At 45.9% G+C, this 141,418-nt stretch overlaps 7 protein-coding genes and 1 long non-coding RNA gene across 11 annotated transcripts in view; 2 read left to right on the forward strand and 6 right to left on the reverse strand.

Moving 5' to 3' along the window:
- Positions 1-10,118: 10,118 nt before the first annotated feature.
- LOC310634129 (HLA class II histocompatibility antigen, DR alpha chain) lies at positions 10,119-18,510 on the forward strand (the record flags this gene model as incomplete). Of its 2 annotated transcripts, XM_083352203.1 has the most annotated exons (5): positions 10,119-10,270; positions 11,722-12,000; positions 14,447-14,728; positions 15,743-15,893; positions 16,683-18,510. In XM_083352203.1, the coding sequence occupies exons 1-5, from the start codon at positions 10,183-10,185 to the stop codon at positions 16,684-16,686; spliced, it is 804 nt and encodes a 267-aa protein (XP_083208329.1). In that variant the 5' UTR covers positions 10,119-10,182. The 2 variants fall into 2 exon arrangements, with proteins under 2 accessions (XP_083208329.1, XP_083208330.1); XM_083352204.1 differs by lacking the exon at positions 16,683-18,510 and having other exon boundaries at positions 15,743-15,897.
- A 19,353-nt stretch (positions 18,511-37,863) lies between these two features.
- On the forward strand, positions 37,864-41,570 carry PFDN6 (prefoldin subunit 6). The gene is made up of 5 exons (XM_083350878.1): positions 37,864-38,125; positions 40,027-40,154; positions 40,899-40,969; positions 41,068-41,192; positions 41,354-41,570. The coding sequence occupies exons 2-5, from the start codon at positions 40,070-40,072 to the stop codon at positions 41,472-41,474; spliced, it is 402 nt and encodes a 133-aa protein (XP_083207004.1). The 5' UTR covers positions 37,864-38,125; positions 40,027-40,069; the 3' UTR covers positions 41,475-41,570.
- A 4,326-nt stretch (positions 41,571-45,896) lies between these two features.
- LOC310633689 (uncharacterized protein) lies at positions 45,897-51,828 on the reverse strand. The gene is made up of 4 exons (XM_083351542.1): positions 51,650-51,828; positions 51,239-51,356; positions 50,435-50,787; positions 45,897-49,411 (listed from the first exon to the last, which is right to left on the reverse strand). The coding sequence occupies exons 3-4, from the start codon at positions 50,466-50,468 to the stop codon at positions 47,778-47,780; spliced, it is 1,668 nt and encodes a 555-aa protein (XP_083207668.1). The 5' UTR covers positions 50,469-50,787; positions 51,239-51,356; positions 51,650-51,828; the 3' UTR covers positions 45,897-47,777.
- A 9,814-nt stretch (positions 51,829-61,642) lies between these two features.
- On the reverse strand, positions 61,643-63,248 carry LOC310633221 (uncharacterized protein; the record flags this gene model as incomplete). The annotated part of the gene is made up of 1 exon (XM_083350905.1): positions 61,643-63,248. Exon 1 carries the CDS (start codon positions 62,957-62,959, stop codon positions 61,643-61,645), a length of 1,317 nt encoding a protein of 438 aa, XP_083207031.1. The 5' UTR covers positions 62,960-63,248.
- Positions 63,249-64,193: 945 nt separating this feature from the next.
- LOC310634493 lies at positions 64,194-67,071 on the reverse strand. Its single transcript, XR_014491242.1, has 3 exons — positions 66,984-67,071; positions 65,379-65,505; positions 64,194-64,749 (listed from the first exon to the last, which is right to left on the reverse strand). It is a non-coding gene; the product is annotated as an uncharacterized lncRNA (long non-coding RNA).
- Positions 67,072-82,767: 15,696 nt separating this feature from the next.
- Positions 82,768-90,137, reverse strand: LOC310634127 (uncharacterized protein). 2 transcript variants are annotated; one of them, XR_014491157.1, is made up of 3 exons: positions 88,799-89,189; positions 84,394-86,931; positions 82,768-83,739 (listed from the first exon to the last, which is right to left on the reverse strand). XR_014491157.1 is itself a non-coding variant. In XM_083352201.1 (3 exons), exon 3 carries the CDS (start codon positions 86,458-86,460, stop codon positions 84,508-84,510), a length of 1,953 nt encoding a protein of 650 aa, XP_083208327.1. In that variant the 5' UTR covers positions 86,461-86,931; positions 88,799-88,881; positions 89,965-90,137; the 3' UTR covers positions 83,947-84,507. The 2 variants fall into 2 exon arrangements, 1 of the variants encoding a protein (XP_083208327.1); XM_083352201.1 differs by lacking the exon at positions 82,768-83,739 and adding an exon at positions 89,965-90,137 and having other exon boundaries at positions 83,947-86,931; positions 88,799-88,881.
- A 28,043-nt stretch (positions 90,138-118,180) lies between these two features.
- LOC310634117 (uncharacterized protein) lies at positions 118,181-130,765 on the reverse strand. The gene is made up of 6 exons (XM_083352185.1): positions 130,586-130,765; positions 130,213-130,329; positions 129,817-130,118; positions 129,368-129,450; positions 122,307-122,433; positions 118,181-121,686 (listed from the first exon to the last, which is right to left on the reverse strand). The coding sequence occupies exons 4-6, from the start codon at positions 129,440-129,442 to the stop codon at positions 118,811-118,813; spliced, it is 3,078 nt and encodes a 1,025-aa protein (XP_083208311.1). The 5' UTR covers positions 129,443-129,450; positions 129,817-130,118; positions 130,213-130,329; positions 130,586-130,765; the 3' UTR covers positions 118,181-118,810.
- Positions 130,766-134,186: 3,421 nt separating this feature from the next.
- The window catches only part of LOC310634118 (uncharacterized protein), a 7,302-nt gene continuing 70 nt past the window's right edge, over positions 134,187-141,418 (reverse strand). The window contains exons 1-5 of one of the 2 annotated variants that reach the window (XM_083352187.1): positions 141,108-141,418; positions 140,715-140,831; positions 139,888-139,970; positions 139,030-139,156; positions 134,187-138,418 (exon numbers count right to left, since the gene is read on the reverse strand). The exon at positions 141,108-141,418 is cut by the window's right edge and continues 70 nt beyond it. In XM_083352187.1, coding sequence (XP_083208313.1) covers positions 135,894-138,418; positions 139,030-139,156; positions 139,888-139,970; positions 140,715-140,811 — 2,832 coding nt within the window. In that variant the 5' untranslated portion in view covers positions 140,812-140,831; positions 141,108-141,418 and the 3' untranslated portion in view covers positions 134,187-135,893. Of the gene's footprint in view, positions 138,419-139,029; positions 139,157-139,887; positions 140,196-140,714; positions 140,832-141,107 lie in introns of both variants that reach the window. The other variant, XM_083352186.1, reaches the window with a different exon arrangement.

Genomic DNA, 141,418 nt, shown 5'->3' on the forward strand with positions numbered 1-141,418 from the left:
TGTCTGGTCTCTTTGGGGGCGCTTGTGGGGCGGCAGCCATGGACTCCTCTGGGGTCCCCCTAATGCTGCTGATGCTGGTGGGGGCGCTGGCCCGGATCCCCGGGAGCGACGGGGGGAAGGAGACCCCCGGTAAGGAGGGGGCTGGGCGGGGGTGAAGGAGGTTTCGGGGGAGGGAAGGGGCTGGGAAGCACCCCCAATACTCGTGGGAGGGGAGAAGGAAGCTGCTACCTCTTCAGACGGTAAGAGTGACGGGAGCCGACAACAGCCTAGATCTCTGCGTGGTCTCCTCCTCCTCCCCTCCCCACTTCCTCCCCCCCTCAGAAGGGCGGAGAGGGACCCCCTCTTTCCCGATTGTAGCCGAGGTGGGGAGTCGCCGCCGGGCCCCTCTCTCGCCTCCTCAAAATGGCTGGGTCGGAGTCGGCTGCATCGAAAGAGGGAGGGAAAGCGAAAGCGGGAAACTGAGGCATTTTCAGACCTGAATCCACACAAGGAAAAAGCTGCACTTTGGCAAAAGTATTTTTTGCTTCTTCAAAGTCTTCAGTTTTTCTTCCCAAATCTCAAATTTGAGGCTTTCAAAGTCAGGCCAGAGTTGAGCTTCGGTCCCACCTGGGGGAGGCTCTGAATTTGGGGAGGAGGCCAATAAACCCCCACCCCATAATCCCACATTGCTCTCTCGGGACCTGGAGGGAGGGGGGAAGTGAGAGAGGAGGATTTGGGGGGCTCCGAATTGCTCCCCTAGGGCTCCCCAAAACAATCTCTATTGTACGTGAGGCTGGAGACCCTCCCCTTGAGATGCTCGGGGGGGGCTGAAGGGGGCCTTTTTGGGGAGGGGGATAGGAAACAAGTATGAACCTCGAAAATCATCCTAAGGCAGGGAGTTGGGCTGAAGATAAGGGGGTAAAAGGTAACTTGGGGGCACCAGGAAAGGTGGGCAGTTGAAGGGCTGGGACCCCTCAGGAGTGTCACTCATTCTGCCCCCATCCCCATATTCCCCGCCCCCTCAAGGAAGAGAGGGGGGGGCATGGATATTACCCTCCATCCACCCCAGAAAGTTTCAGGCCCCCCCAAATCCTCCCCCTTTAGATCCAACGCTCCCTACAGAGAGTAGATCTGCTCCACCAGTGGAGCTTCTGCCTCCCCTCCTGCTCTGGGGACCCCCTCCTGCCCTGAAAGGGGGGGAGAGACCCTCCCTGTGGGGGGAGCTGGGATGGACCCTCCTGGGGGGGGGAAGCTGGCCCTGATCCTCCTGCTCAGGGGAGGCTCCTTCTCCTTCCCCAGAGCCCCGATCCTCCAACTCGGCCAGGAGCAAACTCTGGACGGGGATTATGGGGGCCCTGATCGGGGTGATCTTCTTTGCCACAGGGCTCTCCCTCTACCTGAAGAGCAAGAAAGGTGAGTCTGGGGGCTGGATGAGAGGTTGTGGGGAGGGGACCATCCAGGGGGGGCTCTCAGCAAGCTTAGCAGAAGGCAAGGAGCCCCCCTTGGAAATTTGCTTGGGAAATTCTGTTCTTGGAGGGTCTGCTGTATAAGTGAGCATCCTACAACCTATTATGGGTTATAGATGGGGAAGGGAACCTCCTGAGTCCTCCAGCCCATGAAGGGTTCTGATTGGCTCTTTTTCTCCTTCCAGCAATTCCCATCCAGCCTCCTGCAGGTGAGTTTCTCCTCAAGTTACAGATGTTTCTTTAACATTCGTTAATTGTTCCTTTTTTAAAACAAAATGTGGCTGAACAAAACCACCTTGCTGTGGATACAACAAATTTTTGAAAATTTGGGCAGCTTTTCCTTCCAGAGACCTGAAAACGGTGCCATCAAAAACAAACACACACACAAACACTAAAATCTGGCCCAGGATGTTTCCAAGTTTTGGGGAAATTGCAAAAGGGAAGGGAAGTCTCTTTGTGACTTTTCACACATTTTTTGGCCAAGTGATACTCGGCTTTGCTGCCACGCCCCATCCTGGCCCCATCTTCTTTGTTAATATGTTAATATGCCAGGAACGAATTCCCATCGCCCAGTGCGCTCACACAGAGAAGGCCTCCTCAGGGTACCCTCGGCTAGGCAATGTCGGCTGGCGACCCCCAGGGGGAGGGCCTTCTCTGTGGGAGCGCCAGCCCTATGGAACCAGCTCCCCCCTGAGCTTCGGATGGCCCAAGATCTCCAGTCCTTTCGCCGCGGCCTCAAAACACTCCTTTTCCACCTGGGTGACCTGGACTGACAGGGATTTTAATTATGTTTTTAATTTTTTAACTCTAATTTTTAATTTACTTTAATTTTAATTTTAATTTATTGTACAGAGGCCTTTAATTTTAATTTTATCTTAACTTCTGTATTTATTGTATGTTATTGTTGTTAGCCGCCCTGAGTCCTTCAGGAGGTAGGGCGGCATATAAGTCCCAATAATAAAATAAATAAATAAATAATATGAAATGTTGGGGGTGGGGGGAAGCCTCCTCTTTTGATTAACCCCCCCATTGAAGTCAGTTGGGGATAATTCCACCAGCAGAGTTGCTGGTCCTTTGCATCTTTTTCCTCCCTGAAAAGGTGGGGGAAATTGTCACTCATTCTGCCCCTGCCTATCAACCACCCGCCCTGCAGTGTAGGTCTTCCTGGGGTGGGGCAGCTGAAAGAGAGGAATAAGAAGTTCTTTAAGCTTTACACTGAAGGTGTCGCTTTGTATTCTCATTTTCTCCCCATCTCTTTTTCTCTACAGCCCTCATGAATTAATCCTGCCCTCCTTCCTGCTTCCTGATGCGAAAGGAAGTTGGTTGTTTTTTTCCAGTAGCTGATGAATTTCTGCCTTTTTTGCAACCCCTGAAAAATGGAGGCTGAAGCTTTTAGATTGGGGGGGAGGAGGAGAACGGCAACCTGGAGCTTCGCCTGCTGAGACCCCCCCCCAGCTTCTTTTGAAGGCCTCCGTTTCTGGTGAGGGAGGGGTGGAGACCATCTGACCCCAGCTCTCCACGACTGCCTGTCACTCCAAACCCACCCACCCCCATTTCTCTGAAATCAGATATGGAGAAACGCCGAGGGACTCCTAACCACTTTAATTCAAAGCCTTCGGGCCAAATCTTTACTTAGAGACTAATCCATTTGCTCACTTTCTTTCGCTCTTTTTACTGCCTAGGAAAACCTTTCTCCTTCTGTTAATTACTATAAGACCTCCCTAACTCTGTTTTACGTTGTTGTTTTTTTTTTTAAAAAAAATCCAATGTGCTCGCCATTCTTTGTTTTGGTTTGAAAATATGCTTATTAAAATGGGAATTAACTGATCTGATTATTTCACTCGTTTTGATCGGTGTGCCTCAAGGAAGATGAAATCCACCCTTTATTTGAAGGGGAAACGAGAAGCAGCTTTCTTTTGAGTCTTGTTACTTTGGAAGAGAGCTTTTGGGATTATCTAGAGAAGGAAACGCTCCCTGTGAGCAGGTGAAAATCCCTCCCTCGCCAGGGCTGATCTCAGCAAGTATGCAAGATCAGTCCGGGCAAACAGTCTGGAAATCCCAGGAGATCTCTCTCTCTCTCTCTTTCTATCTCTCTCTCTCTCTCCTCAAGCTTGTCACTCACACATATCAAGAACGGTTGCTGGCTGGGAGCGGGGCAGGGACCTTAGAGGGACTCTCTCTCTCTCTCTCTCTCTCTCTCTCTCTCTCTCTCTCTCTCTCTCTCTCTCTCTCTCTCTCTCTTTTTCTCTCTCTCTCTCTCTCTCTCTCCTTCCCTCCCCCCCTCTCTCTCTCCTTCCCTCCCTCTTTTTCTCCCTCCCTGTCAAGATTGAATCGCTAAGATGCTCGCTATCCTCTGTCACTGCTCAACGCCATAGAAATGAGGGAGAGGGGGAGTCTGGGAAAGACATGGGACTTTCAGGATTCCGACCATGAGACCCAAGGTCATCCGAATCAGATGTCTAGCAGAGAAGTGGACCGTTCCCATAACAAACAGAAGGAATGTGATTGGGCAATATGAACAAAGGGTGGGCAGGGGTTATGAAAGGCTATGATTAACTAACCAGAAAACTAACTAACAAGAAAACTAGAGCTGATTTTACTTTTTCAGTGCCGGGATGTGTATTCAATAAAGGTTATCTCTTATGGCACCTCAAGACCCTAGAGTTTCTTCAATGTTGAATTCGCCACCTGGACAGTTGACACTCTCTCCCTCTCTCTGTCTTATCTCTATCATCTCTCTCTCTCTCTCTCTCTCTCTCTCTCTCTCTCTCTCTCTCTCTCCCTCTCCCTCTCCCTCTCCCTCTCCCTCTCTCTCTCCATCTATATCTAACAGTTCTCTCTCTTCTTCCTTCTTTCTTGCTTTTCCTCCCTCCCTCTCTCTCTCCCTTATCTGTATAATTTCTCTCTTCTCTATCATTTCTCTATTACATCTATTTTATATCTCTATCTGTCTGTCTGTCTGTCTATCTATCTATCATCTCTCTCCCTATTTCTATCTTCTTTATCTCTCTATCATATCTCTCTATCATCTCTCTCTCCCTATCTCTATCTTCATCTCTCTTCTTTGTCTCTCTCTTCTGTCATTTCTATCTATCTGTCCACTACCCCTTCTCTTCTTTTCTCTTCTCTTCTCTTCTCTTCTCTTCTCTCTCTCTCTCTCATTCACTCATTCACTCACTATATCATCTAGCTATCAAATTTATATAACCACCCATCTCACAAGTGACTGGGTTTCATACACAAACCTAAACACATGAATGCATGAAATTATTAAAAAAAACACATTAAAAACAATAAAAATTTTTAAAAAGAAGAAATATTAGGTGAAGAGTCAGATTTTTCAGTGCCACTGTAACTTTGAACAGCCATTAAATGAACTGTTGTTAAGTCATCACCATTCCCCGATGGGCTAATGATGGTTAGTGCCATCAAGTTGGTGTCAACGTTAAACCAGCCAATGGATAGGCTTTCTCTGGGGAGACCTGACCCCACCCCCGCTCCTCCAGGTCCTCCGTCATCATCCCCCTCCCCCACTGCAACCGAGCCCCTCCCCCTCCCTGCTTCTCATCCTTTTCCTCTCTTTCCTTCCCTCTTTCCCGGCATCACAGCCCTCCCCCTTCCCCCCCCCGCTAGAGCCGAGTCTGCACGTAATGTGTGAATGAGGAGAATCGGAGCCTCTGGACATTTGTCCAAACTTCCATCAGTTTGTTTCCTGAGCTGTCCAGGATCTCCCCGGGAGTCGGGAAGGGACCCCTCAGCCTCCGGGGGGGGGAACAGAGGACCGAGGGGGCCGCCCCACCCGGAGACTCAGCAACGGGGCAGAGCAGGACAGTCCCGGAGCTGCCCGGGGGAAGAATCCAGGCTAGTTGCCCGCTGGATCATGGCCACTTTCTCGGTTCCGCTTCGGAGGAGCCCAACGCTTCAGGCTGGGCGCGTGGGGAAGCGAAACTCAAGTGCCTCTGCAGCTGTTGGGGGTTGTAGAAACAAAGTTGCTCTGTGTATCTGTGTGTGTGTGTGTGTGGAAGAACTCGGAGAAAATCAAAATCGTGCTAGGGAAACATGAGAAGAGTCTAGTTAGTTCTGCTTTGGTCAGCGATGGAGCCCCCCCCCCGTTCCTCCCAAGGCTGCCTGGTTCTGGGCCCGAGTTTGTGTGACTGGCTGTGTCCAGATACACAACTGTGGAGCATATTCGGACTCTGCTGCCTCCTGCAGCTGCGGCGGGGGGGGGGGGGGGGAAGGGCCCGGCTCTGGCCCGCCGAGGCTGGTGATGGGCCAGGGGGGGACTTTGACCCCTCCAGCACCCACCCCCAATCCCCTGAAAGGATTCAGGCCATCTCAGGATACACACCCTGTGGGATGTCTGCCTGCTGCAGTTGGGAAAGGGGCGGAGCTCTGAGCATTGGGCTGATCTGGCAACACCAAGAATTAACTAATATTTTAAGATCAGCCCTCTAGAGCTGACAGCACCTTGTCCAGCCTCAGATGGCCTCGCCAAGCTGAGGGATCAGCCTGGTTAGTCTGAGGATGGGAGACCACCAGGAAGCATCTGGGCTACTGTACACCTCCAGGCAATGAGGATGAAGCTTCAGCCACGAGCCCTTCTCGAACTTGCCTCCCTCAAAAAATTCACTTCTCATTCCTCTTTTAGCCTTGCCTGGCCTATCTGAAACTCCCCCCTCCCCCCTTCCTCACTTCCTGCTGTTTGGAAGCCCTGGTGGGGACCCAATTCCCCTTGTCCAGAGAGGAGGGGCAAGGTTGGAGTGGAGCAGAAACCCTAAAGAGGGCAATGGGGGGGGGTCTCATCTCCCTTCCCCCTTGCCTCCACCTCTAGCTGCAAAGGCTCAGATCGCAAGGGACGTAATTGGGGGGTCCTCAACCCCCTTGGCCTCTTCCCTTGGGGCCGATCCCCCTTTTCTTGTGGGTCTCAGATGCATGAGGAAGCCCGACCCCCAGCCGTGTGTCAGGAGGGAGGAAATGGCACCCACGCGGAGCAGGAAGGAAAACTGGAGGCGATGAGAGAGTGGGGAGGGAGAGAGCGAGGGGGAGGGGAGAAGGGAGGTGAGGAATAATGAGGGGGACCGAGGGGAAAGCAAGGGAGAGCAAGGGGGAGCAAGGAGAGGGGGGAGGGGAAAAAGTGAGCGGGAACAGCGAGGGGGAGTGGGGAGGGACGGGGGAGCGAGGGAGGAGTGAGGGAGAATTGGGGGGAGATCGAAGGGGGAGTGAGGGAGTGAGGGGAGAGTAAGGGAGATTGAGGGGGGAGCGAGGAGGGGGGAGAGAGAAGAGCGACGGGGAAGTGGGAAGGCAGTGAGGGGGAGTGAGGGAGTAAGAATACGGGGTGGGTGGAGAGAAGCAGCAAGGGGAGATTGAGGGGGGAGAGAGGGAGACTGAGGGGGGAGCGAGGAGGGGGAGGGAGAAGAGCGAGGGGGAGGGAGGGAGGAGGGAGGAAGAATAGGGAGAGTGGGGCGGAGAGAGAGGGAAGAACGAGGGGCGAGTGAGGGAGATTGAGAGGAGAGGGTGGAGGGGGAGGGAAAAGAGGGAGGGGTGGGGAAGAGCGAGGGCCGAGTGTGGAGGGAGCGAGGGGGAGGGAGGAAGGGGAATGGGGAGGGAGCGCGGAGAGAGGGAGGGGGAGGGAGAGGGGAGCGAGGACGGGGGAGGGGGAAGAGCGAAGGGGGAAGCGGCAGCGGTGCGAAACTCTCTTTCTGACTTCCAGAAAGTCGAACTTCCGCCCCATCCAATGAAAAAGCGAGCTTTGGAAGCGTCATCCGTCTCCAGGCAGAGGAGCCCCCGGCTCGGCCCTTTGCAGGAGATCGTTCTCTCGGCTGAAAGAGGGGCCGGCGGCAAGATCGGAGGCGCCGGGAGGGGCTGGCTTTGGGGGGGGGGGGTCCCACAGCCAGATGTTCCGGCTGCATTTGGCCTTTTTGTCCACCCATCGAGTCCCCTTCCCCAGGACCCGGGAGAGGCAGATGCGGACGTTTGAGGGCGTGAAAGCTCTCCTTGCGGGATTTCAGCAGTTCCAAGCAAAGCTGCCTTTCGCAATTGACCGAGGGGGATTTCGTCAACGCCCACGGTCTATTCAAGGGGTGCTCCAGATGTTTTGGGATTGCACTCAAGGCCAAACCCTCTCCCATCTCTATTGGTACTACAGGAAGTCCTCAACTTACCACCTTTCAGTTAGCAACCGTCCCAAGTTACAACAGCACTGAAAAAGTGACTCTTATGACCGTTTTTTCCACACTTATGACCCTTGCTGCATCCCCATGGTCATGTGATCAAAATTCAGACGCTTGGCAACTGGCATGTACTTACGACAGTTGCAGCCTCCTGGGATCCCGCGATCACCATTTGTGTAGCCTTCCTAGCCGGCTTCTGTCAAGGAAAGTTAGGGGGGGGGGGAAAGCATGACCCATTTAACAACCGTAGCGATTCGTTTAAGAAGAATATATCTCTCGCAACAGAGATATATTGTGGAGTGGAGAAGATGGATTGATTATATCCAGAATAAATATGGGACTAAAAAGTTTCACTTAGCATTTGAATAAGTAGTGGATTTATATGATGTATAACTAGCTTGTAGTTATTTTATTAAGAGTTAAAGTGCGAGAGAATTTAATATTTTATTGTTGTTTGCATATTTTAGATTATGTTTGTTTGTATTTTTATACCATGTATTTAGTTCTGGGAAGTCGGGGAGGGGGGGAGGGGAGAGTTGGGGAGGTTTGGGGAGAGGGGAGGGGGATGGGAGGGGTTTTGTATTCAAAAATGTACTGTAAAACTTTTCAATAAAAAAAAAGAATGGTGGCCAAAAAAAGGTCATAAAAAGGGGTGCAACTCGTTTAATAATCATCTTGCTGAGCGATGGAAATGTAGGATTGAGTTGCTTTTTTATACCGCTTTTTTAATTTCTATTTGCAGATCTGCATTTTGTGAGTTGCTCCAGTTCTTTTTCTCCTCTTCTGCTGTCTCCAGGTGGTGCCACGTCCACGATCCAGACTTTTTTTTTTGTCCTTCTTATCGACAGTTGTCAGTTCTGGGCTGTTGTGTGGCAGGCGCCTGTCTGTTCGAACTCTAAAGTCCCAGAGCACTTCAGCTTCCTCATTTTGTGTTGCTTTGTCTATTTTCTGCTCTCAGAAAAGCTCTGCCTTGCAGGCAAAAGGTGATTTATTTATTTATTTATTTATTTGCAGATTCTTCCATTGTGGTGACTTTGTCATACCGCTGGCTATATTGTCAGTCCCTGTGATCTTCTTGCAGGGACTCACCGAGTGGTCCACTTTTTCTTCAGCTTCTTTGAGGAAATAATTAATTACCATAGCATTACTACATTTTTTTTATCCACCCCTCCCCCCACCCCGGTCTTTTTATATTTGTTTATCAAATGTATTTCCTGCCTGGTTCAAGTGACTTTTACATATAATGCAAGGCAGCGAACATAACTTAATCCTTCGGCCAACTCCTTTACCCCACAACAACACCCCTGTGGGGTGGGGTGGGGTGGGCAGAGAGAGAGAGAGAGAGACTAGCTCACCCAGCCAATTTTCATGCCCAAGTCAGAATTAGAACTCGCCACCCCATCCTTGCGGGGCCAGCTGATGAACCCCTAGCCGAGCACGGGGAGGATCTGAAGGCATCTGAATGGATCCTGGAACTAAGGAGAAACTTCCTGACGGTGAGAGCGATTACCCAGTGGAACGGGTTGCCACCAGAAGTCATGGGGGCTCCATCACTGAAAGGCTTTTAAGAAGCGACTGGACAGCCACCTGTGTGGAACGACTCGAGCAGGGGGTTGGACTAGAAGACCTCGAAGGTCCCTCCCAACTTTATTCTGATTGATTGGGTGAATCAGAGACTCCAGCTGGGCCCCACCAACCGTCCCTTCTGCCCCGTTTGGAATTATTATTTATTATTATTTATTAAATTTGTATACCGCCCTTCTCCCCGAAGGACTCAGGGCGGTGAACAGGGCATATATAAATAGCAAATACAAAAATTAAAAGGGAATTAAACAAGTGCCCAGGTAAAAAACAATTACAATATAAGAAACCCATTAAAAACCCTAACGTCCCCCATCAGGCCAGACCAGCTTGTTCAAATAAATGGGTCTTCAGACTGCGCCGGAAGGAGCGAAGGTCCGGTGCCATCCGGAGCTCAACCGGCAGTTGGTTCCATAAAGCCGGAGCACCCACAGAGAAGGCCCTCCCCCTGGGGGCCACCAGTCGACATTCTCTGACCGGAGGCACCCTGAGGAGGCCCTCTCTGTGGGAACGCACAGGGCAGAGGGAAGTTGACACCGGCAGCAGGTGGTCCCTGAGGTGGAGACCAAACCCACCTCCGCCCATCTTGTGGGGAGGGGGATATCCAGCAGCAACTCCCAGAACCGGAGACTCCAGGCAAGGGGTGGGGGTGGGAAGGCAGGGAGGCTGCTCCAGGTCTGTAGCGACTGGCTGCAGCAGCCCCCCCCCCCCCCGGAACCGGAGACCCCGGGCTAGAAGTCGGGGGGGGCTGCAGGGAGGCTGGCCGGGGGGGGTTGCAGCGCCCGGCCGCGCTCTTATCTACGGGACCGTCCACCTGCGAGGAGATCTTTACCTGGCGACAGCGGCGTCAGAGGCGCTCGATTTTCCAATTGGTCGCTCCGCGGGCGGGGCCGCGCTCGCCAGCCGACGGCTGAGCTAAATTGCCCTTGAGAGGCGCGCCGCTTCCACTTTCCCTCTCGCCGTCTCGCTGCTGCGACCGAGTCGCCATGGCTGGCAAAGGCAACGGCGCGGGGATCCCAGAGGGGCTGGCGCGGCGGCTGCTGCTGCTCCTGGCCCTGGCTGAGCTCGGGAGAGGTAGGGGCGCCTCTCTGGGGGGTCCCTCGGAGAGCGGCGGGAGGGGGAAGAGAAGTTCACCCAAGGGGGGGGGAAGGGAAAAGAATCTGAGGCCGCCCCTCTAGAGAGAAAAGGGTCTACGCGGTCTACGCGGTCTCCTCCTTGAGCAGGGGGTTGGACTAGATGACCTCCAAGGTCCCTTTCCGCTTTTGTTGTTCTAATTGGCGCTCCACGATAGCTGTGGGGAGAGGATCGTTGTCCGAGTTGGCAAAGTTGGGGACGGGGCGGATCTGCTGACCCGATCCGTGGGAAGGTACACGGGGTGCATTCACACGACCGGCTATTCTCAGAAAGGGGGCTTTCCGCGTCTTCCTGTGCCAGGGTGGCAGCTACCAGCTGGCCGCGGCACTTGGGGGGTGGGAGGGTGAGGGGAGAGCGAAGCCAGCCCTGGGCCAGCGCGTTCCGGGCGTTCCGCGAAGCCGGAAATCGGCCGAGTTCGGCTGTTTCGTGGGGACGCAGCCACCGCCTGCGGGCTGAAAAGATCGGCCTGCTCCTCCGCCTCCCCAGGCAAGAACCAGGACCCAGTCGGGGACCCAGTCGGGGCGCACAGAGAAGACAGGACACCCCCCCGCCCTCCTTGGGAGAGCTGAAGCTGGCATTTTCACCGCCCGCTCCCCCCCTCCCGTCCCCCCATCACCCGCCCAGCGGGTGACTCGGGGTGTTGCTGTCCGCAGACAGGGGAAGAAGCCCCCCCCAGGGAGACCGTTCTGCCCCCCCCCAAGTCGATCCTCTCCCCTCAGCTATCCTGGAGCGCCAATTAGAACAACAAAAGCGGGAAGGGACCTTGGAGGTCATCTAGTCCAACCCCCTGCTCAAGGAGGAGACCGCGTAGACCCTTTCTGTGATGGCTGTCCTCCGGGTGGCGCCGGCTCCGCCCCACCCGCTACCCCTCCCCCTCACACTCACACACACACACACACACAGACATACCTCGACCGAGATGGGTGGGGCAACGGAGAGCGCGCCGCCTCTTCTCCCTCCCCGCCCCCCCCTTTGCTGTAGCGGTGGAGGGAGGCGTGCCAAGGGGTGCCTCCCCCTTTCCGCGGACTGGGAGGCTGGAGAGTCCCGGGCCAGACTGATTTTTTTTATTTTTTTATTTTTTTATTTTAATTCCATTTATATCCCGCCCTTCTCCGAAGACTCAGGGCGGCTTACAAGCTTAGCAGTAGCCTTCATTCTATCTATATGCCTGCTTATTAGGGCTTTCACACACCCCAAGCGGCATTATTGCAAAGTCAGCTTAATTGCCCCCAACAATCTGGGTCCTCATTTGACCGACCTGGGAAGGATGGAAGGCTGAGTCAACCTTGAGCCTGGTGGGACTCGAACCTGCACTAATTGCAGGCAGCTGGGGTTACTTAAGGAGGCATCAGCCCACTGCTCCACCGAGGCTCCTCCCTCCCCGCTTTCAGCCCAGGACAGCCGGGTCCCAGGCGAGGAGATCTTGTCCCAGGTGGCCTTCGTCCAGAAGACCCTCCGCAACACCAGCGGCAGCTCCGAGTTCATGTTCGAGTTTGACGACGACGAGATCTTCCACGTGGACCTGCAGGAGAGGAAGACCATCTGGCGGCTGCCGGAGTTCGGGCGCTTCACCAGCTTCCAGGCGGAGGGAGCGCAAGGCAACATCGCCGTCCTGCAGTCCAACCTGCAGATCCTGATGAAGCGATCCAACTTCACACCAGCCGCCAACCGTGAGCGGGGCCGGGAGGGGCGGGCGGGTGGGGAGGGGGCGCGTGTGTCTCTCTTCCTTCCTTCCCCACCCCCACTCCACCCGCCATCCGTGCCCGGAGGAGGGTGGGTGGTCAGAAAAGTCAAGGTGGCGGCCACAGCCATGGAACTGTGGAAGCATTATTTATTTTATTTATTTTATTTTAATTCCATTGATATCCCGCCCTACTCCGAAGACTCAGGGCGGCTTACAATTAGCAGTAGCCTTCATTCTATGTATATGCCTGCTTATTAGGGCTTTCACACAACCCCCAAGCGGCATTATTACAAAGTCAGCTTATTGCCCCCAACAATCTGGGTCCTCATTTTACCTACCTCGGAAGGGTGGAAGGCTGAGTCAACCTTGAGCCTGGTGGTGCAGCTCCTTCGCGTGAATAGCTGCCATCTTGACTCTTTTGACCTCCCTTCCGCCCTCTCCCTCTCTGCCTCAATCCTTCCCTCCCTCCCTCCCTCCCCTTCTCTTCCTGCCTCCCTCTCTCTCTCCCCTCTCTTCCTCTCCCTCCCTCCCTCTCTCCCTCTCTCTCTCCCTTCTTCTTTCCCTCTCTCTCTCCCTCCCTCTCTCTCCCTCCCTCTCTCCCCTCTCCTTCTCCCTCCCTGCCCCTCTTTCTTCCTCCCTCCCTCTATCTCTCTACCTCTATCTTTCTCTCCCTCCCTCTCCCTCCCTTCTTCCTTCCCTCTCTCTCCCTCCCTCTCTCTCCCCTCTCTCTCCCCTCTCTCTCTCCCTCTCCCTCCCTCTATCTCTCTACCTCTTTCTCTCCCTCCCTCTCCCTGTCCCTCCCTTCTTCCTTTCCTCTCTCTCTCCCTCCCTCTCCCTCCCCTTCTCTCTCCCCTCTCCTTCTCCCTCCCTGCCCCTCTTTCTTCCTCCCTCCCTCTATCTCTCTATCTTTCTCTCCCTCCGTGTCCCTCTCTCCCTCCCTTCTTCCTTCCTTCCCTCCCTCTCTCTCCCTCCCTCTCTCTCTCCCTCCCTCCCCCTTTCTTCCTCCCTCCCTCTCTCTCTACCTCTATCTTCCTCTCCCTCCCTCTCTCCCTCCCTTCTTCCTTCCCTCCCTCTCTCTCCCTCCCTCTTTCTCTCCCCCACCCTCCCTCCGTCTGTCTCCCTCCTTTTCTCCCTCCCTCCCTCCCCCCCTCTCTTATGGGAGCACAGATACCTCTAAATTCGGAGGACACTTGGAGGGGGAGGTTACACCAGATGGATCCCTGGAAGATGCTTCCCCATGAACACAAATGACAAGGGGTGGGGGGGGAAGGGATTCAGCCTCTTCTTTTTGCCCTCTATGTGTAACACTCCCCACCCCCCTTCTCTCTTTTTTATAATTACTATTTGCATTCCACCTTTTTTTACCCTGGATTATGTCCTTGATCTAGAGTCTAGATTTCTTGAATTTCCCCAGCCTGCCCAGCTTATTTTTCATGAGCTTGGGGGGGGGGGGGGAGAGAGGAAGATATTTCCAAAAAAACTCAAAACTGCAGCAAGCTTGGGAGGCATTTTCTCAGTGAGAATCTTTTGCATCCTCCCTTCTCTAGAGTCTAGAAAATTGTATGCTGTACAGAGTCAATTTGTAGGGAAGAAGTGTGGCATCATAAATAAATAAATAAATAAATATTAGTTTTGTTGCTATCCATGATGCCATGTGGGGAAGAAGAGTGGCATAACAAACAAGCAATAAATAACATAAAATAACATAAAATAAAAAAAACAAATATTAATCTTGTTGCTATCCTTGATGCCATGTGGGGAAGAAGGGTGGCATAACAAACAAGCAATAAATACAATAAATTAAAATTAAAATTAAATAAAGCATACAAATATTACTTTTGTTGCTATCCCTGATGCTATGTGGGGAAGAAGGGTTGCATAACAAGCAAGCAATAAAATAAAATAAAACAAAATAAATAAAATAAAATAAAATAAAAGCAAATATTAATCTTGTTGCTATCCTTGATGCCATGTGGGGAAGAAGAGTGGCATAACAAACAAGAATTAAATAAAATTAAAATTAAATAAAGCATACAAATATTACTTTTGTTGCTATCCCTGATGCCACATGGGGACCCTCTGACTTGAACGCTTGATCCAAACTGGAGGGGAGACCCCCGTCCTTCTCTCTCTTGCTCCTAACTGCTTACTGCAGGGGTCCCCAACCCTGGATACCCGGCCCACAGCCCACTACTAAGTCTTGAGCCTTTCAGAACTGGCATGAGCGGTTGGCATGAACGTATTTGCCAACCACGTGTGTGGAGCCGTCCCCTCCCCCTTCAGAAATCCTTCAGACTTCTCCCGAGGACCTTCCCATTACCTTCCTATCATCCAAGGACGGCCTTCTTTGTCCAAGAGTTGGAGGAAGCCAAGGTTGGCCCCCCTCCCCAACTGAAGCCCCTCTCCTCTTCCCCCCCCCCCGCCCCCCGCAGAGCCTCCAACAGTGATGGTCTACCCGGAGATGGAGGTGGAGCTAGGGGAACCCAACCTACTGATCTGCATGGCGGACAACTTCTCTCCACCGGTGCTGAACATGACCTGGTTGAAGAACGGCCAGCTGGTGACCGAAGGGGTGCAGACCATGGATTACTACCCCAAGAAGAACCATGCCTTCCGCCGGTTCTCCTACCTGACCTTTGTCCCAAACCAGGACGATGACTACATTTGTGAGGTGGATCATTGGGGCCTCACGGAGCCTCTGGGCAAGCTTTGGAGTAAGCAGAAGAATGGGTGAGGGGGGTGGGTAGCAGCAGTGGGTGGGAATTAGTCCCCCTTGGCTTTTTTTTACACAGGGCAGCCTTTTGGGTCAAGGGTCCCATGTATGTAAGCCAATGGGAAAAGGAGGGTGCCCCCTTGGAAAACCCCACTCCTGAAACTGTCAATGGGATGGGGTGGAGTGGAGTGGAGTGGGGTGGGGTGGAGAGTAGAGTAGAGTAGAAGGAGAGTAGAGTAGGAGGAGTGGAGTGGGGAGTAGAGTAGAGTAGAAGGAGAGTAGAGTAGGAGGAGTGGAGTGGGGAGTAGAGTAGAGTAGAGTAGAGTAGAGTAGAGTAGAGTAGAGTAGAGTAGAAGGAGAGTAGAGTAGGAGGAGTGGAGTGGGGAGTAGAGTAGAGTAGAGTAGAGTAGAAGGAGAGTAGAGTAGGAGGAGTGGAATGCAATAGAATAGGGAATGCAGAATAGAAGCGAATACAGAATAACAGAACAGAATATAGAAGGGAAGGGAAGAGGGGAATGGGATAGGATAGGATAGGATAGGATAGGATAGGATAGGATAGGATAGGATAGGATAGGATAGGGGAGGGAGAGTAGAATAGAAGAGAATGCAGAATAATAGAACAACAGAACAGAATAAAATATTGAAGGGAAAGGAAGAGGATAGAACAGAACAAAAGCAGGGGAACTACCTGCCACTTGAAGCCACACTGGGGGCGCCAGTTTGGCTCGTTCACTGGAGGGTTTCAAGAAAGTACTGGGCAAGCCATTTGCCTGGCAAAGTTTGAAGATTCCTGCTCTGGGCAGGGTGTGTGTGTGTTGAACTAGATGACCTCCAAATTCTCTTGCAGTCCTAGGCATTTGTGACTTGCTGAAATTTGATTTGTTCTGGCTGCCTCCTCCCCCCCCCCCGCGTGACCCTCACTGTGGTACCTCCCAGGGAATCCCTGCGGTGCCTTCTGAAACAGGAGGTGGTCGGGTGGCAGTCTCCCCACCTCGTCCTTTTCTTCTCCCCTTAGACGCCAATATTCCAGAGCCCCTCCCGGAGACGACCGAGAATGTGGTGTGCGCCGTGGGCCTGGCGATCGGCATGGTGGGCATTGTGGTTGGCACCTTCCTGATGATAAAAAGCAGGAGGATGGGAGAGGCCAGCTACCGCCGAGGACATCTGTAAGTTCCCGGACCCTCTAAATTCTGTGTTGGGGGGGAGGGCCAGGGAGGGGGGGAATCCACCTGGTTGGCGTCAGCCAGGGTGGGTAAGATTCACATCAGGACCCCGATATTAGGCAAAACTAGGAAGCAGGGGAGATATCTGGGCTGCAAAACCCCAGAGAGCCACTAGGGGGCAGCCAGGGGCAGTCTCTGTTGTGCCCCCCTAGTGGCCATCTGAGGTTTTGCACGAGAGAGCTCCAGCAGAGCTTCCTTTTTTGAGTGTGTTGTGTGAACAGTTGCGTGTGTTTCTCCAGGCTCTTTTGTTCTGTTGCTTCTTCAACAAACCACAATTTTTTTAAAAAAAAACGTGACTCTGAAGAGATCCAATCTAGTGACCACCCCCCACCCACCCGCCGTCAAGGATTCTGGGACGGATCAAAACAATCAAGATGGCAACTGAAGGGGAGGGGCCTGCTTTGATCGCAGGATTGTGGCCTCCGTCTTGATTTTTGGATCCTCCCCCTCTTGCCCCCCATCCCGTAGACCTTAATTGGACCATCTGCATGAGAGGAAGCCATGATGAGTTGGTTTCTGCCCCCTGAGCCCCTCAGCCAGGTGGGGCTTCCTCCTGAAATGGGGGAGGGGCTGTGACTCCATACATCCCGGAAGAAGGGATGGTTCTGGGAAGCCCCCCCCCCCATGGAAGACCCAAAGCGATCAGGCACAGCATTATACATCGGGTCTTTCTCTCCAGTGGACCCCCCATCCGGGATTCTCAACCCTCCCCCTTTCTTTCCTTCCTTCCAGGTGAACCAGGATTGGGGCAGGCATCAGCGTCCCCCACCCCTCCCATGAGCTGCATTTCTACCTGTGCTGCACACTTTTCCTTTTCTGACACTTGTGATGACTCCAGAGTAAACCAGGGAGTGGCAGCGTTCTTTCCCACTTCCCTTGTCGGAGATCCGAGAAATGCAACATTCCCAGGGGATCCTGGGGTCGCCTCCTCTCTCAAGCGTTGGGACTGGAGGGAAATATCGGAGGGGGTTTTGGAGTGGAGAGAGGTTGGCAAGGGTGCTCCCTGAGCTGGGTTGTCTTCATGATCAAAACTAGGTAACATCTGCCCTAGCACTGATGAGGATACCGAGTTGGGTCATGAAACATCTGCAAGCAAACAACCCCCCAAGCTCTGAGCTCTGATTATGTTAGCTCGTTGGGTCATGAGACGTCTGCAAGAAACCACCAAGCTCAGGGAACATTAAGGATTCCACAGTTGTCATCCTCCTCCTCCTTCCTTCCCCCTCCCCCTGTACAAATCCCACTCCTGTTAGCGCTGATGATGTTACTTCATTGGGTCATGAGACGTCTGCAAGAAACCACCAAGCTCAGGGAACATCAAGGACCCCACAGTCCTCCTCCTCCTCCTCCTTCTTCTTCACCAAGGACCCCACAGTCCTTCTTCTTCTTCTTCTTCTTCTTCTTCTTCTTCTTCTTCTTCTTCTTCTTCCTCTTCCTCTTCCTCTTCCTCTTCCTCTTCCTCTTCCTCTTCCTCTTCCTCCTCCTCCTCCTCTTCCTCTTCCTCTTCCTCTTCCTCTTCCTCCTCCTCTTCCTCCTCCTCCTCCTCTTCCTCTTCCTCTTCCTCTTCCTCTTCCTCTTCCTCCTCCTCCAACTCCCCTCTTTTCTAATGATGTTCCCTACTTGGGTCATGAGACGTCTACCAACCACCAAGCTGAAGGAACATCAAGGACCCCACAGTCCTCCTCCTCCTCCTCCTCCTCCTCCATCAAGGACCCCACAGTCCTCCTCCTCCTCCTCCTTCTTCTTCTTCCTCCTCCTCCTCTTCCTCCTCCTCCTCCTCCAACTCCCCTCTCTTCTAATGATGTTCCCTACTTGGGTCATGAGACGTCTACCAAGCACCAAGCTGAAGGAACACCAAGGACCCCTAATTTCCAACCTGAGCTACAAATATTTTCCTTTATTGAGAGAAAAAACAGAGGACCGGGGTCCTTGGCCACCAATGATGGAAAAGGCCAGTTTTTAAGGGGGCACCTGCTCCAAGCCCAGGAACAGGGGTGGCTAGCTGAAGGGGGCACCCCCTGTGGTGCTCATCCCCCTACCTCTTGAGTAATTTTTCTCCCCTCCCTTCCTGATCAGCTTCTGGCTTTCTTTGGGACCCCTCTGTCCACAGCGATCCCTTAGCATCTCTCTTCGATGTCCCCCCCCCAACTCAGAAACCTCCCTTAAGCAACCTCAGCCTGCATTGGCTTTTATAGCTCCCATCCCAGGCCATAACCCCACACCCCACCCCCAATGGTCCAATTGCAGCCTGCTGGCTCCCTTGGAACAGAATGTGAAAACTGTGTGTGTAGCCAAATCCAGGGGTCCGTTCCTTTGTCAGGACCCTGGACAGTGATTTAAGCAATCTCTCTTACGCGGTCCGCAGGCTTTTTGTTGTTGTTGTTTTGAACAGTGCCTTCCTTCTGCGCTCCCCCCACCCCCACCCCACACAAAACGCCGCCCACCCCTTTGTCCTGCAAAACCACCCCCTTAATTTTTTACAACCGCTGCAGAACCGGACCCGCTTCCAAGCTTTGCGCTGCTTCTTCTTTCGAATAAAGATGATTATTACTCAACCGTGCCTTGTCTGTTCCTTTTGCGCGATTGGAAAAAGGAAGCGGGGTCGATTGTGGTTTGTAGGATGGGGGTGGGTGGGGGGAAGGGTTGGAGAAACCTACCAGAAATCTACCAAAAAAGCGGTAGATTGCGTGACTGGCGGAAGGATCCCTTCTGCGGATGTTGAGAAAGGAACATAAAAATTGGAATTGTTGGGGAAAGACTTTGAAAGAATGTTGTGGTTCGTGCCATTGTGCAGTAGTCCTCGGTTTACGAGCACAGCTGAGCCCAAAATTTGTGTTGCCGAGTGAGAAATGTGTTAGGTGAATTCTACCCCATTTTTACAACCTCTCGTCCCATGTTTGTTAAGCGAATCACTGCAGTTGTTCAATTAGTCACACTAAGGGAATCTGGCTTCTCCACTGATTTTGTCAGAAGTTCACAAAAGGGGATCACATGATCCCAGGACACTGCGACCATCGTAAATATGAGTCAGTGGTCAAGCATCCGAATATAAATCACGTGACCATTGGGGAAGGCTGCAATGCTAAGCTTGTAAGCCGCCCTGAGTCTTCGGAGAAGGGCGGGATATAAATGTAATAAAAATAAAAAAATAAAAATAAATGAAATGGTCGTAAGTGTGAAAAATGGTCATAAGTCACTTTTTTCAGTGCAGTTGTGACTTTGAATGTTTACTAAATGAACAATTAACCAGTGGAACTACCTGCCTCCAGAAACGGTGAATGCTCCAGCACTGGAAGCTTTTAAGAAGAGACTCGACAGCCATTTGTCTGAAATGATATAGGGTTTCCTGCCTGAGCAGGGGGTTGGACTAGATGACCTCCAAGGACCCTTCCAACTTATTATTATTGTTGTTGTTGTTATCTGTTGTAAGTCAACAACCTTGGATGATGACAGGGCAGAAAATTAAGTGTAAATAGAAATATGTTATTTATTTATTTTTATTTATTTTTTTTATTTTAATCCCATTTATAAAAAATGGATGGGGAAAAATAGATTTGGTTGGTACCCAAGTGGAAACTTTTTTAAACAAAGAGAAGATTTTTTTTACTCAGTCCTGTTTCCACTGGGAAACCCACTTCTTTTTTTAGCCTTGAAATAGGAAAAAAAATAGACTTAAGTTTGAAGGTTGGATAATTATGAAGTTGCAGAAATAACTAATAATAAGATTAGGTAACCTTTTATTGTCATTTTTTCCCCTGTGGGCACAACGGCAGGCATTAAAAATAAAATTTAGTTGCTTACTCTCAAAGTGTACACATACATAACACACATTTAAAACATGCTATGTACAACATATGTATAGACCTACACCCTTACATATAAGTAACATATAAAGATTAATCATTAATAACTAAATATAATTCAAAAGTCAAATGTAAGTATGTACTGGAAAAAACGCCTTTTTCTGTTCTTTTTTTTAATCCTCCCCCTCCCACTCTTTTTTAAACCTTTATTTTTATCGTATTTTATGCTATATTAAACTTTAATAAAATATTGCGCAGGGGGGACAGAATCTCTTGGGCAGAGATGCGAAAATTTCAAGGCAGCCGCGCAGCTGAAGAGGTGAATCCGACCAGAAGGAGACTTTCCCTGCCTGGCAAATAGTGACGAGGCCTATTTCAGAGTTGTGATTGGCCAGTTCATGGAAAGTCCCGTCCAGGCGAGGAAACCCCCTGGCGTGGGTCCAGCGGAAAGGGGGGGGCTGGAGAGAGGGGGCGGGGCGTTGCAAAGCACCTGGGGGACATTGAACCCCACTTCTGCTTTATCAGATGGCAATAAGCCAGTAAGTCATGGGGATTTTTATTTCCCCAAAAAATCCGCTGCTGGAATATTCCAGCCACCCCCACGCCCAAGGCAATCCTTTGCCTTTGATCCCGCCGGGAAGTGTCTCCACGGGGAAGAAAATGCACTTTGCTCTTGCTCAGAGGCGGTGTCTTCTAAGCCCCACCCCGTTTCAGCCCAAGCTTGCATCCACCACCTGCAGTCCTTGGATCTGACCCTTAGGAGGGGGGGTGGCAACTGGGGTGCAGCAGGGGAGCGCCCCATCTTCACTAATGTATGTTTGTGTGGGGTGGGGGGGTCAGGATTACAGCAATGTGTTTCAGTGATCAACGGGGTGGGGGGTTATATGTGGGTCTTTGGCAGACTCTCCCCAGCAGCAGCTCTTGAGGTGTGTGTGTGTGTGTGCGCGCGCGGCCCCAGAAAAAGCTGGGATTCGGCTCGGAGGACGCTTTGCAAGCAAAGGCCTTAACGCACAAACGCTGCCCCGGCAGCCTGGCCTCACAAAGCCAAGGATTGTGTTACACGCCCTGATGTCACAAGACAAAGGTGGGCGGGGTTCCAGCAGCCCCAGAAAGTGCCCAAACCTGAAAGTGAACAAGCGAGTGAGAGAGACAGGCAGACAGACGGGGAGGGGGAAAGAGCGCGGGAGGGAGACAAAGAGAGAGAGAGGGGGGGGAGGGGGCGCTAAAGATAAAGGAAAAGGGAGAGAGGGAGGGAGGGAGAGAAAAAGAGCAAGAGGGAGAGAGGGGCAGAGAGAGGGGCAGAGAAAGAGAGACGGAGGGAGGGAGAGGGAGGGAGGGAAAGAAAGGAAGAAGGAGGGGGAGAGGGGGAGAGAGAGGCAGAGAGCAAAAGAGAGAGAGATGAAGGAGAGGGAGGGAAAGAGAGAGGAAGAAAGAGGGGAGAGGGGAGAGAGAGGCAGAGAGCGAAAGAGAGAGAGACATGGAGAGGAAAAGTGACTGTGAGAGAAAGAGATAGGAGAGAGGGAGGACCGGGTGGGGGGCGGGGAGAGAGAGAGAGACTGGACCAAAGTCACCCTGGGAGCGGCAGTGGGGCGGGGTCCTTCTTGCCCACCCTCCCCTCCCCGCCCCATGAGTTGTGCTGGTCCAGCCAAGCAAGGAAACGAAGCGGACCCGGTAAACCATCGCTGGCCTCTCCTCTTCCCACCCGGAGCCCAGCCCAGCCCTGCCTCGCCCAGCTTTAGGGGAGTCAGAGAGGGGCGATTTTTCTTGGTCCTACCGGGCTGGCCGAGGACGGCGGATCCAGGATCTTGTGGGCCGCCATCGGAGTCCGGAAGCCCTCGCTGATGGTGGGGAATAAGCGATCAATCAGAAGAGAGCTGTAAGGGACCTTGGAGGTCTTCTAGTCCAGCCCCCTGCTCAAGCAGGAGAACCTAGTGTCTCTTCTTAAAAATCTCCAGTGATGGAGCGCCCACAATTTCTGGGGCTAAGTTCTTCCACAGGTTCATTGTCCACCCTGTCAGGAAGTTTCTCCTCAATTCCATTGAGGAATTATTTCTCGTCCGTCCCTCTGGTGCTCTGGTGAACAAGAAGGTTACTCCCTCTTTTTTGGGGCAGCCCCTCAAATACTGGAACGCTGCTATCTATCATCTGTCCCCTATTTCTTCTTTTCTTTAGACTAGCCCAGGGGTAGGCAACCTCGGCTCTTTTATGACTCATGGACTTCAACTCCCAGAATTCCTGAGCCAGCTATGCTGGCTCAGGATTTCTGGGAGTTGAAGTCCATGAGTCATAAAAGAGCCGAGGTTGCCTACCCCTGGACTAGCCAAACCCAAGTCCCCCATCCCTTCTTCATATGTTTTAGTCTCCAGGCCTTGGATCTTCTCAGTTGCTCGTTGTCGCTGAATTTTTCCCAAACTCTCAACGTCTTGAATGACGACAGTGCAGAAAATTAAATACGTAAGTGTAAATAGAAATGTGTTATTTGTCACAATGGGGAAAAATGGATGGGGAAAAATAGATTTGGTTGGTATGGCAGTAGAAACTTTTTTTAAACAAAGAGAAGAACTTTTACTTCCCTGTTTCCATTGGGAAATTGCTTCTTTTTTTAGGCTTGAAATAGGGAGAAAAAATTGGAATTTAGTTTGATTAATTGTGCAGTTATAGAAACGGCTAGTGTAATTGCTAAATATAATTTAAAAGTCAAATGTAAGTATTTTCACTCTACTGGAAAAGCGCCTTTTTTTCTTTCCACCCCTCTTTTTATCCTGCCCACCCTTGCGGGTTTTTCACACCCGGCGGGCTCCTCATGAACTTGCCAATAAATGAGGACACGTCTCTCTGAGCGTTCTCGGGATGAGGGCCCAGACCGAAGTCCTAAGCTCTCTTTTATTGGAAACATAGGTTACAAAGTCAGCAAGTTAACATGGGTTACAAAGTTACAACACAAGCAACAAGCAGTTAAATGGTTACATTTTAGTTATGCAGCAAGCAATTATCTTACATTTACAAATGGTTACATTTCAACTATACATCAAGCAGTTATCTTAAGGTTACAAATGGTTACATTTCAGCTACATTTCTGTATGGAATGTCTTTGTTCCTGTAACTATTTTGTATGTGTTACTTTCTTGTACGTGTTCCAACGGGTGTCCGTCTGCACGTAGCAAGGTCATCTGATTTCTGGTATGAACAGAAACGAAACTTGTCTCTGCCCTGAGCCAGACCTGCGCCATTTTATGTGAGCCTAAGGTGGAAATATGACAGGTTTCCTACATCTCCTCCTTTTTTGTTTTTTTGACCCAAGAGGCTCAGGAGGACAGAGATGTGGTGCATTCCGTTGCTAAGCATAAGGCTTTCTTTTGGCCCTCCTCGCCATCTGTGTCTAATACGAAGGAGGCCTTTTCAATGGCGCGGTCCGTAGTATTTGACTCAAGGTCTTCTTGAGGCAATAACTGATATTTTCTTTCCCACAAGGCATTTACATGCTTGATGGCACGTTGTTCTGCTATAAATGAAATGCTACTAGAGATAGTTCTAACAAAAATAGGTAAAACACAAGGCAAAATAATACATCCTAAAGCAACCATACTAATTAAAGCTACAATAGCTTGCAAACCAGGTAATTTGGGAAACCAGGAGCCAAATAATTCCTGGAAGTTAAAACCATTCCATGTTTGAACAGGAACATGAGCTACTTTAATCATTTTGTCTGTGATCTCCTGAATCACTTTCCCACTGTCATCAATTTCAATACAACAATTCGTAAGATTAAATTTTCCACATACCCCCCCTTCTTTAGCTAAGAGATAGTCCAGGGCCAATCGATTTTACATAATATAAATGTTTTGGTTATTGTTGTACCTAGCTTGGTGGTAACCATACAGAGTTCACATTGTCCCTCAGTCTGAGTATTAGTGGAACGTCGACGACGGGACAAAACTTTATACATGTTCATCTGTCTTGCCTTGGTCTTATAACGATGCGTGTAAACAAACAAGTCCTGGGAGAGGGGAGGTTTAGCAAAGTTATCAATGGAAGCAAGTTCTACCCAGTCTTTAAATTGGCGTCCTCTACTGAAACCTTGACAATAATAGAAGCCAGTGGTCCTGGGGCTAACAATAAGTTGAAGCAAAACTCGACATGGATGATGATGATAAATGACCATAGACTCATTGTTGACAACAGGTTGTTCCTTCTGGGTCCATGCGATGGGGCAATAAGGTTGAGAGTGATCTGATCAATGAAAATAAACAATATCTCCAGTATGTCCATAAACAAAGGTAGGGCCACGTATCACCCCATGGTGTGGGGATCGAGAGGGGCGAGGATGTGGCTGCCAAATGATTCGAACCCCTATCCAATAATGTTCAAAATGATCAACGATGTCATAGCCAAAACACCAATAGTAGGCAGTTTGATTGATCATGGGTGGAAAAAGAATCAAGGTGAGCATTGAGTCTTGAATAAAAACAGTGTGAAAAGAGTCATTTTTGACTGGAACCAATGTCAAAGGTGTGAGCCATTGTAAAGAACGGGATGGGATAGCTGGTGAAGTGGAGGCACAATGAAATACTGCAGGCTGAGTAGACAGCAAAACTTGACGTCTGGGATAAGCTTTCAGATGGAATTGTGTTTTAGTGGCATCAGTCAGTGGTGTTAGAACAAAGCTGAAAAAAGTCACAAACCATGCTGTCTTCATTAATGGGTTCTGCTCTTGTGTTTGTGGAGGCATGATACGGACGAACATGGCGACCAGGGATCCACAGCACTTTGTCTGGCAGTTGGACTGCAGCATAGCCTCTGCCCCAGGTGAGAAGGTCTGCAGGGCCTTGCCAAGTTAGGTCTGGAAGTTGGCGATACCACACTTTGGGTTTAGGCTGATCTGCAACTGGAGATGAAAAATGCCGCTCTGCAGCCGTGGTTAAGGGATAGCCAGTCATGTTTGAAAAGTTCAGAGTGTAGAGGCAAAGGTTAAGAGTTTCTTGCACTGCTGGGAAGTTGGGGCTTCGTTTTCCCCCATTCTGATTTTTATAGCGATCTAAAGCATGTTTCAAGGTTTGGTTAGCCCTTTCCACCAAGGCTTGGCCTTGGCTATTATATGGAATTCCAAATTTGTGTGTTATTTGCCAATAATGACAAAATTCTGCCATGGCTTGACTGCTATAGGCAGGGCCATTATCTGTTTTGAGTTCTTTTGGACATCCCAGCACTGCAAAGGTCCGAATACAATGATTAATGACATGTTTGGTGGCTTCTCCCCTTTGGGGGGTGGCCATGATGAATCCTGAAAAAGTATCAATTGAAACATGCAAATACTTCCATGGGGCAAATGGTGCATATTGTGTAACATCCATTTGCCAAATTTGGCAAGGCTCCAATCCCCTTGGATTGACACCCATAGGGATTGCAGTGGCTTGTTGGCTGCAGGTTGGACACTGCTGTCGAATTGCAATTGCCTCGGCAGCGGTGATGCCAAACTGCTTCTGCAAAGCTTTGGAATTTTGATGAAAATATGAATGACTTTCCCAGGGGGTGAGGGGTTGCAAGGAACAGGCTGAAGGTCCGGAGGCAGCCTGATCTGCAACAGTGTTTCCCTCTTGCAAAAAACCTGGAAAAGGCTGATGACTATGAATGTGAGCAACAAAAACAGGATGTTGGCGTTCAAAAAGCAAATTTTGCAAGGTTAAAAAAAGTTGTAACAAATCTGGTTGAATGGATGGGGATAAATAAGATCCATAAATCACTTGAATTGTGTGATAAACATAAAAGCTATCCACAATAAGATTCAAAGGTTGAAATGAAAAAAGTTGACAGGCCAATATTGAAGCAGCCAGTTCAGCTTTTTGAGCTGACCGCTGGGGTGTTGTTTGCTTGGTTATCCATTGACCATTTTCCAACCAGGCACAGGCGCCACACTCCTTGTTCCCATCTGCAAAAACTGTAACAGCAGAATGTAGGGGGTGAGGAGACAAGGGTGACAACCAGTCAATGGGTACAGTGAGAACAATTTGCAAACGATAATCGGGTGGTGGGTGGCAAGAAACCTTGCCATGCCAATCAGCTAAGGAAAATTGCAATTCACTGGAGGTTTGAAAAAATGATTCCCAAATTCGCAAAGACATAGGCACAAAAAGAGTGTCTATCTCCAGCCCAATCAAGGCTTTCGTTCGGTGATGAATTTTAAAAATCAATTGAGCCAATTGTGCTTCTCTGGTTAAAACAGAAACTTTGGGCGTATAAATAAATGAATAAATGAATCCACTCCAAAATTTTCAATTGGTTAGCACATTGAACAATAGCAGCAGTAAACAGTCCAGGCGTGTTTAAAATAATAGCAGCAAAAGGAACATCGATAACCATACGATCTACCCAGATCTTTTTTAATGCATCATTTACCAACTGCAAAGTTTTAATATGTTGTTCTGACAAACAAATTTTGTCTGCTGGATGCTTTCCTAACGTTAAAGCATGAAACAAAGGAGACAAATCTGATGTTGTTAAGGACAGATATGGTCTTGCCCAATTAATGGTTCCTAGATATTGCTGCAATTGTACCAATGTTGGTTCTGATGGCAAAAATAATTTTGGAATATGAGGAAAAGCTGCTGTGGATAAAAGCTTATGGCCTAAATAGGAATAGGCGACGTGTTGAACTTTTTGTGGACTGACAAAAAATCCAAACTGATTTAAAAATTTTGTTAAAAAATCAAAAGTTGCCATAACAGTTCCTTTGGGGCCTGGTGCTGCAATTAAAATATCGTCCATATAGTGATAAACCAAAAAATGTGGATGCTTATCATGATATGGCTGCAACACTTTTGCCACGTACCATTGACACATGGTGGGGCTATTAAGCATGCCTTGAGGTAAAACCTTCCATTGGTATCTTTGGGCAGGTTCAGAGTTATTGAGAACAGGCAAAGTAAAAGCAAACAGTTGTCCATCTTCCTCACATAAAGGAATAGAAAAGAAAGCATCTTTCAAGTCAATGATCATGAGGTCGTAATTTTGAGGAATCAAATTCGGATTTGGCAGGCCAAGTTGTAGCGCCCCCATCAGTTTAATTATGGAATTTACCGCTCAGAGGTCGTGTAAGAATCTCCATTTACCAGATTTCTTTTTAATGACAAAGACAGGCGTATTGTAAGGACTGTTGGATGGCTCGATATGAGCACTTTCCAATTGCTCTTTAACTAATTGCTTTAAGGCGTGTAATTTTTCTAAGGTGAGGGGCCATTGGTTTATCCAAACAGGAGTATCAGTTGTCAATTGGAGCTTTAAGGGTAAAATAGACATAGTGAATCTATTCGAGTGTCAATTTAGCTTGGAACTATTGCATCAAATCACGACCCCACAGATTTGTGTGAATAGGCAATATGACAGGTTGAAAGTAAGCGACTGAAGAAACAAAGGAAGAAGTTACCGGGAACCACCTCTTGCTGCGCACGGCGTGTTGAATTCCCCCTACTCCTCTGACAGCAGGGGCGCTCTCAGTCTCCCCGCCCTGTGGCCATTCGGATGACACTTACGTCCGCCCCTGTATCCAATAAACCAGAAAAACTCTGGTCATTGATAGTAAACGTCATCATGGGGCGACCATCTTGGACTGGCTGCTCAACTGCAAGCGCATCCGTGACCTCAGAGGAGGGCGGAGCCATGGCTGGGACCAATAAAATAGCTGATGCCACAAGGTCCCCTTTGTGAAAAATGGTGGGTGAGTTTCCGGTAACCGCCATAGCAACAGAAGAAAAGTCACGAGAGTCTCGCAAGAATGGGGAAGCTAGAATTCCCCTAGCAATAAGATCGCGCACAGGAAAAACCAGGAGTGGGCCTTTAGGAGGTAAAGGGCGTTTAGGATCGGGTTCAGTAGGCAGAAAATAGACTAAGCCAGGAACATTAATTTCAACCTCTTCTGAGGCGACTATGCGAATAGGGGGAGAATGAAAAAGAGAATCAGGGAAAAGTTCAGAGGGGTTAGAAGTGTTAAGAGGAAAAGAAATGTCAGCCTTTGGTGTCGGGCTGGCTGACTGCCCCTCCTCTAGTTTCCCTGCTGGGAGCCAGAAGAGGTGCGGCATTGATTGGCCCAATGGAACCCCTTTTTGCAGCGGGGGCACACCATTTTTGGTTTAGCCAATTGATTGCCAAATTTGGAGGCACCTCCACCGGGGGCTCTACATTGAGATTTGAAATGGCCTGGCTTGCCACAGTTAAAGCAATGTCCCATTGGTTTTCTTTGTCCTCCATTATTTAGTGCCATAGCCAGGGCATCCATGGAATATGCCGTTGTGCCTACTATGCGACATGCGTTTAAATAATGAGCAAGAGTGGCATTTGGCATGGCAATAATTGATTTTAACAATTTCTTACAGTCTTCATTAGCATTTTCATAAGCCAATTTTAACAGGAGTTCATTTCGGGCATATTCATTGTCTATTTGCCTTGTTATTTCCTCCTGCAGTCTATCCACAAAGTCTGAATAAGCCTGATTGGGACCTTGATAAACCTTTGCAAAAGACATTTTAGCTTTTCTGTGAGGATCATCTATCTTGCGGAAAGCTGCTAAAGCCCCTTCCTGTATCAAAGCCTCCCTTGGGCTTTGAGCCTGCTGGTCAGTAGTAACGAATTGTCCTGTGCCAAATAATTGATCCCTATCTACTCCTTGAGGTAATCCAGCAAGATTTTTTTTCTCTATTTCTTTTTTATACTCAGATTCCCAAACTACATATTGTGAAGGTGTCAGTATCATATGTGCAATGGACTTCCAGTCTACCAATGCCATCACATAAGTAGAGGCCATGGAAACGAAAAGTCCTTGTACAAAAGGCGATTGAATGCCATATGAAGCAACAGCTTTTTTAAGATCTTTCACTATATTCCATTCCAGTCCTTGATATGTGTGAACAGCATTTCCTCCAGCTGCTGGAGCTGGCTGGATGTTTACTGGATAGCAAGACAAATCTTCCAATGTTAGCTGTCCTGATCGGGCGGCCTGTCTAACAGCATTTGCCATCATTCCTTCTTTAGGATAATTGTTAATTACTTCTGGCTGAGCCTGAGGGGCACTGGGAGCCGCAGCTGAGGTGCCCTGCTGAGTTTCTCCCGGCTGAATAGGTTCCTCATAAGGAGGGGGAGCCGGAGAAATGAAAAAATCTTCTTTAAGTCCCTTTTCGTGAATCAACAAACTTTCCATTAAGACTTGCCAGGCTGTTAGTATTTTTGGAAGTGCTCGAGGAGGTTCGTGGAGCCATTCTCCAATTTTTCTCCAAGTCCCTGTTTTCAACGAGCCCTTTTCCGGATAAGCCGGAGTATTTTCCCAAATATATTCCATCAAGGCAATCAATTCCTTTTTTGAAACTGCCGGTAATTGTTTGCCACTACTTTTAAGTAAAATATTGGAAGTTCTGACTATTTCCTCAAGCTCTTTCAGGTGTGCTGCCTGTTGCTTAGAAAATTTGTTCCCCATACTCACGAATGGATCGTCGTCTTCACGAGGCGAGATCGGGTGCACAGCCTATTCCAGGCGATGAGTATGGAGACCGTCAGAGACGTATCCACTCGCAGCGGATCACGTCGGGGTCACCAGTTGCGGGTTTTTCGCACCCGGCGGGCTCCTCATGAACTTGCCAATAAATGAGGACACGTCTCTCTGAGCGTTCTCGGGATGAGGGCCCAGACCGAAGTCCTAACCTCTCTTTTATTGGAAACATAGGTTACAAAGTCAGCAAGTTAACATGGGTTACAAAGTTACAACACAAGCAACAAGCAGTTAAATGGTTACATTTTAGTTATGCAGCAAGCAATTATCTTACGTTTACAAATGGTTACATTTCAACTATACATCAAGCAGTTATCTTAAGGTTACAAATGGTTACATTTCAGCTACATTTCTGTATGGAATGTCTTTGTTCCTGTAACTATTTTGTATGTGTTACTTTCTTGTACGTGTTCCAACGGGTGTCCGTCTGCACGTAGCAAGGTCATCTGATTTCTGGTATGAACAGAAACGAAACTTGTCTCTGCCCTGAGCCAGACCTGTGCCATTTTATGTGAGTTCAAGGTGGAAATATCACAGGTTTCCTACACACCCTCTTTTTTAAACCTTTATTTTTATTGTATTTTGTATTATAGTAAACTTTAATAAAGCATTGTGGTGTGTGTGTGTGTGTGTGTGTGTGTGTGTGTGTGTGTGTGTTGCTTAACGTCTATGAGATTCTCAACCATCCAGGTCATGGTTTTCCCAAAGGTGCTTTTTCCAAAGGGTAAGTGGATTTTTGTGGGGGTGGGGGTGGGGTTCCCTTGAAATCGTTTCGCTTCTCGTCCAAGAAGCTTCTTCAGTTCTTCAATGAACTGAAGAGGCTTCTTAGATGGGAAGGAAAAAAGAGACGAGAAAGTCCAGTTGTCTTTTGAAAAGCCTCTTTGGGACTATAATTTGATAGTCGACAAGAAGACCTGTTTTTGCCCAGGAAGTGTGAGTGGAAGTTCAGCTCATGGGATTCTTTAACAGTGTTTCGTGATTATTGTTTCATAATCCCATTGCAATCAATGAGATTACACAGTGGGGGAAAAACAAGGTGGGACGTTCCTGGTAGCTATTAAAATTCAAAGGTTGCTAGTTTATTAGCTTTCAAATGGAAGTTGCCCAGGAAAACCGTAATACTTGAGTAGATTAGATTTCTGGAAGACAGGTTTGGACACAGCATAACTTTCCCACTTTTGACCGTTGTTGTTAGTTGTAAAGTCATGTCCGACCCATTACGACCCCATGGACAACGTTCCTCCAGGCCTTCCTGTCCTCTACCATCTTCTGGAGTCCATTTAAGCTCACGCCTCCTGCTTCAGTGACTCCATCCAGCCACCTCATTCTCTGTCGTCCCCTTCTTCTCTTGCCCTCAACCTTTCCCAGCATTAGGCTCTTCTCCAGTGAGTCCTTCCTTCTCATTAGGTGGCCAAAGTATTTGAGTTTTAGCTTCAGGATCTGGCCTTCTAAAGAGCAGTCAGGGTTGATCTCCTCTAGGACTGACCGGTTTGATCGCCTTGCAGTCCAAGGGACTCGCAGGAGTCTTCTCCAGCACCATAGTTCAAAGGCCTCAATTCTTTGGTGCTCAGCTTTTCTTATGGTCCAACTTTTGACAGTACATTTTCTAAAAGCTCATGTGAGTTTTTCATGGCAGGCTTGATTTCCCCCAGGCACAGTGCAAGCTTGATTTTGCAGATTGCTAATAATGGGCTCCAGAATGGCTTGTTGCCCTCTGTCTTGGCGAAGTGAAATATACTGGCTTCTAGAGAGGGACAGAATTTATATAAAATTAAGAAGGAATTTCCTGACAATGATTAGGACAATTAATCGGTGCTCAGACGCTGGACGTTTTCAATAAAAGATTCGACCACCATTTTTCCAGAGTACTATATAGGGTCTAAAGCTTGGGCAGGGGTTGGACTAGAAGACCTCCAAGGTCCCTACCAACTCTGGCATTCTGTAGATAGAGATGCGAAATTGTCAAGGCAGCCGCGCAGCTGAAGTGGTGAATCAGACGAGAAAGTGACTTTCCCTGACTGGCAACTAGTGACGGGGCCTATTTCAGAGTTGTGATTGGCCGGCTCAAGCGTGGAAAACCCCTGGCGTGGGTCCAGGGGGCGGGGTGGGGTGGGGAGTGGAGAGAGGGGGCGGGGCGTTGCAAAGCAACTTTCTCCTAGGGGAAATTGGACCCCACTTCTGCTTTATCAGATGGCAAAAAGCCAATAAGTCATGGGGGATTTTTATTTCCCCAAAAAATCCGCTGCTGGAATATTCCTTTAATTTTAATTTTATCTTAGTTTCTGTATTTATTGTATATTATTGATGTTAGCCGCCCTGAGTCCTTCGGGAGATAGGGCGGGATATAAGTCCCATTAATAAAATAAATAAATAAATAAATAAATAATTCAGCCACCCCCACGCCCAAGGCAATCCTTTGCCTTTGATCTCCACGGGGAAGAAAATGCACTTTGCTCTTGCTCAGAGGCGGTGTCTTCTAAGCCCCACCCCGTTTCAGCCCAAGCTTGCATCCACCACCTGCGTCTGCAGTCCTTGGATCTGACCCTTAGGAGAGGGGGGGTGGCAACTGGGGTGCAGCAGGGGAGCGCCCCATCTTCACTAATGTATGCTTGCGTGTAGGGGGGGGAGGGTCAGGACTACAGCATGCGTTTCAGTGATCAGTGGGGTGGGGGTTATATGTGGGTCTTTGGCAGACTCTCCCCAGCAGCAGCTTTTGCGGTGTGTGTGTGTTTGTGTGTGCGCGCGCGCGCATAACCCCAGAAAAAGCTGGGATTCGGCTCGGAGGACGCTTTGCAAGCAAAGGCACAAACGCACAAACGCTGCCCCGGCAGCCTTGGCCTCACAAAGCCAAGGATTGTGACACGCCCTGATGTCACAAGACAAAGGTGGGCGGGGTTCCAGCAGCCCCAGAAAGTGCCCAAACCTGAAAGAGAGCGAGAAAGAGACAGGCAGACAGACAGGGAGGGGGAGAGAGCGCGGGAGGGAGACAAAGAGAGCGAGAGAGAGAGAGAGTAAGAGAGGGAGGGGAGGGAGAGAGAGTGACAAACAGAGAAAGGAGGAGGGGGCGCTAAAGGGAGAGGGAGAGAGCGCGGGAGAGAGAGAGCAAAAGAGCAAGAAGGAGAGAGGGGAACAGAGAGAGGCAGAGAGAGAGAGAGGCGGAGGGAGGGAGGGAGAAGGAGGGAAAAAGAGAAAGGAAGAAGGAGGGAGAGGGGGGGGAAGAGAAAGGGAAAGGGAGAGAGCGCGGGAGAGAGAGAGCAAAAGAGCAAGAAGGAGAGAGGGGAACAGAGAGAGGCAGAGAGAGAGAGAGAGGCGGAGGGAGGGAGAAGGAGGGAAAAAGAGAAAGGAAGAAGGAGGGAGAGGGGGGGGAAGAGAGGCAGAGAGCCAAAGAGAGAGAGAGAGAAAGGCAGACGGAGAGGGAGGGAAAGAGAAAGGGAAAGGGAGAGAGCGCGGGAGGAAGAGAAGGAGAGTAAGAGGGAGAGCGAGGGGAAGAGATAGCGAGAGAGGGAGGGGGAAGACGGGGGGGGGGAAACACTGGCCCAAAGTCACCCTAAGAACGGCAATGGGGCGGGGTCCTTCTTGCCCACCCTCCCCTCCCCGCCCCATGAGCTGCGCTGGTCCAGCCAAGCAAGGAAACGAAGCGGGCCCGCTAAACCATCGCTGGCCTCTCCTCTTCCCACCCGGAGCCCAGCCCAGCCCAGCTCTGCCTCGCCCAGCTTTAGTGGGGTCAGCGAGGGGCGATTTTTCTTGGTCCTACCGGGCTGGCCGAGGACGGCGGATCCAGGATCTTGTGGGCCGTGGCCGCCATCTGGTGGTCATCGGAGGCCGGAAGCCCTCGCTGATGGTGGGCAATAAGCGATCAATCAGAAGAGAGCTGGAAGGGACCTTGGAGGTCTTCTAGTCCAGCCCCCTGCTGGATCAGGAGAACCTATACTATCCCAGACAAGTGGCGGTCCAGTCTCTTCTTAAAAATCTCCAGTGATGGAGAGCGCCCACGATTTCTGAAGGCAACTTCTGTTCCACTGGTTAATTGTTCTCCCTGTTAGGAAGTTTCTCCTTAATTCCAGGTTGCTTCTCTCTTTGGTCACTTTCCAACCATTGTTTCTTGTCCTGCCCTCTGGTGCTTTGGAGAATAGTTGTTTTTTTTAATCCCATTTAGATCCCGCCCTTCTCCGAAGACTCAGGGCGGCTTACAATTTAAGCACAAACCAATGTGCTTAGCAATAGCCTTCATTCTATGTATATGCCTGCTTATTAGGGCTTTTTCCCCCCCAGCGGCATTATTACAAAGTCAGCTTATTGCCCCCAACAATCTGGGTCCTCATTTTACCTACCTGGGAAGGATGGAAGGCTGAGTCAACCTTGAGCCTGGTGGGATGCGAACCTACACTAATTGCAGGCAGCTGGTGTTACTTAAGGAGGCATTAGCCCACTGCGCCACCAAGGTTCAAGTTTGACCCCCTCTTCTTTGTGGCAGCCCCTCAAATACTGGAATACCAATATTTGGTATCCCCATTTCTTCCTTTCTTTAGACTAGCCAAACCCAAGTCCTGCAGCCGTTCTTCGTATGTTTTAGTCTCCAGGCCTTGGATCATCCTAGTTGCTCTTCTCTGGACTTTTTTTCAAAGTCTCAACCTCTTTTTTGTAACATGGTGACCAAAACTGGCTGCAGTATTCCAGGTGTGGCCTTACTAGGGTTTTGTAAAGCGGCACTAATACTTTGTGTGATCTTGGTTCTATGCCTCTGTTTATACAACCCAGGATTGTATTAGCTTTTTTTGGCTGCTGCTGCTGCTGCTGCACACGGCTGGCTCATAGTCAAGTGATCGTCCACTAGGACTCCAAGGTCCCTCTCACAGTGGCTGTTCACCAGATAATTCAAGTTTCTCCTTAATTCCATTGTTGCCCAATGAGGCCCCCAGATGAAGGTTATAAACAGACGCAGGAGTTTTAGTAATCGTGTATGTATATAGTAAAACCTTTAATGTCAATAACTTCTATTTGGAGAGTCTTCAGGAAAAAAACACACAGAGTGGGCTTCCCGTCCCCTTTTCTATCCACCTCCCAAGCAGGCCCACACTGCAGGGATGTGGTTGAAAGGCAGGGGCTGGATGGAGTGAGAATCTGCCGCTTTAGGACCAGGGATTCCTCCCCATTTCATCTACCGCAGACATGTCAAACACAAGGCCCGGGGGCCGGATCCGGCCCGCGAAGTGGTTTCATGTGGCCCGTGAAGCCATCCTGGAAACAGTGAGGGACCGGCCCCCACTGCCTTGGCCCTGGCCCAGAGACCCTCCTTCTGCCAGACCCTCAGATCTGTCCCCACTCCTGCCTGGGCCCCCATAGGCACCCTTGATGCGAACGATGTAGAGCTGGCCACGCCCACCCAGTAGGCCATACACACTAGCCATGCCCACCCAGTAGGCCACGCCCACCCTGGCCATACCCACCTGGCCCCCTGAGGGCAACCGCAATGCTGATGCGGCCCTCAGTGAAATTGAGTTTGACACCCCTGATCTACCGGGACTTGAAGGGGTTCCAGGTTCAGCCGAGGGGGTTCGAACGAAGGCTCCAGAGTGACCTTGACAAGGTGGAATTTGTCAAGGTATAAATCACCTTAGCAGAGGGTGAAGGACCGTGCTTCAGAGGATGCATGATGTGCATGAAGGAAGGAAATAAAACACGACACATAATCTTACTAAATACCTTTTAATTACAAAAACTAAATATATATTATAAAGAGAGAGCTAGCTGACTACATCCTAACATAACAGACAGTAACAGCAAAGTGAAAGACAATAAAAGAATAACTGTGAGAAACGTTTTCTAGGCATGCGCACAAAACAGTCTGAAACCATAACATAGCTGGACATATGAGAGTCACTATGGTTACATGATAAGATATCACCACAGGTGCAGAGAGCAGGGGAAATGTACAGTTAGAAATGAACTTTTCTGACGAACTAAAAAAAACGTGCAGTGACATAATTATCCCTAATTAACAATTAGAGGGTTAATTAATAAAGGAAGCCACCCTCCCTCCTTGCAGATGTTTCATATTAACAAAGAAGATGGGGCTAGGATGGTGGTAGCAGCAAAGGAGAGAGCTGGGTGCAATTTTACCAGAACGTGTAAACATCAAGAACATGTGTGTGTGTGTGTGAGTGTGTGTGTGTGTGTGTGAGTGAGGAACAGCAAATCACAAAGTAGGGATGCCCCCTCCTTCCCTTCCCTTCCCTTTTGCAATTTCCCAATACTTAGAAACAGCCTAGGTCAGTTACTAGTGTTTTGTAGTGTTTTTGTGTTCAATTACACTGCATTTGGGGTCCCAAGGCTGCCAAAAATCCTAGAAAAAAATGGGGGGGCGCACACAAGCAGAACAGAGAATTAGAAAAGCCTATCAATTCATGGAGGGGAAATAGAAGACGCTCACCTGCAGCTGGTGAGATGGAAGTTGCTGGAAGGAGAAAAAGACCCAATCAGGACCCTTCATGGGCTGGGGGACTCAGGGGGGATCCCCCTCCCTGTCGATAGCCCATAATAGGTTGCACAGTCTTTACTTATAGCCCCTCGAAGTCAAATTTCTCAGGGGGACCATCAGCCTTGGGATTTGGGGGTCAAGGGGACCTTCTTGACCATCACCTCACTATGCTCGATGAGATCCCTCCCTAGGATGGTCCCCTCCCCACAACCTCTCATCCAGCCCCCCGGACTCCCCTTTCTTGCTCTTCAGGTAGAGGGAGAGCCCAATGGCAAAGAAGATCACACCGATCAGGGCCCCCATAATCCCCGACCAGAGTTTGCTCCTGGCCGAGTTGGAGGATCGGGGCTCTGGGGAAGGAGCCTCCCCTGAGATGGAGGATCAGGGCCAGCTTTCCCCCCCCAGGAGGGTCCTTCCTGGCTCCCCCCACAGGGAGGGTCTCTCCCCCCTTTTCAGGGCAGGATGGGGTCCCCAGAACAGGAGGGGAGGGAGGGGAGGGCCTCACCCCACTGGATGGTGATGGCCTCCAGGCTGGCGTGCCCCACCTGGCAGGCATAGAGGTCCCCCCACTGGGGCTGGGTCTCCAGAATCACCTGGAGCTGATAGGTCCAGTCTTCGTTCTGAAGCTCCTCCCCAAAGGCCACGGCCTCCTCCGGCCCCCCGTTTTTCAGCCAGCAGACCTCGATCTCCACGGGGTAGAAGCCCCTCGCGGTGCAGAGGAGGATGGTGTGGGGGGAAGCGGGGTCCAGCTTGGTGGGGGAGATGGAGACGGTGGGCTTGGCTGGAGGAAAGAAGAAGAGATATGAGAGACACAACAGAGCCAAGAACAGAAGACCAAATGCAGGAACAATTTTAATTTTTAAATAACAGAATAAAGGCAAAATAATAATCTTGGCCTCTGCCTAATAAAATGACTTGAAATTGGCAGAAGCAAAAGGACCAATGAGAATTCTCCCTCCTGCAGCGTCATCGGTGTCCGGGAAGAGTTTCTCTTGACTTCGACCTGTAGAGTAGATGGTTCAAGAGGGGGGGGGGGGGAGAGAAACAGAGAAGATCGAAGGGGGGACGTCCATGGAGATTAGAGCTGGGAGGGACCTTGGAGGTCTTCTAGTCCAGCCCCCTGCTCGAGCAGGAGACCCCCCTATACCATTTCAGACAGGTGACTGTCCAGTCTCTTCTTAAAAATCTCCAATGATGGAGCGCCCACGATTTTTGGAAGCAAAGCCGCTCCACTGCTTTTCTGCCTCTTTAAGATCCTTTGAGGAAATATATTTTCCTGCCCTTTTAATATTTCCTCCTCTGGGAGGCTGACTTTCCACAAGTCGAAAACTGTGAAAAACGGTCCTAAGTCGCTTTTTCCAATGCTGTTGTAACTTTGAACGGTCACTAAATGAATTGTCGTCAGGCAAGTTTGGCTCTTTTCTGACTCGTGGACCAACTCCCAGAATTCTTGAGCCAGCCATGCAGGATTCACTTAACAAATGCCTCACACAGCATCATAAAATTTTGGCCTCCATTGTGGCCGTAAGTCGAGGACTGCCTGTTTTTTTAATTCTTTATACTGTTTCCTTCTTCTCTGGAAGCGTTAACACCATCGACCCAAAGGTCTCTTCTTCTTCTGACACCCACCAACTCCCTCAAGGCTTCCATCGCGTTCAAAGTCTCCATTTTCTCACCCCTATGGAAAAAAATAAAATAAAACTGAAAATGCAAAGAGCCCTCTTTGTTAAAAAATAAAAATAAAATAATAAAATAAAATAAAAATAATAAAATAAAATAAAATAATAAATAAATAAAAGAAAAATAAATAATTAAATAAAATAAAAATAAAATAAAAATAATTAAATAAAATAATAAAATAAAATAAAAATAAAATAATAAAATAAAAAAATTAATAAAATAAAAATAATAGAATAAAAAAGAAATAATTAAATAAAATAATAAAATAAAATAAAAAAAATAATAAAATTAAAATAATAAAATTAAAATAAAATAAATAAAATGAAACGAAACGAAATGAAATAATAAAATAAATCACTTTTATTTCCTGGCCTTTTTTTTTTTGTTCTGAGCAACGGGCTGGACTAGAAGACCTCCGAGGTCCCTTTCCAGCTCTATTCTGACTGAAGTTGATTCAAAGGCTGGCGGGCTCTGCGGGGGCGGGGCCCGTCCGGTCACGTGGCCGCCGCAGCGGCTCGTACGACGCAATAATCCCGGCCGCCATCTTGGAACCGGGCAATAGTGAGCTCCGCGGCGGCGTCCGCGGCTTCCGGTTTGCTGGGTTTCCGCCCTCGCGCGAGGCCAGAGCGGTGGCCGGTATCGGCGGGGGCGGAGTTGTCGGCGGTTGCTGCGCGATTCCGAGGTGAGACTGCCGTTCCCATCCTCCGCGGCGAAGCGGGGCTTCCCTTGGCCTTGCCGGGAGACCCTCAGAAGGACCTGGAGGGCTCCCCCCCCTTCCAGCTGCCGGACTACAGAGTCCATCATCCCCAGGCAGGCGAGGGGAGGGCGATGGCAGCGCGCTACGTCTCCCATCATCCTGGCCGGCAGAACTCCCATGTGCCTTGGCTGGTAGACTGTGGAGGAACTGGGCGACCCTCTCCCTTTTCCAGAGGGGCTGGACTACAACTCCCATCCTCCCCAAGGAACGCAGGCGCTCCTTCTCCTTGGAGGCGGCCCCCTCCCCCCAGGCAGTGCAGCAAACCTATCATTTTGTGGGTTTGCTGTGGCTGAGCCCTGCAAATTTTATCATTTTTTTATTTTTATTTATACAGGTAGTCCTCAAGAGTTCATTTAGTGACCGTTCAAAGTTACAGCATCACTGAGAAGCGAGACTTAACGACCGTTTTCCCCACTTAACGACCGTCCCAGCATCCCCAGGGCCATGCGGCTTGGCAACTTGACTCATAACTGTCAGGGTGTCCCGGGGGGGTCACGTGATCTCTTTTTGTGACTTTCTGACAATAGGGAGGGAAGCCAGACTCATTTAACAACTGTGTTACTAACTTAACAATTGCAATAATACACTGAATAACGGTGGCAAGGAAAGCCGTAAAATGGGACAGAACTCACTTAACCAATGTCTCACTTAGCAGCATACCTTTTGAGTTCCATTGTGGTCATAAGTTGAGGGCTACCTGCACACACATTTTTTTTATTTTTATCTATACACATACAAGTGTCTATGCACATGTCTGTATGTGTATATATACATATGTGTGTATACACACACATATATACACACACATTGCATACATATATGTTCATACAGACACACACTGCTCGACTTACAACTACAATTGAGCTCAATATTTTCTGTTGTTAAGTGAGGCATTTCTTAAGTGAATTTTGCCCCATTTTACAACCTTTCTTGCCCCAGTTGTTAAATGAATCACCGCACCTAAGTTACAGACCTGGTTGTTAAGTGCATCTGGCTTCCCTCCCCCTTGACTTTGCTTGTCAGAAGGTCGCAAAAAGGGATCACGTGACTCCGGGACACTGCGACCGTCATAAATATGAGCCGGTTGACAAGCATCCGAATATAAACCCCGTGGCCCTGGGAGAGGCTGCAACCGTCGTAAGTGGCCCTACGTCACTTTTTTCAGTCCGTTGCGACTAAACAAGCTGTTGTAATTCGAGGAATAGCTATACCAAGGGTGTCAAACTGCCGGCCCGCGGGCCGGATGTGTCATGGTGAAACCACGCCCGATGTCAACGCTGCAAACATTGGATGTTTTTGCTCTGACAATATAAGAGGCAGCCTTTTCCTTTAAACTGTTTTGCTTTTTAATTAAATGAAGCTGGGGGGAGGAGAATGCCACCCCGGTTGTTTATAATAAGATAAGGAATGGAGCGCTATAGAACAGAAGTGAAGCTTTACATGTCAGACTAATTGGAGAATGTGATTTATGACGTTCAAGGGAGGGAATTGTGTTTGATACGATGTGTTCAGGAGAGGAGAATTCAGATTCTGGCATCTATCCATGCCGTGCGGACCTCTCATTCTCATTATTATAGACTTTTTAGAATAAACAATGCCTACAGATCATTTGAAGTGTTTCATTAGTCGGAACCATGACACCCACCCCATTGCCAGCAATGGAAGAAATTTGGGATACGTCGCGCCACGCCACGTGACGTTGCGAGTTTGACGTTGCGGGTTTGACACCCCTGATCTATACTGCGAAACTGCTGGGAAGGAAACACCTCTGGATGTAATAATTCAGTTTAACCAGCCGACTGAAGCCCTTGTGTTCTTTATTCCAGCTTGAAGGAAGGGGTTGGGTAAAAAAAAAAAGACCCTCGTTCCATGCAAGGCGAGAAAGACACCATGGGCGAAGTGCTGCAGAAGAAGTTACAGGCGGAGCTGGAGAAATATCAGCAGCTGCAGAAAGGTCGGAACTTTTCCCCAGATCCTGGAGGGAGGGTCTGGGGACATACACACCCCACACACACACACACACCACCTTCCCCTTCCTCCCAGCCACTCCTGGAAGGAGAGGGCTTGCGCAGGGCCGTTCGGCAAGCTCCTGTTCTCTGGAGGTAGGGGCCATTTTAGAAGCACACTTTTTTAAAGCAGCTTCTTGGCCGGGGTCCAGCCAGATGTGATGGACGGCAGCTCCCCTCCTCCCCAGCCAGCAGCCCACCAGCCGGGCTGTGTGAAAAAGAATAGGAGCTGTAGTCCCACACTTTGCGTGGGCACGAAACATATACAGAGAGCTCGCTGAGGCAGGCTCTAGAATGGCTGGGGAGGGTATCTGGAAGCCCACAAGTGCCGTCGCATTCCTCACCTCCCCGTGCCCTCCTTCGCCCGCCTCTTGGGTGCTGGTGCACAGGAGACAGAAAGATTGTGACCCCCATAGAGGGATCCCTCTGGGGTCCCTCTATGGAGGGGTTCACAAAGGGGTGGATGGTCTTCAGAGGGACCCCGAGTGCTCTTCTCCATCTGAGAGGCTGAGCCTTTCGGCAGTATTGGGGGGGAAGGTGTCCACGGAGCCCTGTCCCTCTCCCGATTCCTTCGAAGCTCTTCGAAAAAGTCTCCTGTCTCCTGGACCTGAGGGGTGTGTGGCTTCTGGAAACAGACTCAGAAGGACCCTAACCACAAGGGGGGGGTGTCTCTTCTCTTCCCCCCCTCGCAGATATGAGCAAATGCATGACGACCCGTCAGAAGCTGGAGGCTCAGTTGACAGAGAACCATGTAGTGAAGGAGGTGAGGGCGAAGCTGGTCATCCCCTCCCCTTCCCGCCTTGAGCCCCTTTTCGGCCACAGCCCTCCTCCTCTTCCTCCTTTTCTTCCCCCCCCCTGCAGGAACTGGACCTGCTGGACTCCTCTAACGGCGTCTATAAACTCATCGGGCCAGTGCTGGTGAAGCAGGACACAGAGGAAGCCAAAGCCACCGTCGGGAAGAGGCTGGAGTACATCACAGGGGAGATGTGAGTGGGCAGGGGTGTCCTCGGTGGGGCCTCCAGCTCCTGAGGCAGTCTACCTTAGGGCCCCCACCGTCTTTCTGGCTTCTCCCCATGCTCAGGCGCTTACTGGCCTGACTCTCTCTGTCTCTCTTCCTCTGTCTCTGTCTGTCTCTCTCTCTCCACAGCAAGCGCTACGACGCCCAGATTCAGGACTACGAGCGGAAGTCGGAGCAGCATCGGGAGGCCCTGGGCCGGCTGCAGCAGGAGTTCCAGCGGACCCAGGGCAAGGTGCCCATCAAGACTTGAAGGGGCAGCGCGGAGGGAGGGGTGGGCCGGCTGGCGCCCCCAGGCCCACCATTCGGGCCTTTTGGATCCCTTCGAATAAAATTCTGCTGGACCTTTTCTGCGCCTCCTCCTCTCGCACTAGGACCTGGGAGGGAGGGGGGAGGGAGGGAGGGGGGGAGGGAGGGAGGGGGGCAGAATTCCCAGAGGAAGATGCCCAATGAGAGGGAGACAAAGCTCAGGTGCTCGGGTAAGTGAGCTCAGCCACGCGGAAAAGACATCAAACTTTCCAGACCTGAAGACAAAGTTTCTTTGTCTGACTAGGGTACAGACCATATTCTTCCTGGAACTTTTTTTTTTGTATAAATTTGATTAGTTTTTATAGGGTTAGGAATGAGATGGGATCAGGATTGGGGCTGGAATTTGGGTTAGGGTTAGGATTAGGGTTGGGGTTAGGGTTTTTCCAAATAAGATTCTCAATGTTTAGCAAACAGCATAATGTCTGAGTTCACGTGTTTAACAAGAAATAATAGATAATAGTTATCATAACCAATGTGTTAATTAATCGCTCGATAGTCTTCTTACTAATATATATTCAAGGTTACATATCACGTTCCTTTCTCTCTGACTCATTTTTCTAGCCATTGATAGAAATTATCCCATGTTCTAAAATACACTGAGTCTTCTTTCTCTTTTATCTTTAAAGTGAAATCTGTCCATTTCTGCAAACTTGTAACATATTCTTAATACTTCTTCAGTTGGTAAATTTTCATTTTTCCAATGTTGGGCGAATACAATTCTTGCAGTTAGTACGTGTAGAATTAAACACATACAATCTTTCTCATAATTTGCTCCTATTATTCCTAACAAAAATAATTCTGGCTTACAAGTCTATTTGTTTTTAAATCATTTTCTCCAACCATAAATATGTTTTTAATCAAAATCTTTTTGCTTCGGGGCATGTCCACCAGATATGATAGTAAGTACTTAGTCTTCGTTTGCATTTCCAACAGTTGTTTGAAGTATTTTTAAACATTTTTGCTAATCTCACTGGTGTCATATGCCACGTGTAAAACATTTTATATAAATTTTCTTTATATGCCACTGCTTTAGTTAATTTAACATTTCTTTTCCATAACTTTTGCCAGTCTTCTAATTCTGTATTATACTTCCTGGAACTTCTAATTCAGCAGTCCCCAACTTTTCATCTTGGGGGCCTGGCGGGGCATGGGGTGTGTTAGTGACAGGCGCACGTATGGGCATACAGCTCCATTTGTGTGAGTGGTGTGCTTGCTTTGCACGTGAGCAGAGGATGTTTGCACTCGCGTGTGAACCTCCACATGTGTGAGTTGACACTTGCACGCAAAGTACATGCACAGAGCTTGGCGTGTGAGTGCAAGTGCCCTTCACTTGTGCAAGTGTAGCTTCCCCTACGTGCGCACTTGCCCATCTGCAGCCCGGTTTCGAAGAGGCCACAGCCTGGGAATTGTGGACCCCTGCTCTAATTCACTTGTCCTTCATGAGGACTAGTAAGCTGCTTGTGCTGATCCATCTTTAGGAAGAGCATTTGGAATGGTGGAGGCTGCTCTGGCTCCTTCAGTTTTCTCCTCTGCTCTTGGCACACCCAACCTCTCTATAAGTGTGTGTTTGTTGGTGTGTATACGTTGTGCAACTGAGATGGACATGCAGGGCAAGATGGAGTCTTGCTAGTTCAGGCCTCTCACAACCCTGGGGGGGAAGCAGTTTCCATGAGGGGCCCAAGGAGGGCTATGCTCAGGCCCCGTGGGCATATGCCCCCCCTCCCAGCCCTTTTGCCTGCTCCCTTCATTGGGGGAGCCAAACTGGACACCCCATTCCAGGTGCAGTCTGACTGGTGCAGCCCTTTCCTGGGATCCTCTGACTGTCCTTTTGTGGACGCAGCCCAAGATCCAGTGGTAGGATTCAACCGGTTCGCACCACTTCGGCGGAACCAATAACTAATTTTTTTTGTTGCCCGGGGCCAGAATGGACTTCTGGAAGCGGCATCCACACACAGAGCAGGTGGTTCACCTATTTGAATCCCACCACTGCCAAAATCACATTGTCTGTTGTGGCCGTGGTGGCACACGGGCAGCTCAGGGATCTGCCCCACCCCAACTGCTCTCGCTCCCCCTCCCCCCTCTGCGTGAGTCTGGTGCCTCCCCTGTCAAGAAAAAGACTTGTAATATGATTGCAGCACAAACAACTTGTTTTTGCCTGTCTGCCTGAAGGTTCACTTATGGGGCAGCCCGGCAAGAACACTTTGCTACAAAAGGGGAAAAGCAAGTGTTTGTCATCTTGGCAAAGCTCAGATACCTGGCATAGTCCTGGGAGTCTTCCCACCCCAACCCAACCCATTTCCCCGGCAAGGACCCTTCTCTGGGGTTGCAGGCACAGGTGGGATTCAAATATGTGAACAACCAGTTCTCTATGGGGATGTCGCTTCTGGAAGTTCGTTCTGGGACTGGGCAGCAAAAAATGAGCTACCGGTTCTACCAAACTGGTGGGAACTGGCTGAATCCCACCACTGGTTTTAGGGGAGTCTGGACCTCAGGGCTGCCTCTGCTCACCCTCCTGGACTGGACTGGACTGGAGGATGCCCACAGACCCCCCCCAAGTCCCTCATCAGCTGTGGGGCTGCGCTTCTCTACCTGTCACACACAAACACATGCATTCCCTCCAGGGTGGACCCAGGCGCTGCTCCCGGATGCTTTTTCTTTGAAGGGGGGTGGTGGTTCCTTCTTAACCCTCTTACAATCCTCTCCCAAAGATGGCCTCCACCCTCCCCAAACAACCCCACCCAAACTGAGCTAGAACCTAACAGAAACTCAGAAGGAGGAGGAGAAGTAGTAGTAGTAGTAGTAGTAGTAGTAGTAGTAGTTGGAAGTGACCTTGGAAGTCATTAGTCGAACCCCCTGCTCAGGCAGGAAACAGAGTCTAGAACAGGCATGTCAAACTCGTGACGTCGTGCGACGTATCAGAACTTTTCCCCATTGCCGAAAATGGGGTGGGTGCAGCTTCTCCGTGACACTCCAGCAGTTTGACACCCCTGGTCTAGAAAGAGTACAGAGAAGAGCAACAAAGATGATTAGGGGACTAGAGGCTAAACCATATCATGAACGGTTGCTGGAATTGGGTATGTCTAGTTTAATGAAGAGAAGGGCAAGGGGTGACATGACAGTGGTGTTCCAGTATCTCAGGGGTTGCCACAAAGAAGAGGGAATCAAGCTATTCTCCAAAGAGCCTGAAGGCAGGACAGGAAGCAACGAATGGAAATTAATCAAGGAGAGAAGCAACCTTGAACTAATGAGAAATTTCCTGACAGAACAATTAACCAGTGGAACAACCTGCCTCCAGAAGCAGTGAATGCTCCAACACTGGACGTTTTTAAGGAGAGACTGGACAGCCATTTGTCTGAAATGTTATAGGGTTTCCTGTCTGATCAGGGGTTGGACTAGATGACCTCCAAGATATTATTAGAAATAGAAACAGAATAGGAAGGGATCTTGGAGGTCATCTAGTCCAACCCCCAGTCTTTGTCAACTTTGGATTCAACTTTGAACCTGCAGAGGAAAAGGGGGAGAGGCAGCCTCGCCGGTTCGAGACTGAGGGAGGGAGGCTCCACTTGTGCCGCAGCCCTTCAGCGTTTCTGCCTTTTAATCAGGTCTGAGTCGGGGAAAATGCCCGGAGCCTCCTGCCTCAGACACCCTCCAAGCGCCGCGCATGCTCAGTCGCGCTCCGAGCGAGCAAGGATGTTCCTCTCACCGCAGGACGTTCTGCTGGGGGCGGGCGTGGATGGTGGGAGGGGAGCCCGCCGGGTCACACGAGCCTGACGAACCAATGACGGCAGAGGAGCACCTGACCGGTTTTGGCGGGAAAAGGGAGCCCTTTGGTCTTCTCTACTGGGCGCGATTCTCTCTTCCTCGCCCTGAGGTGAGACAGACATACACAAACACACACAAAACACTCTCTCATTCACTCTCTCTCTCTCTCTCTCTCTCTCTCTCTCACACACACACACACACAAAATATTGACTCCTCCTGAGAGAAGAGGCAGCACCCTCCAGCTTGGCCCTGGGCTTGAGACCCCAAAGAGAGAAGCCTGGAGAGAAGTGGTGATCTCCTGAGTCCTGTCAAGGGTCTCTGGAGCCTTGTGTTTCCCCTCAGATGCTGGAAATCTTTTGAAAGCTTCCCTTTGAGGCATAGGATCTCCTGGTGGTCTCCGAGTCAGGCTGCAACAGAGAGAGGGGCTTAATTTCTCAGCTCCCTCCAGGCAGTGGAAGAAAGGGCCATAAAAGAAATATCAGGCTGTGCGAAACAGGTTGAGCTGCAGGGTGGGTGCATAGACACAGCCCAGAGGTTTGTTTCATCTGCTGTGAGGAACCAATAATCACACAGAAGTGGATGTGAATATATTTAAAACTTTATTTCTGTACTGAGGTAAAAAATTCACACGAGGGACACTAGAGTCACAAAGCAAGATCTGTTTGTGTACCCTCATGTCAAGCTTATATAGACCTCATAGATCTTCTCAGGTTACATCAGCAGTTTTAATTGGTTCATGACACATTACTTTTGGCCAGTTTTGCTTTACCTCTGGGCAGATTTTCTTACTTCCTCATTGGGGTGCTTAATCTGGAACCTTTATTTGATTTTTTTCTACTTCCCATGGTTCTAGCAATTTCTCACAGCTTCCCTTAAGAGTGCCATCAGATTGCCTCAGCTACAGCTGCAGTGAGGCACCATCGGAAAACCAAAGGACCCAGTTAGGGACAGATTGTTTGGGGCAAAATCTCTACAGGTAATCCTCAATTTACAACTATTTGTTTAGTGACCTTTTAAAGTTACAATGGCACTGGAAAAAGTGACTTTGCACTTACAACCACTGCATGATTGCAATTTAGGTGCTTGATGGCTGGCATGTATTTGACAGTTGCAACATTTGAGTGTTGTGTACTCATCTTTTGTGATCATCCCAACTAGTCAGTTAATGGGGGAAGCTGATTCACTTAACGACTGAGGCAAAAAGATAATAAAATTTGGCATTATTCACTTAATGGCCACATTGCTCTGCAGTGAAAGTTCCAAACCAATTGTAATAAGTCAAGGATTACTTGTCTCTAATCATAAGAGCTGACCCTAATTTGAGGGCACATGATCAAAACTTAAACTAGCCAGCTTCTCATAAGTAAAGTCAATGTGGAGGCCAGCAAGAACTCACATGTTGTAATCATTTCAAATTGTGTTTTATGACCACAGGTGACTTGATTAACAATTACAAGTGGAACTGAACAACTGAGGTAAGACCAGCACAGCCATGTGATGTTTCAATTTATAACTATGTGGTTTAATAATGGGAGTTGCCGGTCCCTATTGTTGTCAATAAGTGAGGATAACCTGTATATATTTATTAAAACTTTAAACATTTGCATAGCTGCCAATCTTAAAACAACTGAATGGCTTACAGCTAATAAAACAGTATAAAACAATATAAAAGCAAACAGGGGGAAAAAACCAGGTGCCACTGCCTCACTTCTCTAATGCACCCACGTTTTAAGGGCTCTCTGGAAGGATAAAAGGGGCAGAGTATCTATGGAGATTCTCAGTCATCCAGGTCATAGTTATCCCAAAGGTGCTTTTTCACAAGGCAACTGGACTTTGCTTTTCTTTGAAGATGTTTCGCTTTTCATCCAAGTAGCTTCTTCAGTTCTGAAGAAGAAGCTTCTTGGATGAGAAGCAAAACGTCTTCAAAGAAAAACAAGAAAGTCATTTGCCTCCTGAAAAGCACCTTTGGGGAAAAGGGGGCAGAGACTATCAGATCTTGGAAAGTTTGTTCCATAGGACAGAAAGCTGCAAAAAAAAGGCGAGTTTTGAGGATGCACAAGATGGCAATATTTAAGAGAAGGGACAACACTATTGCTCTGCTGGAACAGGCAAACAGCAATAGCACGTAGACTTACCACTCCATAGTGCTTTACAGCAGGCCTCCCCAACCCCGGGTCCATGAACCAGTACTGGGCTGATGCATGCCAGCCCAGTCCACACAAACAAGCAAAGCCCCATCCGTGGGATGCAGGCAGCAAAACAAAACCACACCCCCTCCAGTGCGTGGAAAAACCTCTCTCCACGGAGTCGGACCCTGGTGCCCAAAAGGTTGGGGACCTCTGCTTTAATTTATAATGTCAGATAGATATCCTCAGAGAAAGTTAGTCCTGCCAATATATAGACCTGTACATCAAGTGTCTTAACATGAATCATTTTGCAATTCTTGACTAAAGTTCTGTCTGCATTCCACACTTTTATAAGGTTTCATATCATAGCGGATCTGCTTACATGAACGAAGGACACTTCAGTCCCTAAAGGCATCTCCCCCATGTGGATCCTTTTATGGGAAGTAAGTTGATTGCTCCACATGAAACTCTTTCCACACACCGTGCATGCATATTTTTTCTCCCCTGTGTGGATTCTTTCATGACAAATAAGGGTCCTGTTTTCAGAAAAACTCTTTCCACATTCCATACACTTATATGGTTTCAACCCTGTGTGGATCTTTTTATGGGAATTTAGGTGACTTTTCAACCTGAAGCTCTTCCCACACTCCATGCACTGATATAGTTTCTTCCCCGTGTGGATACTAATGTGGTAAGTAAGAGAGCTGCTTGTACTAAAACTCTTCCCACATTGATTGCATATATAAGGTTTGAATCCTGAGTGGATCCTTCTATGGCAAGTAAGGGAACTGCTTCGACTGAAGCTCTTTCCACACTCTGTGCATTTATAAGGTTTCTCTCCTGTATGGACCCTTTTATGAGAAGTAAGGGAACCACTATGACTGAAGCTCTTTCCACACTCCACACATTTATAGGGTTTCTCTCCTGTGTGAATCCTTCTATGAGACATCAGGTGCCCACGCCCATGAAAGGTCTTGCCACAGTCTGCACACTTGTAAGGTTTTTCCCCTGAATGGATCCTTTTGTGGGAAGTAAGGACACTGCTCTTGCTGAAACTCTTCCCACACTCCAAACATTGATAGGGCTTCTCTCCTGTATGGATCCTTTTATGGGAAGTGAGGTAACAGCTTTTGCTGAAGTTCTTCCCACACTCTATGCATTTATATGGCTTCTCCCCTGTATGGATCCTTCTATGAGAAGTAAGGGAACTGTTCAAACTGAAGCATTTCCCACAATCTATGCACTTGTAGGGTTTTTCCCCTGTATGCATCCTTCTATGGGCAGTAAGGACACTGCTTTTGCTAAAGCTCTTCCCACACTCTAGGCATTCATAGGGTCTCTCTCCTGTATGGATCCTTTTGTGATAATTAACAGAACTATTTGAACTGAAGCTTTTCCCACAGTCCATGCACTTATATGGTTTTTCCCCTGTATGGATCCTTTTATGAGAAGTAAGGTCACTGCTTTGGATGAAGCTCTTCCCACACTCCATGCATTCATAGGGTTTTTCTCCCCTATGGGTCCTTTCATGATAAGTAAGAGAACTGTTTGAACCGAATCCTTTTCCACAGACTGTGCATTTATAAGACTTTTTCCCTGAATGTATCTTTTTATGGTAGTTAAGGTTACTACTAAAGCTCTTTCCACAGTCCACAGGTTTATAAGCTTTCTCTCCTGTGTGGATCATTTTATGAGGAATAATGTCAATGTTATTGCTGAGGTGGTAGTTACCGAAACTGGATTTTGCTTGGAATATTTCCCCACTTCCTTGACAGTTTCCCATCCCATTTTCCTTACAATCATTTTTGGTCAGGAGATAATCCATTTCCACACATTCAAGAGTGGAGTTGTCTCTCCAGTTGTAGTACTGGTTTTTCTCATATTGCCTCCTTCCACACTTATCTGTAGATGTCTCTTCTTTTATTTCAATCTTGATTACATCTGATGGCACCACACTTGGCTCTTGGTAATCTTCAATCTCCTGATCGTCAACTGCTTGATGGGGGAAAAGGGCAATTAGAAAATGTGACTAGAAAAGCAAGAAATTCAGTATGCCACCAGAGATTAAATCTCATGATTTCCAGAAGATCTTTCAATATTTCTAATGCAACAAACATACAACTTGTTGTTCCCATGCCAGTCCCTAGCCTGCATCTGCAGAGAAAGCAAGAGGGAAAATGACAGTGTGAATGCTAGTTACTGTTTTTAAAAAATTGCCTATGTGATGGAATGTACACATGGAAAAACAGTGGGGTAGAGCGTCTATTGAGATTCTCAGTCATCCAGGTCATGATTGTCCCAAAGGTGCATTTCAACAGGCAACTGGACTTTGTTTTTCTTTGAAGATGTTTCGCTCCTCATCCAAGAAGCTTCTTCAGCTTTGACTGGATGGTGGGGAATGGAAGCATTTATATTCCTTGCAGACAAGAGATCATTTTTATTCTTTTGGAGAGTCACTGAGGGTTGGAGATTTACCTGTGTTCTCAGGGTCACCTGAGTAGTGCAAATCAATGTGGAGCCTTCTTGGAACTGCTAAAAGGACTGTGTTGTAGACTTGATATAGATGATGTCGTATCCCTCCCCCTCTGTTGAGAGAGGGTGGTTCAATTTTGACATAGATGGCCTCTTTGAGCCCCCTTTCAAACCATCAGTCCTCTCTGTCCAAAATGTGGACTTTACTGTCTTGGAAAGAGTGGCCTTTGTCTTTTAAATGCAGATGGATGCTGAATCTTGTCCTGATGGGTTTGTTCTCCCATGTCAGAGCTAAAGAAGCTTGTTTGATAAAAAGTTTTCCAAAAAGAAAAACAAGAAAGTTCAGCCTTGTGAAAAACCACTGTTGGGATAACTATGACCTGGATGACTGAGAATCTCCATAGATATGCTGTACTTTACTTGAATCCAATGCCACAACATACATATTATGGCAATCAGTTTAACAAGATCTGCACAGATTTCCCAAGTTTTAAACAAACTGTCTAGTGACTCCTTGCTTTGACTTAATTCTAGAACCCTTACCTAAAGAGGCTACAATCCCACAAGTCTCCAACATGACTTCTCGGTGCGAAGCTTTCTCACTGGGATCCAGCAGCAGCCACTCTTCACTGGTGAAATATATTGCCACCTCCTCAAAGGACACGGGACTCTGAACGAGAAAGAATCCCTATGAGCAGACTCACACAATCAGTACATTTGAGATCTCAGTGCAGTATCATGCGCTGAGACCCCAAATGAAAATGGAGATTCCCACGGCTCCCCCAAATTAGTCCCTGCTATTTTCCTTCCTACCTGAGCTGGAGATCCAGCTGCTCTTTCAGCTTCACCAATACAAGGAGATGGTCCAACAAACAATTGTGATTGCATTTTTTTTCCTGGGAAGGAAAGAGATAAGATGAAAGCTGGAAAAAGATTAACTCTCTTCTGGTCTGAAGGCACAAAATGGTCTAGCAGGGATTAGAATTTAACATAATTATAACATTAAAATTCAATCAAAATTATCAAGAAAGGCCAAAGACAGGTTGTTCCCCTCTCCATCTCTCAGGAAAAGGAAAAATACATTGGGATGAAGGAGTCAGAATACCACCCAGGTGATCCCTAGAAGAACTAGTCTTCTGCAAATGGGGAATCATGGGAATGCAGTGTATGGACTGAAGGGAAGGACTTCCTTCGTGGGACTTAAGCCTTCTAGCGTGAAGTAGGAGAATTAAAGTCTTTCTTGTTGGGTCACCTAGTAATTCTAACAGACACAAGCGAGCAGATACATAGAATTAAGAAAAACTGGAATATCTCTAAAAACCTTCAACCATGCATAACAACCATCACCTAGTGAACCATCCTGATGTTGACGTTCCTGTTTGGGGATAGCCCTGCAACACAAAGAATTTGCGGGAAGTAGCATTTCCTCAGGATAAGTGCCCAGTTCCAGGAAGGACCTCGGAACCTGAAAAATACCAGCAAGGAAGAGGAATTGGGTACAGGATATAAGAAAAACTGGGTTTTCATTTTGTGCCCAGCATATTGCAAGACCTCTGTTTATTATTAGTGGGAAAGGAAGAGGGCAATGGAAGAGCTACTCAATGTATGTCCTCTGGGAGAACACAGGAACAATTTCTCTAATGAAATTCTCTAAATAATCTTCTGTTATTATTAACCCCAAAAACTCTCTTAGGCAGATAAGTAAGAGTTCAAGCAGATTAAAATCCATCTATTTTTCTCAAGAGGAGCGCCTCTCACCTGGCACCTTCCCTGCTCCTCCTCTTCCACCTGGTTTAGCAGGAAGCCTTCGGCCAGGGCCACTGCCTGGCAACTGGTCTCTGGCTGGCACTCCTGCACCCAGCGCTGCATCTCTCCAGGCAGGACGGTCAGAAACTGCTCCAAGATCACCCGGTCCAATATCTGAGCCTTGGTGTGCTTCTCGGGCTGCAACCACCCCCAGCAAAGGCGGTGAAGGCGGCTGCAAAGCTCTCGTGGCCCCTCAGCCTCCTGAAAGGGGTTGTTTCTGAAGCACCAATGCTGGATCTCAGAACAAATAGCTTCCTCCAGGATCTTCTGCCCGGGTCCTACCCACACCTCCTGATAGCTTCCAACCTGAGCAGAAGCAGGGCCTTTTCCTACTCTGTCCCAGGCCGGCTGGTTTGCATCCATTTCCAGTCTCCTCTGACAGGAATCCACAAGGGTCCTGAAGATCTTCTGGATCTCCAAAGGTCTTTTCGGATATGGGATCTGAACGAGTTGCACGGCGAGGCCAGGAGACGTTTTTCAAGCCATTCAGCCCTCAAATGGCCTCCAACTATTACATCTAAGCTGAAAAAGAAAAACTCAGGAATTACACAGAATATTCTCACTGAGAAATTGTGGTCAGTTAATCTTAAGTCAAAGCAACTGATTTTGGAGTGGGGCAAAATGTTTTTTTAATTGATTTTGGAGGAGGCTGCATCTCACAAGAACCCGGTAGAATGTGTTTGGAAAACAGTTATCTGAAAGGCTAAAAACTAAAATTGGAAACAGAAGAGTCGAATCTTTAGGGTCTAAACTCAAGCTATTCTCCAAAGCACCCAAAGGTAAGAAAAGAAGCAATGGATGGAAACTAATCAAGGAGAGAAGCAACCTAGAACTAAGGAAAAACTTCCTGACAGTGAGAACAATTAACCAGTGGAACAACCTGCCTCCAGAAGCTGTGAATGCTCCAACACTGGAAGTTTTTAAGAAGAGACTGGACAGCCATTTGTCTGAAATGGTATAGGGTTTCCTGCCTGAGCAGACAGTTGGACTAGATGACCTCCAAAGGTCCCTTCCAACTTTATTATTATTATTATTATTATCATTATCATCATCTCATTATTATTATTATTATTATTATTATTATTATTATTATTATTATTATTATTATTATTATTATTATTATTCTGACTTTGTAATAATGCCGCTTGGAAGGGTGTGTGAAAGCCCTAATAAGCAGGCATACAGTATACATAGAATGAAGGCTACTGCTAAGCTTGTAAGCCGCCCTGAGTCTTCGGAGAAGGGCGGGATATAAATGGAATTAAAATAAATAAATAAAATAAAAATTATTATTATTTATCCCCAAATATAAACCCACAATAAATAATCAGACAACAAGAAAAGGAGTGGTGAGAAGAAAGGTGAACTCAGGTATAAAACAGGAGAAAATGGATCCAGGAAACGACATCACTACCTGGGAAAATCTTGGAAAAGAGAATCAAGCAGTGGATTTGTGAGCATCTAGAAGCCGCAATTACCAGGTCAGCATGAGTTTGTCAAAAACAGTTCATGCCAGCCAAACCTTATTTTCTTCTTTGATAAGGTGACTAAATTAGCAGATCAGGGAAACAACATAAATACAGTATAGTTAGGGATTTGACAACAAAGGTTATCTTATCTCTCATGTGGATTTGACAAAGTAGACCTCAGCCTATTTCTTTGCTAAGATAGAACAATGTTACCACCAGATGGATTCGTAGTTGGCTGACCAACTGCACTTAGTATGTAGTCCTCAGTGGAACTATATCTACCTGGAGGAGTGTTGTGACTCAGGGCCAGCCTGTGGGTCCGACAGCCGGGTCCGATGTATCGGAGGACTCAGATGTGGGGGAGGAGGGAAACGAACCGGCTGATGATGATTTGGAGGCTTTGCAGAGTCCTCAGCCGGGAACCTCTTCTCAGCTGTGTGAGCCCGAGAGTGCGGAGGATGATGACCCACAGCTGGCCCTGTTCAAGGATGCCCGACGCAGGAGGCAGACGAGCAGGGACAAACAAAGAAAGGCTATGGGACTCCTCGGGAGGAGGCACAGGGAGACCACGCCCTGAGCTCTCTATAAAAGAAGTGTTTGGGGAGGGGCTGGTTGCTGAAAGCAACTTTTCCGTTTGAGAAGTCAAGCTCTTGTATTTTTGTAACAGTGTAATTAAAACTTGGCAGAAGCCTTTTTGTCTTGGACGCTTTCCAGACTCTTCTTTTGATTAGGGGTGCGAGAAGAGGGCTGGTTCAGAACAAGGAGCGCATACAGTGGGATACCTCAAAGTTCTGTTTTGGGGGTCAGTATTCTTCAAAATGTTCCTAAATTATCTAGATGAGAGAAGAGAAGCTCATCAAATTTGCAGATGACACCAAGTTTGGGAGAATTGCTAACAAGTTAGACTAAATATTCAGAAGAACTTGAGAGACTTGAGCATTCGACTCTAGTCAATAAGATCCAGTACAAACAAGACGAAGTTCAGTGGTGAGAAAAGTAAAGTCCTACACCTAGGCAGGAGAAATCAAATGGCTCAACAGCGGTAACTGTGAGGGGGAATCTAGATGTCCTAGTGGTTTACGTATGAGCCGGCAGTGGGCTGCAACTGCCAAAAAAGCAAACATAGTTCTAGGCTGCATCCTCACTTCGAATACAGCATCCAGTTCTGGTTACCACAATACAAAAAAGATGCTGAGACGCTAGGAAGAGGGCAGAGTGCAGAGAATAACAATTGATAAGGGATCTGCATAAGGGGGGGGGGGGAAGAGAACATTATAGCTGTCTTTAGGTTCACGAGAAGCTGCTATAGAGACACGAAGGTCGACTTAGTCTCCAAAACTCCTGTGAGTAGGACAAGAAGCAATGGATGGGAACTTGTTCAACAGAGATTCAACCTGAAACTAAGCACAAATTTCCTGAAAGTGAGAACAATTAATCAACAGAATAGCTTGTGTCCTGGAGTAGTGGGTGCAGTGGAGGTTTTCAAGGAAAGATTGGATAACCATTCGTCGGAGATGATAAAAGGCAGGGGTCTTCAAACTTGGCCCTTTTATGACTTGTGGACTTCAACTCCCAGAATTCCTCAGTCAGTATGCCAGGTTTGAAGACCCCCTGATATTAGGTCTCCTGCCATGGGCAGTGGGTTGGACTAGAACACCTTCAAGGTCCCTTCCAGACCTATGTGTCTTAAACATGTTTCAGCTCAGTGTCCCAAAGATGCTTTTTCACGCCACAACTGGACTTCGTTTTTCCTTTGAAGGCTTTCACTTCTCATTCAAGAAGCTTCTTCAGCTCTGACTGGATGGTGGGGAGTGGAAGGATCCAGTCAGAGCCAAAGGAAAAACAAGAAAATTCAGTTGCCTCTTTAAAAAAGCATCTTTGGGATAACCATGACCTGGATGGCGGAGAACCTCTCATAGACTTTCAGATGAGGGTAATGTTTGTCCTCCCTCTCTCAGCCCCTCCTCCCCTTCCCTCCCCTTGGAGACCAACACTAATTTGGGGGAGGGTCTTCTGCGGAGGTGTAGCTGAGGTCCACTAACAACAGGAAAAAATAGGTGGGGGGAGCTTAGAGCACCGCCAACAGTTGCATTTGAGGGACAGAATTGGTCCTTTACACCCACACCCACACACCCAAAAAGCCTGAAATGGGACCGTTTGCAAGGAGTGGAGGAGTGCCCCTTTCCCGGATGCTTGTTACAAATCTGGGAAGCAAACCCAGTTTATGCAAAATGTAAGCCAGTGGTGCTTTAAGCTTCCTCTCCCCCCAACCTTCCCCTCCCCAGTGCCGGATCTCTTGCATGCACAGCCAGAAGCAGGAATTGGGGGGGGGGTGTCTCCCCCTCCTTACCAGCCTTGAGATTCGGAGTCCAGCAATCTTTCCAGGGAATCCGGGGTTCCCCTTCTCACCACTGGCTCCGAGAGTGTTTGCAGGATAGAACCGCACTTTCCTCTCTTCCTTGCAAGAACCGGCCGGGGATACTCTGCCTACGGGTAGAGAACAGGGTAGTTTCCCCCCCCAATCCCCCACCTTGCCCGCTCCCCAAGATATTCAGGGTGCAACTCACTGCCGGTTCTCCCCAGCCAGACAGGCGCCAGCGCATGCGCAGTAACGCTCGCTAAGTCGGCAGGGCCGGCAGCGCCCGGCTCTCTAGTGGCAACATCTTGTAGTGACCTTAAATGCTAACGCGGGCTAAACAGTCTCTTTTTGAGCCAGGGGCATTTCTGATGGCATTTATTTTAGCTGGGGGGGGGGCGTTGCACAATAGGGTTGGATTCAGGCAGTCTTCGACTTACGATCACAACTCTAGCCCAAAATTTATATTGTTCACTGAGACCTTTGTTGAGATATGTCCCATTTTAGGACATTTCTTGCCACTGTTGTTAAATGAATCACTGCAATTGATAAGTTAGCAGGCTAGGCTAGAGTAGAACTGAACAGAGTAACAGTTGGGAGAGACCTTGGAGGTCTTCTAGTCCAACCCCCCTTGCTCAGGCAGGAAACCCTATACCATTTCAGGCAAATGGTTGTCCGGTCTCTTCTTAAAAACCTCCAGTGTTGGAGCATTCACAACTTCTGGAGGCAGGTAGTTCCACTGGTTAATTGTTCTAACTGTCAGGAAATTTCTTTTTAATTCTAGGGTGCTTCTCTCCTTGATTACTGTCCATCCGTTGCTTCTTGTCCTGCCTTCAGGCGCTTTGGAGAATAGCTTGACTCCCTTTTCTTTGGGGCAGCCCCTGAGATATTGGAAGAATGCTATCATGTCACCCCTAGTCCTTCCCTTCATTAAACTAGACATACCCAATTCCAGCAGCCGTCCCTTATGTTTTAGCCTCCAGCCCCCTAATCATCTTTATTGCTCTTCTCTGTACTCTTTCCAGAGTCTCAACATCTTTTTTACATTGTGGCGACCAAAACTGGATGCCGTATTCCAAGTGTGGTCTTACCAAGGCATTATAAAGTAGTACATGGCTAGCTCATCTTTAAGTGATTGTCCACTAAGACTCCAAGGTCCCTCTTACAGTTATTACTGTAACCTGGTTGTTAAGTGAATCTGGCTTCCCCCTTTGCTTGTCAGAAAGCTGCAAAAAATGATCACGTGATCCCAGTATGCTGCAACGGTCGTAAGTATGAACCAGTTGCCAAGCATCTGAATTTTGATCATATGACCATGGAGATGCAGCAAAGGTTGTACCTATGAAAAATAGTAATGTCACTTTTGCAATGCCGTTGTAACTTTGAACGGTCACTAATTGAACTGCTGTAAGTTGAGGACCACCTGTTAACAAGAGTGTGGCTTCATGCTCTGTTCTTCCCAGGAAGCCATCTAGTCCAACCCCTGCTTGCTACATCGACATGCTGGGGCATTTGCCTGATGGCCCTCCCGCCTATTTGAAGATTCTTGTGCAAGAGACCTCCGTGCTTCAAGTGGTGGGCTGTTCCCTTGGCTAAAGCCTTGTCTGGTCAGGAAATTTCTCCCAACTACTTGCCTGAAGCTGCTTCCTTGGATTTTTCATCTACTGGTCTTTCTCCTACTGAGAAAATTGATTCTATGTCCCATTCACGTGCCAAGTGCTTTCTAGAGGCACAGAGGGATCAACCTCAGCCAAGGGGTGTCACATAGATTCGTAGAAGCCACTCGGACATTACAAGACTCGCTCATTATTCCGCTAGAATAATGAGATTTCCACATCTCAGCAATACTTGCCTCCCCTAGACATTACTTTGCTTGAGGCCCACCTGCCTTCTCTTGGGGACAACCCAGTTTAACACAGAATGGTCTTGAGTTGTGTCTGCAGACAATTTGGCTAGCTAAGGGTGAAGGTTCCTTCTCTGAGCTTGTGGATTGGTTTCCGAATCTTCCGTTACCATGCTAGGTAACATTTTCAGTGGAATTGGGTGGATGTCTGTGTTCTTCTGTTGATAAAAGCTTCAGGTGTGGGTGTGTCAAGTGAGGGTCTTGTGATGGGGAGGTTACCTCAGGTCAAGATTATTGGGATGTGAACTGCTGGGGGGAGAGGGGGCTTGGGTGATTTGGTTGAGGGTCGGTGCTGTTTCTGGTTGACTATGCGGTTGATTTGGATTCTGAGGGGTTCGTAGGCTTGTTGTAGGTCGATTGTTGATGGAATTGCTGGGTGGAGTGCCAGGCTTTGATGAACTCTCAAGAGTGGCGGGTGATAGTGTGGCCAATGATTTTAACTGGTGTTTGGTGTTGATGTGGGTAGAGATCTTCTTATAAACAGAATAACACCGATATTAACATCCCCTAAACTCTGCTGAAGATGTTACCTAGCCTGGTAATGAAACATTTGGAAAGCAACCCACAAGCTCGGAGAACAAACTTTCACCCTCATCCTACACATATTTGCCACGATTGCAAATCTGACTAGCTTCTGCTCCAAAAGCTTTCCCCATGGGGAAAAAAGACACGACAGAAGGGAGGATTCCAATTGGTGTTTTCTTTCCCCCCCCCCCATTCCACTTCTGAGGTTGGAAGCATTGGGGTGTCTCCTCCCTTGTTAGGGGGAGAGCTAGTGGTAAGCATCCATGGGTTGTGTTGGGGTCCACTGTTGCTATTGGGGTGCTGTCCAGGGTCCCTAGAAGGGGGAAAGGAGCCCCCCCTGGTTAGCAGGGGATGGTGGGAGGGACCCATTGATGCTGATGGGGGCGGACGGGGGGAGGGGAAAGAAAGGGAGTGGGACACTGCCAGGGGAGATGGGGGAAAGGCTGCAGGGTAAGGGAGGCAGGAGCATGAGAGACTCTTGGTCAAACCCCTCCCAGTTCACAGGAAAAGATGGTCCAGAGACAGGTGAGAGGACCCTCTTTGCTGGCTAGGCGGGGGAGGAGGGGAAAGAGGCACCACTCAGGGAAGCACTGCCATTGGGGATCTTTGGGGATCCTCAGGGACAGACCCACCTCTTTTCTCTCGGTCTGATTCTGAATTAGACCTCCTTCTGGGCCCCTCCTCTTCCTCAGGGGCACCCTCCACCCCCACTTCAAGAGCCCCTTTCACGCCCCCTCGAGACTCTTGCAGGCCCACCACATTGAAACGCACTGAACTGTCCCTGATTTAGGCAGGCTGGATTAAAAAAAAAACCCAACCCAAAATGAGAAAGGCCACAATTGAGGAGGGCAGCCCCCCTCAATTCAGCAGTTTCTCTGATGGGACCCCCCCAAGTGAATCCCTGAGGGTCTTCCGGTGGCTGAGATAGAATGACTGGGAGGATCCCTGATCCCCTTCATAGCCTCGACCTCCATTCGTCCCAAGGACCCCTCAGAATAATGGTATCTCTTACACATCTTCCTTTTCAATGAGAAACGGTAGGATTGCTAGCTGGAGAATAAGAAATACTTTGAAAATATATTCTGTTAATATATTATGTAATTGTATAGAATGGGAAGATAAATGTCTTCCCATTTAATACCCAGAAACACCCCCTACACACACACACACTCCTTGAAGGACAAATCCTTGCCTACCACTCAAAGGCCAAATGAACGTTCAGACTATAGAAAGCGGCAAAAGGGTTTCAGTTCTCTGGTTCCCATTTAAGGAAGAAGATATAGTTGGCTGAAGCACTATGGATTATCTCCACAGATGTAAAATTGTATAATTAGGAAAATTCTAAAAAGTGCCAAGATTTTAGAATGAGGAATGTTCCCACATTTTGTAGGCTACAATTTCTTTCATTGCTTGCTTCTTTTCATAGATGAATATACCTTGCTAATGCCTCTCATTCCATGGTTTTCTTTGCATCATTGTGTAACGTGAAACCGAGTCAGATCTGAACCTCCTTCTACCACTTTCTAACTTTTTATTATCCAAACCTCCTCTTCTCCCCGATAAGTTCTCCTACATATTTATCTGGCTTCATTTAACTTTTTTGTTCAATGTGTATTAAGTAGGGCACAATTGTTTCCAATAATTTATTAACCTTTCAAAATTAGAAAAGATTGTTAATAATCAGGAAATACATTTTTTTAAAAAGCTGGATTAAGATACTGAAGGAAAAATCTTCAAGGTCCAGTCCAAGCCGGGAATAGACAACATGGAGACTGCTTTAGAAAGAAGGTTGTGGGTTATTGAAGAGGAGAGCTAGAAAGAAAGATGGCTCTAGAGAAAAAAACTGACCACATGTAGCAAGGAATGGGTTTTTATACCTTCTGGGGCTCTTGAGGTTGTTTCCTGTTCCTGTTTGAGGCTTTGTATTTCCGGTGTCATGTACTTTGACCTAAGTCTTGAGTTTGCCATTCTGATCTTCTGATGGTGATGGATTAGTCCTATTATGTCTCAAAGGTCATATCCTGCTTCCCTGGGCCTGTGGCTGATGACTGTTGGAATTTTTGGTGTGAGGGATTGTTGATTCTAGGGATCTTTCTTTCTAATCCCAGCTTCCTGACTCCAATCTTTCTGACAAAATCATCACATTTGCATTTCTGCAGACCTGGTTTCTATCTGGGGCAGAGAGACTTGAGGGGGGGGGTGGTTTCTGCCTTTAAAATCTTTTGGGAAATATATTCTGCCTTTTTAATATTTCCCAGAATATTTCTATGGATTCTTCCCACAATACAAAGCACAAAGTCACATTCATGCTAGTTTTCTCCAAAACCATAGAAATGCTACAGTCCCCTAACCTGTCAAGTACAATTGACCTTTCTCAATTTGGTACCACAAAATGAAGTAGAGACACTAAAGTGACATTTGAATATCAGAGAAAACATGGTACCGATTACTTTAATGTGAGAAACTGAACAATGAATAATTTAAATCAAGCAATTTAAGTCCTTTTAAAAAAATATTGCTCATATGGATTGTAAATATAAACATTTGCACATACCGTACACTGTCAGATCAATAAAACCATTTATAAAGTCTCTTTCAGCTGGGTTAATGCAATTTTGCACCAGACTGGACTGTACATAAAAACATTTGGGAGACATTTTCACTTGTAAACCTAACTTAAATATCTTGCTACATGATTAAAGGCCAGTATTTTCAACACACTTAGAGCTAAAATGAATATACACACATACATTTTCCCTTGCTTTGCATGCATACACCAGTTCTTCACAAAGCCTGGAGGTTGATCCCAGACTCACTTCAGATGTTGCTTCTGCATAAATAAAGCAGCTTGACCAAGCAGAGGTTTTGGAGTAATGAGGGGGGCAATTGTTTAACAGATTTTATTGAGTGGGACCTTACCTTTCAATAGGTAATACCCCTGGAATTAAGAACTCTATCCTGGGAGCATTCAAAAATTCAAATCCATTTATTCAGCTGTTCCTACAGGAATCCTCTGAAAGAAGGAAGACTATTCTCCACATTTTTCCACAATGTTATTCTTTTTACATTCCGTATCTTTGTGGTTTAATATCAGATACTTTTATACAAATTAAGGACACTTCAGTTCCTAAAGGGATCTCCCTCCCATCCTGTATATATCCACAATGTGGGTCATATTAATACGAGAAATAAGTTCATTGCTTTCCACAGGATACTTTTCTGCCCTCTGGATTCCTTTTGAAGCTTCCTGTTTTCACCAAAACTCCTTCTGCATTGCAAACATGTCTATTTCTCCCCTGTGTGGATCCTCTTATAAGAACTAAGGTGTCTTTTTAATCTGGAGCTCGTCCCACACTCTGTGCACTGATGCAATTTCTTCCGTGTGTGGGAACTAATGTGGTAAGTAAGGGAGCTCCTTGAACTCAAAACTTTTCTCACATTCATTGCATACATACAATTTATCTCCTGTGTGGATCCTGTTATGGGAAGTTCTCACTGAAGCTCTTTCCACATTCCAGGCATTTATAAGGTTTCTCTCCTGTGTGGGTCTCTTTATGGGAAGTCAGATAGCTACTGTTAGTAAAGCTCTTTCCACAGTCTGTGCATTTATAAGGTTTTCCACCTGTGTGGATCCTGTGATGGGAAGTAAGTTGATTGCTTCGGCTGAAGCTCTTCCCACACTCTAGACATTTTTAGGATTTCTCTCTTGTGTGGATCCTTTCATGAGAAGTGAGAGAAGTCTTTATAGAGAAGCTCTTTCCACATTCCAGGCATGTATAGGGTTTCTCTCCTGTGTGGGTCCTTTTATGGTAAGTCAGATAGCTACTGTTAGTAAAGCTCTTTCCACAGTCTGTGCATTTATAAGGTTTTTCCCCTGTATGGATCCTGTGATGGAAAGTAAGATGACTGCTTCGGCTGAAGCTCTTCCCACACTCAATACATTTATAGGGTTTCTCTCCTGTGTGGATCTTTTCATGAGAAGTGAGAGAAGTCTTTATAGAGAAGCTCTTTCCACACTCCAGGCATGTGTAGGGTTTCTCTCCCGTGTGGAGCCGTTCATGGTACTTCAAGTGACTGCTGTTTTTGAAACTCTTTCCACATTGCAAGCATTTATACGGTTTCTCTTCTGTGTGGGTTCTTTTATGGTAAGTCAGATGGGCACTGCTAGCGAAGGTCTTTCCACAGTCTGTGCATTTATAAGGTTTTTCCCCTGTGTGGATCCTGTTATGGTAACTGAGTTGACTTCTTTGGCTGAAGCTCTTCCCACACTCCAGGCATGTATATGGTTTCTCTCCCGTGTGGAGCCGTTCATGGTACTTCAGGTGACTGCTGTCTTTGAAGCTCTTACCACATTGCAGGCATTTATAGGGTTTCTCTTCTGTGTGGGTTCTTTTATGGTAAGTCAGTTGGCCACTGCTAGCGAAGGTCTTTCCACAGTTTGTGCATTTATAAGGTTTTTCCCCTGTGTGGATCCTGTTATGGTAACTGAGTTGACTTCTTTGGCTGAAGCTCTTCCCACACTCCAGGCACAGATAGGGTTTCTCTCCCGTATGGATTCTTTTATGGTAGGTCAGGTGACTGCTGGTTTTGAAGCTCTTTCCACACTCCATGCACTTATAGGGTTCTTCTCCTGTGTGGAACCGTTTATGGGAAGCAAGGGCACTCTGTCCACTGAAGCTCTTTCCACATTCCAGGCATTTATAGGGTTTCTCTCCTGTGTGGGTCCTTTTATGGTAAGCCATATAGCCACTGTTAGTAAAGCTCTTTCCACAGTCTATGCATTTATAAGGTTTTTCCCCTGTATGGATCCTGTGATGGGAAGTAAGTTGACTGTTTTGGCTGAAGCTCTTCCCACACTCAATACATTTATAAGGTTTCTCTCCGGTGTGGATCCTTTCATGAGAGGTAAGAGAACTCTTTACACTGAAGCTCTTTCCACACTCCAGGCATTTATACGGTTTATCTCCAGTATGCGTCAGTTTATGGTAAGCAAGGGAACTCCATGTCATGAAGGATTTTCCACACTCCGTGCATTTATAAGGTTTTTCACCTGAATGGATCCTTTTGTGGGAGGACAGTTGATCACTATTTCTGTAGCACTCTCCACATTCAATACACTTATAGGGTTTCTCTCCCGTATGAATCCTTTTATGGGAAGCAAGGCCACCACTTTGCCTAAAGCTCTTCCCGCACTCTATGCATTTATAGGGTTTCTCTCCTGTATGGATCCTTTTATGGGAAGAAAGGGCACCACTTTGCCTAAAGCTCTTCCCACACTCGAGGCATTTATACGGTTTCTCTCCTGTGTGGGTCCTTTTATGGTAAGTCAGATAGCCACTGTCAGCGAAGGTCTTTCCACAGTCAGTGCATGTATAAGGTTTTTCGCCTGTATGGATCCTGTTATGGAAACTAAGTTTACTGCTTGTGCTGAAGCTCTTCCCACACTCAATACACTTAAAGGGTTTCTCTCCTGTGTGGATCCTTTCATGAGAAGTAAGAGAAGTCTTTATAGGGAAGCTCTTTCCACACTCCAGGCATATATAGGGTTTCTCTCCCGTATGGATTCTTTTATGGTAGGTCAGGTGACTGCTGGTTTTGAAGCTCTTTTCACATTCCATGCATTTATAGGGGTTTTCTCCTGTGTGTAACCGTTTATGGGAAGTAAGAGAACTCTTTACACTGAAGCTCTTTCCACACTCCAGGCAGGTATAGGGTTTTTCTCCACTATGTGTCCGTTTATGGTAAGCAAGGGAACTGCACGTCCTGGAGGGTTGTCCACACTCCGTGTATTCATAAGTTATTCCACCTGAATGGATCCCTTTGTGGGAGATCAGTTGATCAGTCTTTCTGTAGCACTCTCCACATTCAATAGACTTATAGGGTTTCTCTCCTGTGTGGATCCGTTTATGGGAAGCAAGGACTCCACTTTGCCTAAAGCACTTCCCACACTCTATGCATTTAAATGGCTTCTCTCCCACATGGATCAATTGATGCTTAGTAAAAGAAGCGTTCGTCCTGAAGGTTTTCCCACAGTCTACACATTTATAGGGTTTTTCCCCTGAATGGATCCTTCTATGTGATATCAGGGAACTACTCGTGCTGAAGCTCTTCCCACACTGTATGCATTTAAAGGGTTTTTCTCCAGTATGGACCCTTCTATGGGAGGTAAAGGAACTCTTCAAAGTGAAGCTTTTATCACAGTACACACATTTATAAGGTTTTCTGCCTGTATGGATTCTTTTGTGGTATTTGAGACACACTCTGTTCCTGAAGCTCTTTGCACACTCTAGGCACTTATAGGGTTTTTCTCTGGTGTGGATCCTTTTATGAGAAATAAAGGAACTGTTTGAACTGAATCTTTTCCCACAGACCGTGCACTTATAGGGCTTTCTCCCTGACTGTGTACTTTTATGGGAAGTTAGATTACCTCTCCACCCAAAGGCTTTTCTGCAGTCCACACTTTTGTAGGGCATATCCCTTGCCTGGGTCATTTTATGGGGAGTAAGTTTATTACTGCTGAAGTACTTTCCAGTTTTGGAGTGGTTACTAAAATTGGGGTTTGCTTTGAATCTTTTTTTCCTTTGATATTTCCCCGTATTTACTTTGGAGTCACGTTGGTTCATGAACCGATCCATTTCCACACATTCAAGAACAGATTTTTCTCTCCAAGTGTGCTTCTTTTCATATTTTCTGCTCTCCTGTTTACTTGTAGGTGCCTCTTCAGGTATTTCAATTTTGATTATTTGCAATGGCACTAAATTTGGCTCTTGGTGATTTTCCTTCTTCTGCGCATCTAGTGCTTGAGGGGGAAGAAAAATGAATTAGAATAATCCGCAACGTACAATTTGCTGTCCCACTGCATAGATATATCTATTAGTACGCATCTGCGGAGAACGAAACGGGGGAAATGACACCATAAATATTAATTAACTTAAAAGACTAGCATGGCTGCTGACCTAACCCTCCTTTTTGGCAGTTAAAAATTTAAAGCAAGAACAGGTTTGATGTCAGGACGTGGCACCCAAATTGTCTCACATACGATGCACCTAACTTACATTCAATAAGACAACATATGTCATTGCAACCTGAAGAAAGACAACATTTGTTGCCTATTAGGACAACTGCAATAGGCAAAAGCATCCTCTCCCTCATCATCTTCCCAATAGCTCTGCAGTGATGACACGGGCCCAGGATGACTACAAGACCAAATGTCAACCCTTGCCAGAATGACTGATCAGCCCACTGATCTCTTTCTTCTAAATGAAATTGTGCTACTTAAGAGGACTATGAGGGCAGACTGGAATTAACATAAGAGGACACAAGAAGAGATGAAATCATTTTTAACAAGATACATATCAATGTAAGTTGTGACTAAAGTGTCTAGTGACTCCTTGCTCTGACTTAATTTTCCTCCAGAGGAACCCTTACCTAAAGAAGCCACCATCGCAGACATTTCCAACATGACTTCTCGATGCAGGGCTTTCTGGCTGGGATCCAGCAGCAACCACTCTTCGCTACTGAAATGGACGGCCACTTCCTCAAAGGACACAGGACCCTGAACAAGGAAGAATCTGTGAGCAGACTCGATAGAATTTGTGAGATCGCCTTTCATCCACAAATACTAAAAGCAGAAAGTGAAAATTCTTCATTGGACATTTCCCTAGCTGGACTCAACACATTACCTGCTAAAATGGGCAGAATTCACAGCCTACGGCTGACAGGCAATTAAGGCATGACTGACACTGCTGACCTTCTGTGTCATAAACCTGCCTTGATTAAGTTGCAGTGTGTGCCTTAGACACGATCTACCCATTTCATGATGTTTGCAAGGGATTCTGTGGGATTTTTGTCTGACATGGTGACCAAAAGGTCTTTGTGGTTCTTTGAAGGACCATCCTTGCTCCCATTCATGAACATTCATGAAAATACAAGGAAGGCACTTCCGGCTGTCAAGGTGCAGATGACATACAAAGACAGTTTCTGCTCCTCCTGTTTACATCCCTTTCCCCAATGATCCCAAAACAAGATTATACTTACAATAAAGTAGATTTAGCCTAACTATTCATGTGTCCTGTCTGCTTTACTTGGGATAGACAACATGAACTGCAATGTGGCATTTTTTTTGAAACCATGATAATATAACCACTAAGGAATTCCATATATTTCCAAAACTTAAAGGTGGAGTGGTGGGCCTAGTTTGAAAATATTCTATGACTATCACTAAGTGTTGCATCTTATGATTCATGATGAAGTGTTGTTTTTTATGATTTACGATGAATGTATTTTCATGTTGTTTATGACCATGATTATCACTATTACTTGTATGTACACTGAGAACTTATGCACCGGAGACAAAACCTTGTGTGTCCAAGCACACTTGGCCAATAAAGAAGTTTATTTTCTATAAATTTAAATTCTAATTTCCTTATTGTGCTTTGCTCAAGAATAGCAGTATCGTATGTTGAGTCCCCAAAGGAAACTAGATGTTCTGTACCAGCCTGCTACCGGCCCTGCAAAAAAGGCAGGGACAACCCCTTTACAAACGGCAAGAGGCTGGAATTAAGCCTGCCAAATTTATTAAGATAAAACAGAGCAAAACAAGACACCAACCATGAAACAAGAACTAATCAAGCGGTTGCCTTCAGCAAACCAGCCCTCCCACGCATTCCCCTTTTATACAGTTCAGGGCGTGGCTTCTCTCTGCCTCCTTCCAAGGTGCCCCATTGCCTTCCTCTGTTTACTCCTGATTGACTGCCTCCTGCGTTGGGCGTCCTTGAACAGGGCCAGCTGTGGGTCATCTTCATCCACGCTGTCAGGCTCACACAGCTGGGTCTCCGTAGTGACCAGGTGGGAGGGGCCTGGCTGAGGGCTCTCATCAGCAAGATCTTCAACCCCCTCAGCAAGCTCTTCAACACCCCCCTCCTCCTCTGAGTCGTCTGACCCAACTGCCGAACCCACAGGCTGACCCTGAATCACAACACTAGAGGTTCTCTACTGCTCCCCCATATTAGCTGCTGATCTCTTCCTTCGTACCTGAGTTGGGAATCCAGCCGCTCTTTCAGCTCCACCAACAGAAAGAGATGATTCAGTGAATAACAGTGACTCCATTTTGTCCACTGGGAAAGAAAGAGACAGGATGGAAACAGGAAAGGGTTCAACTTCATCATGTCTAGCTTGAAAGCATAACTGAAGATTTCTTCCTGTCCTGCAAAAGATACCTCCATTGGCCTCTTCAACACTCTGCCTTCGGAGGCCTTTCATAGGCTCCATCATGGGAGCCAAGAACAAAAGGAGAAGACCAAACCCCACCACAGACTGAAGAATAAACCTCAATTGGATTGTTCTCCTAGCTTTTTAGAACACATGGAAGTACACGCTTGGCAACCAAAACACTCACTCAATCTCTGCAAATTCTCCCCCTCCCCCATTCCCTGCAGCTTGAAACCATCATGGAAGAGCAATTCATGAAATTCTAGCAATCCAGGAAAATGCCTGCAAAGACAGGTGGAGTCAGAAATGGTCCACCAGGGATCTGTGTAGGAATTGAGTCGAAATTATCTCTTAAGGAAGGCCAAAAAACAGGTTGCTGTCTTCTGCATCATTGAGAACAAAGAGAAATCTCTCATCATGGAAGGAATTCCTTTGTGCCTTAAGTCTTGTAGCTTGAAGAGAGAATTTTTGCTTTCTCATTTAGTCACCTTCTACTAAATCCAATGACCAAGACAGGAGAAGACACAGAGAATTAAGGATAACGAGAACCTTTCCAGAAAATCTCCAATCCAGCACAATGGTCTTCCCTCACATAGTGAGGTTTCCTGAGATTGGATTTTATCCTTGGGGATCCCTCTGAAAGACAGATCATGAGATAGATTTGTGGGATCCACCCAATTACTCCCCATTCCTGGAAGGACCTCAGAACCTGAAATAGAAGCAAAGGAGGACGGGACATGAGAGGATCTGGATTTTATGTTCCTTCCACAAGGTGGCCAAACCCTTGTGACCATCGGTGGTGATGGATGAGGCCAATGGGAGAATTGGCCTAAAGGAGATACTGTTTGGAAGAATGCAAGGACAATTTCTTTAATGAGGTTCTCGAAATTATCTACTTGCATTATCAACCACCCAAAACTCTCTCAGGAAGGCATTTAAGAATTCAAGCACACAAGGATCCCTTCACATTTCCCAAAAGAAGTATCTCTGACCTGGGGCACTTCTGGAGCAGGGGGCCGGACTAGAAGACCTCCAATGTCCCTTTCATTCTATTCTTGCTTCTTCTCCTCTGCCACACTCGCCAGGAAGCTTTCAGCCACTGGCACTGTCGGGCAACTGGTCTCTGCTGGCTCTCCGAAGGTCGTTCCCGTCTTGGAAGCTGAATCTGAAGGAGACGTGAGCAGGTTAGGCTTCCTCTCCTCTTCCTCTCCCCTACCACCACCACCCCTCTCAACTTTCTTCCCCTCCCCCCTTGTTAGATCTCCTGTATGCACAGCCCAGAGCAGTTATGGGGTGCCTCAGGATTCGGAGACAGTTTCTCCTCCCTTGGAGAGGATCTGAGTATGATCTGAGTCGCGGGAGCCCTTCTTGCCCGTCCCCCCTCCACCCCCCACCCCAGATTCCCGGAGAGGAACTCACAGGCTGCAGTCTCCCGACCACGCAGGAGTCAAGCATGCGCAGTGGCATACAGTCAGTCTGCAGCCCAGAATGCGCCTCCTGCTGGGTCCTGCGGTGAAATCACGGCCATGGGAGCATCCTTGGAAGCTATCCAGCCCAACCCTCTGTTCGGCACCGGCTCCGCCCTGGAGGACGAGCTCTACCCTTTAGCACCCGGTAAATGCCGTGGAGAGATGACAGGCCTCCCTTGAAGAAAGTCTCCCGGAGAGTATACGGATTCCGTACTTTTGGGAGCCGAACGATTCTCTATTCCCCACCCACCCTCCCTCCCGCGCGCTCTTCCTCCTCCTCTCTTTCCCTCCCTCTCCGTCTCTTTCTCTCTCTCTTTCCCTTTCGCTCCCTCCCTCCCTCCGTCTGCCTCTCTTGTCCTCTCTCCCACTCACTCTCCCTCTTGCTTCCTGTCTTTCCCACTTGCTTGGTCTCTCCCTCTCCCTCTTACTTTTTTTTATTTTTTTAATTCCATTTATATCCCGCCCTTCTCCGAAGACTCAGGGCGGCTTTACAAACTTAGCAGTAGCCTTCATTCTATGTATATGCCTGCTTATTAGGGCTTTCACACCCCCCCCAAGCGGCATTATTACAAAGTCAGCTTATTGCCCCCAACAATCTGGGTCCTCATTTTACCTACCTGGGAAGGATGGAAGGCTGAGTCAACCTTGAGCCTGGTGGGATGCGAACCTGCACTAATTGCAGGCAGCTGGTGTTACTTAAGGAGGCATTAGCCCACTGCTCCACCAAGGCTCTTTTTGAGCCTTTCTCTTTCTCCTTCCCTCCCTCCTGTCTGTCTCTCTCTCTGCCTCTCTGTCCCACTTGTGCTCTCTTTCGCTCTCTCCCTCGCTCTCTCCTTTTCTTTCCCTCCCTCCCCCCCCACCTCTCTCTCACACACACACACACAACTTCTGTCAGAACTTGACGTTTTATGCTGCTTTTGTTATATTTTGAGAGCTTGATGCCTGGTGATGTTTCCCTCTGTTGTAGACCACATCCTTTTCGTTTTCTCCTCCTTCATCTTCCAGACCAGATGAAGAAGCCAAGAGGGGTGATCCCTGTTTCCATCCTCCAAACATCCCATAAAAGCTTGCCTGAACTGACAGATTTAACCCAGATTATTTTTTACCTATCCATATATAAATCTCAGGAGATACATCAATATTCCCCTAAGAAATGAGAATGCAGACTCGAGTCATGTGTAGTTTAATGAAGAGAAGGGTGAGGGGTGACATGATAGCAGTCTTCCAATATCTCAGGGGCCGCCACAAAGAAGAGGGAGGCAAGCTATTCTCCAAAGCACCTGAAAGCAGGACAAGAAGCAACGGATGGAAACTAGTCAAGGAGAGAAGCAACCTAGAACTAAGGAGGAACTTCCTGACAGTTAGAACAATTAACCAGTGGAACAACCTGCCTCCAGAGGTGGTGAATGCTCCAACACTGGAAGTTTTTAAGAAGAGACTGGACAGCCACTTGTCTGAAATGGTATAGGGTTTCCTGCCTGAGCAGGGGGTTGGACTAGATGACCTCCAAGGTCCCTTCCAACTTATTATTATTATTATTATTATTATTATTATTATTATTATTATTATTATTATTATTATTATTATGGATCAATCCAGCTTCAGTAGTTGTGTCATTTGTAATAATTATGTAATTAAGGAGCATGAGAAAAATGTGGAGGGGAAAAGGATAGCCACTGACTAGAAGATAGCAATAATATAAAAATCAGAATCACCCCATCACCCCATGGAGTAGTCCAAGGTCTGACTACTCCCCACCATCCAGTCAGAGCTGAAGAAGCTTCTTGTATGAGAAGCAAAATGTCTTCAAAGGGGGGGAAAAACCCAGAAAGTCCTTTGGAGCAGAAACTGAGGAACTGAGTCCCTGTCAAGACCCCCACTGTTATGTTGTTGTTGTTGTTAGTTGCGAAGTCGTGTCCGACCCATCGCGACCTTTATGTATATAGATGTATATAGTTGGGTAACCATATTAGCAGTGGCCACTGACACCACCAGGTGGCGCTATACTGCAATAGGATTGGCTGGCTCGCGGACGGCGGGAAATTCAGTTAAAGGCATTGGCCTGAGGTGTACCTGGCCAGGTATATAAGGGATCAGGCAGCCCTTTGTTCCAGTTCTGTCTGACCACAATAAAGAGCTGATATGCTGCACTCATCTGCCTTTCCATGCAGTCCACGCGGTCCAAAGCCCACTACACAATATCCACCCACCCTCCCAATTCCACTTCTCCCCTACTTCTCTTGGGAGGGACTTTAGGGAAATCTTCCATGGGCTCTGCTGGGTCCCCCTGTTGCTGCTGGTGGGTCAACTGGTGAGCATCCCTGGAAGGGGAAAAAGGGGCGCTGGGAATCCCATGAGAGGCATTGGAGGAAAGGCTTCAGGGCAAGGGAGGCGGGACCTTGCAAAGCTTCTCCACTCCCCAGTCTCTCTTCTGGCCACGCCCCACCCATCCTCCCAGTGCGATTCCTTCAGACGGCGAAGCGGGAAAAGCCATTGAGAGAAAGAGACGCGGCTCTGAGGGAAGCGCCCCCATCGGGCTTCTTCGGGGCTCCTCAGAGACGGCCTCAACTTCTTTTTGTCCGTCGGTCTGGATGGGGCCTCCTTTGGGGGCCCCTCCAGAATCCTTTTCCAGCCCTTTTGAGACTCTTGGAGGGCCCATTATGTCCAAAGGCGTTGAAGTGTTTCCGATTCAGGGAGCCCCCCCAACCCATAAAGGAGCAGGGCCACACTTGGGGGGCAGCCCCATTGATGCTGGGTGTCTGGGGGGGAAGGGACTGGCATCCACCTCTGGGGAGATGTTGAGGAAAAGACTGCAGGGTGAGGGAGGGGCAGGTTGCAAGACCCCTCCCCTCCCCCTCTGACCACCCCCCTCCCAGTGATCCAAGGTGGTCCTTGGAGTGGTGGGAGGAACCTCTTTGCTGCTGGGGGGATAGGGGAAAAAGGCCACGCTAGGGAAGCACTGCCATTGGTGGTCTTTGGGGCTCCCTAGGATGCACCTGACTCTTTTCTCTCAGTCTGACTCCGAATTAGGCCTCCCTCTCTTTTCTTTCAGGGGCCTCCTCCAGCCCACCTCAAGTGCCCCTTTCTAGCACCCTCAAACCTCTTGGGGCCATCATGTCCCTGATTTAGGCAGGCTGGATAAAAAACCCTAACCCTAAAGGAGAAGAACCACAATTGCCCCCTCTCAATTGTTTCTCTGATGGGAAACCTTCCCCACCCCCAGTGATTCCCTCAGGGTCACCCCATGGCTGAGGCAGAATGATTGGGAGGATCCCCACATCCTGGGACGTGATCCCCTTCAAGGCCTTGGCCTCCATTCGCCCCTAAAAGCCCTTCAAAATAACAATAATAAAGTTGGAACCTGGAGGTCATCTAGCCCAACCCCGTGCTCAGGCAGGAAACCCTATACCATTTCGGACAAATGACTGTCCAGTCTCTTCTTAAAAACTTCCAGTGTTGGCGCATTCACCACTTCTGGAGGCAGGTTGTTCTACTGGTTAATTATTATTTTTATAAGAATTTTTATTAAATTTTATTGGGTTAGGAAGAGGATATAACCAGGGTAAGGATCAGGATTTGGGATGGGGTTAGGATCAGGATTAGGGTAGGAATGGGGTTGGGAACAACGTTGGGGTTGGCCCCCAATAACATTTTCAAGCTTTAGCAAACAGACTATTGTCTTGGGTACATATGTTCAGTTAAGACTAATTAATATAACTGTAAATAGCTATAATATATATGCTAAACAATAATCATACAGTATCAATTAGTACATATCATTCTCCTTAGTAATAAATATTCAAATTACATATCACATTCATTTCTCGCTAGTCATTTTCCTAACCATTGGTAAAATTTATCCCATGTTTTAAAATAAATTGAATCCTCTTTCTCTTTATTCTCTAAAATTAATCTGTCCATTTCTGTGCATTCTAGAATTTTCTTGATTACAATCTTCTCAGTTGATAGGTTTTCATTTTTCTACTATTAGGCAAATGCTATTCTCGCTGCTGTCAATACATGCAATATTAGATACTCATTCTCCTTTTCATACTTAGCTCCTAATATTCCTAACAAAACCAATTCTGGCTTAAATTCAACCTGTATTTTAGTCATCTTTTCCAACCATGTATGTATCTTAAGCAGAACTTTTTCGCTTTAAGGCATACCCACCAGATATGGTAATAGGTACCTGGCCTTTGTTTACATTTCCAGCAATTATTTGAAGTATTTTTAAACATTTTAGCTAATCTTATTGGTATCATATGCCATCTATAAAATATTTTACACACAAATTTTTTTATATGAAACTGCTTTAGTCAATTTAATATTTCTGTCCCATAATTTTTGCCAGTCTTCCAAATCTATAGAATATCCAAAAAAAAATGTGCCCATGTTATCATTGTATCTTTTACTTGTTCTTCTTCCATCTTTAAGTTTATTAGAAATCTGTAAAGTTTCTTAATCAGGTTTTCGTGTGTTTTTAATAATATTTGATCAAATTCTATCCTTTATAAAATCCCATTGTCTTTGCATTTTTCTATATCTTGTTTGAATTTGTAAATATGGCCACCATGCTAAGTCAATACCTTGTCTTTGTAGGTCTTGTCTGTCTTTCAATTTTCCTTCCTTATCTAAAATATCTTTGTAGGTAACAACTTTGTCATAGTTAATTAAATTTTGGAAAGCAAAAGCTTCCATTGTTGAAAGCCACTCAGGTAGTTTAATATATTTATTTATTTAATTAATTAGTTTTCTATACCGCCCTATTCCCAAAGGACTCAGGGCAGTTTACAGGGCAGTATTTAAAAGACAATATAAAATTAAGATAAAAATAGAATTAAAAAGAATTAAATTAATAATAGCCCAACAAGAAAACAATGTTAAAACCTAAAACTAAAAAAACCCTCAGTCCAGGCCAGATAGATCGAAAAGCCAGGTTTTCAGGTCCCGGCAAAACAAGCGCAGGTCGCGGGCAGTCCGGAGTTCCACAGGTAAATCATTCCAAAGGGCAAGCGTGCCCACAGAGAATGCCCTCCCTCTGGGGATCACCCGCCGGCATTCCCTGACCAGCGGCACCCTAAGGAGGCCCTCCCTATGGGAGCGCACAGGACAATGGGAATTGATGCCGGCAGCAGGTGTTCCCTTAGATAGTCCGGACCCAAGCCATTTAGGGCTTTATAGGTCATCACCAGCACCTTGAATCTCACCCGGAGGACAACTGGAAGCCAATGCAGCTCATGGAGAAGAGGTGTTACACGGGAGTATCGGGAGACTCCCATCACAACTCGCGTGGCCGCATTCTGCACCAGCTGAAGCCTCCGAGTGGTCCTCAAGGGCAGCCCCATGTAGAGAGTGTTACAGTAGTCTAACCGGGAGGTCACGAGCGCATGAGTGACTGTGCGTAGGGCATCTCGGTCCAGATAGGGGCACAACTGGCGCACCAGGCGAACCTGGGCAAAAGCCCCCCTGGTCACGGCTCCTATATGATCTTCCAAACTGAGCCGTGAATCCAGGAGAACCCCCAAGTTGTGAGCCCTATCAACGGGGGGTAACACTTCATCCCCCATAGTTAACGATGGACAAAACTGGTTCTCCCAAGATGCCGGTATGCACAGCCACTCAGTCTTGGCGGGACTGAGTCGAAGCCTGTTTCTCCCCATCCAAACCCGGACCGCCTCCAGGCAACGGGACATCACATCGAGGGCATCACTGGGTTGGTTCGGGGTGGAAAGAAAAAGCTGGGTATCATCAGCATACTGATGATACCCCACCCCGAAACCACGAATGAGCTAACCCAGTGGCTTCATATAGATGTTGAACAAGAGGGGAGAGAGAACCGACCCCTGAGGAACTCCACAAACAAGAGGCCTCGGGGCGGATCTCTGCCCTCCTGTCAACACCGACTGCGAGCGGCCCAGGAGGTAGGAGAACCACTGTAAAACAGTGCCCCCCACTCCCAACCCCCTGAGACGCCGCAGTAGGATACCATGGTCGATGGTATCAAAAGCCGCTGAGAGATCTAACAAGACTAGGACAGAGGAACATCCCCTGTCCCAAGCCCGCCAGAGATCATTCACCAGCACGACCAATGCCGTCTCTGTGCTGTACCCGAGCCTGAAGCCCGATTGGTACGGGTCTAGATAATATATTTTCTGCTTTATTGTTTCCCATTCTAAAAGAAGTACATTCCTTATAAAGTGATTTTGAAGGTATTTTACTTTTCTCATACCATAGAAAGGCATGCCAATCAATTTGTAGGTCATGCCCCTCTAGGTACAATAGTCTTTTATTTCTCAGCATTATCCATTCTTTAAGCCATGGTAAAATGGCTGCTTGATAATATAGTCTCCAGTCCTGGAGTCCAAATCCTCCACTATTTTTAGCTTCTTGTAACATTTTCACTTTAATTTATGCTTTCTTCCCTTACCAGATAAATCTCAATATTGTTGCATTTAGATCATCAAAGAAAACCGTTCCCAGTTTTACAGGGATTGTTTGAAATAGGAAGACTACTTTTGATAAAATATTCATTTTAACTGTAGCTATTCTTCCTAACAGCAACAGTTGAAGATTTTTCCACTTTTACAAGTCCAGTTTTATTTGTTTCAACAATCTTTCATAGTTATCTTCTTTTAATGTTATACATCTTGCTGTTAGGTGAATTCCTAAATGCTTTTTTAGTTATTTGTAGGTTTGTTTTTTTTGTTTTCTGTTTGTCTGTTAGGTTTTTTGTTAATACCGGTACTTTAATCTCTGTTTATTTTCAAACCTGCCAGTTCTCCAAACTTTTCTATTTTCTCCAACAGTTTAGTAGCTGTTTCAAGTGGCTCCCCCAAAATAAAAACCAAGTTGTCCGCAAAGGCTTGTAATTTGGACTTTGTTCTTTTATCTCCAATCCTTTAATTTCTATGTTGTTTAATATTTCTGGTCAATGTTAATATAAATAGCAGTGGGGATAATGGACACCCCTGCCTTGTATCTTTTTTGATATCAAAGTTTTCTATATAGTCTCCGATAATAATAATAATAATAATAATAATAATAATAATAATAATAATAATAATAATAAGAATAAGAAGAAGAAGAAGAAGAAGAAGAAGAAGAAGAAGAAGAAGTTGTTTAAGTTTAAGTTTATTGAATTTATATACCGCCCTTTTCCCGTAGGACTCAGGGCGGTTTACAAAGTATTTAAAAACGTTAATACAATACAAAAGTTAAAAACAGTTAAAATAATTAAATTTAATCCCTGAAAAAATATAGAACCCCATTTAAAAACTCTCAGCCTGGGCCGGAAAGGTCAAAGAGCCAGGTCTTCAGGTCCCGGCAGAATGACCGTAGGTCGGGGGCAGTCCTCAGCTCTACGGGCAGCTGGTTCCAAACGGCAGGCGCACCCACTGAGAAGGCCCTCCCCCTGGGTGTTATCCGCCAGCAGTCTTTTAGCGGCGGCACCCTGAGAAGGCCCTCCATGTGGGAGCGCACAGGACAAAGGGAACTTGATGCCGGCAGCAGGTGTTCCCTTAAATATCCCGGACCCAAGCCATTTAGGGCTTTATAGGTCATCACCAGCACCTTGAATCTCACCCGGAGAGCAACCGGAAGCCAATGCAGCTCTGGAGTAGAGGTGTTACATGGGAGTATCGGGAAACCCCCATCACAACTCACGCAGCAGCATTCTGCACCAGCTGAAGCCTCCAAGTGGTCCTCGAGGGCAGCCCCATATAGAGAGCGTTGCAGTAGTCTAACCGGGAGGTCACGAACGCATGGGTGACTGTGCGTAGGGCATCTCGGTCCAGATAGGGTCGCAACTGGTGCACCAGGTGAACGTGGGCAAAATCCCCTCTGGTCACGGATCCTATGTGATCTTCAAAATGCCACTTGGTGTGTGTGCGAAAGCCCTAATAAGCAGGCATATACATAGAATGAAGGCTACTGCTAAGCTTGTAAGCCGCCCTGAGTCTTCGGAGAAGGGCGGGATATAAATGGAATTTTTTTTAAAAAATTGAGCCGTAAATCCAGGAGGACGCCCAAGTTGTGAGCCCTATCAACAGGGGGTAACACCTCACCCCCCATCGTTAAAGATGGAATAGTCTGGTTAACCTGAGATGCTGGTATGCACAGCCAGGATTGAGACGAAGCCTGTTTCTCCCCATCCAGACCTGGACCGCCTCCAGGCAACGGGACATCACGTCGAGGGCATCACTGGGTTGGTTCGGGGTGGAGAAAAAAAGTTGGGTATCATCATACTGATGATACCCCACCCCGAAACCATGAATGATCTCGCCCAGCGGCTTCATATAGATGTTGAACAGGAGGGGAGAGAGAACCGACCCCTGAGGAACTCCATAAACGAGAGGCCTCGGGGCGGATCTCTTCCCTCCCGTCAATACCGACTGCGAGCGGCCCAGGAGATAGGAGAACCACCATAAAACGGTGCCTCCCACTCCCAACCCCTTGAGACACCGCAGTAGGATACCATGGTCGATGGTATCAAAAGCCGCTGAGAGGTCTAATGGGACTAGGACAGAGAAACAACCCGTCCTGAGCCCGCCAGAGATCATTCACCAGCGCAACCAATGCCGTCTCCGTGCTGTGACCGGGCCTGAAACCCGATTGGTACGGATCCAGATAATCAGTTTCCTCCAGGAACAGAGGAAGCTGATGTGCCACCACACTCTCAACAACCTTTGCCAGAAAGCAAAGGTTGGAGACCGGACGATAGTTATTTAAAACAGCCGGGTCCAGGGCAGGCTTCTTGAGGAGGGGTCTCACCACCTTCAAGGCATTGGGGAAGATACCCTCCTTCAAGTAAGCAGTTATTACTGCTTGGAACCAGCATCGTGTCTCCTCCCGAGCCGCATAAACCAGCCAGGAGGGGCACGGATCCAACAAACAGGTGGTGGAGCTCAGCCTCCCCATAATCCTGTCCACATCATCAGGGGAAACAGGATCAAACTCAGTCCAGATAACATGCTCAAGACCGTCCGATTCCTCCACATCAGACTCCGACCAGTCGGAGTCCAAGCCAGCCCAGATCTGAGCGATTTTGTCCATCAGATGATGACTAAACTCCTCGGCCCGTCCCTGTAAGGGGTCCTCCCTCACCTGGTTAAGAAGGGAGCGAGTTACCGTAAACAGGGTGGCTGGGCGATTATCTGCAGAGGCGATGAGGGCAGCGAAGTAGTTAGCCTTCGCCGTCCTCAACGCCGCAAGATAAGACCTTATAAAGAATCTTAGCTGCAATCGGTCAGATTCAGATCGGCTGGACCTCCAACCACTCTCTAGACCCCGTCTCCGACGCTTCATCACCCGGAGCTCCACAGAAAACCATGGAGCCCAGTGGGATCTGCGCCGAGTCAGGGGTCGCAAGGGTACAACACGGTCGAGTGCTTCGGTGGCTGCCTTTTCCCAGGCATCCACCAAGGCACTGGCCAGGTTGTGAGTGAGGGCAATGGGTATAGACCCAAGTGCCATTTGGAACCGTTCTGGATCCATTAGGCGCCTGGGGCGGAACCATCTGGTCGGTTCCGCAGCCCAGCAGCGGGGGGTAGCATAACAGAAGACCAGTCGCAGGAGATGATGATCGGACCATGATAGGGGGACAATAGCTGGCAAACCCCCTCCCAGATCATCCAACCACTGTCCAGATAAAAACACCAGGTCGAGAGTGTGACCTCCACGAGTTGGGCCATGAATTACTTGGGTCAGGTCCATGGCCATCATGGAAGCCATGAACTCTCGAGCTAACTCTGACAACCCTCCCAGGGCAGGCAGGTTGAAGTCACCCGAAACTATAAGCCTGGAGAACTCCACCACCAATCCTGAGAGGGTGTCGAGCAACCTGGGCAGGGCTGTTGCCACACAGCTGGGTGCCAGGTATGTGAGCAACAAGCCCATCTGAACCTGAGAGCCGCATCTCAGGAGGAGGGACTCACTCCCGCCTATTTGGACAATGGTGGTCTCCCGTGGACATAAAGTCTCCCAGAAAAAGAAGAAGTAGTAGTAGTAGTAGTTGGAAGGGACCTTGGAGGTCATCTAGTCCAACTCCCTGCTCAGGCAGGAAACTCTATTCCATTTCAGACAAATGGCTGGCCAGTCTCTTCTTAAAAACTTCCAGTGTTGCAGCATTCACCACCTCTGGAGGCAGGTTGTTCCACTGGTTAATTGTTCTAACTTTCAGGAAGTTTCTCCTTAGTTCTAGGTTGCTTCTCTCCTTGACTAGTTTCCATCTGTTGCTTCTTGTCCTGCTTTCAGGTGTTTTGGAGAATAGCTTGACTCCCTCTTTTTTGTGGCAGCCCCTGAGATACTGGAACACTATCAGGTCACCCCTCACCCTTCTCTTCATTAAACTACACATACGCAATTCCAGCAAACGTTCCCTATATGTTTTAGGATTATTCTAGCCGTTTGTTTATGGTAAATTGCTTGAATTTCATTTATAAAGTTTTTGTGGAAACCCATTTCCATCAACTGCTGGAACATAAATTGCCAGTTTAAAAAATAATAATAATAATAATAATAATAATAATAATAATAATAATAATAAGAAGAAGAAGAAGAAGAAGAAGAAGAAGAAGAAGAAGAAGAAGAAGAAGAAGAAGAAGAAGAAGAAGAAGAAGAAGAAGAAGAAGAAGAAGTAGTAGTTGGAAGGGACCTTGGAGGTCATCTAGTCCAACCCCCTGCTCAGGCAGGAAACCTTATACCATTTCAGGCAAATGGCTGTCCAGTCTCTTCTTAAAACCTCCAGTGTTGGAGCATTCACCACCTCTGGAGGCAGGTTGTTCCACTGGTTAATTGTTCTAACTGTCAGGAAGTTTCTCCTTAGTTCTAGGTTGCTTCTCTCCTTGACTAGTTTCCATCTGTTGCTTCTTGTCCTGCTTTCAGGTGCTCTGAAGAATAGCTTGACTCCCTCTTCTTTGTGGTAGCCCCTGAGATATTGGAAAACTGCTATATTGTCACCCCTCACCCTTCTCTTCATTAAACTACACATACCCAATTCCAGCAACCGTTCCCTATATGTTTAGCCTCCAGCCCCCTAATCATATAGCTCTTCTCTGTACCCTTTCTAGAGTCTCGACATCTTTTTTACATCGTGGTCACCAAAACTGGATGCAGTATTCCAGGTGTGGCCTTACCAAGGCATTGTAAAGTGGTATTAGTACTTCACGCGATCTTGATTCTATCCCTCTGTTAATGCAGCCTAGCACTGTGTTGGCTTGTTTGGCAGCTGCAGCACACTGCTGGCTCATATTGAGGTGACTGTCTACTAGGACTCCGAGATCCCTCTCACAGTTACTACTATTGAGCAAGGTACCACCTATACTATACCTGTGCATTTGATTTTTCCTGCCTAAATGCAGAACCTTACTTTTTTCACCATTGAATTTCATTTTGTTAGATAGTGCCCAATGTTCAAGTCTGTCCAGATCCTTCTGTATCTTAAGCCTATCTTCTGGAGTATTGGCTATTCCTGCCAGCTTGGTGTTGTCTGCAAATTTGATGAGTTCCCCATCTATCCCCTCATCCAAATCGTTAATGAAGATATTGAAGAGCACTGGGGCCAGAACAGAGCCCTGGGGCACCCCACTACACACTTCCTTCCATGTAGATGCGGTTCCATTCACGACCACACGCTGAGTATGGCCTGTCAGCCAGCTACGAATCCATTTGGTGGTGATGCTATCTAACCCACATTTTTCTATCTTCTCAAGTAGTAGGTTGTGATCTACTTTATCAAATGCCTTACTGAAGTCCAAGTAAATACAGCATTCCTCTGGTCCACTAATTTTGTCACTTGGTCAAAGAATGTAATAAGATTTGTCTGGCATGATCTGTTTTTGACAAACCCATGTTGACTTTTAGTGATGACTTTGCTTGCATCAAGGTGTTCGCTGATTTGTTGTTTGATTATCTTTTCCAGAATCTTCCCAGGTATTGAGGTCAGGCTGATAGGTCTGTAGTTTCCTGGATCTATTTTTTCTCTTTTTTGAAGATGGGAACTACATCAGCTCTCTTCCAGTCCTCTGGTAGTTCCCCAGTGCTCCAGGATCTATGAAAAATATAGTTCAGTGGTTCTGAGATCACGTCTGCCAGTTCCTTGAGAACCTTGGGGTGTAATCCATCTGGTCCTGGTGATTTGAACTCGTCTAGGCTGGACAGGTGGTCACTTACCATTTTCTTGCCTATCTTAACTTGCATTTCTATTCTGTTTTTTATGGCACTGTTTTTGGTAGGTTGGGCTGTTTTTTCCCTTTGTGTAAAGACAGATGCAAAAAACGAGTTAAATAGTTCTGCTTTCTCCCTATTGCTTGTCACCTTCTTGCCACTTTCCCCCACTAATGGACCAATCATTTCCTTAATTTTTTTCTTGTTTTTTATATGTTGAAAGAAGCATTTTTTGTTATTTTTGACTTTGGTCGCAAGCCTTAGTTCATTTTGAGCCTTAGCTTTCCTCACTTCATCTTTGCAGGCACGGGCTATTTGCTGATATTCTGACTTAGTCATGTGCCCCTCTTTCCAATTCTTATACTTGTCCTTTTTATCTTTCTAGCATAGTTTGAGTTAACTCTGTAGACCTGATCCAATTCTCCTTCCATTTGAGTCTTCCCCACTCCTGGAACATCTGCAAGTAACTCAGTTATCAGGTCTAGGAGGTCCTCTTCCTTGTCTTCTATTAAATTTTGAAATCTTAAAAAGTATGATGCCCGCTCCATGAGAGAATCTTCCAATTCTCCATTTATTTGGACCAGTTTTTCCTTTTCATCTTTTAAGGATTCAATTTTTGGTCAACTTCGACTGACTTATCTTCCATTTTTTGGATCCTTTGCTGATTATCTGTAATAGTTTGTTTAAAGTTTTCAATCTGAGAATCTATGGTAATATTTTTTATTCATTTTATCAAGATCATTTTTCAAATCTTCATAGTTTTTTTGTCGAGGATGCCGTCTGGGCTGCAATTGCCTGCAAAATGGTCTGAGTGTCTTTTTGTTGGGCATCCATTTTTTCTTGCTGCAGCACTGTCGTAATTGATTTTTGATATACTGGACTTGCAGAGGTTGAGGCAGGGGCAGAAGATCCTTTTCTCCCAAGTTTAGATAGGTTTGAAGTGCTCATCTTGGTCTCTATATCTTATACTGTAATCCACAGTGGCCAAATAGCCAGCATTTATAATCCAATAAGCTCCTATTGGTAGGAGGAAAAATCCACAATAGATAAAAATTTAAAAAGGTAAAATTGTATAATTAGGAAAATTCTAAAAAATGCCAAGATTTTAGAATGTGGAATGTTCCCACATTTTATAGGCTACAATTTCTTTTCATAGAGAAATCTACCTTGTTAATGCTTTTGTCATTTCATGTTTTCTGTGCATCATTGTGCAACATGAAACATAAATCAGATCTGAATTCATTCCACCTCCTTCTACCATTTTGTAACTTTTTATTACACACACTCCCTCCACCCAAGTTCTCCTCCGTATTCATCTGTTTTCTTCATTTTTTGTTCAATGTGTATTAAGTAGGGCATCATTTACAATGTGCCACAACTGTTTCCAATAATTTATTCACCTTTCAAAATTAGAAAGGTTAATAATCAGAAAATATGTTTTTGAAAAGCTGTATTAAGGTAAAAAGCACAAACTCACAGTCATGCTTGAAACAGTTTTCTCCAAAAGCATAGCAATGCTACGGTCCCCTAACGTGTCAAGTACGATTGACCTTTCTGATCAACTTGGCACAACAAAATGAAATGGAGCACTAAAGTAACATTTAAAACCTTGAGAAATAGAAAATATAGTACTGATTAATCTGTCAAACTGAACAGTGAATAATTTAAATCAAGCAATTTAAGTCCTTTCTTTAGAAAAAAATTGCTCATATGGTACACGGATCAATAAAGTCCCTTTCAGCTGGGTTAATGCAATTCTGCACCAGACTGGAGTGTACATATAAACATTTGGGAGACATTTTCACTTGTAAATCAAACTTGTACATAGTAAACCAAACTTCATATAGTATATGAAGAAAAAAGCTTAAATACCTTGCTACTGTCATGGTTGCGATAGAGACGAATAAAGCAGAACTCTAAGACGTACAAATTCATCAAAAAACATGTTTATTGTTACAAAGTATCTTCAGGGTCAAAAGTGAAAACAAGATTAAAGTTCCCTCCAAAAAGTTACATTATTATAAAGTTAAACTTCCCACCCCAGTACTGTGCAAGCAACTACATTTCCCAATAGAATAGTTTGGCGGGCTTTCTTATACTATGCCCAATCCCCAATTGCGGGAGCAATAGATGACCTTGATTCCCATGGGACATTGGATTGTTTTGACTAGCGAAACACCTGGACAAGGCCCGCTTCCTCCATTCCATCTGGCAACTTGAAATGAGGGGGGAAATGGCTGCAGCCAGTCTCATTTTCAAAGTTGACAGCTATATATTTAAAGAAAGCCAGTATTTTTAACCCAATTAGAACTAAAATGAATACACAGAGACACACTTTTCCTTTTTTGGCTTACGTACACTAGTTCTTCACAAACCCTGGAGACTGATCTCAGATTCACTTCAGATGTTGCTTCTGCTGAAATAAAGCACTTTGATGACCAAGCAGAGTTTTGGAGTAATGAGAGGGGCAATTGTTTAACAGACTTTCTTGAGAAAATTAATCAAATAGGTAATACCTCTGAAATTAAGAACTCCATCCTGGCAACTTTCCAAAATCCAAATACATTTATTCACTGCTCCTATGGCAATCCTCCAAAAGAAGGAAGATTGTTCTCCACATTTTTACACAATGTTATTCTTTTTACACTCCATATTTTTAGATGGTTTTACCTGACAGTAGATACTTTTATACAAATTAAGGACACTTCAGTCTCTACTTACTTACTTACTTCAGTCTCTACTTACGGGAGCACCTGCTGCCGGCATCAACTTCCCTTCGTCCAGTGCGCTCCCACAGAGAGGGCCTCCTTAGGGTGCCGTCGGTCAAAGAGTGTTGACTGGCGGCCCCCAGGGGGAGGGCGTTCTCTGTGGGCGTGCCAGACCTTTGGAATCATTTACGGGTGGAGCTCCGGACGGCTCCCGACCGTCGCTCCTTCCGACGTGACCTAAAAAGATATTTATTTGAACAAGCCGGCCTGGTCTGATGGGTTTAGGGGTATTTTAACGCTTTGTATTAATCTATTGAATTGGGATGTTTTATTTAATATTTCTTTTAATTTTTATATATTGTATTTTATTGTATTGCCCTGTACACCGCCCTGAGTCCTTCGGGAGAAGGGCGGTATAAAAATTAAATTAATAATAATAATAATAATAATAATAATAATAATAATAATAATAATAAAGCAGAGTTCCAGGAGCAGGGGTGAAAGGGATGGTTTTATAGGGGGATGAACACTGGGTGAGCACACGCATAAACACCCCCTGCTTTTGTGAATGGGGTTGTGAGTGCCCAAGCTGACATTCATGAAAGTGGCACGCTAAATGCCTGCGATGTTTGTGTTGACACTTGTTCAAGTGGTGCGGCAAACACCTGCAAAGCTTTTGACAAGGCTCGCTTGAGCATAGCCACAAACTCCGACTTTCACAATTCTCTCGTGAGGATGTAGGCGCACGAATAAACATACACAATGGCCATCCCCTCAGGTAGCTGAGCGGCCAATAACCCATGACCGGTAGGAGGAAACAATCCACAGATTAGGGACCCTTGCCCTAAAGGGATCTCCCTCCATCCTGTATGTATCCCTGATATGACTCACATTAATAGGGGAAAAATTTCATTGCTTTACACAGGATATTTTTCCGCCCTCTGTGGATTCTTTCTTGAGAAGCACTCTGTTTTCACCAAAACTCCTTCGGTGTTGCAAACGTTTCTATTTCTCCCCTGTGTGGATCCTCTTATGGGAAGTAAGGAGTCTTTTTAATCTGAAGCTCTTCCCACATTCTGTGCACTGATGCAATTTCTTCCGTGTGTGGGAACTAATGTGGTAAGTAAGGCTCCTGCTTGAACTCAAGCTTTTCCCACATTCATTGCATACATACAATTTCTCTCCCGTGTGGATCCTGTTATGGGAAATAAGGGTGCGGTTAGCACAGAAGCTCATTCCACATTCCAGGCATTTATACGGTTTCTCTCCTGTGTGGGTCCTTTTATGGTAAGTCAGATGGCCACTGCCAGCGAAGGTCTTTCCACAGTCTGTGCATTTATAAGGTTTTTCCCCTGTATGGATCCTGTGATGGGAAGTAAGTTGACTGCTTTGGCTGAAGCTCCTCCCACACTCCATACATTTGTAGGGTTTCTCTCCTGTGTGGATCCTTTCATGAGAAGTAAGAGAACTCTTTTCAAAGAAGTTCTTTCCACACTCTAGGCATTTATACGGTTTCTCCCCCGTATGGATTCTTTTATGGCAAGTCAGGTAACTGCTGGTTTTGAAGCTCTTTCCACACTCCATGCATTTATACGGTTTTTCTCCTGTGTGGACCCGTTTATGGGAAGCTAGGGCAGAGATTTGCCTGAAGCCCTTACCACATTCTATGCATTTATAGGGTTTTTCTCCTGTGTGGATCCGTATATGAGAAGTAAGAGAACTCTTTACACTGAAACTTTTTCCACACTCCAGGCATTTATAGGGTTTCTCTCCTGTATGGATCCGTTTATGGGAAGCAAGGGTACCACATGTCCTGAAGGCTTTTCCACATTTTGTGCATTTATACGGTTTTTCACCTGAATGGATCCTTTTGTGGGATTTCAGTTGAGTACTATATCTGTAGCTCTCTCCACACTCAATACATTTATAAGGTTTCTCTCCCGTATGAATCCTTTTATGGGAAGCAAGGTGACAGCTTTGCCTAAAGCTCTTCCCACACTCCATGCATTTATACGGTTTTTCTCCCGTATGGATCCTTCTATGGGAAGTACAGGAACTCTTCACACTGAACCTTTTACCACAGTCCACACATGTATAAGGTTTTTCCCCTGTATGGATCCTTTTGTGGGATTTTAGACAATTTCTGGTCCTGAAGCTCTTTCTACACTTCATGCATTTGTAAGGTTTCTCCCCAGTGTGGATCGTTTCATGACAAGTAAGAGAAGTCTTTATAGCAAATGTCTTTCCAGACTCCATGCATTTATAGGGTTTCTCTCCCGTGTGGATCCATTTATGGCGGTTCAGGTGACTGCTGGTTTTGAAGCTTTTTCCACACTCCAAGCATTTATATGGTTTCTCTCCTGTGTGGACCCGTTTATGAGAACAAAGGGTATAGCGTCTCGTGAAGCCCTTTCCACATTCTATGCATTTAAAGGGTTTTCCTCCTGTGTGGACCCATATATGAGAAGTAAGAGAACTCTTTTCACTGAAGCTCTTTCCACACTCCAGGCATTTATAGGTTTTCTCTCCTGTATGGATCCTTGTATGGGAAACAAGGCCACCACTTTGCCTAAAGCTCTTCCCACACTCCATGCATTTAAAGGGTTTCTCTCCCGTATGGATCAATTTATGCCTAGTAAAAGAAGTGTTCGTCCTGAAGGTTTTCCCACAGTCTACACATTTATAGGGTTTTTCCCCTGAATGGATCCTTCTATGGCATATCAGGTAACTACTAGTCCTGAAGCTCTTCCCACACTGTATGCATTTAAAGGGTTTTTCTCCAGTATGGATCCTTCTATGGGAGGTAAGGGAACTCTTCAAAGTGAAGCTTTTATCACAGTCCACACATTTATAAGGTTTTCTGCCTGTATGCATCGTTTTGTGGGATTTGAGACACTCCCTGTCCCTGAAACTCTTTGCATACTCTAGGCACCCATAGGGTTTTTCTCTGGTGTGCATCCTTTTATGAAAATAAAGCAACTGTTTGAACTGAATCTTTTCCCACAGACTGGGCACTTATGGGGCTTTCCCCCTGTGTTCTTTTATGGGAAGTTAGATTACCTCTCCACCCAAAGGTTTTTCCACAGTCCACACCTTTGTAGAGCTCCTCCCTTGCCTTGGTCATTTTATGGGGAATAGGTTTATTACTCCTGAAGCTCTTTCCAGTTTTGAACTGCTTACTAAAATTGGGGTTTGCTTTGAGTCTTTTTCTACTCTGACATTTCCCCGTATTTGCTTTGCAATCGCCTTGGGTCCTGGACCGATCTATTTCCAAACATTCAAGAATGGATTTTCCTCTGCAAGTGTTCTTCTTTTCATATTTCCTCCTCTCCCGTTGATTTATAGGTGTCTCTTCAGGTATTTCAGATTGGACGATTTGCAATTGCATTACATTTGGCTCTTGGTGATTTTCCTTCTGCGCATCCAGTCCTTGAGGGGGAAGAAATATGAATTAGAATAATCCACAACATGCCATTTCCTATTCCAATGCATAGATTTATCTATTACTAGGCATCTACGGAGAAAGAAATGGGGGAAATGACAGCATGAATATTAGTTATTAACTTAAAAGACTAGAATGGCTCCTGATCTAACCCTCATTCTTGGCAGTTAAAAATTTAAAGGAAGAACAGGTCTGGACATGAGGATGTGGCACACAATTTGTCTCCCATATGGTGCATCTAACTTACATTCAATAAGAAAACGTATGTCATTGAAGTTAAGGCATTGAAGTTAACATCGGATGTTCTTGCTTGACAAAAACATCCTCTCCCTCATCCTCTTCCTAATAGCTCTGCAGTGATGACACGGGCCCACAATGACCACAAGACCAAATGTCGACCCTTGCCAGAATGACTGATCAGCCCACTGATCTCTTTCTTTTAAATGAAATTGTGCTACTTAAGAGGACAGTGAGGGCAGACTGGAATTAACATTCGAGGACAAAAGAAGAGATGAAATCATTTTTAACAAGATAAATATAGATGTAAATTGTCACTAAAGAGTCTAGTGAATCATTGCTCTGACTTAATTTTCCTCCAGAGGAAACCTTATCTAAGGGGGCCAACATCGCAGACATTTCCAACATGACTTCTCGATGGAGGGCTTTTTGCCTGGTATCCAGCAGCGACCACTCTTTGCTACTGAAATGGACAGCCACCCCCTCAAAGGACACAGGACCCTGAACAAGGAAGAATCCCTGTGAGCACATTCAGTAGAATTTGCGAGACTCCTTTCATCCACAAATTTTAAAAACAGAAAGTGAAAATTCCTCATTGGACATTTCCCTAGCTGGACTCAACACATTACCTGCTAAAATAGGCAGAATTCACAGCCTATGGCTGACAGCCAATTAAGGCATGACTGCTGACCTTCAGTGTCATCAAACTACCTTGATAAAGTTGCAGTGTGTGCCTTAGACACACCATCTACCAAGGGCTCCACCATTTCATGATGTTTGCAAGAGATTCTGTGGGATTTGTGTCTGACATGGTAACCAGGAGGTCTTTGTGGTTCTTTGAAAAACCAGCCTTGCTCCCATTCATGAAAATACAAGGAAGACATTTCTGGCCATCATGATTCAAATGATACACAAAGCAGTTTCTGCTTCTCCTGTTTTTATCCCTTTCCCCAATGATACAAAAAAAAGATATGTATAGATTTAGCCTAACTATTTGTGTGTCCTGTCTGCTTTACTTGGGACAGACAACATGAACTGCCAGGTGGCGTTTTTTGAAATCAGAATGATATAACCACTAAGGCAGGGGTGTCAAACTCAATTTCATTGAGGGCCGCATCAGTATTGCGGTTGCCCTCAGGGGGCCGGGTGGGTATGGCCAGGGTGGGCATGGCCTACTGGGTGGGCGTGGCTAGAGTGCATATGGCCTACTTGGTGGGCGTGGCCAGCTCTACATCGTTCGCATCAAGGGTACCTATGGGGGCCTGGGCAGGAGTGGGACAGATCTGAGGGTCTCTGGCAGAAGGAGGGTCTCTCGGCCAGGGCCAAAGGCAGTGGGGGCCGTTCCCTCACTGTTTCGAGGATGGCTTCGCGGGCCACATGAAACCACTTCGCGGGCCCCCAGGCCTTCTGTTTGACATGTCTGCACTAAGGAATTCCAGACATTTCCAAAACTTAAATGTTGAGAGGTGGGCCTAGTTTGACTGATCATGAATTTACATTTCTAATTTCCTTATTGTGCTTTGCTCAGGAATAGCAGTATCATATGTTGAGTCCCAAAAGGAAACTAGAAGTTCTCTACTGCTCCCTCATATTAGTTGCTGATCTCTTCCTTCCTACCTGAGTTGGGAATCCAGAGGCTCTTTCAGCTCCACCAATAGAAGGAGATAATTCAGTGTACAACAGTGACTCCATTTCATCCACTGGGAAGGAAAGAGACAGCATGGAAACAGGAAAAGGTTCAACTTCTTTTCTAGCTTGAAGGCACAACTGAAGATTTCTTCCTGTACTGCCCAGGAAACGTCCATTGCCCTCTTCTACACTCTGCCTTCGGTGGCCTTTCATAGGCTCCATCATGAGAGCGAAGAACAAAAGGAGAAGACCAAACCCCACCACAGACTGAAGAACAAACCTCAATTGCATTGTTCTCCTGACCTTTTGGAATAACATATGGAAGTACACTTGGCAACCAAAGCATTCGCTCAATCTCTGCAAATTCTCCCCCTCCCCCATTCCCTGCAGCTTGAAACCATCATGGAAGAGCAATTCGTGAAATTCTAGCAATCCAGGAAAATGCCTGAAAAGACAGGTGGAGTCAGAAATGGTCCAGCAGGGATCTGTGTAGGAATTGAGTCGAAATTATCTCTAAAGCAAGGCCAAAAAACAGGTTGCTGTCTTCTGCATCATTGAGAACAAAGAGAAATCTCTCATCATGGAAGGAATTCCTTTGTGCCTTAAGTCTTGTAGCTTGAAGAGAGAATTATTGCTTTCTCATTTAGTCACCTTCTACTAAATCCAATGACCAAGACAGGAGAAAACAGAGAATTAAGGATAACGAGAACCTTTCCAGAAAATCTCCAATCCAGCACAATGGTCTTCCCTCACATAGTGAGGTTTCCTGAGATTGGCTTTTATCCTTGGGGATTCCTCTGAAACACAGATCATGAGAAAGATTTGTGGGATCCACCCAATTACTCCCCATTCCTGGAAGGATCTCAGAACCTGAAATAGAAGCAAAGGAGGACGGGACATGAGAGGATCTGGATTTTATGTTCTTTCCACAAAGCGGCCAAACCCTTGTGACCATCGGTGGTGATGGATGAGGCCAATGGGAGAATTGGCCGAAAAGGAGATACTCTTTGGAAGAATGCAAGGACAATTTCTTTAATGAGGTTCTCTAAATTACCTACTTGCATTATCAACCATCCAAAACTCTCTCAGGAAGGCATTTAAGAATTCAAGCACACAAGGATCCCTTCACATTTCCCAAAAGAAGTATCTCTGACCTGGGGCACTTCCGGAGCAGGGGGCCGGACTAGAAGACCTCCAAGATCCCTTTCATTCTATTCTTGCTTCTTCTCCTCTGCCACGCTCGCCAGGAACCTTTCAGCCACTGGCACCGTCGGGCAACTGGTCTCTGCTGGCTCTCCAAAGATCCTTCCCGTCTTGGAAGCTGAACCTGAAGGAGACGTGAGCAGGTGGTCCCTTTAGGCTTCCTCTCCCCTCCCCTGTTGTTGGATCTCCTGCATGCACAGCCCGGAGCAGTTACGGGGTGGATTCCCCGCTCCCTCCAAGCCTCGAGATTCAGTCTGTTTCTCCTCCCCTAGGGAGGATCTGAGTCGCGGGAGCCCTTCTTGCCCGCCCACTTCCACCCCCCACCGCCCAGATTCCCGGGGAGGAACTCACAGGCCGCGGGCTCCCGACCACGCAGGAACTGAGCATGCGCAGAATCTGAGCATGCGCAGTGTTATACAGTCAGTCTGCAGCTCAGAGAGCGCCTCCTGCTGGAAACGGAAGTAAAATCACAGTCGTGGGATCATCCTTGGATCTGCCCTGGAGGACGAGCTCTGCCCTTTAGCACCCGGTAAATGCCGTGGAGAGATGACAGGCCTCCCTTGCAGAAAGTCTCCCGGAGAGTATACGGATTCCGTACTTTTGGGAGCCGAACGATTATCGCCCCCCACCGTCCCTCCCGCGCGCTCTTCCTCCTCCTCTCTTTCCCTCCCTCTCCGTCTCTTTCTCTCTCTCTTTCCCTTTCGCTCCCTCCCTCCCTCCGTCTGTCTGTCTTGGCCTCTCTCCCATTCACTCTCCCTCTTGCTCTCTCTCTTGGTCTCTCTTTCCCACTCGCTTTCTCTCTTGGTCTCTCTCTCTTCCTCTCACTTTGTTTTCTCTTTCTTTCTCTTTTCCTCCCTCCCTCTCGCCCTCCTGTCTGTCTCTCTGTCCCACTTGTTCTCTCTCTCCCTCTCTGTTGCTCTCTTTCTCTCCCTCCCTCCATCGCTCTCTCCCTTTCTCTTTTCCTCCCTCTCCCCCCCCCCTCTCACACACACAACCTCTGGCAGAACCTGACATCTTGTGCTGCTTTTGATATATTTTGAGAGCTTGATGCCTGGTGATGTTTCCCTCTGTTGTAGACCACATCCTCATAAAACTGTGATCGGAGTTGCCAGGATCACATCCTTTTCATTTTCTCCTCCTTCACATGAAGAAGCCAGGAGGGACCATCCGTTTCTATCCTCCAAACATCCAATAAAAGCCTGCCTCAAGTGACAGATTTGACCCAGATTTTTTTTATCTATCCATATATAAATCTCAGGAGATACATCAATATTTCCCTAAGAAATGAGAATGCAGACTCAGTCATGGATCAGTCGAGCTTCAGTAGTTATATCACTTGTAATAATTATGTAATTAAGGAGCGTGAGAAAAATGCGGAGGGGAAAAGGACAGCCACTGCCTAGAAGACAGAAATAATATAAGAATCAGAATTACCCTAGTTCCATGGTCCCCTCCAGCGGTAGTTGCACATAATGAGGGTAAGACTCTCACCACCCCCACCCCCGAGTCCCAGTTCCTCAATTTCTGCTCCAAAGGACTTTCTGGATTTTTTTTCCTTTGAAGACGTTTTGATTCTCATCCAAGAAGCTTCTTCAGCTCTGACTACTCCCCATCATCCAGTCAGAGCTGAAGAAGCTTCTTGGACGAGAAGCGAAAAGTCTGCAAAGAAAAACAAGAAAATCCAGTTGCCTCTTGAAAAAAACCACCATCGGGACTCCAAAGTCTTTCTCCAACAGGGAGAAATCACGAAAGACTCTGCCCGGAGACAGATGACATGGCAGAAAGGAGGATTCCCATTGGCGCAACGTATTCCTGGCAAGCCAACGCCAAAGCATCCCTGTCAAGACACCACCCGCCTCCCAGTTCCACCTCTCCCTACTTCTCTTGGGAGGGAGTTTGCGGAAAGCCTCCATGGGCTCTGCTGGTCCCCCTGTTTCTGCTGGAGGGTGAGCTGGCGAGGATCCCAGGAAGGGAGAAAAGGGGCGCCGGGAATCCCATGAGAGGCGTCGGGGGGAAAGGCTTCAGGGCGAGGGAGGCGGGACCTTGCAAGGCTCCTCCCTTCCCACCGTCTCCCTTCTGGCCACGCCCCTCCCAGGGCGATTCCCTCAGGCGGCGAAGCGGGAAAAGCCGCTGAGAGAAAGAGACGCGGCTCTGAGGGAAGAGCCGCCATCGGGTTTCTTCGGGGCTCCTCAGAGATGGCCTCGACTTCTTTTTGTCCGCCGGAGTCTCGATGAGGCCTCCTTCGGGGGCCCCCTCCAAAATCCTTTTCCAGCCCCTTGGAGGGCCCATACTGTCCAAAGGCGTTGAAGTGTCTCCGATTCAGGCAGCCCTCACAACCCATAAGGGAGCAGGGCCACACTTGGGGGGCAGCCCCATTGATGCTTGGGGTTCGGGGGGGGGAAAGGGACTGGGATCCTCCTCCGGGGAGACGTTGGGGAAAAGGCTGAAGGGTGAAGCAAGACTCAGGGCGGCTTACAATTTAAGCACAAACCAATGTGCTTAGCAATAGCCTTCATTCTATGTATATGCCTGCTTATTAGGGCTTTTGGGGCCCCCCAAGCGGCATTATTACAAAGTCAGCTTATTGCCCGTTGGGTCCTCATTTTACCTACCTCGGAAGGATGGAAGGCTGAGTCAACCTTGAGCCTGGTGGAACTCGAACCTGCACTAATTGCAGGCAGCTGGTGTTACTTAAGGAGGCATTAGCCCACAGCTCCACCAAGGCGGTGGTCTTTGGGGCTCCCAAGGATGCACCTGGCTCTTTCTTTCTCTCAGTCTGACTCTGAATTAGGCCTCCCTCTCTATGCCCCAACCACCAGTGCTGAAGAGGATGAAATTGACCGGTTCTATGAAGCCCTACAGCACCTTATAGAACTAACACCCAGAAATGATGTCCTTATCATCATGGGGGATTGGAATGCTAAAGTAGGAAGCCAAAAGATAACTGGAATAACAGGCAAGTTTGGCCTTGGAGTACAAAATGAAGCAGGGCACAGGCTGATAGAATTTTGTCAACAGAATACGATGGTCATAGCAAACACTCTTTTCCAACAACCCAAGAGACGGCTTTACACATGGACATCACCAGACGGTCAACACAGAAATCAGATTGACTATATGCTCTGCAGCCAAAGATGGAGAAGCTCTATACAGTCAGTAAAAACAAGACCAGGAGCTGACTGTGGCTCAGACCATGAGCTTCTCCTTGCAAAGTTTAGGCTTAAATTAAAGAAAGTAGGGAAAAGCGCTAGGCCAGTCAGGTATGAATTAAATCATATTCCTGTTGAATATACAGTAGAGGTGACAAATAGATTTAAGGAATTAGATCTGATAGACAGAGTGCCTGAAGAACTATGGACAGAGGTTCGCAACATTGTACAACAGGTAGCAACCAAAACCATCCCAAAGAAAAAGAAATGCAAGAAAGCAAAATGGCTGTCTGAGGAAGCTTTGCAAATAGCTGAGGAAAGGAGGGAAGCGAAAGGCAAGGGAGAAAAAGAAAGATATGGCCAATTGAATGCAGAATTCCAAAGAATAGCTAGAAGAGATAAGAATGCCTTCTTAAATGAACAATGCAAAGAAATAGAAGAAAACAATAGAATAGGGAGGACCAGAGATCTTTTCAAGAAAATTGGAGAGATGAAAGGAACGTTTCATGCAAAAATGGGCATGATAAAGGACCAAAATGGCAGGGACCTAACAGAGGCAGAAGAGATTAAGAAGAGGTGGCAAAATTACACAGAAGAATTATACAAGAATGAGCTTAACGTCCCTGATAATCACAATGAGGTGGTCACTGACCTCGAGCCAGACATCCTAGAATGTGAAGTGAAGTGGGCCTTAGAAAAGCTGAGCAACAACAAAGCTAGTGGAGGTGACAGCATTCCAGCTGAGCTATTCAAAATCTTAAAAGACGATGCAGTAAAAGTGCTACACTCAATTTGCCAGCAAATTTGGAAAACTCAACAGTGGCCACAGGATTGGAAAAGATCAGTTTACATTCCAATTCCAAAGAAAGGCAGTGCCAAAGAATGTTCAAACTATCGCACCATTGCACTCATTTCTCATGCTAGTAAAGTTATGCTTAAAATTCTACAAGCTAGACTCCAGCAGTATGTGGATCGAGAACTACCAGAAGTACAGGCAGGATTTCGAAGAGGCAGAGGAACTAGAGATCAAATTGCTAACATACGCTGGATCATGGAGAAAGCTAGAGAGTTCCAGAAAAACATCTACTTCTGCTTCATTGACTATGCTAAAGCCTTTGATTGTGTGGATCATAACAAACTGTGGCAAGTCCTTAAAGAGATGGGCATACCAGACCATCTTATTTGTCTCTTGAGAAATCTATATGCGGGCCAAGAAGCAACAGTGAGAACTGGACACGGAACCACTGATTGGTTCAAAATTGGGAAAGGAGTCCGGCAAGGCTGTATACTGTCACCTTGCCTATTTAACTTATATGCAGAGCACATCATGAGAAAGGCAGGGCTAGATGAATCAAAAGTTGGAATTAAGATTGCCGGAAGAAACATCAACAACCTAAGATATGCAGATGATACCACTCTAATGGCAGAAAGTGAAGAAGAACTAAAGAGCCTGGTGTTGCGGGTGAAGAAGGAGAGTGCAAAACTTGGGTTGAAACTAAACATTAAGAAAACCAAGATCATGGCATCTGGCCCTCTCAATTCCTGGCAAATAGATGGGGAAGAAATGGAGGTAGTGACAGATTTTATTTTCCTTGGCTCCAAGATCACTGCAGATGGGGACTGTAGCCAAGAAATTAAAAGACGCTTGCTCCTTGGGAGGAAAGCCATGGCAAATCTAGACAGCACACTAAAAAGCAGAGACATCACCCTGTCAACAAAAATCCGTATAGTCAAGGCTATGGTCTTCCCAGTTGCAATGTATGGCAGTGAAAGCTGGACCATAAGAAAGGCTGAGCGCCAAAGAATTGAAGCCTTTGAACTATGGTGCTGGAGAAGACTCCTGCGAGTTCCTTGGACTGCAAGGCGATCAAACCGGTCAGTCCTAGAGGAGATCAACCCTGACTGCTCTTTAGAAGGCCAGATCCTGAAGCTAAAACTCAAATACTTTGGCCACCTAATGAGAAGGAAGGACTCACTGGAGAAGAGCCTAATGCTGGGAAAGATTGAGGGCAATAGAAGAAGGGGACGACAGAGAATGAGGTGGCTGGATGGAGTCACTGAAGCAGTAGGCGTGAGCTTAGATGGACTCCAGAAGATGGTAGAGGACAGGAAGGCCTGGAGGAACATTGTCCATAGGGTCGCGATGGGTCGGACACGACTTCGCAACTAACAACAACAACTCTTTTCTCTCAGGGGCACCCTCCAGCCCGCCTCAAGAGCCCCTTTCTAGCACCCTCAAATCTCTTGGGGCCATCATGTCCCTGATTTAGGCAGGCCGGATAAAATACCCTAACCCTAAAGGAGAAGAACAATTGCCCCCTCTCAATTCAACAGTTTCTCTGATGGGAAACCTTCCCCGCCCCCAGTGATTCTCTCAGGGTCACCCCATGGCTGAGGCAGAATGATTGGGAGGATCCCCACATCCTGGGACATGATCCCCTTCAAGTCCTTGGTCTCCATTCACCCCTAAAAACCCTTCAAAATAACAATAATAATAAAGTTGGAAGGGACCTTGGAGGTCATCTAGCCCAACCCCTTGCTCAGGGAGGAAACCCTATACTATTTCGGACAAATGGCTGTCCGGTCTCTTATTAAAAACGTCCAGTGTTGGAGCATTCACCACGTCTGGAGGCACTGGTTAATTAGAACAATTAACAGGAAGTTTCTCCTTAGTTCTAGATTGCTTCTATCCTTGATTAGTTTCTTACAGGTCTTCATTTTCAAAGGGAAGATGGAATTTCTGGCTGGAGAATAAATACTTTTATTTAATGTATTCAATTTATATATTGTTTAATTGTATAGAATGGGAAGATAAATGTTTTCCCACTTAATACCCAGAAACACCCCTCTGTCAGAATCCATTTATATCACATTCATAAATGTATGTTTAAAATATTGTGCCTTCCCTGGATTCTGCCATTTCTCGGAGGGGGAGAGAAGGTGTTTATTCAGCCTGGCTGGAGACTGCATTAAAAGACCAGGGAAAACCCTTTTGATCTTAGGACAACAAAGGAGGGGAAGGGAGGGGGATCTGGTTTGTATCTCCATTTGAATCTGAAAAAGAAGGAGGCAATAATCATAAAGACACGGGAAGTTCCCTCTTTCCCACGAAAGGGTTGACACCGAAGTTTAATTGATGTGGGTCTGACCAAATGGGTTTTGAGGGGAGTGGGCTGAACCGGGAACTCTTTATAATAAAAAGCATAAGTTGTAACACAATGCCAAATCCTGTCTTCTATTTCCACAACCGATCACATCCTAGTAAAACCTCCCTCCAAGAGTTCTTTATTTTCCTAAGATGTGGATTGGGGTGGGTCCTGACACCCTTTCCCTTGAAGCACAAATCCTTGCCAGCCACTCAAACGCCAAATGTACATTCAGACTGTAAGGTAAAGGTAAGGTAAAGTTTCCCCCGCACATGCGTGCTAGTCGTTTCCGACTCTAGGGGCCGGTGCTCATCTCCGTTTCAAAGCCGAAGAGCCAGCGCTTGTCCGAGGACATCTCCGTGGTCATGTGGCCGGCATGACTAGACGCCAAAGGCGCACGGAACGCTGTTACCTTCCCACCGTAGTGGTCCCTATTTTTCTACTTGCATTTTTACGTGCTTTCGAACTGCTAGGTTGGCAGAAGCTGGGACGAGTAACAGGCGCTCACTCTGTTACGCGGCACTCAGGATTCGACCCGCCAAACTGCCGACCTTCCGATCGACAAGCTCAGCGTCCTAACCCACTGAGCCACCGCGTCCCTTAGACTGTAGAAAGCAGCAAAAAGGTTTCAGTTCTCTGGTTCCCATTTAAGTCCTCTGACGTAAAGGAAAAAGATATTGTTGGCTGAAGCACTATCAAGCACTATCAATGCTGCATGGACTATCTCCACAAATGTAAAATTGTATAATTAGGAAAATTCTAAAAAATGCCAATTTTTTAGAATGTGGAATGTTCCCACATTTTATAGGCTAATTTCTTTTCATAGAGAAATCTACCTTGCTAATGCTTACATCATTACATGGTTTTCTGTGCATCATTGTGCAACATGAAACTTAAATCAGATCTATATTCATTCCACCTCCTTCTAGCATTTTGTAACTTTTTATTACACACACTCCCTCCACCCAAGTTCTCCGTATTCATCTGTTTTCTTCATTTAAGTTTTCTGTTCAATGTGTATTAAGTAGGACATCATTTACAATGTGCCACAACTGTTTCCAATAATTTACTAACCTTTCAAAAATAGGTTAATAATCAGAAAATATGTTTTTTGAAAAGCTGTATTAAGATAAAAAGCACAAACTCACATTCATGCTAGAAACAGTTTTCTCCAAAAGCATAGCAATGCTATGGTCCCCTAATGTGTCAAGTACGATTGACCTCTGATCAACTTGGCACAACAAAATGAAATGGAGCACTAAAGTGACTTTTAAAAACCTTGAGAAATAGAAAATATACTACTGATTACTTTAATCTGTCAAACTGAACAATGAATAATTTAAATCAAGCAATTTAAGTCCTTTTTTTAAAAAAAACATTGCTCATATGGTATACTGTTGGATCAATGAAGCCATTTATAAAGTCCCTTTCAGCTGGGTTAATGCAATTTTGCACCAGACTGGACAAATAAACTTTAGGGAGACATTTTCATTTGTAAACCAAACTTGTACATATACAGTATATGAAGAAAAAAGCTTAAATACATTGCTATTGTCATGGTTGCGACAGAGACAATAAAGCAGAACTCTGAGGCCTGCAAATTAGTAAAAAAAACATGTTTATTGTTACAAAGTATCTGTAGGTTCAAAAGTGAAAACAAGACTAAAGTTCCCTCCAAAAAGTTACATTATTACAAAGCTAAAGTTCCCACCCCAGTACTGTGCAATCAACTACATTTCCCAATAGAATAATTTGGCAGGCTTTCTTATACTACGCCCAATCCCCAATTGCGGGAGCAATAGATGACCTTGATTCCCATGGGACATTGGATTGTTTTTTTTTTAAATTCCATTTATATCCCGCCCTTCTCCGAAGACTCAGGGCGGCTTACAAGCTTAGCAGTAGCCTTCATTCTATGTATATGCCTGCTTATTAAGGCTTTCACACACACACCCCAAGCGGCATTATTACAAAGTCAGCTTAATTGCCCCCAACAATCTGGGTCCTCATTTTACCTACCTCGGAAGGATGGAAGGCTGAGTCAACCTTGAGCCTGGTGGGATGCGAACCTGCACTAATTGCAGGCAGCTGGTGTTACTTAAGGAGGCATTAGCCCACTGCTCCACCAAGGCTCTAGCGAAACACCTGGACAAGGCCCGCTTCCTCCATTCCATGTGGCAACTTCAAATGAGGGGGAAAATGGCTGCAGCCAGTCTCATTTTCAAAGTTGACAGCTATATGTTTAAAGAAAGCCAGTATTTTTAACCCAATTAGAACTAAAATGAACACACAGAGACACACTTTTCCTTTTTTGGCTTACGTACACTAGTTCTTCACAAACCCTGGAGACTGATCTCAGATTCACTTCAGATGTTGCTTCTGCTGAAATAAAGCACTTTGATGACCAAGCAGAGTTTTGGAGTGAGAGGGGCAATTGTTTAACAGACTTTCTTGAGAAAATTAATCAAATAGGTAATACCTCTGGAATTAAGAACTCCATCCTGGCAACTTTCCAAAATCCAAATACATTTATTCACTGCTCCTATGGCAATCCTCCGAAAGAAGGAAGATTTTCTCCACATTTTTACACAATGTTATTCTTTTTACACTCCATATTTTTAGATGGTTTCACCTGACAGTAGATACTTTTATACAAAATAAGGACACTTCAGTCTCTAAAGCAGAGTTCCAGGAGCAGGGGCAAAAGGGATGGTTTTATAGGGGGATGAATACTCAGTGAGCACACGCATAAACACCCCCTGCTTTTGTGAGCGGGGTTGTGAGTGCCCAAGCTGACATTCATGAAAGTGGCGCGCTAAATGCCTGCGATGCTTGTGTTGACACTTGTTCGAGTGGTGCGAAGTTTTGACAAGACTCACTTGAGCATAGCCACAAACGCCAACTTTCACAATGCCTTGTGAAAGAGCCTTGGTGGAGCAGTGGGCTAATGCCTCCTTAAAGTAACACCAGCTGCCTGCAATTAGTGCAGGTTCGAGTCCCACCAGTCTCAAGGTAGACTCAGCCTTCCATCCTTCCGAGGTAGATAAAATGAGGACCCAGATTGTTGGGGGCAATAAGATGACTTTGTAATAATACCGCTGGGGGGGCCCCCGAAAGCACTAATAAGCAGGCATATACATAGAATGAAGGCTATTGCTAAGCACATTGATTTGTGTTTTAGATTGTAAACCGCCCTGAGTCTTTGGAGAAGGGCGAGATATAAATGGGATTAAAAAAAACCACGCACAAACATACACAATGGCCATCCCCTCAGGTAGCCAAGCGGCCAATAAGCCATGACCGGTAGGAGGAAACGATCCACAGATTAGGGACCCTTCCCTTAAAGGGATCTCCATCCTGTATGTATCCCTGATATAACTCACATTGATAGGGGGGAAATTTCATTGCTTTACACAGGATATTTTTCCGCCCTCTGTGGATTCTTTTTTGAGAAGCATCCTGTTTTCACCAAAACTCCTTCCGTGTTGCAAATATTTTGATTTCTCCCCTGTGTGGATCCTCTTATGGGAAGGTGTCTTTTTAATTAGAAGCACTTCCCACATTCTGTGCACTGATGCAGTTTCTTCCATGTGTGGGAACTAATGTGGTAAGGTTACTGCTTGAACTCAAACTTTTCCCACATTCATTGCATACATACAATTTCTCTCCCATGTGGATCCTGTTATGGGAAGTAAGAGTGCAGTTAGCACAGAAGCTCTTTCCACATTCCAGGCATTTATATGGTCTCTCTCCTAGTGTGGGTCCTTTTATGGTAAGTCAGATGGCCACTGCCAGCGAAGGTCTTTCCACAGTCTGTGCATTTATAAGGTTTTTCCCCTGTATGGATCCTGTGATGGGAAGTAAGTTCACTGCTTTGGCTGAAGCTCCTCCCACACTCCATACATTTGTAGGGTTTCTCTCCTGTGTGGATCCTTTCATGAGTGGTAAGAGAAGACTTTACAGAGAAGCTCTTTCCACACTCCAGGCATTTATACGGTTTCTCTCCCGTATGGATTCTTTTATGGCAGTTCAGGTAATTGCTGTTTTTGTAACTCTTTCCACACTCCATGCATTTATATGGTTTTTCTCCTGTGTGGACCCGTTTATGGGAAGCAAGGGCACAGCTTTGCCTGAAGCCCTTCCCACAGTCTATGCATTTATAGGGATTTTCTCCTGTGTGAATCCGTTTATGAGAGGTAAGATCACACTTTACGCTGAAGCTCTTTCCACACTCCAGGCATTTATAGGGTTTCTCGCCCGTATGGATTCTTTTATGGCAAGTCAGGTAACTGCTGTTTTTGAAGCTCTTTCCACACTCCATGCATTTATATGGTTTTTCTCCTGTGTGGACACGTTTATGAGAAGAAAGGGAAGAGCATTGGTTGAAGCTCTTCCCACATTCTATGCATTTAAACGGTTTTTCTCCTGTGTGGATCCGTATGTGACAAGTAAGAGCACTCTTTACGCTGAAGCTCTTCCCACACTCCATGCATTTATAGGGTTTTTCTCCCGTATGGATCCTTCTATGGGAAGTAAAGGAACTCTTCACACTGAACCTTTTACCACAGTCCACACATGTATAAGGTTTTTCCTCTGTATGGATCCTTTTGTGGGATTTCAGACAATTTCTGGTCCTGAAGCTCTTTCTACACTTCATGCATTTGTAAGGTTTCTCCCCAGTGTGGATCGTTTCATGACAAGTAAGAGAAGCCTTTATAGCAAAAGTCTTTCCACACTCCATGCATTTATAGGGTTTCTCTCCCGTGTGGATCCGTTTATGGCGGTTCAAGTTACTGCTGGTTTTGTAACTCTTTCCACACTCTATGCATTTATACAGTTTCTCTCCTGTGTGGACCCGTTTATGAGAAGAAAAGTCAGAGCGTTGCCTGAAGCCCTTCCCACATTCATTGCATTTAAAGGGTTTTCCTCCTGTGTGGACCCGTATATGAGAAGTAAGAGAACTCTTTTCACGGAAGCCCTTTCCACACTCCATGCATTTATATGGTTTCTCTCCTGTGTGGACCCGTTTATGAGAAGAAAGGTCAGAGCGTCTCGTGAAGCCCTTCCCACATTCTATGCACTTAAAGGGTTTTCCTCCTGTGTGGACCCATATATGAGAAGTAAGAGAACTCTTTTCACTGAAGCTCTTTCCACACTCCAGGCATTTATAGGTTTTCTCTCCTGTATGGATCCTTGTATGGGAAACAAGGCCACCACTTTGCCTAAAGCTCTTCCCACACTCCATGCATTTAAAGGGTTTCTCTCCCGTATGGATCAATTTATGCCTAGTAAAAGAAGTGTTCGTCCTGAAGGTTTTCCCACAGTCTACACATTTATAGGGTTTTTCCCCTGAATGGATCCTTTTATGGCATATCAGGTAACTACTAGTCCTGAAGCTCTTCCCACACTGTATGCATTTAAAGGGGTTTTCTCCAGTATGGATCCTTCTATGGGAGGTAAAGGAACTCTTCAAAGTGAAGCTTTTATCACAGTCCACACATTTATAAGGTTTTCTGCCTGTATGCATCGTTTTGTGGGATTTGAGACACTCCCTGTCCCTGAAACTCTTTGCATACTCTAGGCACCCATAGGGTTTTTCTCTGATGTGCATCCTTTTATGAGAAGTAAAGGAACTGTTTGAACTGAATCTTTTCCCACAGACCGTGCACTTATAGGGCTTTCCCCCTGACTGTGTTCTTTTATGGGAAGTTAGATTACCTCTCCACCCAAAGCTTTTTCCACAGTCCACACCTTTGTAGAGCTCCTCCCTTGCCTTGGTCATTTTATTACTGCTGAAGCTCTTTCCAGTTTTGAACTGCTTACTAAAATTGGGGTTTGCTTTGAGTCTTTTTCTACTTTGACATTTCCCCGTATTTTCTTTGCAATCGCCTTGGGTCCTGGACCGATCTATTTCCAAACATTCAAGAATGGATTTTCCTCTCCAAGTGTTTTTCTTTTCATATTTCCTCGTCTCCCGTTGATTTATAGGTGTCTCTTCAGGTATTTCAGATTGGACGATTTGCAATTGCATTACATTTGGCTCTTGGTGATTTTCTTTCTGCGCATCCAGTGCTAGAGGGGGAAGAAATATGAATTAGAATAATCCACAACATGCCATTTCCTATTCCAATGCATAGATTTATCTATTACTAGGCATCTACAGAGAAAGAAATGGGGGAAATGACAGCATGAATATTAGTTATTAACTTAAAAGACTAGCATGGCTGCTGATCTAACCCTCATTCTTGGCAGTTAAAAATTTAAAGCAAGAACACGTCTTGACATCAGGATGTGGCACACATAGTCTCACATATGATGCACCTAAGTTACATTCAATAAGACAACGTATGTCATTGCAACACGAAGCAAGACAAAATTTGTTCCCGATTAGGACAACTGCAATAGGCAAAAACTGTCATGGTTCTGACTTAAAAACCTGGTTGTTTGAATTGTCTGGCCTGGACTGAGGGATTTTAAATTAAATTAATTTTAAATTTCAATTTTAACGTTATCTTAATTTTGTGGGCTTGTATTAATTTAAATCTATTTTATTCTCTCTTTTTGTATTGTTTTTAACTTGCCCTGTGAACCACCCTGAGTCCTTCGGGAATAGGGCGGTATATAAATTCAATTAATAAATAAATAATAATAAATGCAGTACTTCAAAGAACAAGGTATTGAAGTTAACATTAGATGTTCTTGCTTGACAAAAACATCCTCTCCCTCATCATCTTCCCAATAGCTCTGCAGTGATGACACGGGCCCAGAATGACCACGAGACCAAATGTCAACCCTTGCCAGAATGACTGATCAGCCCACTGATCTCTTTCTTCTAAATGAAATTGTGCTACTTAAGAGGACTATGAGGGCAGACTGGAATTAACATAAGAGGACACACACACTCCTCATTTTTAACAAGATACATATCAATGTAAGTTGTCACTAAAGAGTCTAGTGAATCATTGCTCTGACTTAATTTTCCTCTAGAGGAATCCTTACCTAAGGTGGCCACCATCGCAGACATTTCCAACATGACTTCTCGATGGAGGGCTTTTTGTCTGGGATCCAGCAGCGACCACTCTTTGCTACTGAAATGGACGGCCACCTCCTCAAAGGACACAGGACCCTGAACAAGGAAGAATCCCTGTGAGCACATTCAGTAGAATTTGCGAGACTCCTTTCATCCACAAATTTTAAAAACAGAAAGTGAAAATTCCTCATTGGACATTTCCCTAGCTGGACTCAACACATTACCTGCTAAAATAGGCAGAATTCACAGCCTATGGCTGACAGCCAATTAAGGCATGACTGACTCTGCTGACCTTCAGTGTCATCAAACTGCCTTGATCAAGTTGCAGTGTGTGCCTTAGACACACCATCTACCAAGGGCTCCACCATTTCATGATGTTTGCAAGAGATTCTGTGGGATTTCTGTCTGACATGGTAACCAGGTCTTTGTGGTTCTTTGAAAAACCAGCCTTGCTCCCATTCATGAAAATACAAGGAAGGCACTTCCAGCCATCAAGATGCAGATGACATACAAAGACAGTTTCTGCTCCTCCTGTTTTTATCCCTTTCCCCAATGATACAAAAAGAAGATAATACTTAAGTAAAGTAGATTTAGCCTAACCTGTCTGCTTTACTTGGGACAGACAACATGAACTGCCAGGTGGCGTTTTTTGAAATCAGAATGATATAACCACTAAGGAATTCCCGACATTTCCAAAGCTTAAATGTCGAGAAGTGGGCCTAGTTTAACTGATCATGAATTTACATTTCTAAGGTGTTCAAGGTGTTAGTGATGACTTACAAAGCCCTTCATGGCATGGGTCCGGATTACCTACGGCAACACCTGCGGCCGGCGTCAACTTCCCTCCGTCCAGTGCGCTCCCACAGAGAGGGCCTCCTCAGGGTGCCTCCGATCAAAGAATGCCGATTGGTGGCCCCCAGGGGGAGAGCGTTCTCTGTGGGCGCGCCAGACCTATGGAACTGCTTACCGGTCGAGCTCCGGATGGCCCCCGACCTTCGCTCCTTCCGGCGCGATCTCAAAACCTTCTTTTTTGAACAAGCTGGCCTGGTCTGACGGGACGGGGTTGGGTTTTTTATAATTAGTTTTAATTTTTAATATGTATCAATTACGGGCATAGTTGTTTAATCACTTTTTAATTTTTGTATGCTGTTTTTTATTATGTATTGCCCTGTTCACCGCCCTGAGTCCTTCGGGAGAAGGGCGGTACACAAATTAAATTATTAAATTAAATTATTAAATTAAATTAATTTCCTTATTGTGCTTTGCTCAGGAATAGCAGTATCTTATGTAGAGACCTGATAGGAAACTAGAGATTCTCTACTGCTCCCCAATATTAGCTGCTGATCTCTTCCTTCCTACCTGAGTTGGGAATCCAGCGGCTCTTTCAGCTCCACCAATAGAAGGAGATGATTCAGTGAACAACAGTGACTCCATTTCGTCCACTGGGAAGGAAAGAGACAGGATGGAAACAGGAAAAGGTTCAACTTCTTTTCTAGCTTGAAGGCACAACTGAAGATTTCTTCCTGTACTGCCCAGGAAACGTCCACTGCCCTCTTCTACACTCTGCCTTCGGTGGCCTTTCATAGGCTCCATCATGAGAGTGAAGAACAAAAGGAGAAGACCAAACCCCACCACAGACTGAAGAACAAACCTCAATTGCATTGTTCTCCTGACCTTTTGGAATAACATATGGAAGTACACTCTTGGCAACCAAAGCATTCGCTCAATCTCTGCAAATTCTCCCCCTCCCCCTGCAGCTTGAAACCATCATGGAAGAACAATTTGTGAAATTCTAGCAATCCAGGAAAATGCCTGCAAAGACAGGTGGTGTTAGAAATGGTCCAGCAGGGATCTGTGTAGGAATTGAGTCGAAATTATCTCTAAAGGAAGGCCAAAAAACAGGTTGCTGTCTTATGCATCATTGAGAACAAAGAGAACTCTCTCATCGTGGAGGGAATTCCTTTGTGCCCTAAGTCTTCTAGCTTGAAGAGAGAGTTATTTTCTTATTTAGTCACCTTCTACTAAATGCAATGACCAATACACGAGAAGACACAGAGAATTAAGGATAACGCGAACCTTTCCAGAAAATCTCCAATCCAGCACAATGGTCTTCCCTCACATAGTGAGGTGTCCTGAGATTGGCTTTTATCCTTGGGGATCCCTCTGAAAGACAGATCACGAGAAAGATTTATTTAATTTAATTTAATTTAATAATTAATTTAATTTAATAATTTAATTTAATATTTAATTTAATTTAATAATTTAACTTAATAATTTAATTTAACTTAATTTAATAATTTATTTAAATTTTATTTATTTTATTTAATTTAATAATTTAATTTATTTAAATTTAATTAATTTAATTTAATTTAATTTAATTTAATTTAATTTAATTTTTTAATTTAATTTTGGGACTTACATGCCGCCCTATCTCCCGAAGGACTCAGGGCGGCTAACAACAATAAAAACAACAATAAAAACAATGAATACAAATATTAAAAGGAATTAAATTTAACAAAGCCCCTCTAAAACCAGTAAAAATTAAAAACATAATTAAAACCCCCAATGTCAGTTCAGGTCAGCCAGTTGGAAAAGGTATGTCTTTGTGGGATTTGTGGGATCCACCCAATTAGTACCCATTCATGGAAGGACCTCAGAACCTGAAACGGAAGCAAAGGTGGACAGGACATGAGAGGATCTGGATTTTATGTTCCTTCCACAAGGCGGCCAAACCCGTGTCCATCGGTGGGGATGCATGAGGCCAATGGGAGAATTGGTCCAAATTTGATACTCTTTGCAAGAATGCAAGGACAGTTATGGGGTGGATTCCCCACTCCCTCCAAGCCTCGAGATTCGCGGGAGCCCTTCTTGCCCGCCCACTTCCACCCCCCACCGCCCAGATTCCCGGGGAGGAACTCACAGACCGCGGGCTCCCGACCACGCAGGAACTGAGCATGCGCAGGATCTGAGCATGCGCAGTGTTATACAGTCTGCAGCTCAGAGAGCGCCTCCTGCTGGAAACGGAAGTAAAATCACAGTCGTGGGATCATCCTTGGAAGCTATCCAGCCCAACCCTGTGTTCGGCACCGGATCTCCCCTGGAGGACGTGCTCTGCCCTTTAGCACCCGGTAAATGCCGTGGAGAGATGACAGGCCTCCTTTGCAGAAAGTCTCCCGGAGAGCATACGGATTCCGTACTTTTGGGAGCCGAACGATTATCTCCCCCCCACCGTCCCTCCCGCGCGCTCTTCCTCTCCCTCTCTTTCCCTCCCTCTCCGTCTCTTTCTGTCTCTCTCTTTCCCTTTCGCTCCCTCCCTCCCTCCGTCTGTCTGTCTTGGCTTCTCTCCCATTCACTCTCCCTATTGCTCTCTCTCTCTTGGCCTCGCTTTCCCACTCGCTTTCTCTCTTGGTCACTCCCTCTTCCTCTCACTTTGTTTTCTCTTTCTTTCTCTTTTCCTCCCTCCCTCTCACCCTCCTGTCTGTCTCTCTCTCACTCTCTGCCTCTCTGTCCCACTTGTTCTCTCTCTCCCTCTCTTTTGCTCTCTTTCTCTCCCTCCCTCCATCGCTCTCTCCCTTTCTCTTTTCCTCCCTCTCCCCCCCCCCTCTCACACACAACCTCTGGCAGAACTTGACCTTGTGCTGCTTTTGGTATATTTTGAGAGCTTGATGCCTGGTGATGTTTCCCTCTGTTGTAGACCACATCCTCATAAAACTGATCGGAGTTGCCAGGATCACATCCTTTTCATTTTCTCCTCCTTCATCTTCCAGACCAGATGAAGAAGCCAGGAGGGGCCATCCCTGTTTCTATCCTCCAAACATCCAATAAAAGCCTGCCTCAAGTGACAGATTTGACCCAGATTATTTTTTACCTATTCATATATGAATCTCAGGACATACATCAATATTTCCCTAAGAAATGAGAATGCAGACTCAGTCATGGATCAATCGAGCTTCAGTATTTATATAATTTGTAATAATTACGTAGTTAAGGAGCGTGAGAAAAATGCGGAGGGGAAAAGGACAGCCACTACCTAGAAGACAGAAATAATATAAGAATCAGAATCACCCCAATTCCAAGGTCCCCTCCAGCTGTAGCTGCACGTGATGTGGGTAAGACCCCCACCCCCACGTCCCGATTTCTCAGCCTCTACTTCAAAGGCTTATGGAGATTCCCAGTCATCCAGGTATGGTTGTCCCAAGGTACTTTTCCAGGAGGGAACTGGACTTTCTTGTTCTTTTTTCCTTTGAAGACGTTTCGCTTCTCATCCAAGAAGCTTCTTCAGGTCTGATTACTCCCCACCATCCAGTCAGCGCTGAAGAAGCTTTTCTTCAAAGAAAGTCCAGTTGCCGCCTGAAAAAAAGCACCTTTCGGGCTCTAAAGGCTTTCTCCAACAGGGAGAAATCACGAGAGATTCTGCCCGGAAACAACAGAAGAGAGGATTCCCATTGGCGCAACTTATTCCTGGCAAGCCAACGCCAAAGTCCTCCTGTTGCTGCTGGTGGGTAAGCTGGCGAGGATCCCTTGAAGGAAAAGTGGGGAGGAGAACTCCGCCCCAGAAGGGGAAGAAGTGGGGCTAGGAATCCCATGAGAGGCGTTGGGGGAAAGGCTTCAGGGCAAGGGAGGCAGGTCCTTGCAAGACTCCTCCCCTCCCCCCGTCTCCCTTCTGGCCACGCCCCTCCCGTGCGATTCCCTCAGGCGGCGAGGCGGGAAAAGCCGTAGAGAGAGAGACGCGGCTCTGAGCGAAGCGCTGCCATCGGTCTTGTTCTGGGCTCCTCACAGACGACCTCGAGTTCTTTTTCTCGGTCGGACTCTGGATGAGGCCTCCTTCGGGGCACCCTCCAGAATCCTTTTCCAGCACCTTTGAGACTCTTGGAGGGGCCATTATGTCCAAAGGCGTTGAAGTGTCTCCCATTCAGGCAGCCCCCCCAACCCACGAAGGAGCAGGGCCACACTAGGGAGGCAGCCCCATTGATGCTGGAGGCCCCGAGGGGGGAGAGAAAGGGACTGCGACCCCTCTCCCCGGGAGAGGGGGAAAAGGCTGAAGGGTGAGGGAAAGGCGGGAGGTTGCAAGACCCCTTCGCTCCCCGTCTGACCACCCTCCTACCAGTGAAGCAGGAAAAAGTGGACCTTGGAGAGGTGGAAGGAACCTCTTTGCTGGGTGGGGGGAGTGAAAAGAGGCCCACCTAGGAAAAAAACATCATTGGGGGTCTTTGAGGCTCACAAGGGTGGAACTGACTCCTTTCTCTCAGTCTGACTCCAAATTAGGCCTCTCCCTTCAATCTCATGTGCCCCCTCCACCCCCCCTCAAGAGCCCTTTTCTAGCTCCGTCGAATCTCGGGGGGGGGGGGGCATCATGTCCAAACACTGCCTGAGTTAGGCAGGCTGGATTAAAAAACCAACCCAAAAGGAGAAGTGCCACAATTGCACCCCCCCCCTCAATTCAGCAGTTTCTCTCATGGAAAACCTCCCCCCCAGGTGAATCCCTCAGGGTCACCCCATGTCTGAGGCAAAATGACTGGGAGGATCCCCAGTTCCAGGGACATGATCTCCTTCAAGGCCTTGGCCTCCATTCACCCCCAAAACTTCAAAATAATAATGGTATCTCTTAACAGGTCTTTCTTTTCAAAGGGAAGGTAGAATTTGTAGCTGGAGAATAAATACTTTGAATTAAGGTATTCAATTAATATATTTAATTGTACAGAATGGGAAGATTAATGTCTTCCACTTAATACCCAGACACACACACCCTCCTTGAAGCATAAATCCTTGTCTGCCACTCAAAGGCCAAATGTATGTTCAGATTAGAACATGGCAAAAGGTTTTCAGTTGTCTGATTCCTACTTAGGTCCTGCAACATACAGGAAAAATATAGTTGGATGAGGCACTATCAATGCTGCATGGATTATCTCCACAGATGTAAAAATACATAATTAGGAAAAATATTTAAAAAGGCCAAGATTTTAGAATGAGGCTACAATTTTTCTCATTGCTTGCTTCTTTTCATAGATAAATCTACCTTGCTAATGCTTTTGTCATTTCATGGTTTTCTATGCATCATTGTGCAACATGAAACTGAGTCAGATCTGAACTCATTCCACCTCCTACCACTTTCTTACTTTTTATTACACACAACACACACACACACACCTCTAAATTCTTCTATATATTCATCTGTTTTCTTCATTTAGCTTTTTTGTTGAATGTGTATTAAGTAGGGCACAATTTACATTGTGCCACAACTGCTTCCAATACTTTTTTAACCTTTCAAAATTAGAAAGGTTGTTAATAATCAGGAAACACACTTTTAAAAAAGCTATATTAAGATAAAAAGCACAAAGTCACATTCATGCTAGTAACAGTATTCTCCAAAACCATAGAAATGTTACAGTTCCCTAACGTGTCAAGTATCTTTCTGATCAATTTGGCATCACAAAATGAAAAGAGGCACTAAGGTGACATTTGAATATCATGAGAAATAGAAAGTACGGTATGTTATGTACTGGGCTCATGAGTAATACCACGTGAGTTGTTGGAGCAGCTAACGGCTCTCCAGCAACCCAGACTACAAGTCTCCAGTGATGCTATTGGCTATCCCTAGGCGGCAATGGTTGCTTCAAACCTATTGGCTGCTGCCTAGGGGCTAGACTATATATTGCGGCTAGTTGCAGCCATTTTCCCCAGTTCTGACTCCGCACAAATAAACTATGAGTTTTCCTGTACTCAGTTGTCTTGTCTTCATTCCTGTGCCAAAGAACCTGCTACACAACACTGGCGACGAAGGTGGGATCCTACTTCCCTAAAAAGAGCTGAAGTCTACGAGGGAAAGGCAGCTCACGCTGGAGGGAAAAGGCATTTCCCCCTCCCTCTCAAGGTCAGCTAGCAAGCTATGCTAGCGACCTCATGCTCAGTGGACTCATTCCCTGAGCCTGGGAAGCAGGGTTCGGAAGAAATGCAGGAACCAGCAAAGACAGAATGCCCAAGGTTGGGAGACTTTGAGAATTCGACATGAAGCACCCAGAGGAGTGGCCATCCTATTTGTCACAAGTAGAAAATTACCTCTGGGCAAACCAGATCAGGGAAGAAGGATTGAGGGCCGCAACACTAATAATAGTAGGGGGGCAGAGAACGAGTCTCATTGGACTTGATTGGTTTGATGCCTTAGGTATTCAGATAACTGGTATCAAACAGACACAAATTGCAGACCTCGCGTCAGTATGCGAAGACTGTGCAGATGTTTTTGATTCAACCCTAGGAACATACACAGGCCCACTTATCTCATTTAAGCTAGATCCCAATGTAGTCCCAATCAGGGTTAAGCCTCGTAGGGTCCCCTTTGCCTGAAAACATAAAATTGATTCAGAAATTGATAAGCTTGTAGAACGGCATTTTACAGCCTGTTGATGGTGGGGAGTGGGAAACTCCTATAGTCACTCCACTTAAAGCCAACAGGGAAATTCGCATTTGCACTGACTATAAATGCACTCTAAATAAAGCCCTCAAGCAGGACGCTGAGCTTGTCGATCAGAAGGTCGGCAGTTTGGCGGGTCGAATCCCGAGTGCCGCGTAACAGAGTGAGCGCCTGTTACTCGTCCCAGCTTCTGCCAACCTAGCAGTTCGAAAGCACGTAAAAATGCAAGTAGAAAAATAGAGACCACTACGGTGGGAAGGTAACAGCGTTCCGTGTGCCTTTGGCGTCTAGTCATGCCGGCCACATGACCATGGAGACGTCCTTGGACAAGCGCTGGCTCTTCGGCTTTGAAATGGAGATGAGCACCGGCCCCTAGAGTCGGAAACAACTAGCACGCATGTGCGGGGGAACCTTTACCTTTACCTTTACCTAAGGGGGTACTATTTTTGCTAAATGTGATTTAGCACAGGCCTATCAGCAATTGCTGGTTGATGAGGCCACAGCCGCGGCTCAGACAATTGTGACTCACAGGGGCTTTCAAAGTTAAACACTTACAGTTTGGAGTCACTGTTGCACCTGGCATTTTCCAGGGGATCATGGAGCATACACTTAAGGGTATTCAGGGCATCTGCCCTTATTTTGATGATCTTCTTATTGCAGGGGATTCCCCAGAAGTGTTGGCCAGAAGGCTCAGGGCTGTCTTGCAGAGGCTTCGCAAAGCAGGCCTCAAATTAAAAAAGGACAAGTGTAGTATTGGGGTTTCTTCAACAGAATTCCTGGGTTTCCGAATTGATGCTAATGGCATTCAACCCGCTGATTCTAAAGTGAAGGCCATTAAAATGGCTCCTAGGCAGAAAAGTCCACTGTAACTCACTACAAAGAGTCTAAACCTGTATGTCTTGCATGTGATGCATCTCCCTATAGGGTGGGTGCAGTTTTAAGCCACATAGAAAAAAATGGGAAACAGGTTCCTATAGCATTTTACTCAAGAACTTTGTCCTCTGCTGAGCGCAACTATGCTCAGATTGACAAAGAGGCCCTGGCCATTGTTGCTGGAATAAAAAAATTCCATGACTATTTATATGGCAGGGATTTCACGGTCTACACTGACCACAAATCTCTGTTGGGACTGTTCACAATAGACAGACAAACCCCCCACATACTATCTCCTAGAATGTTGAGATGGTCTATTTTCCTATCTGCATACAATTTTAAATTAATTCACAAACCAGGCAAGGAAATGGGCCATGCTGATGGCCTCAAAAGATTACCACTGCCACTAATGGATCCAGATCCAGCTGCTGCTGCTAGAATATTGTCCATACAGGACATACCTGAGTTTCCCCTCCGTGCAGGGGACATTGCTTGTGAAACTGCCACAGATAAAATACTTAGTAGAGTGTTGTCATGGGTATATACGGGCTGCTTGGAAAAAAGTCCAGGCTCAGAGTTTCAGAGCTATTTTGTCAGGAGGCATGAGTTGTCTGTCTGTCCCCTGTCTGTTAGGGAAATGGGAATTATGGCTGTTTCCCCATAAAATGCATAAAGGGTGTATTTTATTGGGAAACAGAGTCATAATTCCCACTTCCCTAAGAGACAGGGTTTTACAATCATTACATGAAGGCCATCCAGACATTCTCAGAATGAAAGCTTTAGCTAGAAGCTACCTCTGGTGGCCTGGCCTTGATAAGGACATTGAGGCTCAAATCCATGGTTGTTATACATGCCAGCAATCCAGGCCTGAAATGCCACAGGCTCCAGTTCACAGGTGGGAGAAAACGCACACTCCCTGGTCTAGGGTTCACATAGACTATGCTGGGCCTTTTCAAGCACAGCTCTTCCTTATAGTAGTGGATAGCCACTCCAAATGGCTGGAAGTAATTCCAGTTCCTAACATGACTACTGCTTGGACCATACAGGTGCTGAGAAAACTCTTTGCCACACATGGGTTGCCAGATGTCTTAGTTTCAGACAGTGGGGCCCAATTCACTGCTGCTGAATTTCAGGCTTTCCTTAGAGCTAATCTCATCAGACATGCAACATCTGCACCTTTTCATCCATCTTCTAATGGTCAAGCTGAATGTATGGTGAGAACAATGAAAGAGGCAATCAAGCGCATTGTCACAGGTGACTGGCATCACAGATTGGCAGATTTTCTACTCTGCCAGCATTCTACGCCCTGCAATGCTACAGACAAAAGTCCTGCTGAACTACGTTGGGGGAGGCGTTTGATCACTAAACTGGACAGGTTGCATCCAGATAGAGTGGCAGCAGAAGCCTCTCGATAAAAACCCCCGAGGGGGCTGCACATGGGCGATTGGGTTTGGGCCAGGAACTATGGTCATGGGAATCTGTGGGTTCCTGGTCAAATTACCAAAGCATCCAGGCCCGTCTTATGAAGTGGGGTTGGAGGGAGGGCGAGTTGTCAGATGCCACATTGATCAACTCAGAAAACGGTTTCCAGAATGGCCACTAAGTGAGGACTCCATCATAAGTCCCTCCCTAGGTCCTCAAATTTGCAGCCAAGCCAGTCGTCACATGGACTCTCAGGACTTTTCCTTCATAAGTGAGGAGGAACCAGAGGGAGAAGTGGGGAGTCCAGAAATGCAACATGGGTCCCCTGAAGGAGCAAGCCAACCGGACTTCAGCAACCGCTATGCCTACTCTGCTGATCAGTCTGACTCTGGGGTGGGCCAACCTGGAGAGGCCAGCCAGAGAGCATCTAATCCCCTTGACTCAGGAGCACCAAGGGACACAGGTCTGGGTAAGCTGGTAGACCACAAAGTGACTGGAACTTCAAGACGTTCCATGAGGGCACACAAGCCTCCTTCTTATCTTGCTGATTACGTTGTAAAATAAAGAGCTATAATATTGTTGCATTGCAGCTTGCCACTGTACTACAGAAACTAGTGTTATGATGTTAACTGTCTGGCGTACTGATAATGAAGGCATATTCATTCAGGTGCTATGATGTAACTGTCTAGTGTGTTGTCAACGAAGCCTATTCATTCAGACGTTGTTTAATAACATTGTAACCTATATGGGTTTTTTTTTTCTATTACTATTATTTAAGTTTGTTTTGATAATGAGTCTTGATAATTGCATTAAGACCAGGGCTTTTTTTCTCATAAAACACACAGAACAGAGTTCTGGCACCTTTTTTGGATGGCACCTTGTAGGGTAGGCAAGGTGGGTTGTATGACATGTGTGAGTTCCAGCACCTTTTTCTTTTACAAAAAAAAAGCACTGATTAAGACTAACTTGTGTTAATATTGTCTGATCTAAGAGGGGAGGGGTGTTATGTACTGGGCTCATGAGTAATACCAGGTGGGCTGCTGGAGCAGCTAACGGCTCTCCAGCAACCCAGACTACAAGTCTCCAGTGTTGCTATTGGCTAGCCCCAGGAAGCAATGGTTGCTTCAAACCTATTGGCTGCCACCTAGGGGCTAGACTATATATTCTGGCTAGTTGCAGCCATTTTCCCCAGTTCTGACTGTGCACGAATAAACCATGAGTTTTCTTGTACTCAGTTGTCTCGTCTTCATTCCTGCACCAAAGAACCTGCTACACAACACGGTACAATTACTTTAATCTGAGAAAGTGAACAATTAATAATTCAAACCAAGCAGTTTAAGTCCTTTTTAAAAAAACATTGCTCATATGGTACATTTTTGGATCAATAAAAGCATTTATAAAATCCCTTTAAGCTGGGTTATGCAATTTTGCACCAGACTGGACTGTACATATAAATGTTTGGGAGACATTTTTACTTGTAAATCAAACTTGTACATATATAGTATATGAAAAAGAAAGCTTAAAATTCCTTGCTACATGATTAATTAAGATGGTGGCACCTTGCTTGTCCGTGGCTGCTTCAGCTCTGAAAAGTGTGGGGGTTAGGGAGGGAAATAAACGATTGCAACTGAAGCACTTTTTAGAAATAGGGACAAGTAAGTAGAGTTGGATTGCTAAACTGTCATATGACTGACAGTCCATATTGGATATGAAGAAATTCAGCGAGAGAGGAACTGGACAAAACTGTTTGGGAGAGTCTGCATGGCCTTCAATTACTACGGAGGATAAGATCAATGATGGAGATGCCCGCGGTTGACACAGAGGGTGAAAGATCAGTTGCAATGTCTGGAGGAATGGGGAGGAAGAAAGGAAATTGCTGGAGGTGGAAACAGCAGCGTGCTCAGTGTTTTGAGCAATGAAGGCAGTATTTCAGACTGTTGCTGATCATCTTCAGAAGAAAAGGAGGTGTGACTGTAAGAAGAAATGCGGCAAATGCAGAGGCCTAACATCTAGGCTAAAAGCTAGACCTTACAGAGTGTCTCTTCCATTTATTTTGTTTGCAAATGCTTGCTCCTTAGAACCAAAAATGGATTTCTTGAGACTGGATTTTACAACAAACCGGGAGGTGAGAATTTGTTGTGTCATCATTGCAACAGAAACTTAGTTAAAGCCCTCTGTCCCAGATAGTGCTGTTAGCTTGATGGGATTTTCAACATTTCGGCTGGACCGGAGTTTGAGTGGCAAATCCCGGGGAGGGGATGTCTGTTTTCATATAAATGACAAATGGTATAATAATGCCAAGGTGGTTTCAAGTCTGTGCTCCCCAGATGTGGAGCTTCTGACCATCAAATGCAGACCTTTCTGCCTAGAGAATTCTTTGTTACCATTATCACAGCTATGTATATTTCCCCCGATGCAAACAGAGAAGAGGCCCTGAAGGTTCTTTGTCATACCATCAGTGACTTACAAACTACTCAGCCAGAAGATGCATTTATTGCAGTGGGAGACTTTAACCAAGTGGATTTGAAAGCTACCCTGCCACATTTCCACCAATATGTGGACTTTGCAACCAGACGGGACAATACACTGGATCTTGCTTATTCCAACATCAAGGCTTTCAAAGCTATCCCCCGCCCTCACCTGGGTTCCTCTGACCATCTCTCAGTGCTGCTTCTTCCAGCATATAAACCTTTATTAGTCAGAGTGAAACCTACAGTAAAGCAGGTGACGGTTTGGACAGAGGGAGCTATAGCAGCACTACAAGACTGCTTTGAGTGCACAGATTGGGGCATGTTTAAGGAAGCAGCTACTGATAACCAGTATACAACAAGTTGTATACTGATAACCAGTTGAGGAGTATGCCACCACAGTGTCTGCATATATCCAAAAGTGCATAGAAGATTTCTGTGTCCTGAAAAGCATTGTTGTGAGGGCGAATGAAAAACCGTGGCTGACTTATAAGGTCTGCAAGATGCTGAAAGCACGGAATGTGGCTTTTAAAGCTGGTGACATGCTGGCACTTAGAACAGCCAGAGCAAATCTGAAAAGTGCTATAAAAGGTCCAAAGCAAGCCCATTGCCAGAAAATTCAGAACTTTTTTCAGGAGCCAGCAAACACCAGGCGAATGTGGCAAGGGATCCAGGCCATTATGGATTACAAGATGACTCCATCAAGATGCAAGGATACAGACTTCCTAAACAAACTGAATACATTTTTTGGTAGATTTCAGGCATCAAATAGCACTCCTGCTAGGAAAGCTGTGCCCCATCCTGATGAGCAAGTGCTAAGCTTTGATGTCACCTCTGTCCGGAAAACAATGCAGAAAGTTAACATTCAGAAAGCAGCAGGCCCAGATAACATCCCTGGACGTGTTCCTAGGGAATGCACAGATGAGCTGGCTTGTGTTCTCATAGATATTTTCACTCTCATTGCAGCAGCAGTGGTCCCATCACGTTTTAAGACGGCCATCATCTTGCCAGTGCCAAAAATGTCCACAATTACAGGCCTCAATGATTACCGTTGGGTTGCACTGACATCCACCATTATGAAATGCTTTGAGAAGCTGATAAAGAACATTATTGTATCTAGCCTCCTGCCAACATTAGACCCGCTTCAGTTTGCCTACCGACCAAATCGCTCTACGGAGGATGCTAGTTCTCCATCTGAGCTTGAAGCATTTAGAGAAAAGAAATACTCATGTGCGTTTGTTGTTTGTCGACTTCACTTCGGCGTTTAACACAATCATTCCCCAGCATCTAGTAGACAAACTGGGTCTTTTAGGCTTCAACACCCCTTTGTGCAACTGGATTCTTGATTTTCTTACCAACAGGCCCCAATACGTGCGAGTTGGAACAAATACCTCTAATGTCATTTTCTAAAGCACAGGTTCTCCTCAGGGCTGCATCCTAAGTCTGCTGCTGTTCACCCTGTTGACCCATGACTGTTGTGCTAGGTTTGCCACCAACCATATTGAGGAGTTCGCAGATGATACAACAGTAATGGGCCTCATTCATGATGATAATGTGGAAGCTTACCGCAAGGAGATTGAGGGGTTGAGGAACTGGTGCAAGGAAAACAGCCTAGTTTTAAATACTGAAAAAACCAAAGAGATCATTGTTGATTTCAGAAAAGGCAGGCATAGCCACACTTCTCTGTGCATTAATGATTCACCTGTGGAGATGGTTACCAGCATCAAATTCCTGGGTGTGCAGCTAATGACTAGGCTTGTTTAGTTGCTCAGCAGTGAGACACTGGTGAAGTGGGCACAGCAGCGCCTGCATTTTCTGCATTGCATGAGAAAAGCACATGTTCCTTCTCCTATCCGTACCAATTTCTACATAGGGACGATCGAGAGCATCCTGTCATACAGCATCAGAGTCTGGTTTGGAAGCATCACTGCTTCAGACAGGAAGGCAGTGCAGAGAGTGGTGAGGATGGCCAAAAAGAAAATTAGCAGTTCCCTCCCATCCAGGACATAGCACATAAGCGTTGCTTGAGCAGGGTCCGTAAGATTATCTGGGACACTACACATCCTCTTCACAACCTGTTTTCCATTACCTTCTGGGAGGAGGCTTCATGGTATCCATAGCAGAACAACCAGATTCGGCCATAGTTTCATTCCATACAGCATTAACCTTGTGAACTCTCAGGCTTCCTTCTTCCATTATATATTCAAGATGGACAGTATTTAATATTTGTTATGTATATGTAGGGGGGTGGATCTATACATATGTTGTATACAGTATGTTTAAGTGTGTGCTATGTATATGTTTCACTTTGAGAGCGGGCAACTAAATTTCATTTTTGATGTGTGCTGTTGTGCCCACAGTAAAAAAATGACAATAAAGGTTATATTATCTTAAAGAAGGCCAGCATTTTCAACACAAATAGAGCTAAAATGAATATACACACATACATTTTCCCTTGCTTTCTTGCATACATCAGTTCTTCACAAAGCCTGGAGGCTGAACCCAGACTCACTTCAGATGTTGCTTCTGCCTAAATAAAGCAGCTTGACCAAGCAGAGGTTTTGGAGTAATGAGAGGGGCAATTGGTTAACAGATTTTATTAAGTGGGACCTTACCTTTCAATAGGTAATACCTCTGGAATTAAGAAGTCTATCCTGAGAGGTTCCCAAAATCCAAATACATCTATTCAGCTGCTTCTACAGCAATGCCCTGAAAGAAGGAAGACTGTTTTCCAGTTTTCCACAGATGTTATTCTTTTTACACTCCATATCTTTAGATGGTTTGATATCACAGATCCCTTTATACAAATTAAGGACACTTCAGTTCCTATAGGGATCTCCCTACCGTCCTGTATGTATCCCTGATGTGGGTCATATTAATATGGGAAATAAGTTGATTGCTTTCCACAGGATACCGTTCGTGCCCTCTGTGGATTCTTTGTTGAGAAGCATCCTGTTTTCACCCAAACTCCTTCCACATTGCAAACATTTCTATTTCTCCCCTGTGTGGATCCTCTTATGGGAACTAAGGTGTCTTTTTAATCTGAAGCTCTTCCCACATTCTGTGCACTGATGCAATTTCTTCCATGTGTGGGAACTAATGTGGTAAGGGATCTGCTTGAACTCAAACTCTTCTCTCTTATTCATTGCATACATATAATTTCTCTTCCGTGTGGATCCTGTTATGGGAAGTAAGTGCACAGTTCTCACTGAAGTTCTTTCCACATTCCAGGCAATTCTACAATTTCTCTCCTGTGTGGGTCCTTTTATGGTAAGTCAGATTGCCACTGCCAGCAAAGCTTTCAACAGTCTGTGCATTTATAAGCTAATTCCCCAGTATGGATCCTGTTATGGAAACTGAGTTGACTGCTTTGGCTGAAGCTCTTTCCACACTCCAGGCATGTATAAGGTCTCTCTCCCGTATGGATTCTTTTATGGTAGGTAAGGTGACTGATGGTTTTGAAGCTTTTTCCACACTCCATGCATTTATAGGGTTCTTCTCCTGTGTGGATCCGTTTATGGGAAGTAAGAGAACTCTTTCCACTGAAGCTCTTTCCACAATCCAGGCAGGTATAGGGTTTCTCTCCCGTATGGATTCTTTTATGGTAGGTCAGGTGACTGCTGGTTTTGAAGCCCTTCCCACATTCTATGCATTTATAGGGTTCTTCTCCTGTGTGGATCCCTTTATGGGAAGTAAGAGAACTCTTTACACTGAAGCTCTTTCCACACTCCAGACATGTATATGGTTTTTCTCCTGTATGGATCCGTTTATGGTAAGTAAGGGAACTGCATTTCCTGAACAGTTTTCCACACTCTGTGCATTTATAAGGTTTTTCACCTGAATGGATCCTTTTGTGGCAAGTCAGTTGATCACTATTTCTGTAGTTCTCGCCACACTCAATACAATTATATGGTTTTTCTCCCGTATGAATCCTTTTATGGGAAGCAAGGTCACCACTTTGCCTAAAGGTCTTCCCGCACTCTAGGCATTTATAGGGTTTTTCTCCTGTGTGGATCCGTTTATGAGAGGTAAGAGAACACTTTACACGGAAGCTCTTTCCACACTCCAGACATTTATAGGGTTTCTCGCCCGTATGGATCCTTTTATGGGAAGCAAGGACACCACTTTGCCTAAAGCTCTTTCCACACTCCATGCATTTAAAGGGTTTCTCTCCTGCATGGATCAATTTATGCTTAGTAAAAGAAGTGTTCTTCCTGAAGGTTTTTCCACAGTCTACACATTTATAGGGGTTTTCCTCTGAATGGATCCTTCTATGGCATATCAGGGAACTACTAGTGCTGAAGCTCTTCCCACACTCTGTGCATTTAAAAGGTTTTTCTCCTGTATGGATCCGTTTATGGGAAGCAAGGGAACTGCATGTTCTGAAGGGTTTTCCACACACTGTGCATTTATAAGGTTTTTCACCTGAATGGATCCTTTTGTGGCACATCAGTTGATCACTATTTCTATAGCACTCTCCACACTCAATACACTTATAGGGTTTCTCTCCTGTATGAATCCTTTCATGGGAAGCAAGGCCGCCACTTTGCCTAAAGTTCTTTCCGCACTCTAGACATTTAAAGGGTTTCTCTCCTGTATGTATCAATTTATGCCTACTAAAAGAAGCATTCCTCATGAAGGTTTTTCCACACTCTACACAATGATTGGGTTTTCCCACTGAATGGGTCCTTTTATGGCATATCAAGTAACTAGTAGTACTGAAGCTCTTCTCGCACTCCATGCATTTATAGGGTTTCTCTCCTATATGGATCCTTTTATGGGAAATAAGGACACCACTTTGCCTAAAGCTCTTCCCACCCTCCAGGCATGTATAGGGTTTCTCTCCTGTGTGAGTCCTTTTATGATAAGTCAGATAGCCACTGTCAGCGAAGGTCTTTCCACAGTCTGTGCATGTATAAGGTTTTTCGCCTGTATGCTTCTTGTTATGCAGACTAAGTTTACTGCTTGTGGTGAAGCTCTTCCCACACTCAGTACACTTATACGGTTTCTCTCCTGTGTGGATCCTTTCATGAGAAGTAAGAGAAGTCTTTATAGAGAAGCTCTTTCCACAGTCCAGGCAGGTATAGGGTTTCTCTCCCGTATGGATTTTTTTATGGTAGGCCAGGTGACTGCTGGTTTTGAAGCTCTTTTCGCACTCCATGCATTTATAGGGGGTTTCTCCTGTGTGTAACCGTTTATGGGATGTAAGAGAACTTTTTCCACTGAAGCTCTTTCCACACTCCAGGCATTCATAGGGTTTTTCTCCAGTATGTGTCCGTTTATGATAAGCAAGGGAACTGCATGTCCTGAAGGGTTTTCCACACTCTGTGCATATATAAGATTTTTCACCTGAATGGATCCTTTTGTGAGAGGTCAGTTGATCACTCTTTCTGTAGCTCTCGCCACACTCAATACACTTACAGGGTTTTTCTTCTGTGTGGATCAGTTTATGATCCATTTCCCCTGAATGGACCCTTCTATGGCATATCAGGTAACTAGTAGTGGTGAAGCTCTTCCCACACTGTATGCATTTAAAGGGTTTTTCTCCAGTATGGATCCTTCTATGGAAACGAAAGGAACTCTTCACACTGAAGCTTTTACCACAGTCCACACATTTATAAGGTTTTTCCCCTGAATGGATCCTTTTGTGGGATTTGAGACACTCCTTGTTCCCGAAGCTCTTTGCACACTCTAGGCACTCATAGTGTTTTTCTCTAGTGTGCATCCTTTTATGGAAAGTAAAGGAACTGTTTGAATTGAATCTTTTCCCACAGACCGTGCACTTATAGGGCTTTCCCCCTGACTGTGTTCTTTTATGGGAAGTTAGATTTCCTCTCCACCCAAAGCTTTTTCCACAGTCCACACCTTTGTAAAGCTCCTCCCTTTCCTGGGTCATTTTATGGGGAGTAAGTTTATTACTGCTGAAGGTCTTTCCAGTTTTGAACTGGTTACTAAAATTGGGGTTTGCTTTGAATCTTTTTCTGCTTTGACATTTCCCCATATTTTCTTTGGAGTCACGTTGGGTCAGGAAGCGATCCATTTCCACACATTCAAGAATAGTTTTTTCTCTCCTCTCCTGTTTATTTGTAGGTGCCTCTTCAGGTATTTCAATTTTGATTATTCGCAATGGCACTAAATTTGGCTCTTGGTGATTTTCCTTCTTCTGCGCATCCAGTGCTTGAGGGGGAAGAAAAATAAATTAGAATAATGCACAACATACAATTTGCTGTACCAATGCATAGATTTATCTATTACTGGGCACCTGCAGAGAAAGAAACAGGGGAAATGGTAGCATGAATATTGGTTATTAACTTAAAAGACTAGCATGGCTCGTGGTCTAACCCTCATTCTTGGCAGTTAAAAATTTAAAGCAAGACCAGGTCTGGACATCAGGATGTGGCACACAATTTGTCTCCCATATGGTGCATCTAAGTTACATTCAATAAGAAAACGTATGCCATTGAAGTTAAGGCATTGAAGTTAACATCGGATGTTCTTGCTTGACAAAAACATCCTCTCCCTCATCATCTTCCCAATAGCTCTGCAGTGATGACACGGGCCCACAATGACCACAAGACCAAATGCCGACCCTTGCCAGAATGACTGATCAGCCCACTGATCTCTTTCTTTTAAATGAAATTGTGCTACTTAAGAGGACGAGGGCAGAGTGGAATTAACATAAGAGGACAAAAGAAGAGATGAAATCATTTTTAACAAGATACGTATAGATGTAGGTTGTGAATAAAGAATCTAGTGACTCTTTGCTCTGACATAATTTTCCTCCAGAGAACCCTTACCTAAATAGTCCACCATCGCAGACATTTCCAACATGACTTCTCGATGGAGGGCTTTCTGGCTGGGATCCAGCAGCGACCACTCTTCACTACTGAAATGGATGGCCACCTCCTCAAAGGACACAGGACCCTAAACAAGGAATAATCCCTGTGAGCAGACTCGGTAGAATTTGCGATATCTCCTTTCATCCACAAATACTAAAAGCACAAAGTGCAAATTCTTTTTTTAAAAAAGAATGTTATTGAATTTTATAGGCTTAGGGATAAAATAGGATCGAGTTAGGGATTAGAATTTAGGGTGGGGTTGGGATGAGGATTGGCGTTGGGATTAGGACAGGGTTGGAATCAAAATTGGGGTTATCCCCCAATAACGCTTTCATTCTTTAGCAAACAAGCTATTGTCCGGGTACATATGTTCAATTAACAATAGTTAATATAGTATTAGATAACTGTAGAAAATGTAATAAATGATAATCAAAAACAGTATCAGTTAATCAATACATGGCATTCTTTTTACTAATATATATTCAAAATAACATATCACATTCATTTCATACTAGTTCATTTTCCTTACCATTGGTAAAAATTATCCCATGTTCTATAATAAACTGAATTTTCTTTCTCTTTAATCTTAACGTCAATCTATCCATTTCTGCACATCCTAAGATTTTCTTAATTAAAACCTCTTTAGTTGGTAAGTTTTCATTTTTTCCAGCATTGGGCAAATGCTATTCTCGCTGCTGTCAGTACATGCAATATTAAATATTCATTCTCCTTCTCATAATTAGATCCTAATATTCCTAACAAAAACAATTCTGGCTTAAATTCTATCTGTCTTTTAGTCATCTTTTCCAACCATGTATGTATCTTAACCTAAAACATTTTTGCTTTAGGGCATATCCACCAGATATGATAGTAAGTACCTGGCGTTTGTTTACATTTCCAGCAAATATTCGAAATGTTTTTAAACATTTTCGCTAATCTGGTGTCATAAGAGCCTTGGTGGAGCAGTGGGCTAATACCTCCTTAAGTAACACCAGCTGCCTGCAATTAGTGCAGGTTCGCATCCCACCAGGCTCAAGGTCGACTCAGCCTTCCATCCTTCGGAGGTAGGTTTAGTTTTGTTTAGTTTAGTTTTATTAAATTTTTATACCCCCCTTCTCCCGAAGGACTCAGGGCGGTGAACAGGGCATATAATAAAAATACAAAAATACAAAAGTTAAAATAGAATTAAATTAATGCCCAAAATAAAACAATAAAATATACAAATATTTAAAACCCTAAATTAACTCCCCATCAGGCCAGGCCAACTTGTTCGAATAAGTGGGTCTTTAACCCGCGCCGGAAGGAGCGGAGATCCAGTGCCATCCGGAGCTCAACTGGCAGTTGATTCCACAGAGCCGGGGCGCCCACAGAGAAGGCCCTCCCCCTGGGGGCCACCAGCCGGCATTCTCTGACCGGAGGCACCCTGGTAAGGTAAAATGAGGACCCAGATTGTTGGGGGCAATAAGCTGACTTTGTAATAATGCCACTTGGGGGGGGGACGAAAGCCCTAATAAGCAGGCATAGACATAGAATGAAGGCTATTGCTAAGCACATTGATTTGTGCTTACTGTAGATTGTAAGCCGCCCTGAGTCTTCGGAGAAGGGCGGGATATAAATGGGATTAAAATGAAATAAGAATAAATATGCCATCTATAAAACATTTTATACAAGTTTTCTTTATATGAGACTACTTTAGTCAATCTGATATTTCTATCCCATAGTTTCTGCCAGTCTTCCAAGACTATAGAATATCCAGTTTTTTTCCCGTGTTATGTTTCATTTACTTGTTCTTCTTCAATCTTTAAATTTAGCAGAAATTTATAGAATTTCCTAATCAAGTTTTTATCTGTTTTTAACAATGTTAGATCGAATTCTCTGTTCTTTATAGAATCACATTGTCTTTACCGTATTTTCCGGCGTATAAGACGACTCGGCGTATAAGACGACCCCCCTTCTTTTGAGAATATTTTCAAGATTTTTCGTCTTATACGCCGGAAAATACTTACATGCCAGTTGCCAAGTGTCCGACACAAGCCCGATTCAGCCCCATCTGATGCAGATGGTGCAAAGCCTCCCTTTTGAAGCCCAAAGGGGCTTTTCCTTCCACCCACCCATTTGAGAGCACATTTGCAGACGGAGCAGCCACGTGTCTGGAGCCAAGCCCCGCCCAGGAGGCGGTCAGCCAGGTGGGCTCGGAAGACGCGCTGGAGAGCCGGGCTTGGGGCGGCCATGCCGAGGCCGGCTGGCGAGGGCCGCTGCGTGGTCTGCAGGCGAGAGGGGCGCCAGGCCCACCGGAAGTCCCCAGAAGTTCCTGGAATGGGCTGGCAGGCACGCTCTTCCCCGGCCTGCCGGAAGTCCCTGGAAGTTCTTGGAATGGCCTGGCGGCGGGCGGGCGCTCCCTCCCCGACCCGCCGGGGAGCGTCTCCCAAAACGCAGTGTCTGGTGGCCAGGAGTCTGTCGGCCTGGTCGCTGGCGAGCTGGCCCGTGGCTAGGGCCGGGACCCAGGAACCGGTAGCCGGGTGTGGGTGGGGGGAAGGAAAGCCGGACGCAGGCTTCTGCGGCTGGTTGCGAGGCCGGATGCGGGCGTCTGCCGGGAGAGATAGCGGGTAGCAGGGCGCGCTCTGCTTATGCTCAGATGCCGCTTGGGTGAGGGGGAGGGGCTTCCTGTCGCTCCCGGGGTCTCACGTTGCAAGGGGGAGGGGAAGGGGCTTAGAGGCTCTTGGGGGTAGGAAGGGAGAGTCACGTTGGAGGGGGGACTGAACTAAGGAGGCTTGAAGTTGCTTTGCAAGAATGGGGACGCTCGACTGATTTATGTTTTTTTCTCCGGTGTATAAGACGATTGGGCGTATAAGACGACCCCCCAACTTTTGAGAAGATTTTCATGGGTTAAAAAGTCATCTTATACGCCGGAAAATACGGTAGATCTTTTTCATATCTCATTTGAATTTGCAAGTATGGCCACCATGCTAAATCAATACCTTGTTGTTGTAAATCTTGTTGAAAAAAGAGTTCTGGTCTTGTGCATAGCGCAGCAGTCAAGGGGTTCAGGGCTCCATGCCCTGCATCTGAGTTTCTTCCTGTTAAAGGTAAAGGTTCCCCCACACATGCGTGCTAGTCGTTTCCAACTCTAGGGGCCGGTGCTCATCTCCATTTCAAAGCCGAAGAGCCAGTGCTTGTCCGAGGACGTCTCCATGGTCATGTGGCCAGCATGACTAGACACCAAAGGCGAACGGAATGCTGTTACCTTCCCACCATAGTGGTCCCTATTTTTCTACTTGCATTTTTACGTGCTTTCAAACTGCTAGGTTGGTAGAAGCTGGGACGAGTAACAGGCGCTCACTCTGTTATGCGGCACTTGGGATTCGACCTGCCAAACTGGCGACCTTCTGATCGACAAGCTCAGTGTCCTAACCCACTAAGCCACAGCGTCCCCTTTCTTCCTGTTAGGGGACCCTAAACGGGCTAGAAGCCACCCTGGAGAGGCAGCAAAGAAGAAAGGAAGTCCTAGGGATCTCGGAGAGACGGAGGTTGAAGCCTTCCAGAAACCAACAGGAGAAAGACTAGCCTAACTTCAGAGTCTAGCCCAAGCTGCAAGCAACCGAAGTCAAAAGCACTATTTTAAACTGATTGTAAACAGCGTGCTTGAATCTGGGTAAGAGCATCGATTTTCTCTATCCTACCTATTAACTTTCCTGAAAGGGGGGGGGGAAATTCCCAAGAATTTTTGCCCCACCCTTTTGCTAACAAAAAGGCAAATCAAACCTTTTCTGGAGGACTAAAATCTGAAAAATAAACCAGTGCTGAGATCTACTGGTGGATAGCGACTATGACAGCTATGGCTTTCATGCAGGACTTGGTAAAATCTGGAAAAAACTAATTTCTACATTTGACCTTTAAAGCTTTAACAATAAAGAACAGCTGTGACAAAAAAGAAAACAATCTGGCTGCAGATAAAGTGAGATTTACAAAATTAGGGGGAAAAGAACTTTTTTGAACTCTCTGGATTATAAGTATTTAATTCTGACCTCAAAACTATTTCCAGGGGGGAGGGGATTTGGATTCTTGGTCATCATGGAAAATCAGAGATTTATAGAAAGAACTTACCAAGAAGTAAAGAACTTACCAACTTTACAACAACAAAAATTTCAGAAAAATATAACAGAGAAGGAACAGATAAAACAGATAACTGAATACGAATCTGATGATAGAGATTTAAAGATGGAATCCTACAAAACAAAGAAGTATGATTTAATACAAGTGGAAAAAAATTACAAGAAATACTGGATTTGGAAAAGACAACCTATATTTCAACACCACAAAATAAACTTGAGGATAATAAAAAAAGACTGGATAAAATGGCTTGCAGAAATGCCAGGGAAAACACTAGAACTGGAAAGACAAAAAATGACCAGAGAAAAAGAAGGAAAAAGATTTTCAACAAAAATGAGTGGGCAAATCCCTCTAACAAAGATACTATACTTGATTTACCTTTTATATCTACAGTAACACCTATAAGAATATGGAAAGATTCTTTGACTCAGAAGAACATATTGGTTAAGAAAGACATTGGGCAAAAGTAAAAGGTTAAAGTGAAAATTAAGAAAATAGATGATGGGGCCTATTAGAGAGAATATTCAAAAAAAGCCATTCTATTTGAGAACAGTTAAAGAGAAAAATTTTGGATGTGAACTTGGATATAAAAGAGTTGGGATGGCCTATATAAAGGAAATGTTTTAAATATCTTAAAGTGATTGACTTTAAGAAAATTATAAATGGATTAAAAAAAGTTTTGACTAAGAGCTAAAAGACTGGAGGATTAGATTTATCAAATGGAATATTTCAAGATTAGATACATTATCAATTATGGTACAAAGAACAAAAAAAATTGGAAATAAATATGTGTTAGTTTATAGGAAATAGGGATTTTAAATAGCATACTATCTTTTTATTTTATTCTTTTTCTTATTCTTCTTTCTCTTTTTAGTCTTATTAATTCCTTAAGAAAGGTAAAAGTATTGGGTTGGTTTACATGAGAAAAATAGATTTAAATACATTAAATATAATTAACTCTGAGAAGATCTTAACCAGTAAAAATGTTCAGAACTTTGTGGGAAAAACAAATGTAAACAAGAACTGTAAACAGAATATATGATGAGACAATCAGATTGACTAGATAGAAAAGGAATATTATATTGATATGATTATTTGTAGAAATATTAGAAAACATTTATATTTAATTACCATTTATTAAAACAATAAGAATTGTATTAACTTAAGGTTGGTAAAAGAGAACACTATGGGGGGGAAAGGAAATCAAGTAAAGTTATCATGTGGATTATAGATTATAGAATTTAACTGTTAGTGAATGTTAGCTAAATGTAAACTGTCTACCGAATATTAAGGTTATTATGTTAAAAAATTAATAAAACATACTTTAAAAATATATTCTATGACTATCACTAAGTGTTGCATCTTATGATTTATGATGAAGTGTTGTATTTTATGATTTAGGATGAATGTATTTTCATGTTGTTTATGATCATGATTATCACTATTATTTTTATGAACACTGAGAAATGCATCGGAGACAAATTCCTTGTGTGGTCAGAATCCAGTTATATTTCATTTCTATCTTGTTGTTGTTAGTTGCGAAGTCGTGCCCAACCCATCACGACCCTATGGACAACGTTCCTCCAGGCTTTCCTGTCCTCTACCATCTTCTGTAGTCCATTTAAGCTCACGCCTACTGCTTCAGTAATTCCATCCAGCCACCTCATTCTCTGTCATCCCCTTCTTCTATTGCCCGCAATCTTTCCCAGCATTAGGCTCTTCTCCAGTGAGTCCTTCCTTCTCATTAGGTGGCCAAAGTATTTGAGTTTTAGCTTCAGGATCTGGCCTTCTAAAGAGCAGTCAGGGTTGATCTCCTCTAGGACTGACCGGTTTGATCGCCTTGCAGTCCAAGGGACTCGCAGGAGTCTTCTCCAGCACCATAGTTCAAAGGCCTCAATTCTTTGGCGCTCAGCCTTTTTTATGGTCCAGCTTTCACTGCCATACATTGCAACTGTGAAGACCATAGCCTTGACTATGCACACTTTTGTTGACAGGGTGATGTCTCTGCTTTTTAGTGTGCTGTCTAGATTTGCCATGGCTTTCCTCCCAAGGAGCAAGCGTCTTTTAATTTCTTGGCTACAGTCCCCATCTGCAGTGATCTTGGAGCCCAGGAAAATAAAATCTGTCACTGCCTCCATTTCTTCCCCATCTATTTGCCAGGAATTGAGAGGGCCGGATGCCATGATCTTGGTTTTCTTAAATTTTCTATCTATCTTCTCTAAATTACAAATTAATCCTTACTATCTCCTGGATTCTGTCATACTAAAAAAGGGTAGGGGGTATGCATGGGGTTTTTATTACTTTCACTTCCTGGATACAATACAAAGTAACCTTTTGTTGATTCACTTCAGGTCTATTAACCAAACAATGTAGCCATTTGCCTTTCATCTTATGTCTCTCTGAGGATCTGCTCTTTAGACAGCCAGGGAAAAGAGGAAGAGGAAAGAGGCAACACTTGGAATCTGGGCAATAAGAAGATAGTGCTGATGGAGCCAAATGGATGTTATCTTTCTTGAATAACACCTAGAAATCTGTCAATTTGAATCGCCCAGAAGAAGTGCGAGTGGGTAGCCACTTGAGAACACTTTAAAACATTGAATGGTGGAGGGAATTCCCCAGATCCTGTCTAGCACGCCTATCAATTTCTCTTAATAAATGATTCCTGTTGGAAGGAACTGCTTCCAAAAGTTCTGTTTTCTTAAGGTGTTGATTGAAGTGGGTCCTTACATTGTTTGTCCAAGCACACTTGGCCAATAAAGAAGTTTACTCTCTATTTCCTATAAATTTAAATTTCTAATTTCCTTATTGTGCTTTGCTCAGGAATAGCAGTATCGTATGTTGAGTCCCCAAAGGAAACTAGAGGTCTCCTACTGCTCCCCCATATTAGCTGCAGATCTCTTCCTTCCTACCTGAGTTGGGAATCCAGCAGCTCTTTCAGCTCCACCAATAGAAAGAGATGATTCAGTGAATAACGGTGACTCCATTTTGTCCACTGGGAAGGAAAGAGACAGGATGGAAAGAGGAAAGGGTTCAACTTCATCTTGTCTAGCTTGAAGGCACAACTGAAGATTTCTTCCTGTTCTGCCACGGAAACCTCCACTGGCCTCTTCAACACTCTGCCTTCGGTGGCCTTTCATAGGCTCCATCATGGGAGCCAAGAACAAAAGGAGAAGACCAAACCCCACCACACATTGTAGAACAAACCTCAATTGGATTGTTCTCCTATCCCTTTGGAAGAACACATGGAAGTACACTCTTGGCAACCAAAGCATTCGCTCAATCTCTGCAAATTCTCCCCCTCCCCCTTCCCTGCAGCTTGAAACCATCATAGAAGAACAATTTGTGAAATTCTACCAACCTAGGAAAATGCCTGCAGGTCAGGTGGAGTTAGAAATGGTCCAGTAGGGATCCGTGTAGGAATTGAGTTGGAATTATCTCTTAAGGAAGGCCAAAAAAGAGGTTACTGTCTTCTGCATCATTGAGAACAAAGAGAAATCTTTCATAATTGAGGAGCCAGATTGCAACTCAAGGTGGTCCCTAGAAGAGTGGGTCTTCTGCAAAAGGCAAACCATGGCCTTGACCTGAAGGGAGGGAATTCCTCTGTGCGCCTTAAGTCTTCTAGCTTGAAGACGGAGTTATAGCTTTCTTAGTCATCTTCCACTAAATCAAATGATGAAGATACGAGAAGACAGAGTTAAGGATAACTAGAATCTTTCCAAAAAATCTCCAATCCAGCGGAACGGTCTTCCCTTACCTAGTGAGGTTTCCTGACGTTGACTTTTACCCTTGGGGAACCCTCTGAAAGACAGATCACGAGAAAGATTTGTGGGATCCACCCAATTAGTCCCCATTCCTGGAAGGATCTCAGAACCTGAAGTAGAAGAAAAGGAGAGGGCTAAAGAGGACGGGACATGAGAGGATCTCTCTTTTACGTTCTTTCCAGAAGATGGTCAAGATGTCCATCGGTGAGGATGGATGAGGCCAATGGGAGAATTGCTCCAAATGAGATACTCTTTGGAAGAATGCAAGGCCAATTTCTTTAATGAGGCTATCTGAATTATCTACATGCATTATCAATCACCCAAAACTCTCTCAGAAAGGCATTTCCCACAAGAAGCATCTCTGACCTGGGGCCCTTCCTGAGCAGGGGGCCGGACTAGAAGACCTCCAAGGTCCCTTCCAACTCTGTCTTCTAGTCTATTCCTGCTTCTTCTCCTCTGCCAGGCTCGGCAGGAATCTGTCAGCCGCTGGCACCTCCGGGGAACTGGTCTCCTCTGGCTCTCCGAGGGTCCCTCCCGTCTTGGAAGCTGAACCCGAAGAAGACGTGAGCAGGTGGTCCCTTTTTTAGACTCCCCCTCCCCTCCCCCCTCTCAACTTTCTCCCCTCCCCCGTTGTTGGATCTCCTGCATGCACAGCCCGGAGCAGTTATGGGGTGGATTCCCCGCTCCCTCCAAGCCTCGGGATTCGGAGTCTGTTTCTCCTCCCATGGGGAGGATCTGAGTCGCTGGAGCCCCTCTTCCCCGGCCGCCTTCACCACCCCCACCATCCCAGATTCCCGGGGTGGTACTCACAGGCTGCAGTCTCCCGATCATGTAGTTTGAGGCCGAGCATGCGCATTGGCATACAGTCAGTCTGCAGCCCAGAGCCCGCCCCCTGCTGGGAGCTGAGATGAAATCACGGCCGTGGGTGGGACCTTGGATGCTATCAAGCCCAGATCGGCGCCAGATCTGGCCTGGATGACGAACTCTGCCGTTTAGCACCCGGTAAATGCCGTGGGGAGATGACAGGCCTCCCTTGCAGAAAGTCACCCGGAGAGTATAGGGATTCCGTACGTTTGGGAGCCGAACGATTCTCTATTCCCCACCCACCCTCCCTCCCGCGCTCTCTTCCTTTTTCTTTCTCTCATTCTCTTTCTCTCCCATTCCGTCTTTCTCTGTCTCTCTGTCTCTCTCTCTCCGTTTCTCTTCCCCCCCTCTTTCCTTCTGTCTGTCTCTCCCTGCCTCTTTCTCCCACTTGCACTCTCTCCCTCTCGTTCTTTCTCTTCCTCCCTCCCTCCCTTTATCTCTTCCTCTCCCTCCCTCTCCCCCCCCCCTCTCTCTCTCTCACACACACGTTCTAGCAGAACCTGTCACCTGGTGCTGCTTTTGGTATAGTTTGAGAGCTTGACGCCTGCTGATATTTCCCCAAAAGATGGGAATGCAAGCTCAGTCATGGATCAATGGAGCTTCAGTATTTATATCATTTGTAATAATTACCGTATGTAATTAAGGAGCGTGAGAAAAATGCGGAGGGGAAAAGGACAGCCACTGCCCTGAAGACAGAAATAATATAAGAATCAGAATCACCCCAGTTCCAAGGTCCCCTCCAGCTGTAGCTGCACATAATGTGAGTAAGACCCCCACCCCCGCATCCCGGTTTGTCAGCCTCTGCTCCAAAGGCTTATGGAGAATCCCAATCATCCAGGTAGGGTTGTCCCAACGGTGCTTTTCCAGGAGGGAACTGGACTTTCTTGTTCTTTTTTCCTTTGAAGACGTTTCGCTTCTCATCCAAGAAGCTTCTTCAGCTCTGATTACTCCCCACCATCCAGTCAGCGCTGAAGAAGCTTTTCTTCAAAGAAAGTCCAGTTGCCTCCTGAAAAAAAGCACCTTTGGGGCACCAAAGGCTTTGTCCCTCAGGGAGAAATCACGAGAGATTCTGCCCGGATACAGATGACTCATCAGAAGGGAGGATTCCCATTGGCGCAACGTATTCCTGGCAGGCCAACTCCAAGGCATCCCTGTCAAGACCGCCCGCCTCCCAATTCCACTTTTCCCCTTCTTCTCTTGGGACGGGGCTTATGGGAAGCCTCCATGGGCTCTGCTGGGCTCCCCCTTTTCTGCTGTTGCTGGGTCAACTGGCGAGCATCCCTGGAAGGGAAGGCGGGAAGAAGAAGACACTGCCTCCAGAAGGGGAAGAAGGGGGATGGTATCCCCACGAGAGGCGTTGGGGGTAAAGGCTTCAGTGCAAGGGAGGCGGGGCCTCCCTTCTGGCCACACCCCTCCCAGTGCGATTCCCTCAGGCGGGGAGGCGGGAAAAGCCGTTGAGAGAAAGAGGGGCGCGGCTCTGAGGGAAGCGCCGCCATCGGACTTCTTCGGGGCTCCTCGCAGACGGCTTCGACTTCTTTTTCTCGGTCGGACTCTGGATTTAGGCCTCCTTCTGGGTCCTCGAGACTCTTCGAGGGCCCATTATATCCAAAGGGGGCCCGGGTGGGGGAGAGAAAGGGACTGCGAGCCCTCTCCCCGGGAGACGTTGGGGAAAAGGCTGAAGGAAGGGCGGGAGGTTGCAAGACCCCTCCCCTCCCCCTCTGACCACCCTCCTCCCAGTGAAGCAGGAAAAGGCGGACCTTTGCTGGCTGGGGGGAGTGGAAAGAGGCCCACCTATGAAAAAAACACCATTGGGGGTCTTTGGGGCTCACAAGGATGGAATTGACTCCTTTCTCTCAGTCCAAATTAGGCCTCCCTCTCTTCTCTCATGGGCCCCCTCCACCACCATCCCTCAAGAGCCCTTTTTAGCCCCCATGAATCTCAGAAGGGGCATCACATCCAAACACTAGTTTAAAGCGTCCCTGATTTAGGCAGGCTGGATAAAAAAACCCAACCCAAAAGGAGAAGCACCACAATTCCCTCCCCCTAATTCAGCAGTTTCTCTGATGAGAAACCTCCCCCCCTCCCGTGAATCCCTCAGGGTCACCCTATGGCTGAGGCAAAATGACTGAGAGGATCCCCAGATCCTGGGACATGATCTCCTTCAAAGCCTTGGCCTCCATTCGCTCCCAAAACTCTTCAAAATAATAATGGTATCTCTTAACAGGTCTTTGTTTTCAACAAGAAGGTGGAATTTGTGGCTGGAGAATAAATACTTTGAATTAAGGTATTCAATTAATATATTATGTAATTGTATAGAGTGGGAAAATAAATGTCTTCCCACTTAATACCCAGACACACACCCCTCCTTGAAGCACAAATCCTTGTCTGCCACTCAAAGGTCAAATGTGCATTCAGATTGTAGAAAGCTGCAAAAGGGTTTCAGTTGTCTGATTCCCCTTTAGGTCCTCTGACGTACAGGAAAAATATAGTTGGTTGAAGCACTATCAATGCTGCATGGATTATCTCCACAGATGTAAAATTATGTAATTAGGAAAATTCTAAAAAAAGGCCAAGATTTTAGAATGTGGAATGTTCCCACATTTTACAGGCTACAATTTCTCTCGTTGCTTGCTTCTTTTCATAGAGAAATCTACCTTGCTAATGCTTTTCTCATTCCATGGTTTTCTATGCATCATTGTGTAACGTGAAACTGAGTCAAATCTGAACTCATTCCACCTCCTACCACTTTTATTACACACACCATCCCCCCTCTAAGTTCCCCTACATATTCATCTTTCTTCATTTAGCTTTTTTGTTCAATGTGCATTAAGTAAGGCATCATTTACACTGTGCCACAACTGTTTCCAATAATTTATTAACCTTTCAAAATTAGAAAGGTTAATAATTGGGAAATACGCTTTTTAGAAAGCTAAATTAAGATAAAAAACACAAAGTCACATTCATGCTAGTAACAGTATTCCCCAAAACTATAGAAATGCAACTGTCCCCTAATGTGTCAAGTATGATTGACATTTCTCATACATTTGGCATTACAAAATGAAATAGAGGCACTAAAATGACATTTGAATATGAGAATTAGAAAATACGGTACTATTACTTTAATCAGAAACTGAACAATTAATAATTTAAATCAACCAATTTAAGTCCTTTTTTAAAGATGAAACATTGCTCATATGGTATACTGTTGGATCAATAAAACCATTTATAAAGTCCCTTTCAACCGGGTTAATGCAATTTTGCACCAGACTGGACTGTACATATAAACATTTGAGACATTTTACTTGTAAACCAAACATGTACAAGTATATGAAAAAAGCTTAAATACCTTCCTACATAAAGGCCAGTATTTTCAACACAATTAGAGCTAAAATGAATATACACACATACATTTTCCCTTGCTTTGCTTGCATACACCAGCTCTTCACAAAGCCTAGAGGCTGATCCCAGACTCACTTCAGATGTTGCTTCTGCCTAAATAAAGCAGCTTGACCAAGCTGAGGTTTTGGAGTAATGAGAGGGGCAATTGTTTAACAGATTTTCTTGAGTGGGACCTTACCTTTGAATAGGTAATACCTCTGGAATTAAGAACTCTATCCTGACAGCTTTCTAAAATCCAAATACACTTATTCAGCTACTCCTACAGGAATCCTCTGAAAGGAAGACTGTTCTCCACATTTTTTCACAGATGTCATTCTTTTTACACTCCATATCTTTAGATGGTTTGATATCACAGATCCCTTTATACAAATTAAACACACTTCAGTTCCTAAAGGGATCTCCCTCCTGACCTGTACATATCCCTGATGTGGGTCATATTAATAAGGGAAATAGGTTGATTGCTTTCCACAGGATATCTTTCCACCCTCTGTGGATTTTTTCTTGAAAAGTATTTGGTTTTCACCAAAACTCCTGTATTGCAAGCATTTCTATTTCTCTCCTGTGTGGATCCTCTTATGGGAACTAAGGTGTCTTTTTAATCTGAAGCTCTTCCCACATTCTGTGCATTGATGCAATTTCTTCCATGTGTGGGAACTAATGTGGTAAGGGACCTGCTTGAACTCAAACTCTTCCCTCATTCATTGCATACATACAGTTTTTCTCCTGTGTGGATCCTGTTATGGGAAGTAAGTGCACAGTTCTCACTGAAGCTCTTTCCACATTCCAGGCATTTTTAGGGTTTCTCTCCTGTGTGGGTCCTTTTATGGTAAATCAGGTATTTCCATAATCTGTGCATTTATAAGTTTTTTCCCCAGTATGGATCCTGTTATGGAAACTGAGTTGACTGCTTTGGCTGAAGCTCTTTCCACATTCCAGGCATGTATAGTGTTTTTCTCCCATATGGATTCTTTTATGGTAGGTAAGGTGACTGATGGTTTTGAAGCTTATTGCACACTCCATGCATTTATAGGGTTCTTCTGTGTGGAACTATTATGGGAAGTAAGAGAACTCTTTCCACACTCCAGGCATTTATATGGTTTCTCTCTCTGTGCGTTTATGGGAAGCAAGGGAAGTACATGTCCTGAAGTGTTTTTCACACTGCATTTATAAAGTTTTTCACCTGAATGGATTCTTTTGTGGGAAGTCAGTTGATCACCATTTCTGTAGTTCTCGCCACACTCTACCCTTATACAGTTTCTCTCCCGTATGAATCCGTTTATGGGAAATAAGGTCCACCACTTTGTCTAAAGCTCTTCCCACACTCTATGCATTTAAAGGGTTAGTTTCCTACATGGATCAATTTTGGCTTAGTAAAAGAAGTGTTCATCCTGAAGGTTTTTCCACATTCTGCTCATTTATAGGGTTTTCCACCTGAATGGATTTTTCTATGGCATATCAGGTAACTACTAGTGCTGAAGCTCTTCCCACATTGTATGCATTTAAAGGGTTTTTCTCCTGTGTGGATCCGTTTATGAGAAGTAAGAGAACACTTTACACGGAAGCTCTTTCCACACTCCATGCATTTATAGGGTTTCTCGCCCGTATGGATCCTTTTATGGGAAGCAAGGACACCACTTTGCCTAAAGCTCTTTCCACACTCCATGCATTTAAACGGTTTCTCTCCTGCATGGATCAATTTATGGTTAGTAAAAGAAGCGTTCATCCTGAAGGTTTTTCCACAGTCTACACATTTATACGGTTTTTCCCCTGAATGGATCCTTCTATGGCATATCAGGTAACTACTAGTACTGAAGCTCTTCCCACACTCTGTGCATTTAAAGGGTTTCTCTCCTGTATGGATCCGTTTATGGGAAGCAAGGGAACTGCATGTTCTGAAGGGTTTTCCACACACTGTGCATTTATAAGGTTTTTCACCTGAATGGATCCTTTTGTGGGAGGTCAGTTGATCACCATTTCTGTAGCACTCTCCACACTCAATACATTTATAGGGTTTCTCTCCTGTATGAATCCTTTTATGGGAAGCAAGGCCACCACTTTGCCTAAAGCTCTTTCCGCACTCTATGCATTTAAAGGGTTTCTCTCCTGCATGGATCAATTTATGCTTAGTAAAAGAATTGTTCGTCCTAAAGGCTTTTCCACACTCTAAACATTTATAGGGTTTTTCCCCTGAATGGATCCTTCTATGTGATATCAGGTAACTACTAGTGCTGAAGCTCTTCCCACACTCCATGCATTTATTGGATTTCTCTCCTGTATGGATCCTTTTATGGGAAACAAGGACATCACTTTGCCTAAAGATCTTTCCACTCTCCAGGCATTTATAGGGTTTCTTTCCTTTGTGTGTCCTTTTATGGTAAGTCAGATATCCACTGTCAGCGAAGGTCTTTCCACAGTCAGTGCATGTATAAGGTTTTTTGCCTGTATGGATCCTGCTATGGAAACTAAGTTTACTGCTTGTACTGAAGCTCTTCCCACACTCAATACACTTAAAGGGTTTCTCTCCTGTGTGGATCCTTTCATGAGAAGTAAGAGAAGTCTTTATAGGAAAGCTCTTTCCACACTCCAGGCATTTATAGGGTTTTTGTCCCGTATGTATTCTTTTATGGTAGGTCAGGTGACTGCTGGTTTTGAAGCTCTTTTCACATTCCATGCATTTATAGGGGTTTTCTCCTGTGTGTAACCGTTTATGGGAAGTAAGAGAACTTTTTCCACTGAAGCTCTTTCCACACTCCAAGCATTCATAGGGTTTTTCTCCAGTATGTGTCCGTTTGTGATAAGCAAGGGAACTGCATGTCCTGAAGTGTTTTCCGCACTCTGTGCATTTATAAGGTTTTTCACCTGAATGGATCCTTTTGTGAGAGGTCAATTGATCACTATTTCTGTAGCACTCTCCACATTCAATACACTTATATGTTTTCTCTCCCGTGTGAATCCTTTTATGGGAAGCAAGGCCACCACTTTGCCTAAAGCTCTTCCCGCATACTATGCATTTATAAGGTTTCTCTCCTGTATGGATCCGTTTATGGGAAGCAAGGACACCACTTTGCCTAAAGCTCTTCCCGCACTCTATGCATTTAAAGGGTTTCTCTCCCGCATGGATCAATTTATGCCTAGAAAAAGAATTGTTCATCCTGAAGGTTTTTCCACAGTCTACACATTTATAGGGTTTCTCCCCTGAATGGACCCTTCTATGGCATATCAGGTAACTACTAGTACTGAAGCTCTTCCCACACTGTATGCATTTAAAGGGTTTTTCTCCAGTATGAATCCTTCTATGGAAACTAAAGGAACTCTTCACACTGAATCTTTTACCACGGTCCACACATTTATAAGGTTTTTCCCCTGTATGGATCCTTTTGTGGGATTTGAGACACTCCTTGTTCCTGAAGCTCTTTGCACAGTCTAGGCACTTATAGGGTTTCTCTCTGGTGTGGATCCTTTTATGAGAGGTAAAGGAACTGTTTGAATTGAATCTTTTGCCACAGACCGTGCACTTATAGGGCTTTCTCCCTGACTGTTTTCTTTTATGGGAAGTTAGATTACCTCTCCACCCAAAGCTTTTTCCACTGTCTACACCTTTGTAAAGCTCCTCCCTTTCCTGGGTCATTTTATGGGGAGTAAGTTTATTACTGCTGAAGCTCTTTTCAGTTTTGAACTGGTTACTAAAATTGGGGTTTGGTTTGAATCTTTTTCTACTTTGACATTTCCCCGTATTTTCTTTGGAGTCATGTTGGGTCAGGAAGCGATCCATTTCCACACATTCAAGAATAGATTTTTTTCTCCAATTGTGCTTCTTTTCATGTTTCCTCCTCTCCCATTTATTTATAGGTGCCTCTTCAAGTATTTCCATTTTGATTATTTGCAATGGCATTAAATTTGGCTCTTGGTGATTTTCCTTCCTCTGCCCATCCAGTGCTTGAGGGGGAAGAAAAATGAATTAGAATAATTGACAACGTACAATTTGCTGTGCCTATGCATAGATTTATCCATTACTGTGCATCTGCAGAGAAGAAAACGGTGGAAATGACAGCATGAATATTAGTTATTAACTGAAAAGACTAGCATGGCTGCTGATCTAACCCTTATTCTTGGCCGTTAAAAATTTAAAGCAAGAACAGGTCTTGACGTCAGGATGTGGCACACAATTTGTCTCCCATATGGTGCACCTAAGTTACATTCAATAAGAAAATGTATGTCATTGCAACACAAAATTTGTTGCTTATTAGGACAACTATAATAGGCAAAAAAATATTCCCCCCATCATCTTCCCAATAGATGACACGGGCCCAGAATGACCACAATACCAAATGTCAACCCTTGCCAGAATGACTGATCAGCCCACTGATCTCTTTCTTCTAAATGAAAGTGTGCTACTTAAGAGGACTATGAGGGAGACTGGAATTAACGTAAGAGGACACAAGAAGAGATGAAATCATTTTTAACAAGATACATATCAATGTAAGTTGTGACTAAAGTGTCAAGTGACTCCTTGCTCTGACTTAATTTTCCTCCAGAAGAACCCTTACCTAAAGAGGCCACCATCGCAGACATTTCCAACATGACTTCTCGATGCAGGGCTTTCTGGCTGGGATCCAGCAGCAACCACTCTTCACTACTGAAATGGACGGCCACCTCCTCAAAGGACACAGGACCCTGAACAAGGAAGAATCCGTGAGCAGACTCGATAGAATTTGTGAGATCGCCTTTCATCTGCACAAAGTGAAAATTCTTGATTGGACATTTCCCTAGCTGGACTCAACACATTACCTGCTAAAATGGGCAGAATTCACAGCCTATGGCTGACAGCCAATTAAGGCATGGCTGACTCTGCTGACCTTCAGTGTCATCAACCTGCCTTGATCAAGTGGCAGTGTGTGCCTTAGACACGATCTACCCATTTCATGATGTTTGCAAGGGATTCTGTGGGATTTCTGTCTGACATGGTGACCAAAACGTCTTTGTGGTTGTTTGAAGGACCAGCCTTGCTCCCATTCATGAACTTTCATGAAAATACAAGGGAGGCACTTCAGGCCATCAAGATGCAGATGAATCAAAAAGAGTTTGTGCTCCTCCTGTTTTTATCCCTCTCTCCAATGATACGAAAACAAGATAATACTTAAGTAAAGTAGATTTAGCCTAAATTATTCATGTGTTCTTTCTGCTTTACTTGGAAAACCAGAATGATATAACCACTAAGGAATTCCAGACATTTCCAAAACTTAAATTTTGAGAGGTGGGCCTACTTTGACTGATCATGAATTTACATTTCTAATTTTCTTGTTGTGCTTTGCTCAGGAATAGCAGTATCATATGTTGAGTCTCTAAAGGAAAGTAGAGGTCTCCTACTGCTCCCCCATATTAGCTGCAGATCTCTTCCTTCCTACCTGAGTTGGGAATCCAGCAGCTCTTTCAGCTCCACCAATAAAAGGAGATGATTCAGTGACCAACGGTAACTCCATTTTGTCCACTGGGAAGGAAAGAGACAGGATAGAAACAGGAAAGGCTTCAACTTCATCTTTTGTAGCTTGAAGGCACAACTGAAGATTTCTTCCTGTCCTGCCCAGGAAACCTCCATTGGCCTCTTCTACACTCTGCCTTCGGTGGCCTTTCATGGGCTCCATCATGGGAGCCAAGAACAAAAGGAGAAGACCAAACCCCACCACACATTGAAGAACAAACCTCAATTTGAGTCCTACGGGAATAGGGCGGTATACAAATTCAATAAATAAATAAATTTGATTGTTCTCCTATCCTTTTAGAACAACACATGGAAGTACATGCTTGGCAACCAAAGCATTCACTCAATCTCTGCAAATTCTCCCCCTCCCCCATTCCCTCCCCCATCATGTAAGAGCAATTCGTGAAATTTTAGCAATCCAGGAACCGGCCTGCAAGGACAGGTGGTGTTAGAAATGGTCCAGCAGGGATTTGTGTAGGAATTTAGTCAAAATTATCTCTTGAAGGAAGGCCAAAAAACAGGTTGCTGTCTTCTGCATCATTGAGAACAAACAGAAATCTCTCATTATGGCCTTGATCTGAAGAGAGGGAATTTTTTCATGTGCCTTAAGTCTTCTAGCTTGAAGAGGGAGTTATTGCTTTCTAATTTAGTCACCTTCTACTAAATCCAATGACAAAGACACAAGACACAGAATTAACGATAACTAGAATCTTTCCAGAAAATCTCCAATCCAGCGGAACGTTCTTCGCTTACCTAGTGAGTTTTCCTGAAGCTGTCTTTTAGTGTTTGCAATCCCTCTGAAAGACAGATCACAAGAAAGATTTGTGGGATCCACCCAATTATTCCCCATTCCTGGAAGGACCTCGAAACCTGAAATAGAAGCAAAGGAGAGGGCTTAAGAGGACAGGACATGAGGGGATCTGGATTTTATGTCCTTTCGACAAGGCGGCCAAACTCTTGTGTCCATTTGTGGGGATGGATGACGCCAATGGGAGAATTGGTCCAAGTGAGACTCTGTGGAAGAATGCAAGGACAATTTCTTTAATGAGTTTCCCTAAATTATCCACTGGCATTATTAATCTCCAAAACTCTGTAATGGAGATATTTAACAATTCAAGCATATTTCTCAAAAGAAGCATGTCTGACCTGGGGCCCTTCTTGAGGAGGGAGTCGTACTAGAAGACCTCCAAGGTCCCTTCCAACTGTGTCGTTCTAGTCTACTCCTGCTTCTTCTCGTCTGCCGGGCTCAGCAGGAAAGTACGCCGCTGGCACCGCCGGGGAAACTGCTCTTCGCTGGCTTTCCGAGGATCCTTCCCGTCTTGGAAGCTGAACCTGAAGGAGACATGAGCAGGTGTTCCCTTTAGGCTCCGCCTCGCCTCCCCCATTGTTGGATCTCCTGCATGCACAGCCTGAAGCAGTTATGGGGTGGATTCCCCGCTCCCTCAAAGCCTCGGGGA

This window comes from Vipera ursinii, assembly GCF_947247035.1.
Source record: "Vipera ursinii genome assembly, chromosome: 2".
NCBI lineage: Eukaryota > Metazoa > Chordata > Lepidosauria > Squamata > Viperidae > Vipera > Vipera ursinii.

Coding starts and splice junctions, on each gene's coding strand:
- PFDN6 (XM_083350878.1), top strand. CDS start 40,070: ATGCAAGGCGAGAAAGACACCATGGGCGAAGTGCTGCAGAAGAAGTTA. Junction 40,155..40,898: donor ATATCAGCAGCTGCAGAAAG/GTCGGAACTTTT, acceptor CCCCCCTCGCAG/ATATGAGCAAATGCATGACG. Junction 41,193..41,353: donor GAGTACATCACAGGGGAGAT/GTGAGTGGGCAG, acceptor CTCTCTCCACAG/CAAGCGCTACGACGCCCAGA.
- LOC310633689 (XM_083351542.1), bottom strand. CDS start 50,468: ATGTTGGAGACTTGTGGGATTGTAGCCTCTTTAG. Junction 49,412..50,434: donor TGGGATTGTAGCCTCTTTAG/GTAAGGGTTCTA, acceptor CCCATCAAGCAG/TTGACGATCAGGAGATTGAA.
- LOC310634127 (XM_083352201.1), bottom strand. CDS start 86,460: ATGCACACCAGAGAAAAACCCTATGGGTGCCTAGAGTATGCAAAGAGT.
- LOC310634117 (XM_083352185.1), bottom strand. CDS start 129,442: ATGGAGTCACCGTTATTCACTGAATCATCTCTTTCTATTGGTGGAGCT. Junction 122,434..129,367: donor CTGCTGGATTCCCAACTCAG/GTAGGAAGGAAG, acceptor TTCCTTGTTTAG/GGTCCTGTGTCCTTTGAGGA. Junction 121,687..122,306: donor TGCGATGGTGGACTATTTAG/GTAAGGGTTCTC, acceptor TTCCCCCTCAAG/CACTGGATGCGCAGAAGAAG.